This window comes from Phodopus roborovskii, unplaced genomic scaffold, assembly GCF_943737965.1.
Source record: "Phodopus roborovskii unplaced genomic scaffold, PHOROB, whole genome shotgun sequence".
Classification (NCBI taxonomy): domain Eukaryota; kingdom Metazoa; phylum Chordata; class Mammalia; order Rodentia; family Cricetidae; genus Phodopus; species Phodopus roborovskii.
In genome coordinates, this window is record NW_026126033.1 from 77,055 (window position 1) to 221,233 (window position 144,179).

Here is a 144,179-nt window from a genome sequence, read left to right on the forward strand (position 1 = left end):
GAGTTGTCCTAAGCTGGAAAACGTAAGTCTAGTACATAATATATCTAACTAGGAAGAGAGAATAATAGTTGTGATAGTTTAATTTTCAACCTCATGAAGACCTGAGAAGGAAATTAACAATACTAGAGTAGACAGGAAATGCGGATGGACAACTTCCAAAAGGTGCAGCAAGGACAGAAACAGCAAGCCACCTGAACAGTCACCCTAGGTCTCACAGCAACGTTGGTACACCCAGATTTGGCTAAGGCCAAGAGAACTTGACAGACCACAATGACAGCAGGGAGGTAGAATGGCTGTCTTACCCTGACTTGGCAAGGTCAAGCAGTCTTCTATATTTGTCTCCTGCAAGCACATAGGACTTCATGTGCAAATAAGTGGTCAAGGTGGGGGCAATTCTATGCCCAACAGGCCATTAGCTGAGGCGAGATTGAACTCCAGCAGGAGCAACAACAGTGTCCAACATATTTTCGGGACAGTGCATGGTGCTGTCAGGAGCAACAGTGTCTCATGTCAATGGAGTACTAATATTAAAACATGTAAATGCCATGTTCTGAATGTCTATGAAGTGATTGGAGATTAAGCATCTATATCTGACTAATCTCATAGGTACAGGAAATGTGAGTGAAGATAATCTGTAATAATCGGGAACTTAGCTAAAAAGACTGATTAAAACTTTCCTGAGTAAAGCAGGAACAAATACATAAACAATATAACTATTTACATATACATACATGTAAATCCCTAAAATAGAGGTAGAGTATAAGTGTCAAGACAAGAGGTAGAACTATATAGGGCAGCAAGATAAATATCCCACATTGTATCAATATACAAAATGTCTTGAATACATATATAGAATATGGTAAAAAATAATGTGCATAAAACATTGTAAGTGGAAATATTTAACACAATATAACAAAATATAAACTTAATTTTACATAGCTTACCACATAAGAATACATAACAATGTAAGCTGTAAAATACTATCTCATTCTTACTCAAATTCTCAAGAAAATAGGCTAATACCCCATCTAAACCATACCTTTCCCAACCATTCCCTATTCCTGTCTAAAAGATAAACCCGAGTGTAAGCATCCCCCAATCCCAAATAACTAAAACCAACCCAAAGACGATGACTGTTATCCCAAAATTCCAAGGGTAGGGAAAGGGGTCTTCGTTATCTTAAGATTACTTCCTGCTTAAATGGGACGATGATTGCTCCAATGGATCCTGTAGGAAGAAAATTTTTAGCAACCAAATTTCTCAACAGAACTGGCTTTGACATATATAGCTAGTCACTGTGTGGCAGAAAATTCTTGACTGTAGTTCTATTTGAAATTCTGGCCAGGGTGTAAAAAAAAGGTGCACCATTACAGCTAGCTAGTCATGAGTTGTCTCGAGCAAAAGAGTCTCAAACCGGTTTTAGGGTGATGTTTGTAGTTCAGATGCATCAGGTAGAGTCAGGAAACGATGATGTGGGGCCCCATCTTCTTTCCAGAGAGTTCAAAGACTGCTGTTAGGAATCGTTATTATTCCTTGTGGAAAAGTTACACATCAATATTAAAGTAAAATTTTTAAGTTTTAAGGTATGCATTAGGGAAAGATAACCATAAGCATTAAAAGTATGTGAGAAAATTAGGATTTCAGAGAGAAAATTGCATAAAAGATATGAGTCCCCAGATTTTGTTTTCTTCTGCCTTACACCAATTGGCTTCTTGATTTAGGGCAGAAACCATGAATTTAATCTTAAAAACATGCTTGAATTTAGAGAAGGAAAGCCAAATCCAACTCCAAAGCCAGCATTGGTTTACAAAAATTGGGACTTCAGGAATACTAGATAGTAGAGAGAAATAGATATCTATATAGAAATAGTTTACTACAATAAATTTTTTTTAACCATATATCAGATTCTGCTTCCTTAAGTGATTGTTTCTGAAGAGCTGTCTTCTCTTCTGTAGGCACCTACATGTTCAGTGTCTTTTGGCTGTTTGATGATAGGTTTTCTCTGTTTTCCTGTGAAAACAAGAACAGAACACTTCCCCTACCTTTGAGAGGCCTCCGCACACCTCATAGGACCTAATTTGTTGGATGACTTGTCATTTCCCTTCATTAAGATGTTTCTCTTGTTCAACTCGAATCTTGATTAACTTAGATGGTATCCATAGTTTTTCTTCTCCTGTAGATACAAATGCAAAACCCCTACCCCAACGTAACACATATCCTGCTTTCCATTCTGAGGTCAGTACATCCTTGAAGTACACTGGCTGATTTAGTTCAGAAGTTTTTCTATTGTCCAGTGTCTTTCTGCAGCTGTTTTTCCTTTTTCATCAGCATTAAGAAAGTTTAATGTTAATAAAGCATTATGTAATCTGTATTTGGGTGTTTTGGTTCCTCCTGCCTGTTTATGGAGCATTTCTTTTAAAGTACGATTGGAACTCTCAACCACTGCTTGTCCTGTAGGATTGTGTGGTATACCAGTTATGTGCTTTATCTTGTAATATTCAAAAAACTGCTTCAATTTGCTGGAGACATATGCTGGGGCATTGTCAGTTTTTATTTGTGCAGGTATGCCCATAATAGCCATTACCTCTAATAGGTGTGTTATAACAGAATCAGCCTTTTCAGAGCTCAGAGCAGAAGCCCATTGAAACCTTGGAAATGTATCTATAGTGTGATGTACATATTTTAATTTTCCAAATTCTGCAAAATGAAACACATCCATTTGCCATATTTCATTCCTATTTATACCTTTAGGGTTACTGCCTGGTGGTAAAGGAGTTTGGTTATATAGTGAGCAAGTAGAACATTTCCTTACTATTTCCTTGGCTTGTTCCCAAATGATAAAAAAATCCTTTTTTAAACCTTTGCTGTTCACATGGTGTTTCTTATGAAACTCTGAGGCTTCTAGCAAACTTCCTATCAATAAAAGATCAATTTCATCATTACCTTGTGCTAGAGGACCTGGCAGACCCGTATGGGATCTGATGTGTGATATATATATATATATATATATATATATATATATATATATATATATATATGATGAGTCCTCTTTCTGATAGTATCTTGTAACTGTATAAACAATGAAGTTAATTCTGTATTGTCAGGAATAAATTCTGCACTCTCAATGTGTAAAACGACTCTCTCTGCATATTGAGAGTCAGTAACTATATTGAGGGGTTCTTTAAAATCCATAAGTACCATGAGAATGGCATACAATTCTGCCTTTTGTACAGAATTGTAAGGGCTTTGAACCACTTTGCTAATTTTTCCTGATTTATATCCTGCCTTACCTGATTTGTTTGCATCAGTGTAGAATGTATGAACTCCAGAAATATGTGTTTTTCTTACAATGCATGGAAGAATCCAAATCGTTTTCTTTATTAATTTGATTCTCTCAGTTTTGGGATAGTTGTTGCTAATTGTTCCCAAAAAGTTACTGCAAGCTCTCTGCCAATATTCGTTATCTTTCCATAAGGAAGAAATTTCCTCATTAGTTAAAGGTACTATAATTTCTGCTGGGTACCTTCCTATTAGCTGACGAAGTCTTAATTTACCTTTTATAATCAAGTCAGAGATCTTTTCTATATATGTTTTTAGTTTTTTTTTTTTTATTCTGTTTATGTGGTAGGAATATCCATTCTAATATGATATCTTCTCTCTGCATTAAAATCCCTGAAGGATATTCTCTAGATGGTAATATAACCAGAATACAGTGTAGGTTTGGATCCACACGGTCCACATGTGCTTCTAGTATCCTCTTTTCTACCCATTCTAATTCCTTCTCAGCTTCAGCTGATAGTATTCGTGGACTATTCAAGTCCTTATCTCCTTTTAGGGCCATTTTCCAGTTTTTCAAATCATGCCCTTCTACTCCAATTATGGTTTGCAGTTGAGAAATCTCTCCTAGTAATTTTTGAAGATCATTAAGAGTCTGGTAGCGATCTCTTCTGATCTGTACTTTTTGTGGTCTAATTTTCTGTAGACCTATTTTATATCCTAAGTAGTTGATAGACTCTCCTTTTTGTATTTTTTCAGGTGCAATTTGTAATCCCCTGCGAGGTAAAACTTCCTTTACTTTCTCAAACATTTTTTCTAGTATTTCTCCTTTAGAGTCAGCTAACAATATATCATCCATGTAATGATAGATTATGGATTGTGGAAACTGTTTACAAATTATTTCTAACGGTTTTTGTACGAAATATTGGCACAGGGTGGGGCTATTTAGCATTCCCTGTGTCAAAACCTTCCATTGATATCTCTTCACCAGTTGAGAATTATTATAATTAGGTACCGTGAAGGCAAATTTCTCTTTGTCTTGTTCTTGTAAAGGTATAGTGAAGAAGCAATCCTTTAAATCAATAACTATAATAGGCCATTCTTTGGGTATCAAAGAAGGCAAGGGCATTCCAGGCTGTAGAGAGCCCATTGGCTGGATAAATTTATTGATGGCTCTCAGGTCTGTAAGTAGTCTCCATTTACCAGATTTCTTTTTGATCACAAATACAGGAGAATTCCAAGGGCTGGTTGATTCCTCAATATGTCCAGCATTTAGCTGTTCCTGAACCAGGCTTTCTAAAGCTTCTAACTTCTCAGAGATCATAGGCCATTGTCCTACCCAGACAGGTTCCTCTGTTAGCCATTTTAAAGGTAGGGCTTTTGGTTCCTCTGTTTGTTTAGCATTTGTATTTTGTTTTTGTACTGCCTGGATATTTGGTCTCTGTCTTGTATAGTACTTAACAGTATTCTTTCCACAATCATGAGGTCGTCTATGGTTCCTATCTAATACTGGAGGAATGTTAATCTGTGTATTCCATAGCTGTAATAGATCACGACCCCATAACTTTATCACTACATCAGCCACATATGGTCTCAACCTCCCACTCTGTCCTTCTGGTCCTATACATTCTATCCATCTCGTGCTTTGTTTTACCTGTGACAGAGTTCCAATCCCTAAGAATTGAACATTTACCTCTTGCAGGGGCCATCTTTGAGGCCAAGATTTATCAGATATGATAGTTACACCAGCCCCAGTGTCTAGGAGACCCTCAAACAGTCTATTATTCATCTTAACTATCAATCTAGTCCTATTACTATTTATAGCGGTTTGCCAAAATATACATTTTTCATTTCCTTCTGTCATGTTTGATTTAACTTCCGTCACTAGTTTGTCATCCAGAGCAGTATGATTTTTTATGATAGGCACAGAATTTTCTAATTGTCCTGTGGGAGATTGTCTTCCACTGTGACTGGGGATATTTGAACCACCTGTGACGTGGGGGCCTTCGAGAGGCCCCCCAAGGAGTTTCCCGATGGTAAAGGGTTTCTTTGCTTGTCTCTGGTCGATCTACACTCATTTGTCCAGTGTCTGCCTTTGCCACACCTTCTACATAACCCAGGAGGCTGAGGCCTTCTGTTTGATTCATTCCTGGGGGTGTTATTTCTAGTGATGTGTTGCCTACAATTTCTTTTTAGATGTCCTATCTTACCTCAGTTATAACATCTGACATGTTGATATCTCTTCAAACCTTTGGGGATGGCTTCTCCTATCCAAGCTTCTAAGTCACCATAGTAAGGAACTCTGTTATCTTGATATCTTCTCTGACCTTTAGATATGGCTTCTCCTACCCATGGTTCAGTCTTACTGTCATTATACTCAATGTTGCCTGTAGACAGAACCCATTCATCCAAGGGTGCTGATCGCATTTTTAAAGGCCAAAGCACCTGTTTGCATTGAGGATTCACATTCACATAAGCTAAAGATTCTATGAGTATTCGCCTAGCATCTATGTCTGCTATCTCTAATTGTACTGTCCTAGATAATCTTTCTAGAAAGGTACTTAAAGGTTCTCTAGGTCCTTGCTTTATCTTGGTATAGGGTTCTATCCTCTCTCCTAATTCATGAACCTTATCCCAAGCATTCAAAGCTGCTGTACTGCATAGAGACAAGATGTGTTCGGCATAGGCAGCTTGGGTTTCTGGGTCAGCATAGAGACACTCACCAAGAATTTTATCTTGGGGAGCTTTATAACCTTTCTTTAAGCCCTGAAGTTCAAGAGCTTTTGCTTCCTCTCTCCATAAAGCCCTCCATTCTAATTGAGAGGAGCTTTCAAGGACAGCTGATATTAATTGATCCCAATCCTTAGGGGTTACCTTGTTATTCTATGCCCATGATTCTACTAATTGCTTCACATAAGGTGAGTGCATGCCATAAGAGACTACTGCTTCCTTTATACCTTTTAAATCTTTCATACGTATTGGTTCCCACTGATATGCAATGACACCTTTTGGATGTTTCTTCGTTGCTGGCTTTTCATGAATAGATACAGGGAAAGCTCCCCTGACCCTAAATGGTGTGGAAAATTTTAAATCTTTTTCATGTTACCTGTAGTTCTTCTTCCGATGTATCAGACTGAAGGTCTTCTAAAGCCTGAAATCTATTCACCATTGTTTCTTTGAGTGTCTGAACTTCTTGAATCAAATAACTTTCTAGAGACTTCATTGCATCAGTTTCTTACTTTCTCCAACTACAAATGATTCCATGTTTTTAATCTTATCATTCTTAGATATTATCTGAATGGCGTGTAAACTGCCTTCCAGAAACAATGTTCTATCTGCTAGCTTGCCATTATCCTCAGACATGGAAGAGATTCTGTCATCTAGTCTTTCTATCTGATGTTCCTGTTTTTTAAACTTATTAGTAGCTTCCTCTGACCAGGAGCGAGCTGTTTCTGCTAGTTTGTTAATGCATTGCATTGTTTCTGTTCTGGTTATTGAGGTATCTGACATGAAACTAATTATACCTTTCAGCTCGCCAACACCATCTTCAATATTCTGAACCTTTCTTTCTATACTTTCTATGGTTTGAATTCTATCATTTTCAATGTTTTGAATCCTTGTTACTAAGTCTCCTATGGTTTGTACAAGTTCCGTATTGTTTGCTGTAATCTCAAACCATTTCTTTAAGAATATCATGTTAATGATGAAACCCATAGCTATTACAAAATAAAAGTATATATTGGTCTAGTCATAAGTTTCTTCTGCTAAAATCCCTTCTACATATGAAGTAAAATAATTCCTAAAGTTCTGCATAGTAAAATTATCTGCCATAGTTATGGAACAATTTATCTCAGATTTTATATCAGCTTAAATTGCAAAGGATGTTACAATTACCTTAGGTGTAATTCTGCTGTCCTGGAACTTTGATGCTTTTAGTTGTATATCTCAGCTTGTGGTAGCTACGCCTGGAGGTGTGTTACCAAATAGCGCCTAGCCGCCCATCTTATTCCGGTTCTGCCTAGAAGTGTGCTGCCAAATAGTCTGGCAGCAGACGATTCTTCTGATTCCGGTCCCTGTAGAATAGCTCTTAACAAACTATGACAAGCAGAATTTTGTGAAAAGGGGACTTTTGGACTTACTTGTAACACAAGACGAAACGTGTACAAGCCAGGCGGGTGCCATCGAGCGGCTCTGAGCAAATGCAAAGTCCCATGCGGAAATGGGCAAAAAATGTTAAGCAGTAAGTGCCTTCTCAGGTCTGCTTTAGCAGCAAAGATCTCCTTTGCAGTAAGGAAGAGGCAAATGTCCCAAAGCTGTGGTGAGTCCACCTGGTTAAACCCTGCCCCTTGGGGAAGGTAGCGGAGCGGCTTCTGCCTCCTGGGGGCGAAACCCAGGTAAATGCCACTTCTGACACCAGATATCCCGGTAAATAAGGATCAGGATAAACAAATAGGCCGAACAGATGTTTATTCAGGGAGAAATAACTTACAACCTAGACAGATGAACACCAGGAAATTCAACCCGATCCTCTCCTGTTTGAGTCACGCCAGAAAGAGAGCTTCTTTCCTGGCCCCCTCCGACCTCATTCCACAGGTCACTTCCGCCCATGGCTCCACCCCACAATGGGTGTGGTCAGTGCCACAGAAGGACTATCTCACTACAGATACACACCCACCTACCCTCACCAGAGTCTGCTCTCCCCCTACCCTGTGCTGTACCCTGCCCACTGTCCCACCACTCTGGTTGAGCACTGGGACAGAGGGTGGAGCCAACAATCCTGCCAGCTTTGGGGCCCTTCCTGGAGCTGCTCTGAGCACAATAGACGTGCATATCTATGTGGGACCACCAATACTTTCCAACTTCCTGGTCTCTTACTCCACAGCCGGTCCTCTAATGGTGGTCAGGGTGCCTCCTTGAGATCGGCCTATCCCCATGGGGCCAATCTGAGTGCCTGCAGACTGGATCCTTGACCCCCATCACAGGGCCTCTGCCAAAGAGGCCACAGCTGGAGAGTGCCAGGCCCAGGCTAGATCTGCCTATCAGACTAAGGAACATCATGAGTCACAGCCTTCAAGAACTTGGATTCCCATAAACAGTCTTCTGCTGGAGGCTGATTTTTGACCCCCATCACCAGGCCTTGCCTCTGGAGATAACTCATAGAGAGCTTAGACCACCCAGAGCTACAGACATCGAACCTGGGACCCAACTAAGCCCACCTGGGGAGTAGAATAGCTACAGGGAGAGACCCTTTCAACACATACTTGAGGAAGCTTTGGGGAGCTTATCAATCAAATGAAACGCCTATATAATAAGAACTTAGTGTCTTTAAATAAAGAACTTAAAGATGATACCAGAAAATGGAAAGATCTCCCATGCTCTTGGCGAGGTAGAATAAACATAGTAAAAATGGCAATCTTGCTAAAAGCAATCTAACGATTCAATGTAATCCCCACGAAAATCCCAGCACAATTCTTTACTGACCTCGAAAAGATAATACTCAACTTTATATGGCAAACAAAAGACCCAGGATAGCCAAAACAACCCTGTAAAATAAAAGGACTTCAGGAGGCAACATCATCCCTGACTTTTAAGCTCTACTACAGAGCTATAGTCCTGATAACAGCCTGGAATTGGTACAAAATTTGACAGGTAGACCAATGGACTCGAATTGAAAACCCTGATGTTAACCCACACACCTTTGAACACCTGATTTTTGATAAAACAGCTAAAATTATACAATGGGAGGAGAAAGCATCGTCAACAAATGGTGTTGGCACCGTTTTATGATGGTTTGTAGAAGTCTGCAAATAGACTCATGTCTATCGCCATGCAAAAAACTCAAGTTCAAATGGATCAAAGACCTCAACATCAATCCAGACACACTAATCCTCTTAGAAGAGAGAGTATGAGGTACCCTTGAACAAACTGGTATAAGAGAATGCTTCCTGAACATTACTCCACTAGAACAAACACTGAGATATGCAATTAATAAATGGGACCTCCTCCAATTTAGAAGCTTCTGTAAGACAAAGGACACAGTGGACAAGACCAAACAGCAGACCACAGCCTGGAAAAAGATTTTCATCAATCCTACATCTGACAAAAGGCTGATCTCCAAAATGTACAAAAAACTCAAGAAACTAGTCAACAAAAGCACCAAATAACCCTATTAAAATTGGGTACAGACCTTAAGAGAGAATTCTAAGTAGAGGAAATCAAAAAGGTCAAAAGACACTGAAGTGCTCAACATCGTTAGCTATCACGGATATGCAAATCTAAACAACTTTTAGATACTATCTTACTTCTGCCAGAATGGCTAAAATTAGAAACACCAGTGACAACTCATGCTGGAGAGGATGTGGAGAAAAGGAACACTCCTCTACTGCTGGTGGGTGTGCAAATTTGTGCAGCCATTTTGGAGATGAGTATGGTGGTTCCTCAGGAAAATGGGAATTAGTTTACCATAGGACCTGGTAAACCCCCTTTTAGGCATGTACCCAAATTATCTACATCCATGCAGCAAAGACATGTGCTCAACATCTTCATAGCATCATTATTTGTAATAACAAGAACCTTGAAGCAAGCTAAATGACCCTCAATTGAAGAATGGATAAAGAAAATGTGGCACATCTACATAATGGAATGCTTCTCTACAGAAAAAAAAATTATAGAATCTTAAAAGTCACAGGCATGTGGATGGAACTTGAAGAAACCAACCTAAATGAGGTAAAACACTCACAAAAAGAGGAACTTTGTACGTACTTGTTCATATATGGTTTTTAGACTTAGACTAAATTATCACCAGCCTATAATTCACATAGCCAGAGGAACTAGGATACAAGGTGTATTCTAAAAGATTCATATAAGGTCTGTCACAGAAGGGGGAAGGGACAAATCCCCATGAGCACATGGGAAGTTGGATCGCAGTGAATGGAGAGGGATCTACGAGAAAGAGGAGAGAAGGAGAGTAAAGCACAAGCAACTAGGAAGATTTAGTCATTATAGGAATAGAAGACAGAAGAGAGAGACAGAGAGAGAGAGATAGAGAGAGAGAGAGAGAGAGAGAACATAAAAGAGGGAGCCATTATTGGTTTGAAGAGAAAACTGAACATAAAGAAATATCTAGAGACCTACAAGGCTGACTCCAACTAACAATTTGAACAACCGTGGAAAGGCTACCATAAATGTCCTTCCTTGATAATGAGATCAACAAGTAACTTATCCAACATCATGGAGCCTTCTTATAGTACCTGTTGGAAAAAGAGGGAAACACCCATAACTGAATACTGAGTCAAAATAGAAACCAGATGCAGAGAGAAAGTCAACACCAGGTTGCAGAAATACATAGAGGCAGCTGACCGGAACAAGGATGATCTAAGGGGCACTTCAACCCAAAACCTGGGAATCCAACATGTGACTGACTCAGATCAAGTGGACATGGTTCTTAGCTAGAAGGCCTGAGCAGTCTAAGGGACCTCAGACAGTAGAACCAGGATGTTTCCTGGTTCACAAAAGGACCTTGCAGACACATCCCCCATGGAGGGATACTCCCTTAATCTAGAGACAGGGGAAAAGTCCTAGTCCCTACTTCAAATGAGTTGTCACATTTACATGACCCCACCTGGACGGAGTACATGGATGGAGGGTGGGAGGGATGGGAAGTCAGCGTTCCTATTTTGGGGGAAGAAGGGAAGTGGGAGGGAGGAGAGGAACTGCAATTGATATGTAAAATAATAATAAGTAAATTAAAAAGAGGAACATCACTAAAATTAAAATTGAACTTAATATCCCCACACTTATAATGGGAGACATCAACACCTCCCTATCACCGATGGAGACATCCAGAGAGAAAATTAACAAAGAAAGAAAGAAACTAATAAATGTTATGACCCAATTTAATTTAAAAATCATCTATAGTATATTCTACCCTATCACAAAAGAATATGCCTTCTTGCTGGTGCCACATGGAACCTTCATGGCAACAAAACAAACCTCAACTGATACAAAAAATTGGGATAGTCCCCTGTATTTTATCAGATCACTATGGTTTGTAGTCAGAATTAACAACACAAATTGCTGAAACCCTACAAACTCATGGAAATTGAACAATGATCAGATTCATCAGTCCTGAGTCAAGGAAGAAACAAAGAAAGAAATCAAGGTTTTCCTAAAATTCAATGAAAATCATGACAATACTCATCGATAATTATGGGATACTTTAAAGCATTGCTAAGAGGGAAGTTCATAGCACTAAGTGCCCACATGAAGAATCTGGAGAATAGTCACACTAAAGAATCAACCGCACATCTGAAAGCTCTAGAACAACAAGGACCAAACTCAACCAGGAGGAGTAGAAGCCAGGAAGTAACCAAATTGAGGGCTGTAATTAATAAAGAAGAAACTAGGAAAGCGTTGCACAGAATCAATATAATGATGGGTGGATTCTTTGAGACAATCAACTATAAACATACCTTTATCCAAACTAACCAAAAGATAGAGAGATAACATGCAAATTAACAAAATCAGAAATGAAAAGGGGACATAACAATAGACCCTAAGGGAATCCTGAGACTGTTCAGGTCATAATTTCAAGATCTGTACTTAAAAAAAAAAATGGAAAATTTAAAGGAAATGGACAATTTTCTGGATAGCTATCACTTACTAAAATTAAATCAAGAACAAATGAGCAATTGAAATAGGCCTGTAACATTAAATGAAATAGTAGTACTCATCAAAATTCTCCCAACCCCCCCTCCAAAAAAAATAAAAAAGCGCAGAGCCAGTGCGGAATTCTTCCTAAACTTCAAAAAACTAATACCAATACTACTCAAGTTGTTCCACAAAATAGAAGCAGAATGTTCATTGACAAACTCTTTTTATGAGGCTACATTACTTTGGTACCCAAACCACACAAAGACACAAGAGAGAACTACAGACCAATATCCCTTACAAACTTTGATGAAAATTGAAAGTTCCATGTGTGGTCACTAGATGACAGTATCTCATTTTAAGTTAGGACATTTTCATTCTTTTCTTTTTCAGCACAAGCAGAGGTAGCAATAACATAATAGACAACATTCATCACAGAACTGTAGATTATGACTCACAGTGTGTTTATATTACTTTTAATATGGACGAAGTACTCAGGAAAGATTACAGATGTTAAATTCAAGTAGAGAAATTTCAGAGAGAAGGAAGGAATTTTGTAAACCTAAAAGCTCTCCATGCAGCGGCCCCTTCTATTGGGGAGTCTCTGAGAGACAGCTGATTCTGTCAGGACTGGAAGAACTGAGTCCCACAGCTGAGGTCTATGTTGATGCCCATCTTCTAACGGTTCCACAAAGGCCACATGAACTCTGGAGTCTGGCTGCATTCTATGGTTCAAGGCAAATGGTGCCATCAGATCCAATCTGATCTGAGTCCATAGCTACCCCTCAGAACAAGGATGACAAGCAGGCTGATCTGTTGCCTGAGGCCCATGTGTGGATCCATAGCCCAGATTTATAGGAAGCTTATATTGAACTCTGTGGCATAGGTTGTCATTAGTGTTCATACAGAAGCAAGGAAATTGGTCCAGAGCCTGCAGCTTGGGTGGAGAAAGGGGACATACCACATAAATCTATGAATGGCTAGTGATACTACCTGGGTTCAAGGTGTCATATTGTCCTGGGTTCCTGGTCCTGTTGTAGCCAGGGTCCAAATTGACATATATGGTTCCAGTTGCCAGAGAGCACCATGAAGAAGCCCCAGTTTAAATCAGCCACCTGAGTCCTGGTTGGAGTCAGAGGACCAGGATGGTCCCAGACCACAGTGGCCTGCACTCAATGATGTGGTGACATCTAGACCCTGATCTGTTGCTGAGGGCCTTGTCAGGGTCCATGCCTCTGCTGGAATGGTGCTGATGTCTGATGTTCATGTTACTATCAAAGGCCTAGCAGACACTCAAGTTCAAGGGCCAAGTTAGCATCTTGGCTATAATGAATGTAGGGTCAATAGTAACATCCAAACCCAGTTGCTGGCAGGGACCATGTTCTTGTCCATGCTCTTACTAAGACTGAGGTCTGAGATGAAGTATGGATTCTGTATTGTCACTAATGGGCCAAGAGGCCCAGGGTTGGGGCAGCAACCTGAGACTTTGTGGTGTTAAGAGGTGCGAGACTGCCAGAACAATTACCATCTCAGTGACCATTCTTTCCAGACAGAGCCAGGATGTTGTCTAGGCCTAAGTTGCTGCCAGGGGCCAATGTCTAGGTATGCAATCTAACCATTCCTGGGTCTTTGTTGATGTCTGTGACCAGTGTCACCTCAGAAGGTCTTAGGAATCATGTGAGATGAAATCAGAGGGTTATACTGAGATACATCCTGCAGTGCCATGGGAAAGATTGCCTTGAAACTCTCTGCCAACTAAAGCAAGAGAGTTCATCCTGCTCTTGGGAAAGAGAGCTCCCAACCCCTCATCAATGGTGAGGATGAACCTACCCTGAGGGAATTCATGTAGGAGATCTAACTGTATAGCCACAGCCCCAGTGGCTGCATCTGATCTGTTTGACCAAAACTAGGCCTTGTGTTGCCTTACTCTAGCATCTGCCTAATCTACATCTTGATGGAGCTTGTGAAGGGACTGGTTCCAGGGAATAGTACCTCCAAAATCTCCAAGAGTGATTTGGTGAGAGTATACCCCAGAAGATCCAGTGAGGATGGTTTACCAAAAACTATAGGTGTTGAAACAGACCAATGACTCATTGTCATTGAGCATTGGGCACTCAAGATTGCAGAACTAATTGGTATACTATAAGTCACACTGAAGCCTTCAAGGTCATCAGGATAGACACAGAGAAGATAGAGATGTAGGAGGGAAGGAAAAGCTGAGATTATGCAGTTCCTGGTATGTTTTTTGTTCTTTTTTGGGTTATTCGTGTGTGTGTGTGTGTGTGTGTGTGTGTGTGTGTTGGTGTGTGTGTGTGTTTGCTTTTGTTTGCTAATTTGCTTATTTCACTTTGTTTTATTAGTTAGGGTTCAGAGCAAGGATGAGGGTGGTATGTGTACCAAGAGGTAAATAAAAATCAGGTGCATGATTTGAAACCTCCAAAGATTCACTAAGGAAATTAAAAACACTAATCCATACTAATAAAACTATCAACATCCAGAATATTGCTTGGTGTACTATATGTAACAGATGAGTATTTTATTTTCATTTTTAAAATGAATTTTTATTTGAATTTAAACAATCTTATTTTATATACCAATCCCAGTTCCCTCTCACTCCCTTCCTCCAATTCCCCAAACTTCTCCCCATCTTATTCCCTACACATTCATTAAGAAAAATATTGTCTCCTATGTGGGGGATCATCAAAGTCTATCATATCACTTGGGGCAGGATCTAGGACCATCCACATGTATCTAGGATGAGTATGCCTGTATAGGGGGTGGGCTCCCCAAGCTCATTCACACACTAGGGATAAATACTGATTCCATTGCCAGTGGCCCTATTGTCTGTCCAAGTCCCACAACTGACACACACAGTCAGAGGTCCTGGTTCAGTCTTATTCAGATGTCCCAGCTGTCAGACTGGGGTCTATGAGCTCCAACATGCTCAAGTTGGCTGTTTCTGTGCATTTCTCCTGCATGATCTTGACGACTTTGATCATCACACTTCCCTCTATAGAGCTGGATTCCAGGATTTTGGCTCAGGGTTTACATGTGTATATCTGCTTCTGCTTGCATTAGTTACTAGATGAAGGTTCTGTGATGGCATTTAAGGTAGTAATCAATCTCAATATAGGGGATGGACATTTAATGTAGCCTTTCCACTATTGCTTAGTTCCTTAGTTCAGGGTCATGCTTATAGATTCCTGAGAGTTTTCACAGTGCCAGGTTTTTCATTAACCCCATAATCCCTCTATCAAGGTATCTCTTTCCTTGCTTTCCTTTTCAGGTTTTCCCTCAACTAGACCTTCCTGTTCCTTCATGTTCTGCTCCCTCTCCCCTTCTAATCTCCTCTATCTCTTTGCTCTCTCTCCCTCCCTCATTTCCCCAAATTACACAGGAAAACTTGTCCCTTTTCCCTGGGAGCAGGGGTTCATGTATGTCTCTCTTAGGTTCCTCTTGTTTCCTAGCTTCTCTGGCAGTGTGGATTGTAAGCTGGTGATCCTTTGCTGTTTTTGTCATATCCACTTATGCATGAGTACATACCATGTTTGTGTTTTTGTGACTGGGTTACCTCACGCATGATGCCTTATTCTATTTCCATTTATTTGCCAGCAAATTTAGATTTCATTGTTTTTTTTTTCCCACTAAGTTATACTCCATTGTGAAAGTGTACCAAATTTTCTTTATCAATTCTTTAGTTGTATTGCACAATATTTAAGAGATATGGAAAGAATGAACAGCTTTGTCTTGTCCTGATATTAATGGAATTGCATTGAGTTTCTCTCAATTTCCTTTGGTGTTGCCTGTTCCTTTTATTATGCCCAGGTATGGTTTTTTTTTTTATCCCTGATCTCTCCAAGAAGTTTATAACAAAGGGATTTTGGATTTGGCAAAGGCTTTTTTATCATCTAATGTGATAAACCAGAGATTTTTTTTTCTTTTTCAGTTTCTTTGTATGGTGGATTACATTGACAGATTTTTGAATGTTGAACCATCTCTGTATCTCTGGGATGAAGCCTACTTGGTCAGGGTGGATGATTTTTCTGATGTGTGATTTGGCAGTATTTTATTTTGCATTTTCTCATCAATGTTCATGAGGGAGATTGTTCTTTTGATCTCTTTCTTAATTGTGCCTTTGTGTTGTTTGGTTTTCAAGGTAATTGTAGTCTTGCAAAAAGTGTTTGGCAATGACCCTTCTGTTTTTATTGTGTGGGACAATTTGAGGAGTATTGGTATTAGCACTTCTTTGATTTTGTATTCTTTCTTTCTTTTCTTTGTTGGGAGACTTGCCTGCTTTTATTTTATAAGGAATGACAGTTCTATTTAAATTGCATATGTGTTCTTGATTTTAATTTTGGTAAGTGATACACATTCAGAAAATTATCCAATTTTGTGGAGCACAGATGTTACAATTATGACCCAATTATTCTCTGGTTTTCCTCAGTATCTATTGTTAGGTCTTCCTTCTCCTTTCTGATTTTTTAAATTTCGATATTCTCTCTATGCCTTTTGGATAGTTTGGATAAAGGTTTGTCTGTTTTGGTAATTGTCTTGAATAACAAAGTATTGGCTTCATTGATTCATTGTATTGTTTTATTTGCTTCTTATTTATTGACTTCAAGCCCTACTCCTGGGAGAGTTTGCTTTGTTTTGTTCTAGAACTTGTAGTTGTGCTGTTATATTGCTAGGCAATCAAGAGTCAGTAGACTCTGCATAGGTTAAGTGAAGTTAATTTGGGAAGAATGCAGTTAAACAAGACGTGGGTAACCCCGTAAAGTTCCAGCTACAAGGATTCACACAGGCTTCCTTCTGTGACCTGACAGAAGGGAGAGAGAGAGAGAGAGAGAGAGAGAGAGAGAGAGAGAGAGAGAGAGAAAGAAAGAGAGAGAGAGAGAGAGAGCTGGAGTCTGGTACCCAGACCTAGTCCTCCATTAGGTCATTACTTGTGACCATGACTAAATGTTCTACAGGTGTAGGAGGTGGATAGCTCACTACAGTTTATATATATATATATATATATATATATATATATATATATATATATAGGCTTAACGCAAAACTATGTACAAAAATAGCAAAAATCAAGTCTGATATAGCAGAAAGAAAATGCAAGACCAAACAAACAAGATCTAGCTCCAGTGAAGCAACAAGAGCAAATTGCAAGAACTCCATATCCAATCCTAGGGTAAAGGCACAACAGAGATTACTATAGAGTTCTTCTAAGCTGGAAAGTTGAAGTCTGGTACCCAATATATCTATCTAGAAAGAGAGAACAAATTGTGTCAGTGTAATCTTCAGCCTCAGCAAAGGACTGAGAAGGAAGTTACCAAATCTATTGTAGGCAGGAAATGCAAGCAAGCGTCTTCCAAAAGTTGCAGTAAAGACAGAAACAGCAGTCTACCTGAACAGTCACCAGAGAGACTCTCACAGCACCATAGTGGCAACCAGATTTGGCTAAGGCCTAGGGTGTCTGACTGACCAACACAGAAGCAGACTTTCTCAGCATCTAGTGAGATGTGCATGTGATTTTTGTTTTCAGTTTGTTTATATGGTGGATCACATTGACAGATTTTCATATGTTGAACCATCCCTGCATCCATGGGATGAAGTCTACTTAGTCATGGTGGATGATTTCTCTGATGTGTCCTTTGATTCATTTTGCCAGTATTTTATTGAGCATTTCTGCATAAAGGTTAATGAGGGATATTGGTCTGTAGTTCTCTTTCTTAGTTGTGTCTTATGTGGTTTGGGTACCAAGGTAATTGTGGCCTCGTGAAAAGAGTTTGGCAATGAACCTTCTGATTCTATTATAATGAACCTTCTGATTCTATTGTGTGCAGCAATTTGAGGAGTATTGGTATTACCTCTTCTTTGAATTCCTGGTAGAATTCTGCACTGAAGTCATCAGACCCTGGGCTTTTTTAATTGGGAAGGTTTTAATGACTGCTTAATTTTCATTAGGTGTTACAGGTCTATTTAAATTGTTTAGCTATTATTGATTTAATTTTGGTAAGTGATAGCTATCTAGAAAATCATGCATTTCCGAGGAATTTTTCAATTTCATTTTTATGGAGTATAGGTTTTCAAAGGATGACCTGAAAATTCTCTGGATTTCCTCACTGTCTGTTGTGATGTCCACATTTTCATTTCTGATTTTGAGCATTTGCATGTTCTCTCTGTGGTTTTTTTGGTTAGTGTGGATAATGGTTTGTCTATCTTGTTGATTTTCCCAAAAAAACAATCCTGTGTTGCATTGATTCTTTTTATTGTTTTCCTAGAGTCTATTTTATTGATTTCAGCCCTCAAATTGATTATTTCCTGATGTCTTCTCCTTGGGGGTGAGTTTGCTTCTTTTAGTTCTTGGGTATTCAGTTGGGCTGTTAATTCCCTAATGTGACTATCCTCAATTTTTTTCATATGGGCACTTAGTACAATGAACTTTCCTCATAGCACTGCTTTCAAAGTGTCTTGTAATTTCCGGTATTTTGTGTCTTCACTCTAGTTGAATTCTAGGAAATCTTTTCGTTCGTTCTTTCTTTCTTTCTTTCTTCCTTGACTCAGGAATATTGCAATAGCACATTGTTCAGTTACCATGTGTGTGTAGGTTTTCTGCAGTTTGTGTTGTTGTTGTACTTAAACTTTAAAGCATGTTGTTTTGATAAGATCCATGGAACTATTTCAATATTTTTGTATCTGTTGAGGTTTGTTATGTAGCCTGGTAGGTAGTCAGTTTTAGAGAAGGTTCCATGTCGGGCAGAGAAGAAGGTATATTCTTTTGTGTTTGGATGGAATGTTCTATAGATGTCTGTGAAGCCAAATTGGGACCTAACTTCTGTTGGTTCTTTTTGCTTCTTTGTTAAATGTCTGTCTGGTGGTCATGTTTAGTGGTGAGAGTGGGGTGTTAAACATTCCTACTATGAGTTGTGAGTTTTGAAGTTGGGATTGAGTTTCAGTAGCATTTCTTTTAAGAATGTGGGTATATTTGTATTTGAGTCAAATATGTTCAGAATTGAGACATTGTGTTGATGTATTTCTCCTGTGATGAACATTAAATGACATTCTTCATCAATTTCAACATATTTTTGTTTGAAGTCTAACTTGTTAGATATTTGGATAGCTACACCTGATTGCTCCTTGGGTCCATTTGATTGGAAGATCTTTCTTCAACCCTGAGATAATATCGGTGTTTGAATCTAAGATGTGTTTCTTGTATGCAACAGCAAGATGGATTCTGTCTTCATACCTTTTTGTCAGTCTGTGTCTTTTTATAGGCAAGAGAAATTAAGGACCATTGATTATTAATTCTTGATTGTTATAGATTTGTTTTTGGTATAGTGAATATTTTTGCCCTGTTTTTTAGTTTTGGTTCTGGTAAATTGGGATTAACTTTGCCTATATCTTTGTGAATGTAGTTAGCTTGCTTGGGTTGGACATTTCCTTCCAAAACTTTCTGTAGGGTTGCATTTATAAATATCTATTTGTGATAATCTGGATTTGTCTTGAATAACTTGTTTTCTCCATATATAGTGATTGAGAGTTTTGATGGTTATAGTAGCCTGGGCTGACATTCTTGGATTTTTAATATTTGTAGAACATCTATCCAGGACCTTGTGACCTTCCGAGTTTCCATGGAGAAATCAGGTGTAATTTTGATAGGTATGCATTTATATGTTGCCTGTCTTTTTCCTTTGCTACCTTTAGTATTCTTTCTTTATTCTGTATGTCAGGTCTATTGATTATTATATGGTGAGGGGACTTTTTTTGGTCTAGTCTATTTGTACTCTTGTATTCTAGTATTCTTGTACTTTAATAGGCATGTCCTTTTTCAGATTAGGAGAGTTTTCTTCAATTATTTTGCTGAATGTGTTTTCTGCCTCTTTGACCTAAGATTCTTTGCCTTGTTCTATGCCTATTATTATTATTATTATGTGTTTATGTTCACATCCACTCTCCAAAACAGGCCCTTATCATTTATATGATGGCTGTTTAGGAACCAGACATTAAGTATAGCTAAGTGTCTAAGTGGAGAATTACAATCCCAGAGAATGCAGAAAGGAGAATTATATCATCCCTAGATAGCTCAGTAATGAAACATAGATGGGAGTGTAGCTCAGGGTTGTAGCACTTGGCTAGAACACACATGGTTCTCAGTCCTCTTCTTAGGACAAAAAAATAAAAAAAAAAATAAAAGAAAGAAAGAAAGAAAAAGAAATAATGAGAAAATTTGTCAGATAAGTTACATAGAAGAAAATAAAATAATTCCATTAATTCCCTCTTCCTTCACTACCATTTGAGCATTTGACTGATCAAGTAAAAGTAATAAAATCTAATTCCTCATGTTCTTGTTCTTTAGACCTTGAGATGGCCTTGAGGTTAAAAATGAATGCTGACAAAGCTAAAGGCCTAAATCTTCTAAACTCACAATATTAGAAGGAGAGAACAATTCAAATCCCCGTTTGTCCCCCGACCTCCATGTATTTACGTTGGGAAGGATGCACCTGCTTACACAGAAACTGACAAATAAACAATTAATAATTTATAAAGAGTTCACTCAAGTCTTCAAGAGATTATCTGTCCAGTCATTCACTGTTCTTCACAGTTTTTTTATCAATGAAAGAATTGCAAAGGTGGACTGTTCCTAGGACTCAGGAGACCATCGAAAAAGAAGAGGATATTCTTGTGTTTATGTGAACAATGAGGTCACATTTGAGGAATGTTCGCTATATAAGAGACAGTATTGTGAGGCAATTTACAAATAGTATCTCCTATTCTACACAATAATCCAGAAGCACACACCAAGGAAATCACAGGAGTAAAGAATTATTGGAGCTGGTTTTGAAAAGTCATACATGCTCTAATGTGAATCTCTAGATGCTTGTGGAAACTGATTCAAATAAGATGTTCAAGTGAACACTGAGAAGTGAAAACAATAAAGAAATTAGTAGTGCAATTCTTGGGATGGAATAACAGATTGGAAATGGGAAGTCAAAGCAGAAAATATGAAGGTCAACAAAGTTATATTTTAGCTTAAATGACCACTCCCTCGAGGTAATACCAAATATTACCTATAAAAATATCACTTTTTATGCTAAATATGATCATGTCTCTATCTCCAAACTATAGGATTATAAGCAGCTGTTGAAATTCTATTGAGACATGGCCATTGGTGGTGCATGCTTTTAATCCGAGCACTATAGGCTGAGGCAGGCAGATCTCTGTGAGTTTGAGCCTAGCCTGGTAAACAACAGCTAGTTTCCAGACAGTCTCCAAAGCAATACAGAGAAACCCTGTCTCAAAAAAGCAAACAAACAATCAAAAAATAATTCTATTAAGGAAACTAAGAAAATGAATCATCAAAGTGCAACCAGATCCAATATGCCATGTTTACCTTTGCTGTTTACCCAATGTATGCATTTGACCATTATCACTATTGGCCTACAGCACATGTGTACTGGAATGTCATTATTCTTCTGCGAAAAGGAATATTAGTTTGAGCCAAAATCCAGCACCAGCCAGCTCTGCCCCAACCACATGAGATAAAGTGATAAACTGAACTTGGGCAACTAAATGTGGTGCCTCGTTTTGCAACTTGGTGTGGTTCATTGGGCACAGAAAACACAGGTAGCTCCCAGAACTTCCTCGAAGGCAATTAATACTTAACACTTAATTCTTCTATTCAGTCACCCTCATGGTAACAACTAGGGAAATGAACTGACACATCAGCTCTAACTTCCAATTTAGGGAAAATAAGAGCAAATTAATGAGTTTGCTTTATAAACGTTAGATGATCTGTTTTCTTCCTGTTTGCATTTCCAACACCCTTTGCTAAGCATCTATATAGTTATTTTGGGAAAATCCAAAGCAATCTTTTTATGGAATCATGTGGAGCAATGAAATGAGACCTGACCTTGGAATTTGAAAAGATGTTTCAGATCAGTGACACGCAGCTCATACATCTGATATACACAAAAGCACACTCATATTCGACAAGAGCTACAAAAAAGGATGATAAATGGGGCAGTACTTAGCAGAGTGGAATTAGTGTGGACACACACACACAAACACACACACACACAAACAAACACACACACACGCACACTCTCACACATACACACACACACTACTGCTGCTTAATTCCATGTCAAGAAAGGATATTTCATTAGTTGTGAGTTGTAAAAAACTGCCTGATCACAGTATGTGAGCACAGAATGAGAGCTCCTTACCTCATCTGTTAGCTACTGTGATTTCTTGCCCTTAATTATAATTGCTGCTCTGTGTATGTAATATAAAGGCCATGAGCCCCCACTGGACAGAATGCACATTACATAATAGTATTGCATTTATAATAATAGGGGATGGGGATGGGGTGTTTCAGCAGGCCTATCACCCCTGAGAATAAGATGCTGATCATTGCTTGCTATTTTCTCTTCAAACATGTTACTTAGCCAATAGTAAACTGATTTAAAGCCCACTGGTGTCTTAAAAGCAGCCTGGCTGAGTATTTAAATCCAATGAAAATTTTTCAAATGAGTTTTTATCCATGGGATTACTACATATAAAAAGGCATTCATCAGATCAGATTGTGAAAATGTCCATCTTTGAAAAATGATCTGAAAAATAGTAACAGTAGTGCTGGTAATAAATAGTCGTAACACACATATACCGTTATTTGGTTTCAGAAACTCTTGAAATAATTATGAGCAAAGGGCAAGGAAGGCGTTCACATTTCCTTCTAACATGGAGGATAATGTATATTTGAAATACCATAGACCCAAATTACATAGCTAGTAGGTTTTAGAGAAAAAACCATTCTCATTTTCCATAAAATTACTGATATAAGGTAGACAACTGTTCGGATACTACTACCTCTGTAAGCTCTGTGAGAAAACGGAATAAACTGCTTTTGAGGCACTGACTTTTGTTCTTCAGCAAATAAGTACATTTTGACACCTAGGCACTCCTTCTCCCAGAATCAGCTGGTGACAGGAGTGTTTCCTGAGTCTCCTATCCATAGCTGTCTTTAGGAGCTCAACACTGCAATTAGAAAACAAAGGGTATCTGTCCCTGGGACGTGCAGTTGGGCTAAGGGGCATGAAGAGAAATGACCATGGAATGCAATGCAGATAAACCCAATGCAAGCAACACTGTGTTTCATGCAATTGGTTATACCAAAGGGCATAATCTGCTTTATGCAAAATGGGTTCAGAGTATTGGGTTTGTCATTCCATATGCTCTGAAGCCACAGTAGTTAGAATTCAGTGGATGATAGGCTCATACCAATGTGTGATTATAATTTGTGTGTGACTGTTTGGCAAATCTAAGACATATTCTCAGTTGTCACAGTGTGTATGTGTTTTTTTTTTGTGTGCATTTTTGTGTGTGTGTCTGTGTGTGTGTATGTGTGTGTTACAGGGAGCTATGTGGCGAGACCAGGGTCCAGAAGCCTCAGAAAGAACATCTTGCAGGATAAATAATTTACAAACCCAAACTATCAATAGTGTTAAGATTTGGTACATCGGTCTTCATTTGATAATGGCAGGAGAAACAAGCATTTGGACACAACAGAAATTTTATATTCTCAGAGGTAAGGAAAGACATTGAAGGGGGTAAGGAAGCAAGAATCCTGTCTGCAGCACCCAATGAAGCCAAAAGAGCTTTTTTTTTTTTCCTGGCCGCTAGAAGGGATCTAAGGTTTGGTAAAACATGGCAGTCCACTACCTGCTTCAGGGAATGCAGCTCTTGGCTTCAGACACTGATCTATGCCTTCACAGGCTCTTTACCAGAAAGGCAGGGTGCACCATTCTGCTTGAGCCCAGTATGTGTCAGCAAGTAAATGTCACATCAAACTCCATTACTCATTAAAACAAAGTATGTGACCCCATGGGACTGAGAAGCTCCCACAACACTCTTACCCTAGTGCCCATCTACAGGAGGTGCCACAGAAAACCTCACTATTCTTGTGTGTGCAAGTGCATGTGTGTGTACACACATGCATATGCATACATGTATGGTTTCAACAGGGTTCCTCTTATTTCTGTTTCCTTAGTTCTTATAAGGTGTGACACTATACTCTGTGTATTACACTGTTTTTTACATGAATTATACATTATACTAATTGAATTCAGGTTCTAAAGACAAGCAATATATTGATTACCCCTACCTCCTGGTTTTCCTCATCCGTTCCTATGTGGAACTGTGTCTCTGTGTATTCTGTATTCACCAATATTTCAGGGGCAACAAAATTCATAAAGGATGAGCACATTAGTTGGTATTTGGCAGTATATAAGTCATTTATACTAATAAATACCTGTGAGTAAAAACTTAGAAAAAAATATAATCTTTGTTCCTATGAAACATTTTCTTTCTCAATTTCTCTCATTTATCTCCCAGTGTATACACCAGCTTATACTAGAACTCTCAGCCAGGGAGTGAGATTTCTTCACTCTCTACATATGTCCACACCCTGTCAATGCAGCTGTCATCAATCTCCTGCCAAGGATGTGAGACATCTACAGAGGGGGCTTCCACCAAGGCATTTCAGTACCTTTTCTTAGGGAACCATGTAAAACAAAACAATAAGTGTAGAAAAAATGGGAAAAATCTGTTCTTCCTTGGTTTATCTACTGTAACATCTGCCTTAGGAGCCCATCCCTTCATGGGATGGCCCATAACCTGTGGCAGCACCCCAAGGTCTACAGTTGTCATTTGTTGCAAGTTGATCAGTAATAAAACTAGAATTCTGGACAGAACTGAGCAAAGACCATCACATTTAGCTTCTTGCTCCTCCCTGTCATATGCTTTATAGCTTGGGGAAACTGCTTTTGAAATCAGTTCTATACCCCATAAAATTTAAGTCCAATTTTCTAAACACAAGGACAATTTTATCTACACGACTCTATTTCTAAGCATGCTTCTCTCACCCTCCTTTCTAATTTGTTACTCACTGTGTACACAAGTATACTTAAGGGGACCCTTTGTGGTCCTTATTCACCACCATAACTTGTAAACCATAGTGCTTTCAAAGGTTCTCAGAGTAGAGCAGAGGCTTACTTTTTAAAATGCACACACATCGACCATATACATTCTGAAAGCCAGAAAAATCTTGACTAGATCTGGGTGAATGTTTTCAGTTTCTTTTTCTGTCTCCTCAACCAGAAAGAGAAAAATATACAGTACCAAAATGATAAAGGACTGCATGTCTTTATTTTCAAAGAGTGCACTGGAGATTAGAAGTATGCAGGAGTTTATTTTGGATAACAGTCTTTTCCATGGGCCACAGAAATCTGTTTATCATTCACACAACAGAAAAAAAATCTGTTTCTTGTCACTTTCTCCTTAATCTCGTTTGGATTCTTGATAATGGGAAATGCCATCTACTCCCTTCTTGGCACTAGGGATCATGAAAGACCCAGACCAAGCTCAGTTTCAGGTCATGCTCTTTCTGTGAAGCCACCTCATTTGCCCAATTACTGGAGTCAGCCTATCAGTGTTTCCAGTTACATTAGTCACTAAACACTCAAAGAACAGCTGTTCCAAATATGAGTTCCCAGGGATCAACATGCGCTCAGCAAATCCTTATCATCTAGTTGGTTGATTACTCTGCATGGACAGGAAATACACCCCATATCAGTTGAGAATTTAGAGATGCTTAATTGGAGTTAGCAACAGGTATTTGGAAGCCATTATGCTTTTCTGGATATTCTCAGGACTGTCTACTCACTTTGAGTTTGGAAATAATCCTACAAAAACACACACCCATACACACACTCACACATGCACACACACACACACACACACACACACACACAAGTTATTCAACCTGGACTCCAAAATTATAAACTGGAAAGCTAAAGGTTACAAGAAAAGCTAGTGAGAGGAGATGAAAGCTGACAAATACAGATTATTACTGATAATTGTTTCATCCTAAATAAGTAAGGTCCTCACACTGAACCTAAATATGGGATGTACATAGCTGTCTCTCAGAGCGGTATTCCCATTCTTTGCGGGTAAGACTGAAAAAAAGGTACAAATACACATTCACACACAAACTGTAGTAGCTAATGCAGGGCTGACGCTCTTTGAATGCACAATAGGTAGAGAAGAAAATTTTTAGTGATCTTCCAAGTATGCCCTTTGACATCTCTCATAAAGTACCTCAAACATAACATAAGCAAACAGCATGCCTGATGATGTATACAGACCCCAAGAATTTCAGTGCATTTTTCTATCCAAAGTTTTACCAGCAATCTCAGAATGGTATCAGCCTTGTAGCACCAGACCATACCCTATAGTGTGCATGTTAACAAGCAGTGAAGCACTCCAATGGGAAGAACCACAGCTTCTCTCCTATTTACCTATGTATTCTGTCCTATGTACAGAGCAAGTTCCAGGAGAGGCTCCATAGCTACCCATGAACCCTGTCTCAAAAAACAAAAACAAAAACAAAAGATACTGGTGGTTCATTTTCCTATGTTGGAGTGAGGTCAGGGGGTATTAACAATATGGTTTGTCTAGAATTTAATGAGGCTTTTATGTGTAAATTTTGCAAGAATATTTAAATATTCATTTTTCCTCTTCATGGTACATAGGGAGATTGGTTCATATGGAGCCTGATTACATTTTGTAAACTCTCTTTGGTTTGAGGTAACTACTGCCACACATCCTGTGCTTCTCTGAGTATATGCTTTATCGAGAAGCTTTCTACTTGATAGAAAAGGTAAGGTTTAAATACAGGAGCAAGATTTTGCCATGATTTTCGGGTGCATATCTAAAGGCACCAATGTTTTCCCTTGCCATTTTATTTTCAATTCTCTTTTTATTTCTTTTTATTTATTTTTTTATTTTACATGTCAATCCCAGTTCCCTTACCCTCCCAGTCTCCCTCACTCTCTCTTACTCTCTCTTCCCCTTCACATGCACCCGAACCACCCTCCCCTCTCATCTCCCCACCCCGATTCCACACGTGTCTCCATGCCATCAAGGTGGGGTCATCTAAATCTGTCAATTCATTTGAAGCATGGACTAGGACTTCTGTCCAATCTCTAGGTTAAGGGAGTATCCCTCCATGGGGGATGTGTCCACAAGCTCCTTTTGTGCACCAGGAATACATCCTGATTCTACTGTCTGAGGTCCCTTAGACTTCTCAGTCCTTCTAGCTGAGACCCATATTCAGGGGGTGTGAGTCAATCCCATGCTGGATTCCCAGCTATCAGTCTGGGGGGGGCAGTAAGCTCCTCCTCCTTCAGGTCAGCTGTCTCTATGTGTTTCTGCAACCTGGTCTTGTCCTCTCACTCTATGTCTGGATTCTAGTTTGACTCAGTGTTTAGTTATGGGTGTTTGCTTCTGTTTCCAATAGGTACTAGTTGAAGGCTCCATGATGGTGGATAAGTTATTTGTTGCCCTTACTATCTGGGAAGGGCACTTATGATAGCCTTTCCATTGTTGCACAAATTGTTAGTTGGCAGCAATCTTGTAGGTCTCTTTAGGTTCAGTTTTCTCTTCAAACCCATAATGGCTCTATCTTTTATGGCCATTTTCTCTCTCTCTCTCTCTCTCTCTCTCTCTCTCTCTCTCTCTCTATCTCTATCTCTATCTCTCTCTTTCTCTCTGCCTCTCTCTCTTTCCTCTCTTCTATTACTACCGTGACTCAATCTTCCTGGTGTCATGTGCTTTCCTCTCCTCCCATTCTGTTTCTCCTACATCACTCTCCATTCACTGCCCCTCATCACACTTCCCATGTGTTCTGTGGAACTTGCCTCTTCCCTCTTCTGTGAGGGACTTTATAGGAATCTCTTAGAATAGAACGTGTAACCTAGTTCCTCTGGTGGTGTGAATTATAGGCTGGTGATCATTTGCTCTAGGTCTAAAAATCCAAGTATGAGCGAGTATATACCATGCTCCTATTTTTGTGACTAGGTTATCTCATTCATGATGGTTTCTTTTGTGCCATCCACTTGCTTAGGAATTTAAAGATTCCCTTATTTTTCCTTCTTTTTGCAGAGTAGTATTCCATTGTGAAGATGTGCCACATCTTCCTTATCCATTCTTCAGTTGAGAGACATCTAGTGAACAAAACACCCAATAACCCTATTAATAAAATGGGGTACAGAACTGAAGAAAGAATTCTCAATAGAGGAAATCAAAAAGGCTGAAAGACACTTAAGAAAGTGCTCAACATCCTTAACATTAGGGAAATGCAAATCAAAACAACTTTGAGATACCATCTTACTCCTGCCAGAATGGCTAAAATTAGAAACACCAGTGACAGCTTATGCTGGAGAGCATGTGGAGAAAGGGAAACACTACTCCAGTGCTGGTGGGAGTGTAAACTTCTATAGCCATTTTGGGTATCAGTATGGCAGTTCCTCAGGAAAATGGGAATCAGTTTACCACGGACCTGGCAATCCCCTTTTTAGGCATACACTCACATCCATGCAACAAAGATAATGTGCTCAACTATGTTCATGGCAGCATTATTTGTATTAGCAAGAATTTCCTATTATCTTAGCTAAACATTTTTTTATTTGTAACAATAATGTGAAATAGCTCATTCCTAATTATCTTCATTTCATCACTCAACGCACTGGGCCTTTGCAGAACGTTGAGTTACTCCCACAAGACATTAATATTTTGGAGCTTTTATGATCAATCCATATCCCACATAGTGTTTACTGTCTGTGATTAGATGTTTGATGTTCTTATTTGCTGATATTTATACTTAGGTCTGCATTTAGTTTAAGGCAACTATTCTTGAAGTCATTCTATATACACCCTTGCACAGTACACATTGCCTGCTCCTTGAAAACAAGGCCTTGCTTTCCTTTTACTGTTTACAACTATTTATATTTAAATGTTGTGTGTGTGCCTGAGTACGTGTACATATGTGTAATGTGCATGAACTTGTTTACACATCTTACACATGCCATGGTGTACAAGTAGAATACAGAGGACAATTTCTTGGAGTTGTTTCTCTCCTGTCATTATGGAGGTCCAGAGGATTGAAAGTGGGGCTTCAGTTTGGACAGCCAGTACCTTTACAATCTACTTAATTTACCTGGATCCTAAGATATTTTGGTTCTTAAATACCCATGGAGATGAATGTGGACATATTTTATTATCATCTATCCTGGCAATATATAGGTATTATCACTGGACTCTTGTTAATTTGCTTAAAACTGTGAAGATATATTATTTTTAAAGTTTTTATCATAAATAAGAAAGAAGAGTACATTAAACTTGTTTATGCATTGTATATAAGTCACATGTAACCTCATTCGTTTGTATCAATTAAACACAAATTTAATGCAAATAAAGTGAGTCACATAAACAGTAAGTTCAGGTATATAAAAATATACTAGGAGCCTGGCATTATGTTTCTGGTTTTAATATCAGCATTTATGTGGAAGAAGCAAACAAATCTCTAAGTTTAAGGCCAGTCAAGGGTACGTAGTGAGTCCCTGTCCTTGTTTTATTTTGTTTTTATTTTTTTTTATTTTACATATTGATCCCAGTTCCCACTCCCTTCTTCCCTTCTTCTCTCTTTCTCCCTCTCTCTCTCCCTCCCTCCTTGCCCGCCTGAACAACCTCACATGCCATTTGAACCCCTAACTCCACAGGTTGGTGATGCCTTCCAGGAGGAATACATCCTGGTTCCAATGTCAGAGATCCTCAAGACTTCCCAGGCCTTCTAACTGAGACACATGTTCAGGGGTTCTAAGTCAGTCAAATGCTGGTTTCCCAGGTATAGGTCTTGCCCTCTCTCTCTCTCTCTCTCTCTCTCTCTCTCTCTCTCTCTCTCTCTCTCTCTCTCTCTCTCTCCCTCTGTCTTATTTCATCTATCCTCCCCCAACTCAATATACTTAGTGCCAAGTGCTTTCCTGTCCTCCTTTTCTCTTTCTCCTAGCTCCCTCTCCACTCACTGACCCCCCCACTTCCAATATTCTCAGGAGATCATGTTCCTTTCTCCTTTTGTGAGGGACCCTGCATGCATCTCTTAGACTCTGCCTTGTATCCTAGATTCTCTAATGGTGTGAATTATAGCCTGATTATCCTTTGATCTATGTCTAAAATCCCTATGTGAGTGAGTACATACCATGTTTCACTTTTTGTGACTGGGTTACCTCATTTAGGATGGTTTCTTCAAGTTCCATCCATTTGACTGTGAATTTCAAGATTGCATTTATTTGTCTGCAGAGGACTATTTCATTGTGTAAATGAGCCACATCTTCTTTATCCATTCTTTAATTGAGGAACATCTAGGTTGCTTCCAGGTTTTTGCTATAACAACTAATGGTGCTATGAACATAGTTGAGCACATTTCTTTTTTGCATGGATGTGGATCATTTGGTTATATGCCTAAGAGGGGGATTGCCTGGTCCTGTGGTAAACCAATTCCCATTTTCTTGAGGAACTGCCATACTGATATCCAAAATGGCTGTATGAGTTTGCACTCCCACCAGCAGTGGGGGAGTGTTCCCCTTTCTCCACATGCTCTCCAGCATAAGCTGTCACTGGTGTTTCTAATTTTATCCATTCTGGCAGGAGTAAGATGGTATCTCAAAGTTGTTTTGATTTGCATTTCCCTGATATCTAAGAATGTTCAGCACTTTCTTAAGTGTCTTTCAACGTATTTGATTTCCTTTATTGAGAATTCTCTCCTCAATTATGTACCCCATTTTTAATAGAGTTATTTGGAGTTTTGTTGACTACTTCTTTGAGTTCTTTCTATATTTCTGAGGTAAGCCTTCTGTCAGATGTAGGGTTGGTGAATATCCTTTGCCAGTCTGTGGGCTGCCATTTGGTCTTGTCAAATGTGTCATTTTTCTTAGAGGAACTTCGTAGTTTGAGGAGGTGCCATTTACTAACTGTCGATCTTAGTCTGTGCTACTGGTGTTATGTTCAGTAAGCATTCCCCTGTACAAGTAGATTCATCTAATAGCTTCACCTTGACTGGATTAATGTTGCGGTCTTTGATCCATTTAGACTTGTGTTTTGTACATGACACACCATTATCCATTTGAGCCAGCACCATTTGTTGAAGTTGCTTTTCACCTTTCATTGTATACTTTTAGTTGGTTTTTCAAACATCAGGTGTTCGTAGGTATGTGAGTTAATATCGGTATTTTTTATTTGATTCCATTGGTTTACCCGTCTATTTTTGTGCCAATATTAGGCTGTTTTCAGGAGTATACTTCTGTAGTAGAGCTTAAAGTTGGGGTGGTGATTCCTCCTGAAGTTCCTTTATTATACAGGGTTATTTTGGCTATCTCAGGTATTTTGTTTCTCCATATAAAATTGATTATTATCTTTTCATGGTCAGTGAAGAATTGTGCTAGAATTTTAATGGGTATTGTATTGAATCTATAGATTGCTTTTGGCAAGATTGCTATTTTTACTATGTTTATCCTACCCATGTAACAGCATCTGAGATCGTTCCATTTTCTGTAATCTTGCTTGATTTCTTTCTATAAAGACATAAATTTCTTGCAACATAGATCTTTCAGTTGTTTGTAAGCTTTACTCCAAGATACTTAATGTTGTTTTTGACTATTGTAAAGTGTAATTTTTTTCTGATTTCTTTCTCAGTCCCTTTGTCGTCTGTATATAGTAGGATACTGATTATTTTGAGTTTATGTTCTTTCCTGCTAGTTTGCTGAATGTGTTTATCAGCTGTAGGAGTTCCCTGGTAGAGTTTTTTTGGGTGGCTTATGTAAATACTAATATCATCTGCAAAAAAGAGAAAGTTTGTTTTTTTTCTAGTCCAAATTTTATCGCCTTGATCTACATTTTTTTTTGTCTCATTGCTTTAGCTATAAATTCAAGTACAATATAGAAGAGATATGGAGAGAGAATGCAGGCTTGTCTTGTTAGTTATTTTAGAGGAATTGCCTTAATCTTCTCTCCATTCAGTTTCATGTTGGCTGTCGGTTATCCCTGATCTCTCCAAGACCTTTATCATGAAAGCGTGTTAAATTCTGTCAAAGGCTTTTTCATTATCTAGGGAGGTGATCATGTGATTTTTCTTTTTCAGTTTGTTTATATGATCGAAAACATTGATAGATTTTCTTATGTTAAACCATCCCTATATCCCAGGGATGAAGCCCACTTGGTCATCCCTGTGATCTTGGATTCTATTTGCCAGTATATAATTGAGTATTTTTGCATCAACGTTCATGAGGGATAATCATCTGTAGTTTTCTTTCTTAGTTGTGTCTTTGTGTGGATTGGCAATCAAGGTAATTGTGGCCTCGTAAATAGAATTTGGTAATGAACCCTCTGCTCCTATTGTGTGGAACAATTTGAGGAGTATTGTTATTAACTATTCTTTAATTTTCTGGTAGGAATCTGCACTGAAGATATCTGGCCCTGGGGTTTTTTTGGTTGGAAGGCTTTTGATGACTGCTTCTATTTCAATTAAGGTTTTATAGGTCTATTTCAATTGTTTGTCTGTTCTTGATTCATTTTTGGTAAGTGATAGTTATCCATAAATTTGTATATTTCCTATGAAAATTCAAATTTTATGTAATACAGTTTTTCAAAGTATGACCTCCAAATTTTTGGATTTCCTCAGCGTCTATGTTATGTCCTCCTTTTTTGGTTCTAATTTGTTAATTTACATGTTCTCTGTCTGTTTTTTTTTTTTTTTTTTTTTTTGTTAGTTTGGATAAAGGATTTTCTATCTTGTTGATTTTGTCAAAAAAAAAAAAAACCCTATTCTTTGTTAAATTGATTTTTTATTGTTTTCCTGGTTTCTACTAAATTGATTTCAGCCCTCAAATTGATTATTTCCTGGCATATATTCCTCATGGTTGAGTGGGGGGGAGTTTCCAGTTGTGCTTTAGTTCTCTAATATGACCATCCTTAATTTTCTTCATATGAGCACTTAGTGCAATGAATTTTCCATGAACACAGCCTTCAAGGTGTCTCATAAGTTCGGGTATGTAGTGTCTTCATTCTTGTTGAATTCTAGGAAGTCTTTAATTTCTCCCTTTATTTCTTTTTTGATCCAGGAATTAGGCAATTGCTCACTGTTAAGTTTCCATGAGTTTGTAGGTTTTCTGCAATGCGTTGTTCAATTTCAACTTTAAAGCTTAGTGATCTCAAAGGTACAGGGGACTATTGACAATTCTATTTTTTTTTCTTGTATCTGTTGTATATTGTTATGCTACCTAGTATGCAGTCAATTTTTTTATTTTTGTCCTTATTTTGTTATTTTTATTTTTTTACATATTGATTCCTGGTCCCTCTCTCTCCACCCGGCTTCTTTTCCTCACTCCCACCCTCATATGCATTCCCAAAACCCTACCCCCTCATCCCCTTCCCCATTCCACTTGTAGGGTGATGCCATCCAGGAGGGGTCATCTAAATCTGTCAAGTCATTTGTAGTAGGGACTAGGCAATATCCCTCCATGGGGGATGTGCTTGCCAAGTTTCTTGTGCAACAGGAATATATCCTGGTTCTACTAGATGAGGACAATTAGACTGCTCAGGCTTTCTAGCAGAGACACATATTCAGGGCATCTGAGTCATCCCATGCTGGATTACCATCATGGGATTAGAAGTCTGGGGGCCCATTAGCTCCTCCTTGTTCATGCAAGCTGTCTCTATGTTTTTCTGCAGCCTGGTCTTGTCCTCCCTCTCTGCATCTGGATTCTAATTCTCTTCAGTGTTTAGTTGTGGGTGTTTGCTTCCGTTTCTATCAGCTACTAGATGAGGTTGCCATGATGGTTGATGAGTTAGTCATTGATCTCATTATCATGGTAGCCTTTCCACTACTGCTCAAATTGTTAGTTGGGGTGAGACTTGTAGGTTTCTGGACCTATATTGGCTCTCTCTTTTATGGTCTCTCTCTTTACTCTCTTCTATTTCTCCCTTGACTCAATAATCCTAGTCCCTCATGCTTTTCTCTCCTCCCTTTCTTTTTCTCCTAGTACCCTCTCCTCTCACTGCCTTCCCCATTCCACATGTGCTCTGGAGAAATTGCTCCTCCCCATTTCTGTGAGGAACCTCATAGGAATCTCTTAGAATATACTTTGTATCCTAGTTCCTTTGGTGGTGTTAATTATAGGCTGATTATCATTTACTCTAGGTCTAAAATCCATATGTGAGTGAGTACATCCCGTTTTCCTCTTTTTGTTACTGGGTTACCTCATTCAGGATGGTTTCTTCAAGTTCAATCCACTTGACAAGAAATTGCAAAATTCCATTGTTTTTTCTGCACTGTAGTATTCCACTGTGCAGATGTGCCACACCTTCTTTATCCATTCTTTACTTGAGGAGCATCTAGATTGCTTCCAATTTCTTGTTAGAACATATAATACTGCAATGAACATAGTTGAACAGATGTCTGTTTCATAGGTATAAATCATTTACCTATATGCATCAGAGGGGAATTGCCAGGTCCTGTGGTCACCTTATTCCCATTTTCCTGAGAAACCTCCATACTGATATCCAAAATGGCTGTACAAGTTTGCACTGTACACCAGCACTGTAGAAGTGTTCCCCTTTCTCCACAGCCCCACCAGCATAAGCTGTCATTGGTGTTTCTAATTTTAGCCATTCTGGCAGGAGTAAGATGGTATCTCAAAGTTGTTTTGGTTTGCATTTTCCTGATAGCTAAGGATGTTGAATACTTCCTTAAGTGTCTTTCAGCTTTTTTAATTTCCTCTATTGAGAATTCTCTCTTCATTTATATACCCCATTTTAAATAGGGATATTTGGTGTTTTGTTGACTAATTTCTTGAGTTCTTTGTATATTTCAGATATCAGCCCTCTCTCTGGTGTAGGATTGGTGAAAATCTTTTCTCAGTCTGTGGGCTGCTCTTTGGTCTTTTCAACTGTGACCTTTGCCTTAGAAGCTAATTAGTTTGAGGAGATACCATTCAATAATTGTCAATCTCAGTGTATGAGTACTGGACTTATGTTCAGGAAGCATTCTCCCATACCAAGCTGTTCAAATGTACATCTCACTTTCTCTTCTAAGTGGTTCAGTGTGGCTGGATTGACGTTGAGGTAATTGACCCATTCAGACTTGAGTTTTGTGTGTGGTGATAGACCTAGATCTATCTGCAGTCTTCTACACACAATCATCCACTTGTGCAAGCACCGTTTGTTGAAGATACTTTCCTTCTCCCATTTTATACTTTTAGCAGTTTTGTCAAAAATAAGCTATTCATAAGTATGTGGGTTATTATCAGGATTTTGGATTAGATTCCGTTGATCTACTTGTCTATTTTTATGCCAGTACCAGGCTGTTTTCAGGACTATAGCTCTGTAGTAGAGCTTAAAGTCTGGGTGGTGATTCCTCCTGAAGTTCCTTTATTGTACAGGGTTGTTTTGGCTATCCCAGATCTTTTTTTTCATATAAAATTGATTATTATCCTCTCATGGTAAGTGAAAAATTGTGCTGGAATTTTAATGGGGATTGTATTGAATTTATAGATTGCTTTTGGCAAGATTTCTATTTTTACTATGTTTATCCTACCTATGCAAGAACATGGGAGATCTTTCCATTTTCTGGTATCTTATTTAAATTCTTTCTTTAAAGACACAAAGTTCTTATTATATAGGTCTTTCACTTGTTTGGTAAGCATTATTCCAAGATACTTACTGTTGTTTCTGGCTATTGTAAAGGGTGATGTTTTTCTTATTTCTTTCTCAGCCCCTTTATCATCTGAATAAAGTAGGGATACTGAATTTTCTGAGTTTATCTTGTATCCTGCTAGTTTGCTGAATGTGTTTTTCAGCTATAGGAGTTCCCCGGTGGAGTTTTTTGGTTGGCTTATGCAAACTATCATATCATCTGCAACTATAGACAGTTTGCCTCTTCCTTTCTAATTTGCGTCCCTTTGATCTCCTTTTGTTGTCTTATTACTCTACCTAGAACCTCTAGTACAATATTGAAGAAATATGGAGAGAGAGGGCAGCCTTGTCTTGTTCCTGATTTTAGAAGACTCACATTAATCTTTTCTCCATTCAGTTTGATGTTAGTTGTTGGTTTATTGTATGTTGCTTTTATTATGTTTAGATATGTTCCTGTTGTCCTTGATCTCTCCAGGATATTTAACATGAAATGGTGTTGAATTTTCCTGAAGGCTTTTTTAGCATCTAGGGAGAGGATCATTTAGTTTTTCTTTTTCAGTTTGTTTATATGATGCATCACATTGATAGATTTTCATATGTTAATCCATTTCTGCACTTCAGGCATGAAACCTTCTTGGTCATGCTGGATGATTTCTCTGGTGTATTTTTGGATTCAGTTTGGCAGTATATAATTGAGGATTTTTGCATCAATGTTCATGATGGACATTCTTCTCTAGTTTTCTTTCTTAGTTGTGTTTTTGTGTTTTAGGTAGCACGGTCATTGCAGCCTCATAAAAAGTGTTTGGTAATGAACTTTCTGCTTCTATTGTGTGGAACAATTTGAGGAATATTGGTGGTATTAACTCTTCATTGAATTTTTGGTAGACTTCTGCACTGGACCCATCTGGCCCTTGTTTTTTTTTTTGGGGGGGGGGGGAGGAAGGATTTTGATGACTGCTTCTATTTTGTTAGGTGTTGTAGGTCTCTTTAGGTTTTTTCTCTGTTCTTGATTTAATTTTGGTAAGTTATCTAGAAATTTCTCCATTTCCTTTGAATTTTCAAATTTTGGGGGGTACAGGTTTTCAAAATATGACCTGAAAATTGTCTGGACTTTTTCTGTGTCCATTGGTATGCCCCCCCTGTTTCCTTTCTGATTTTGTTAATTTGCATGTTCTCTTTCTGCATTTTCATTAGTTTGGATAAAGGTTTGTCTATCTTGTTGATTTTCTCAAAAAACCAACTCATTGTTGTATTGATTTTTTCATTGATTTCCTGGTTTCTACTTTATTTATTTCAGCCCTCAAATTGATTATTTTATGGCATCTCCTCCTTTGGGGTAAGTTAGCTTCTTTTTTTTTTTCCTAAAGCTTTTAGATTTGTGGTTAATTTTCTAATGTTACTATTGTCTGTTTTCTTCATATGTGCACTTAGTGCAATGAACTTCTTTCATAACACTGTGTTAAAGGTGTCCCATAAGTAAGGGTATGTTGTGTCCTCATTCTCAATGAATTTTAGTAAGTCTTTAATTTCTTTCTTTTTTTCTTCTTTTACCCAGGTATGGTGCAATTGTACATTGTTCAGTTTACATGAGTTTGTAGGGTTTCTGTGATTTGCGTTGTTGTTGAATTCCAACTTTACTGTAGTATGGTGGTCTGATAAAATACTGGGCAGTATTCCCTTTTTGTGTGTGTGTGTGTGTGGTATCTGTTGAGGTTTGTTATGTCCCCTAGTATGTTTTCGATTTTAAAGAAAGTTCCATATGGAGCAGAGAAGAAAGTATATTCTTTAGTGTTTGGATGGAATGTTCTATAGATTTCTGTTAAGCCCAATTGAGACATATTTTCTATAAGTAGTTTTGTTTCCTTGTTAATCTGCTGTCTTGTGGTGCTGCCTTGTGCTTAAAGTGGGGTTTTGAAGTCTCCCACTATTAGTGTGTGATGTTTCATGTGAGCTTTGAATTTTGTAGCATTTTCTTTTATGAATGTGGCAGCCTTTGAATTTACGGCATTGGTGTTTAGAATTTAGACTTTCTGGTGATGTAATTCTCCTCTAATGAATATGAAATGACCTTTTTCATCTCTGTTGACTGATTTTGGTTTGAGGTCTAACTTGTTAGATATTATGATAGCTACATCTGCTTGGGTCCATTTGATTGGAGGATCATTTCTGAATCCTTTATCCTGGAGGTAATGTTCATCTGTGAAGCTTAGAAAAGTTTCTTTTATGCAACAGAAGGATGGATTCTGTCTTCATATCCATTCTGTTAACCTGTGTCTTTTTATAGGCGAGTTAAGACCATTAATGTTGAGGGAAAACAAGGACCATTGATTGTTAATTCTTGTTTGATTTAGATTTGATTTTGGCAGTGGAATTTTGAATTTATTTGCCCTGCTTTTCCAATGGTTCTTTTGAAGTGGGATTATATATTGCCTATGTTTTATGTGTGTTGGGTTGAAATTTTCCTTCCAGAACTTTATGTAAGGTTGGATATCTAGATACATATTGTGAAACCTGGCTTTTATATTGAAGAAATTGTTTTTTCCATCTATAATGATTGAGGGTTTTTCTGGGTATAGTAGTCTGTGTTACCATCCGTTATTCTTGAACCAGTAATTACAGGTATATGGCAAAATGCCCAGGTTGATTTTCCTGTTTAAAATGTAACTACAGAAAATTTAAAATTCTAGAAATCATGCTCTACTTCATTCCTATCAAACTGTTTTGCCAGTGTTAGACTTTGTGATTTACAACTAATGAGCAGAGTTCCTGAAAGAAGTTTCTTTGAGAGCACCGAATTTCCTCACCAGGAAACGGTGAACTCTGCATATCTACCCCAGGGTACATTGTGGAACATTGATATACCATATCTGTTAAGCATATCATGTTACCTAAAATTCTTCATGGAAATTACCACTTCAAAGGAGAAATTTTGTTTAATTCCTGCTACTGCAATGTGCACTGAATGGTAAGCACTGATAACCTTTGATTCATATACATATGTAGTTTTGATCATATTATCCCAGAAGCTCCATGTCAGACTAATAAGTCCTAGTCATCATTCAAACTAGCAACAAATTTATCCATAGTTCCAAGGCTGAAACATCCACTCTCAAATGCAATCCAGCCCTTTTCCCAACAAACCTTGTTTTATTAATAACATTGTTTAATCTTCAAATCAATTATACTAACTTTACAGAAATCCTGAAGTAGGTTCTTACTCAAGATGTAGGCAAGTGGTATATATGGCCCAGGAGATCTGCTCTGTTTTAAGGTCTACATTTTTAACTCTGGTCTTTTCCATGTCTGCTTAGAGGTAGGCTCAAAATCATTTTGTTCAATGCTCTAACATGATGAAGGAAGTACCTCTCCTGTGTAGAATATGGAGTCTTTGAGAGGACATAGGTAAAGCAGAAACATTTCATTCTTCAAGTGCATTAGCTATGATCAGGATGATCCCAAATAGTCTGAATGAGAACAGGACCAAGGTTAGTTTCAGATAGAGGAATATTATTTAATAAGTTTGTTAAGTCACTGTGTTCATACCTGTGATCATTACAGATTTGAAATCACACATAAGGCTCAGGAAATATTGTGGCATATGTGTCATGAAGACCTACCTGTTTGAGTCAGGGACATTAGACACAGAGAATGGGAGGCAAAAGTCATTTATAAAAACACAAGTCAAAGACACATTTAAGTTGTATGACATCTCTGTACACTAGCCTTTGGATTTTACTTCAAGGCATAAATTGTAAAGGGAGAAGAGACTTGACAAGAATGCCAAATCTTTGAAAATGCAGTATGTTTGCTCAACTTGTATGGTGACACTTAGGGCCATATTTCATTTGCAAATTAGTCACTATGTCTATAGATGCGAGTGCATGTGTATGAAGGCCATACTTTTTAAAGACAGGTTATCTTACTGAGGACTGTGTGCATCCATTAGGCAAGACCTGCTGGCCAGGGATACCCAGGGATTTCTGACTTCATTTCATCAACACTGAACGTGTGTCACCATTCATGATTTTTCTTTTTTCATATGGGTGCTGTAGGTTGAACTCAGATCCTCATGCATGTATGACAAGATCTTAACAAATTGAGCTATCTCATAAGTCCCAAACAGCTGTTGTTAGCAGATTTTTTCCCAGTCAGAAGGAATCTCTTTTTGGTGTGTTGTCTCCCTAAAAGTAGATGTCCTAAGAACAAGGGTTTATTTTTGGAGCAAAGTGCCCTTGCAAATAAGAGTAGGCCTGTCCACATGCCACCTAGACAGCCCCCTCGGTAGCTAACTTTGTCCTACTCCTAACAGGGACTATGGAGAAAGACTTCATTGGGGGTCCTCTGGCTTGGTGACCTTAGCCAATGGAAAGAGAAAATGTCAGGAAGTTTCCTATCATGCTGGGGCGCTATTATGAGCACCTGGCAAAGGCAGACCCATCCCTACAGGGACCCAGGGCATGGCCCCGCCCCCTTGCCGCTGGCCACGCCCTCCAGCCTGCTGGCATCCTCCTTTAGATGGGTCCAGAGTTGAGGTTTCCTCAGCGGCAGCACATCCACTTCCTGGCTGCATCAGTTGGAGTCAGGGTTCTGAAGCTGTTAAGTGGAGCACATGTGCAGTATGGGAGACCAGCGACTGGCAGCAAGCAGGCCTACCTGCCTCAGCTTTTCCTGGTCTCTGCCAACTCTTCCTGCATTGGCTTCCACAGAGATGCTTGATGGTTTCGCCCCCTTCTTCCTTGTCATTGATGCTTTTCTCATCAGTGCCCAGAACCCAAACCCGGGTAGCCTGGGTGGTGCGTTGTCAGAGGCAGAGGCAGGTAGGCTGGCTTCCAGGGCTGCTGTGGTTCTGCTGTGAGGACTGTGCAGATTGGCAGGATGACTCTGTGTGGGCAGGCAGCCTGAGCCTTGTCGCCACCCAGGAATTCACCATGCACATCTTCTCCTTTCTGCTGCTTCCTAATGGGCTGTGGGCCTCAGCCCTGCTGAGAGTGCCTTTTCTACCCTGCTGTGGACCCAGATCCGCATCTGCCTCTGTGTTTTGCCCATGGTGGCTGGAGTTCCTCATGAGCAAGTAGGGTTGGTTCCTGCAGGAGCTGCATGTGGAGTTCACCTTGGAGAATGACCTAAGCAGAGGCAGCATCTTGGGCGATGGCAGTGGTGGAGGAGGCACTGACAATGCCACTGGAGGTGAGGAAGATGAAGTGATGTATCTCTTCTCGCTGGCAGGAAGTGCTGTGCATCTACTTGGAGCTGATCTTATGCTTGCTGCTCATCATCCGGAACAACAGAGAGGCTTGCCTGGAGACCACGAGGGTGTCTCACTTCCCCTGCCTGGAGAAAATACCATAGGATAAACAAGTAGGTCTCAAAGTGGTTTCTGTAGATGTAGCTGTAGTTTCTGACATGGATATTTCCTGAGACAAGTGATGATTGGGGGACTTGACCTGACATTTATCAGACACCATTCCAGACTCTTCCCAGGCAGGGTTCATTCATCCATTCTTGGCAGTGAGGTAGAGCAAACCAGCTGATTTATTCTGAAATTAACTAGACCTGCAAAGGTGCTGTAGGTGAAGAACAACTGTGAGTCCAGTAAGAACCATTTCTCACAGTTCTTTTGGGTGGATATATAACATGTATACACAGTAGTAGTATACCACATTTTGTCTCCAATTCTCTTTTTCTCTGTCACCCTTACCACGTAATCTTCTGTGCTAACATACTTGTGAGGCCACATGATTCTGCCCTTCTGGGTCTGCTAATCACTTCTCTGCTCACAACTGTCAGTCATCTGTGATTGTCAGGTTTTCCTTACAGAATAGTGTGTGTGTGTGTGTGTGTGTGTGTGTGTGTGTGTGTGTGTGTGTGTGTGCATGTGTGTGTGTCTGTCTGTCTCTCTCACTATATGGGTGACTGTTTTGTTTGTACTCTAGGGTATTCCTTTTTTACTGATTAATTTTGGACTGGGGTGTAGCCTTGGTAAGTGTTCATTTCTGGCACACTGGAAGCCCTGATTTAGTCAACAACAACACTTAAATTGGCAATGGTAGCACACCTGTTCTTTAATACTTGGAAGAGGCAGAAGGATCCAAGTTTAAGGTCACCCTGGCTGTTTATTTAGTCAGACCCTCCAAGGAGAAGACAGCTGGGGAGTTTCTAGATGGTGTGTGTTGATGCCTGGAAAGAGTCAAGCCCATCATTCCTAGGGTTGTTTTTGAAAGAGCAGCTTTCTTCATGGGCTCAAACTGCATTATTTTAACTCAATATAAAAGACAGGAAGGGTTTAAATTCCAACCCTGAAGCCCTGTCAGTTGTTTTGACCACTCCTCCCCCACATCCCCCACAGGACAAGCTGCAGACCTGTGTTTTTTTTGCAGGGAAATGTTTCTACAGACCCAGTGCAAACAGATAAATCATGAACTTGAAGTGAGGGTAAAGCACCCAACACAGATCATTGATACTCTCTTTTAGTTAGATTTTTTTTTTTGTCTTTGGTAGGGATGGTGTCCTTCACCTAGATCCTAATTGAATACATAGAGATTTATTCTTCCTTATGAACACCTGGACTTAACTCAGCTTTTATCTAGTCAACTTTTCTAAATTAATTATCCCATTTCTCTTTAACTATGCTTACCCTCTGGGCCTTTTTCCTTTTTTTATTCTATTGCCTTTCCTTCTTACTCCTTGGCTGTCCACTGGTATCCTCCTCCTATTCCCTTGTCATAACTTGATCTTCTTTTGGTTTCTTCTCCTATTTGTTCTTTCTGCATGCCAGCTCTGCCTATCCTTTCTCCTGCCTAGCTATTGACCTGTTCAGCTCTCTATTAAACCAATAAGTTGTTATAGATAGGCAACGTAACACAGTTTTACAGAGCTAAACAAATGCAACATAAAAGAGTGAAACACATATAAAATATTCCACACTGTTCTTTTCCAGACACTCTATCCTTATCCTCTAACTCTCCTGGCTTTAAGGTCTGTGGAATATCCTCATAACTCCTGTTTGAAAACTAATGTTTCACCACACTTAGTCCCTCAGTAACCACAATTATAAGTTGCCAGAAAACATTGTTGGAAGCTTTCTGCTTCATATTTTATGGTAGCTACGTTCATATGAATAGAGTTGGCCACAGCCACCTGTGCATGTTTGTATCAACCCTGTGGTGGATGCATGCTTATTTGCTTACCTTCTTTGTCTTGAAGTTTGTGGCAGCAGTGTCTGAAGATATAACAGTAAGCTTTGATCCTAGTGTGCCATCATTATATTCAATGAGATGTGTGGTTGCCCTTGGACTTCTTACCATTTTCTCATTTCTTGGGAGAGTCTACTGATCAGTAAGTAAACACTCATAGTAAGTGAATAGTCATTCTAGGTTTTTTGTTTTTGTTTTTTAAGTGTATTTCCTTTTATTTGTATGCTGTTTTGCTTGTATGTATGTGTGTGTGTCACGTGTTCCTGGTACACAGATGTGACTACTGGGCCATTGTGGAATGCCCTGGAAGGGGAGTTACTGATGATTGTAAGCTATAATGTGGATGATGGAATTTGAATCATGGTCCTCTGCAAGAATAACAGGTGCTCTTAACCACAGAGACACTTCTTTTAACCCATCACTCAGTGTTTATACTGAACAACTCATTGGAGAGAATTGTTGCTTCAGGGAAAGGAGTTCGGTTATAGTGTTCTGGGTTACTCATGGTAAAATGTAGTTACTAGAAACTGAAGATGGATAGAAATATTGTGTGTAAGGAATTTTTAAAGGATTTCCTTATAGAGATACTATATTTTAGTACTAAAGCCCCACCCTTTTTATTTTCCCTTTTTCTTCTTTCTTTTATTTGTGGGGGATGTCTGTGTTTGTTTTTTAACAGTATTAAAAAGCCAGCAGGCATATCTACCTCTCAACTCAAAGACTATAACACTATAACACTACTTCCACTCTTCTCCTACATAGAAAATTGCTTAATTGCTTATTACTATGTTTTTTTTTTTTTTTTTGTTTTTTGTTTTTTTGAGGGAATCGTAACATGTCCTTTTCTTTCTGTGACTTCAGTTTTGGTTTTTGTTTTAGATGTTTTCCCTTGTACTTCTTACTGACATTTGTTCATGGTTTTCTAATTCCTTCCAGAATATTTTCTACTGGTGTTGCCCTACCTTATCTTTAATTTATACACATCCCACTGTATCTTGTCTTTTTAATTTTTTCTTCCAATTTTCTGTCTCTGTTTTCTAGGTGGCGTGAGTGTTCTTGTTTGCTTCAGTTGATTGCTTTACCCTATTCCCACTGCTCTCAAGGGTGGATTTACCCCTCCTTCATTGAGAGCTGAAGCTTAAAGTAGAAAAGGGCTCATGGGATTTTTTTTAGAGTCAGTTGAGATCTAGAGCCCCGTGATATTTTATTATGAATATTTTGTTCACCAGGCTGGTTCCAGAGTTAAATCTGCCCTAGATTACACACAGAGGACATATTAGATATAAAGCTCTTGACCTGTTATTAGTGTTTCTTATTGGATAGTTCTGTTTTAAAGATTAACCCATTTCTATTAATCTAAGTGTTTCAACGTGGACTTATCTTACTGGAAAGAGGGTCCTGACATTTTCTCTCAAGTCTTTATATCTTGAATACCCAACTACATCTCCCAGAATCCTCCTTTCTGATCTGCACCTATCTTGCTTTCCTATTTCCTATTGGTTAGTGAATTATTTATTCACTAAACAATAAGAGATACATATTTACAAAATGACATCTCCCATCAATATTTCATAGACTTTCATTTTGTTTATTAACCATAGGAGAATTAATAATGGGGGCTCCTTAAAATACTTTGATTTAGGGCCAAATATATGTTTTCTCTAGACTGATACTGTTTCAGAGACTTAAATATGATAACACACAGTGTAAATCTTGAATAGGTGATCTTACTATGTAGCATTATTTTCATTGGGAATAGAATGCTTTTGGGTAATTCATTTAGAGTACAGCCATAAGAAATTTGGTATATTAAAGCTGGAAGTAAAAGTCATATATATGTACTTGAAGGTATATTTCTGTTAATGTAATTTTGTTAAAAATTTCTTTCCGATTCAAAGCCGACTTTATTGGAACAGGTAGTATTTATTTTATTTTATATCTTGTGGTTGTATATACTTTAATAACTTATAACACTTGTGTCATAATAATAATAATCTTACTTTGTATTTCTCAGTAAGAGAGAAAAGACTGGCTCTTGAACTTTCAAGGCAAATCAAAGAGAATTGTGGTCTAATTGAGAAAGTGAGCCTTGCTAAAGAGCAGGTAAAATGTGTTTGAAAATACCATCCACCACTGTGTGGAACTTATGGGATATTTTGTGCTGTAAGAGCTTTGTTTCAGAGAAGTGTTCTATTGCTCCTCACCTTCATCACTTACCCATTTTCTTTGCAGCTCCCCTGGTGATATGTAGTGCTTTTCTTCTCTGAGTATCAAGTTGGAGCACATTGATTTGATTGTTGTTCATTTATATATTCTGAAATGGCCTTTTAAGTCTCTTTCACCCCAAAAGATGACTTTATTTTTATTGTGTGTGTATATTTATGTCTCTGTGTGTGCATGTACCAAGAAGGTGTGGTGATCATAAGATGTGGAGGAGTCATTTTTGTCCTTTTACAAAGAGGGTCTCTGGCATTGAACTCAGGTTATCAGTCTTGTCAGAAAGCTCTTTAATTACTGAGAAAATTCACTGGCTCATTTCCATCATAATCTTTTTTTCTTTATCCCATTAGAGGAGGGCTTTTGCTTTTTAATATTTTATATCTTATATGTAAAATTTTGTTAGAAATATGGATTGCAAATATCTTCTACTCTGTGGCTTACATTTCTGTTTTGTTTGGTATCTCAGAAGATAAAGGTTTCGAATTTTAATTTTAATGTATTGTGAAGTATCATGAAATATTTTTGCTTATCAGGATGTAAAGGTACTTTTACTTGTTATCATGTAGAGACTTTTTACTGTCTTCATTTGGGCAGTGTATTAGATTGCTACTGCTGCTGTGCCAAAATAGTCCATTAGCAGCAGGAGTGAATTTCTTTAAAGTTCTGGGAACAAGTCCATGGAGAATTAGGCAGGGTTAGCTTCTTCTGTGGCCTGTCCCTTGACTTGTTGTTAGTGCTGACTGCTTGTTGTGTCTCACTCAGTCCCAATGCTTTTATTGTAGGGTATCAGTAATATTAGGTAAGGGGCAACTTAACTACCACATTTATTCTCGTTATTTCGAAGGGCTTTGTCTCCAAATAGCACAAATTCTGAGATTTAAGAGACAGGATTTCTCTGTTTAGCCCTGGGTGTCCTGGAACTCACACTGTACACCAGGCTGGTCTCAACCTCACATATTTTATCTTCTTTACTTATTTCATTTGTCACAGGATATATATATATATATATATATATATATATATATATATATATATATATATATATATATATGTTATATACAGTCACCACACATTACTCTCTTGAAGACTGGAGAAGCCATTAATCTTTTCAGTGAATAATAGATGACTCACTTCTTTTGATATGATTTAGTCACTCTTCCTGCTAGAGTTTTCATTCCCAGCAGACTTGGGACAACATTGTTTGTTACAAGGGTAAAGTTGTGAAAAATGTTGCTCAGGCTTGTGGTTGCGGCTTTTTTGTGGAACTGGCTTTGATCAGCATGGTGTTTAGATTGCAAAAGTAAGCTAAAAAAATCCAAGGGAAGTTTACACATGTGGAAATATATTCTGTTTGTCTTTTTGGTATCTATTTAGATACAATTTGAGATAAAATTTGTATTTTCACTCACATGTTGCCTTTTTAACTTGACAAGTTGTTAATAGAAGCACAGAGTTTGGAGGTTAAAATAAGTATGATTGAAAAGCTAAGGAGAAGATTGTTATTGAAAATAAGTTTTCTCAAAATTAATTATTTTAGAGAAATATTAAATGGTATATCTGGATCTTAAACCATACAGAAAAAGTCAGAGCAAACAAAAACATTTACAGTTCATGTTATTAACTTTTTTTAGGGATGCAAAATAAGCTTATCAGAATCTATAGATTGATAGAAAGAAATCCTTCATTCTGTACACCTAAGAATGCATTGAAAAGACCATTCCTTTTTTTTTTTTTTTGACATAGTTTGCTCCATGAAAGAGACATAGAACACTCACAAATTTGAGCATAGTAGGACACAAGTAAGTTGTGACCATATTTTTTTTTTGTTACCATGGTAGTATGCATTAAATAAAACTAGACCTGAGGTTTACATTGTAAATAGTGGCATGGTGTTAAATATTTAATCCCTTTCTATGGACCATTCCCTTTCTACACAATCCACCATGGCTAGTTTTCAGGCAGTAACATGATCTCACTGAATTGAGAGTTTATGAGAGATGGACAGTTAACAATTCTCCTGTTTCAGAGGACAAAATGATTCGTGTTAGCTGATAGATTATGATGTGATGAAGTGCCTCGATACTGTTTCAGATGGAAGGTTTGTAAACATTAAGTTGTGAGCCTGTTTAGTAAGTAGAATCAGCCTGTTTCTACCGATGATAAAATAGAAAACAAATCATGCCCCTTTGATTTATGTTTCAGTACAATGTGGAAGTTCTGTCATCCTCTGTATTCAGTAGGACGTCTGTGTCTTATGATTTAGTATGCCCTTATAGAATCCAGAAGAAGTTTAGACTCCATATACATTCTTTAATTTTTCTCTATTTGGACATAACAGTTTTATTGGAATGCAAATGTATTAATTCCTTCAGGGGTAGTCTTTGTCATGGTTGCTGATGGGAGACTGAAATATACTTTTTATAGAAGTTGCTGTCAACGGCCAGACCTGCTGTCATTTTAATATTAGAGAAATTAACAAATGTATAAAGTGTTTATGAATTTCTTTTAATTATACTCAACTGACTTTGACCCAAACTAAAAACTCTTATGTCTGGCTTGTAAAAGTTAGCTTTCTATTTTAGGCAACCTATAAAATAGAGAAAGAGATAAATCCAAACTAGAGGATGAAATATTCCTTATAGAGAAGAAACTAGAAGAAGGGAGAGCTCAGCATTATGAATGAGATGAATTCGTGAGTATTGTGTATTCCCTGAGAATAATGGATCTTACATATTAATATAATATTCATTAAAATATTACATGTAAGCCAGTCATAGTGGTGCAAACCTGTATTGACAGAACTTGGGTGGAGGATAAAAGAGTTCCAAGCTGTTCTTTTCTGCACAGGGAGGCGACACACTATCTTCAAAAATATAAATAAATGAAATTAATAAATAAAGCTAAAAAAAAACAGACAAACAATAAACGTAATCATAGAAAAATTACACAAAACAAGAAAGTAATGTATGTAAAAATAGAATGTAGGCCAGGCATTGCTTGCAAATACTTTCAATCGCAGCACTCAGGAGGCAGAGGCAGACAGATCTCTGTGAGTTTGAGGCCAGCCTTGTCTATGGAGCTAATTCTAGAACAGGTCCTAAAACAATACATAAACACCCTGTCTTGAACCCTCACCCACAAAAAATGAAAATGTAAAGTAGAAGACCATGAGAACAAAAATTTCTACATCTGATATTATTACCTATGTTTGCTTGTATGTTGCTTTGCTTATTGTTTTTGAGACAAACAGCCCTTGAAACTCACTGTGTAGACCATGCTGGCCTGGAACTCATAAAGGTCCACCCTCCTCTGCCTGGTGTTTGCTGGGATTTAAGGCATGTTCCCCCACTTCTAAAATTTTTACTTTTTAGATGTTATGAATATAAGTTGTGTTTGCATATTCCTGTTTTTTTATTATTTCCATTTGTTGAGACAGTCTTAGAATATAGCCCTGACTCTATAACTGTATAACTGTATAATTGAGTCTCAAACTCCTGACCTTCCTGCCTGTGATTCCTAAGTGCTGGGATTACAAATGTGTTCGCCAATGCTTTTACATGGAAAATTTCCATATTTACTGTACAAGTAGCCATATATACCATGACTTAATTATCATAGTGAAGGATATATATTTATATATACACATATATATTACACACACACACATATATATATATTATATACATATATTTACTTAGAATATTTATAAATGTTTTACTCTAAATTCTTGTGTAAGAAAAATCTTGATGTGTGTAAGATTATTTAAAATATGAATTAGTAGGTTCATGTTGAACCTGAAAAGTGCTATGATACATTGAATTTGTGTAGAAATAGTATTATTACATAATTTGTAAAATCCTTGTAAACATAAGGAAAGAAATCTGACAAGGCCTCTTTGCTGGCCTCTCACTTTTATTAATAATACATTAACAATGTACTAACTAATGCATGTTTTCTTGGAGCAAAAGGGCCTCATTAAATACTTACTGACTGATACTGTCATTTCAGATATGTGATATTTCAAAAGAAAAACAATTTCTAGAAAATGAATCAAAAGTCTATCAAATCACAACTAGCTGAAGTAAGTTAAGTTGAATTACTTAAATCTGTCTGTAACTTTTGAAGAACATTTAGGTTTTTATATTATTATTAGTTATATTAGTGAGAGATTTCTAGAGGAATAGAACTTAGGGGATGGCAGCCAGCTATCTATCTATCTATCTATCTATCTATCTATCTATCTATCATCTATCTATCATCTATCTATCTAATCTATCTTTCTAAAGGGAATTTATTAGAGTGATTGTCAGGCTGCATTCTGGTTATTCCGGCAATGAAAATCTAACAACAGAGATTCTAAGAATCCAGTATTTGCTCAGTGTATGAGGATAGATGTCTCATCTGATACTCAGTATACACAGCAATCCCAAAGAAGTAGGCTATAATGCTAGTGGGAGTGAGGACAAGCAAGCTTCCTACTTCCATGTCCTTTAGATAGTCTGCTGCCATAAGGTGTACCCCCAAATATAGGCAGATCTCCCCACCTCAAAAGGTCCAGATTAAAAATGAGTCTTCCCTTTTGAAATGATTTAATTTAGAAAATTTTCAAACAGCTTCTTTGGGATTTAGTTAATTCAAAATGCCATTGACAACCAAGAATAGCCATCATATTAGGTGAAAAAAATATTACAATAAGATTTGAAATATAGCACATATTAAATATACATTTAATTATAACTGAGTAACTTTGAATGAAATTCATTTTCACCTGAATATATTTAAACTAGGACTTATCTGAGCACTCTTTAAGTTGTGTTAACATGTAATGATAGTAAATATAGTTGCTTCCTGAAGTATGAAGTTTAGCGCAGGAGACAGAGCAAGTAGTGTGGGATCTTTCTGGAATATCTACTCCTGAACTAGTGAGCATGAAAGAGAGTTGTTACCAGTGTACTGTCTGCATGACACTTCCAGAAAGCCTCAATTCTTGTTCCATTTTCTTTTCTAAAATCACAAAGTGGGCAGGGAAGCAAGCTAGAGTTTTCTGAAGTGTACATGGCAATAGCAGGTTGCTAAGAGCAACAAGCCATTGTTTCAGCTATTTCTCCAGGTTATTCCCTTCCTGGTAGCAAATGAAGCCATGCATAGAAAATAGGCAGTACAGGCAGTGTTTTAAGTAAATCACTAAATATACCAATATGTCGGTATTTAGTAATTGTTCTTTTCTATTTCAGTAGTTAACAAAAATTTCTGCATACTACATGGAAGGTTCAATAATTTGCTCAAGTCATATTGCAAATGAGTGTTGTATAAAATTAGGGTTGATACTTCCTCTGCTGTTACTAGTGGAATGTTTTGGCCTTAGATTAAAGTTCATGTTCTTCATTGGAGACACAAACAGGAGGTTTTCTGTTAACTTGTTATAAACTGTGTATTTCTCTGACTTAAGCCAATATTTGAAATCAATGAAAAAATAACATAAGGGAGTAATAAGAGATACCTTGAATGAAAATTCTCAAATTATGGAAAACCTGCCGCAGTTTTGTAATATACAGATACTCTCTGTTAGATCCGAATATAGCCTCTCAATATCTGGGCAACACATGACTTTCGTTGTTGTCTTCTAATGTTCTGTGAAATAATACAAATCACTAGGTGGGTTTTGGTGGTGTACGTAATCCTTGCATTTTGGCAGGCTGAGGCAGTAAAAAAAGGCAAATTTAAGGCCAGTGTGGGCTATATCAGCAGAACTTGTCTCCATAAAGCACATAGGTTGAGTCTATGGCTTACAGGTTAAGAACACAGGCTGCTCTCCTAGAGAACTTGGATTTGATTCACACAGCACCTGAGTGATGGCTCACAACCATTCTTAACTTCAATTTCAAGGGGTCTGAAGCCCAATTCTATCTTTCCAGAGATAGCGTTTCGTAGTAGCAATGGATCCAGTCCTGGAACACATTCTATTGACCACGATGGCCTGGAGCTGACCGAGGTCCAGCTCTCACTGCCACTGGAGTCCTGGGTTAAAAGCCTGTGGCCCCACCTCCTGTTTTATGTTTATTTTACAAAGTGCCTGTTTTGATATGCACTAACTGTACTTGTGTTTGAGTATGCAACAGACAGAGTGTTACTACCATGCTTAAAGATTTCTTTTGACCTCTAAGGAGTACTTAAAACATGGGGAATAATCAGCTCCTACACTGGTGTGGAAAAATTAGCATATTCCCAGGTTTTCTGGAATGTCATGGACTACTTTCCTCACTGCCTGACACTCCCACAAATAGAACTGTGAATTATGCAGCTTTACTGACTGCTGATTGTCATTTTGTTTCAGAAGGCAAATTTGCCCACCTCTCCTCATTGTGAATACAAAGCAGCTGACTCTGGCATGACTCCTCCACTGGTTCCAAAAGTTAGAGGCTCTAGAGTCCCTAAAGTTCCTGCCTTTCCAGGGAATTTAAGAGGCCAGATCATACCACCTCCTCCTCCAGGAAATATCTGTGGAGGTCCTGGATAGTATGTCCCACCATGGGATTTTGGAGGCCCATAGTTTCCTCCAATGCCAGGTAGGCTTTGATTAAAAAGTCCATGTGTGTGTCAATATTTATCTGTGCTTTCCTTCAAGTTTGTTTCCTGTTACTGAGAAAAATACTGGCTAGTACCATATTGAGAGGGAAAGAGTTGTGGGGGCTAAAAGGTTACAGTCCAGCAACAAATGAAGTCAAGGCTTCACCTTGATACACCTTAGGGTATTTTGCAATTGTACTTTGCTGTGATAGGCCAGAAGATCAGTAAATTTACAAGGAGAATTTTTTTGTTGTAGTTGTTTTTTAGTTGTTGTTGTTGTGGTGGTCTTGTTTTATTCTCCCTATGGCAAGGTTTCCCTATAGCTTTGGATCCTAGTATGAGTGTTTGGAAAACAGAATTGGGGCTGGAGCTAGTGGGTTAAGATTTGTATGGTACAGGGTTCAACCTCCACTGTCTTCTACCCATATCTTGGAACATGGGGGTAATGTGTACCATCCAATGGACTTTCCATCTGACCTTCCCCCCAGAACCCAGGTTTTCCTGACTCCCATAAGCGAAAGTAGAAAAGAGCTCTCTCCAGATGTGATTCCCCCTTTCCAACAACCTGCACCTGAACCTCTAGCCTGCACTGGGACCTCCTGAAACACAAGGAGATTTGGTACTTTCGGCAGCAGACATTTCTTCTCATTTTCATTTTTAGCAGCTGTGGTTCCTTATGTGATTCTGTTATTGTTGAAATAGAACCTTAATGTGATTATATTTTCAGGTAATAATTTGTAAAGACAAATGATTTATATATAGATCTTATGAGTAAATTATTTCTGTATATGTTATTATGGATAGTAGCTTTTACTTTTATTATCAGCACATCCATACTCTTTGTAGTTGTATTCATGTAATCTTTTAATTGTGGATATCTTAAACTGCTGTGTCTTTAGACTAGAAATGTGTAAAAAACATCTTGTGGTAGACAAGTGTAAATTAACTGTATGTGTAATCAAATACATTTTTATTGAATTAAAGACTTGTGTGCCATTGATTACAATTAAACCTTCCAATGTCCTATAAACTTGGTTCCATAAATTAGTCATTTTACTTTTTATAAAATAGGGCCTGGAGTTAGTGGTTATCAAGCGTGCAGTACAGGATTATCTCCTCCCACTTTACTTCACCATCTCTTTGAACAGGAAGAAATGTGTATGCACCAAGGGGCTTTCCATCTCATTTTCCTCCAAGAGCTGGGTTCTTTCCCTCACTCTTTAATCCTCAAGAAAATCTATGGGGATATTTTTGAACAAGAGAGTTCATTGGCCCACCATATCCTCCAATGCTAAGTAGGCTATTTTAGAGGTACTTGTATGTGTCAGTGTTTGCCTGTGCTTTCCATTAAGTTTGGTTCCTGTGCTAAACTCTGGCCACAACTAACTTGAGGGGATGTTTGTATGGCTCAAGTTACAGTTCAGCAACAAAGGAAGTCAAGGATTCACCTTGTTTCTTCTTAAGTAATTTTGAATTTTTACTGCATTTAATAGGTCAGAAAATTAGTGAATTTACCAGAGCATTTTGTTTTTGGTTTTGCTTTTCCAGCGTTAGGCTTTCTCTATGGATTTTGAGCCTGTCCTTGAACTCAATCTGTAGACGAGGTCAGTATGCTTACCTGTCAAGTTAGGACAAGCACAGGTGAATCTGATGGTGAAGTTCTCATTGATCCTACGTAGTTAAGACGTGTACTTTTCAATGTCAAGATTTGTTTTGGAGTCGAAATACTGTGGTGTGAGTGTTTGGATATCAGAATAGGGTCTTGACCTAGAGGATGAAAAAGTGTACAGTATTTGGTTTCAGCATGCACTATCCTTTGCCCATGTCTTCAAACAGGGAGAAATAAATATGAACCATGGGGCTTTCTACCTTACCTTCCTCCAAGAGCTGGGTTCTTCCTCCCACCCCCATATCCTCCAGAAACCCTCTACAGAGATCCAAGACATTGTTTTCCACCATGCAATTTAGCTAACACACAATTTCAACCATTTCCAGGTAGGATATTTTAAAGTTCATGTATGTGTCCACATTTATCTGTGCTTTTCTTCAAGTTTGGTTACTGTTACTGTGAGAATCACTGGCCAGAACCAATGTGAGGAGGAAAGGGTTTATATGGCTCACAAATTACAACATAGTAACAAATGAAGTCAAGCATTCATCTTGACCCAACTTAGGGAAATTTGTATTATAAATGTAGTGTGATAGGTCTGAATATCAGTATATTTTCTACCAGGTTTATTTTTAATTTTTCCCAATGCTGAGTTTTTCCATATCTTTGGAGCTTGTCCTAGAACTCACTCTGTAGGCTAGGCTTGTCTGGAATGCATAGAGATGGAATGTATGGCTCTATACCAAGTGCTGGGATTAATGCCTTGTGCCACCAATGCCCAGCTTTAATCAGTTTTTAGGTTAAAATTTTGTGTATTTCATTTTGTAGAATTATAAAGAGGTCATTATTTAAGGTGGTTACTTATATTTTTGTCTTAAAATTACTGACAAGAGTTTAAGTATGTCTCCTATATAGTAGTTCCCACATGTACATATTTAATATCTAAGATCATATATAGTTATTTGTTGAATTCCTTGAAATTCTTTCCTATGCTTATATTTTAAAATAAAAGTAATTTATTGATTTTACAGCATACTTTCCCCTTTGCAATCATAAGTTTTACACAGTATATCATGTTTGCAATACTGGACAAGAAGCAGCTCAGTTTTCCTAGGTGGAATTACAGGAAATGTTTCTTGTATGATATCAGGTCGGGATCACTGATCTGAGCATTAACTTTGAGTATTTTGCTACATGGAAGAGCTGTTTTACATTTAGTCTCCAGTGTATTGTTATCTGGGTAGCTGCTGAGATAGGACAAACACACCTGAAAGTATTGGTGATGTACTCATATTTCTGTGTAGCTACCATGTCCATTTTTCAATGTCAAGATTTATTTGTGACATTAAATATTGTGTTGTGATATTTGGATATCAGAATAGATACAGAGCTAGTATTTTAAAAAGTGTGCAGTACTGGGGTTCAACTTCCATTTTCCTTTACACATATCTAGGAACATGAGGAAATATGTAGGAACCAAGGGACATTCCATTTTACCCTTCACCAAGAGCAGAGTTTTCAACTCCTCTCACATCCTGAAAATAGAAATGAGTTCCATCTAGACTTGATTCCCCATGCCAACAAACTGCACCTGAACATCCATTCTGCACTGGAAGCTCCTGAAATACAAGGAGACCTGGCTGTTTCCTTGGCAGTCATTTCTTCTCATTTTCAGTTTCAGCAACTGCTGTTGCCTATTTGATTCTATTGTTGCTGAAATGGAATCTTAATGCAATTGTAAATTCTCGATAATATTTTGTAAATAAGGATGATTTAAATATGTATCTTATGAGTAAATTATTTCCATTTTTTCATTCTGTATGGTATCTTTGCTTTCCATTTTTACCTCATCCATTATTATTATGCTATTATATGTGTAACCTTATAGTTGTGGATATCTTAAACTCAAAAGGCTATGTCTATAAACCTGTGTTGTGTAGAAACTTCTAGTTGTAGACAAATGTAAAGTTAACTGTAAATTTAATCATATGAATTTCAATTGAATAAATGTTTTGATTCACATTGAGAGTAATAAAACTAGGCAGTGTCACATTATCATGGTTCCATAAATTAGGACCTTTCTCTCTGCATTTCTCTCTCCTGGGAGGCGTGCCTTCCTGTTAACTACTCTCTTTGGCTTGTATCCCATGACTATGTCAATTCTAACATGTTATTTCTGTGTATCACATGCATACATGATGACTGAGAAGGCCAGTGCATGCCATCAGACCCCCTGGAATTAGTTTTACAGATGGCTGTGAGCTGCTGTGTAGTTGATGGAAATTAAGCACAGGTCCTATGGAAAAAAATCCATAGGAGCTGTGCTTAACCATGGGAACCATCTCTCATATATCAGGCATGTCATATATTGTATGTACTGATGCTAATTTTTTGTGCCTTAGTAAGGGTTTCTGATATCTGGATAGAGTACAAATTGTACTCTGTTCCATGTCTAACTTCTCATTGTTTTTAAGACATTTATTTTTTTTTAAAATAACACGAGTCTATTAATTATGTATATGCTACAAATTTTCTTTCAAGTTTCTAGTATCAGTTTTTATTATTATTATTATTTTATTTAATTTTATATAACAAAGTCCAATTAAATGAAAACAAACATTTATACACAATATTTGGGAATTTGGGCGTCGTTCTTTCCAAACTACTTCCTGCTGGTAAGGAGCGCTGTCATGGGGGTGTCAAAGAAGATTCAGATATCCTGGCTGAAGTCTGTAGGGCTGTTTTGTCCAGCTGTTTAGAATGTAGGATCACCTTGTACTTTGTTTCAGGCGGTCTGGTATGATCAAACCACATTAGTCTGGAGGGGATTCACATCTTTTCATTTTCTGTAGAAACAAAACTAGAAATCCTTTTCCCCAGTAATTTGTCCTTCAACTTAAATTTTGTAGTCAAAGCATTTTTTTTATATTTAATATATTATTTTACTTGTCGATCCCAGTTCCCTCTCCTTCCCTCCCTCCTTCCCTCCCTTTTACCCTCTCTGCCCTCTCACATGCACTCTAAACACCCTCCCCTCCCATCCCCCCACCACAATTCCATATGTACGGGAATGCCATCCAGTTGGGGTCATGTAGATCTGACAGGTCCTGTGAAGTAGGGACTAGGGCTTCTCTCCTGTCTCTAGATTAAGGCAGTTATCCCTCCATGGGGTATATGTTCGCAAAGTCCTTTTGTGCAGCAGGGATACATCCTGACTCCACTGTCTGAGGTCTCTTAGACTGCTCAGTACTTCTGGCTGAGACCCATATTCAAGGGGACCTGAGGCAGTCCCACGCTGGCTTCCCAGCTATCAGTCTAGTGGCCGTTAGCTCCTCTTTGTTCAGGTAAGCTGTCTCTATGTGTTTCTGCCGCATGGTCTTGTCCTCTCCATCTGTATCTGGGTTCTAGTTTATGTTTATGTATGGGTGTTTGATCCTGTTTTCAACAGGCATTAGTTGAGGGCTCCATGGAGAAGTTAGTTGTTGATCTCACTCTCCTGGAAGGGCATTTATGATTGCCTTTCCACGGAAGCTGAGATTGTTAGTTGGGAGCAGTCTTGTAGTTCTCTAGACCTTTCTTTGTGTTCAATTTTATCTTCAGACCAATATTGCCTCCCTCTTTTATGTTTTCTCTCTCTGTCTCTGTCTCTCTCTCTCTTACCTATCTTCTATTCCTAACCAGGCTCAATCTTCCTTGTCACATATGTTTTCCTTTCCTCCACCTCATTTTCTCCTACTTCTCTCTCCATTCGCAGCCCCCACCCACTTCACCTGAGCTCTGGGGGACTAGTCCGTTCCCAGTTCTCTGAGGGACTTTATATGAATCTCTTAGAATACACCTTGTATCCTAGTTCGTCTGGTGATGTGAATTATAGGCTGGTGATCATTTGATCTAGGTCTAACATCCATATATTAGGGAGTACATACTGTGTTCCTCTTTTTTGTGACTGGGTTACCTCATTCATGATGGTTTCTTCAAATGCCATCCACTTGCCTGCGAATTTCAAGATACCATTATTTTTTTCTGCAGAGTAGTATTCCATTGTGTAGAATACAAACTGTACTCTGTTCCATGTCTAACATCTATTTGTTTTTAAGACATTTATGTATATCCTCTTTAGCGGTCAAGGATATTAGGCAGGCAAATGTTAATGGATACGTAAAAGTCTACCAGTAAAATAATTTGTGTTCTTGTTCATAATTGTTACCTCATTTGATCAGTTTTCACTCAGTAGAATCAATCTGTCAGGACCTCTTCAACTATCACTACCCACCGAAACTGTTAAAGGTATATATCTACTGTAGCTATTAAACTGAAATCATGATTTTCACCATGTCACAGAGACTCCACAAGGTGGTATGGCCATTAACCATTGAACCCATTGCTCCAGCCATATCTTGTGTTATATTTCCAGGTATCCCATCTGACGTGATGTATGTGTTGAAGGTTAGCTTTGGTGGCATAGTAAGGGTTTCTTGTATCTGGCTGTATTACAATCTTTACTCTTCTCCCTATTAAACTTCTCATTGCTTTTAGGTCATTTACATAATCTGGTTTAGCAGTGAAGGATATTAGGCAGGCAAATGTCCAGAGATATGTAATTAGTAGCAGTAAAATAATTTGGGTCTTGTTCTTAACTAGTTACTATATTTACTCCTTTCACATTTATTGATTGAATCTCTCCGGACCTCTTCAACAATCACTCACTATCCATTGAACTGGGAAAGATGTGTATCTACTATAGGTATTAGAGTAAATCATATTAAGAAAGTATGAGATTCAAACATTTAAATTTATTTTTTTCATTCATAGATGTTTTTCCATTTTTTAATTATTTTTATATTACATATCCATCCCAGTTCCCTCTTCCTCCCACCCTCTTTCCCTCTCTTCCACCCCACGACCCATGCCCCACGACCATTCTTACCTCCCATCCCCTCCCCAATCTACATGTAGGGTAATGCCTTCCAGGAGGGGTCATCTAAATCTGTCAAATCAGTTGGCATAGAGAATAGGCATTCTCTCCTCTCTCTAAGTTAAGGGAATATCCCTCCATGAGGATTGTGCTCCCAAAGTCTTTTGTTCACAAGGGATATATCTTGGTTCCAATGTCCGAGTTCCCTTTGACTGCCCAGGCCTTCTAACTGAGACCCATGTTCAGGGGGTCTGAGTCAGTCCAATGCTGGATTTCTAAGTATCAGTGTTGGGGCCCATTAGCTCCTCCTTCTTAGGGTCACCTTTCTCTGTGTGTTTCTGTAGCCTGGTCCTGTCCTCCCTCTCTGCATCTGGATTCGTGTTTGACTCAGTGTTTAGTTTTGGTTGTTTGACTCTGTTTCCATCAGCTATTATATGAACACTCCATGATGTTGGATAAGTTAGACTTTGATCTCATTATCAGGGAAAGGTATTTATGGTAGCCTTTCCACTGGTGCTCAAATTGTTAGTTGGGGTCACTGTAGTACATCTGGATATTTCTCTAGGTTCAGTTTTCTCTTTGAAACTACAATGGCTCCTGCTTCTCTCTCCCTCTCTCCCTCTCTATCTCTCTCTCTCTCTCTCCCTGTCACTCTCTTTTCTCTCATCTATTGCTCCTCAGACTCAATCTTTCTAGTCCCTTTCCCATCTGTGAGGATCCTCATATGAATCTCTTACAATCCTCCTTGTATACTAGTTTCTCTTGCGGTGTGAATTATAGGCTGATGATCCTTTGCTCTATGTCTAAAATCCATTTACGAGCTCGTACATACCATGTTCCTCTTTTGATTAATAGGTTACCTCATTCAGGATGAGTTTTTCAAGCTCCATCCACTTGTCTGTGACTCAAGTTCCATCCACTTTCCATTTGCCTGAATCAATACTTCTAGTCCCTTTCCCATCTGTGAGGATCCTCATATGAATCTCTTAGAATCCCCCTTTTATACTAGTTTCTCTGACAGTGTGAATTATAGGCTGGTGATCCTTTTCTCTATGTCTAAAATCCATATATGAGCAACTACATACCATGTTCCTCTATTTGTGAAAGGGTTACCTCAGTCAGGATGGTTTCTTCAAGTTCCATCCACTTGACTGGGAATTTCAAGATTCCATGGTTTTTTCCTCAGAGTAGTATTTCATTGTGTAAATGTGCCACATAGGCTTTATCCATTCTTCAGTTGAGGGAATCTAGGTTGCTTCCAGATTTTTGCAATTACAAATGAAGCTGCTATGAACATAGTGGAACAGATGTCTTTGTTGCATGGATGTGTATCATTTGTATATATGCCTAAGAGTTGGATTGTCGGATCCTGTTGTAGACTGATTCCTATTTTCCTGAGGAACTGCCTGTTTTGAGAGTTCTCCATTCATTTCTGTATCACATTTTTAATAGGGTTATTTGGTGTTTTGTTGACTAGTTTCTTGAGTTCTTTGTATATTTTGGAGATCAGCCTTGTGTCAGATGTCTTTGTATCTTTTCTGCACCTATACATGCAGGATCAGGACAAATGTATCACCATGGCTCTGACCAGTACAAACCTGCTAACATGTCCCTTGGACTTCTTATCTTTGGCATCTCCAGACATAGCTCCCTTCATGCAGTATTCTTTACTACTCTTTATATTAGGTATGCAATTTAAGGTAAGCTATGTGAGTTGGCATTCTCATTGAGAAACTAGACTCCGTGTTTTTTATTGTACCTCAGTGAGTATCACCTTCCAAATGGTTGAATTGAATAGGGGATATAGCAGTAACCACTTGATGCTAGACTGTGAGGAATGAGTTTTCCGAGGGAATGTGTTTAGTTAAGTGCTTGTTCCAAAGTGATCTATGATCCACTCCAGTAAGTCAGTCAGGCCCCCATAAAGACACCAAGTGACCTGAAAAACAAGTATCACATGAGGATAAACTGAGTAGTGACAATATATGATTGAGGTTGGCCACATTTGTTTGTAGGTCACCTTGTACCCAAGGAAAATAAGCTCCTTTTCAAGAAGAGGCATTTTTCTTGTTGATCAGAATGTCATCTTCATTATTCACAAAGACTTTCTTCTAAAAGCCTCAAGTCATGGATAAACAACTATATCCTCAACACATCTTCCTATAAATTTTGCAGTCAGATCTTATATATGTAGTTACCTCAGGCTTCAGGACCCCACGTACACTATATAGTGAGGTCTATATAGACCTCACCCTCAAATTGGTAGGTGCTACTTTCTCTGTCCAAATGGGAATCATATAGATGTAAGACAAAATGGTAGACCCTAGGCTCTAAAGCTAAAGATATTGCAGTCACCTTTGCAAAGTAATTACTGTCTGGACAAGAACAGCAATTTAATCACTCTCAGGCCCAGTTGATTCAGCTTTTATACCTACAAAGCTTCTAGTTTTGTTTCTCAAAGAGAAGTACTTAATAGAGAATACTAAATTCCCCTTGCTTTATAGAAAATCATCTTTCTGTCCACCTCCTTACCTCTCCATGCTGATGTTGAGTTAGCCATTCAAAATTATCAGGGTCAGAACCAAGTTCTGCCCTACTCTTTGGCCTCTTTCTCACAACCCAGTATAACAATGTCACCATACTGACATAACCACCTTGGACCACTTCCACCTTATATTCTGACTCCCTTCTGACTCCCTAGAATATCCAGAAGATTTGACCTCCCGGACGTGCTATAAATGAAAGCTTCTAACTTTCCACATAACTGGTTAAAACTCACATCATTACTCACTAAGTTGACTACAATGTTTTTCTTGTTTCATTCTATTAACCTAAGCACATGAAGAATGATCCACTACAAACAGAAAACAGATTATGTCATACCTCTGCAGTCTACTCACAGAGCCCCAAACTACTGAAAGCAAAGGAAACATTATATTGTCCTATCACCATACCATGACATGAATTTGCAAAGCCTCTAGTTCTCTCGTGGGCTCATTCAAATCCATTCTGAGATCTGTCCTGTTCCTATCTAGTCATAGCAGGTTGTACCTGATGTTCCTGATGCTTAGAAGGACAGAAGCCTAGTCTTCTCTAGACACACCTACTTGCTCACTAGTTCTGCCTAGTTCTTCAACTTTTTGTTATGCACCAGCTTTTCTGTGTGAATCCTTATTACCCACTTGTCTGCATGTTTATTACCCATTCACATGGGAATCTCTTCTACCTTTCTGTCATTTTCTCTACAGTACTAATCACCATCTAAAACATTACATGTTTGACTTATTTAATTATTACATGACTCTGCACCTACATATAAATTCCCTCCTTGTATTCGCACAACGTTTGAAGCTGTCAAAAAGCTATTTGGTAATTAGAATATTTTTGAATGGGATGTTCAATGTTTTATCCATCATCTGTTTGCTACTTAGTTTTACATTGCAAGTGTTTTACATATATAAATTTAAAGAAGGAAAGATTTACTTTGTTTCATTTTCAAAAGTTTCAGTTTGTAGTCACTTAATGCCCTTTCTATGAGTTTACAATGAGACAGAAAATCATGGCATAGAGGAAAGAGCAAGGTAGAACGTACTTCCTGGTGGCCAAGTAGAGAAAGCCAACTAGGTCCTGGGGTAGCGTGAATATTTCCAAACCATGTTCCCAGTAACTGAATTCCCCAGCAAAACCTCACCTTCTCCAATTTCCAGCATCTCCTCAAAAAGTATTATCAGCTGGGGTGCATTTCAAGACACAAGCCTGTGGGAGACTATGTACACATATGCAAATGTAGTGTCTGATTCTTTTGCTAAGCATTAATGCTTTTTAAAACCCTCCAGCAAAGGCCTTGGTGAGGTGCAGCCTGCTGTATCTACAGGGTTAAGGTCTTCTGCTTAGGAGAATCAGAACTCTACTTACTGCTCTGTTGTTGGAGGACTAATGTTCCAGTGTATTTTCTGAGATTCACTTCTCTGAAGGAAATTCCAAACTCCTGATGTGTGGATGGGATATGTTCTTGGCAGGGTAATATGGGAATTACCACGGCATAGGTTTGCCAGTGAAATGAGTAAAAGGAGGGGGGCGAAGGTAAGACTGAAGATCATGTCTGAGGCAGTATCCATGGAATACTCCACTGTCCTCTTTATTCACTTAATTCAGTAGAAGCATAACCCAGGGATGGGATCTGTACACTCATGTTCATGTACCTCACACATTTATGAATATAATAAAAACCTAACCAGACTAGAAGAAGTAGAATATTGTAGAAATCAATCGATGTCCTGTTGTGAACTCCATGTGTGTATGAACAGGTGTGTCTATCTGTACACTCATGTTCTTGTACCTCAAACATTTACGAATATAATAAATACCTAACCAGTCTAGAAGAGAAAGCTACAAATCCAGCTTTACACACATGCTTAAAATATTAATGCATAGTACTACTGACAGCAAAACCAAGAAAATGGTTCTAACTTTCCAAAACCCATAGTCTTTTTTACTACATCCTAGATGTTCTCAGCAATAAAGGCATCATTTGTTAAAAAAAGGAGAAAACTAGGAGGAAGAGTAGGAAGAGGAGGAGTTGAAGAACGAAGAGTAAGCAGCAGCACCTTGGTATGGGTATGTGCACATCTATATATATATATATACATATATATATATATATATGTATATATATATATATATATATAATTTGGGAACTTGAATGGAAGGGATCAAGTTGGAATTAAAAAAGGGACAAAGGGAGAGATACAAAAGGATATAGTAAAATCAAAGACCATTTGAAGGGCAGTATAGGCGCACAAAACAGAAGAAACATCATAAAATACAAGAAGCCAAAGAATGGCTATATATTCTCAACAAATAAAGCCTCCATTACCATGAATATGTTACATCTAACTGTGCTTTTGGCCCCACAGGAAGCTATAGCCCAGGTAGGTTCAAAGGTTGGAATTGAAGGAGGTTCATATGGAAAGAGCAGAAGGTTGCAAAGTATGTATAACCTGCTAAAGAGAATGGGGAAATACCTTAGAGTGGAAAAAGAAAGGAGTTTTTAATACCAGATTGATCCAATCTCAGATGTGTTTTAGGAATGCATGATATATGGAGGTTGGAGTAGGAGAAGCAACTTCAGAGCAATAGAAGGATCATAAGGGTTTATTATCCGGGGGTAATATACCAAAAATTCAAGTTCCGGTGCTCATTCTAGATTCATTAGGTCTGGAGCTGGGTTCAAGAGTCTGGAGTTTTCTGTCAGCATTTGCAGGTCATTCTAAACTCCACAGATTATAACTGAAGTAACATTAAAAACAAATGACATCCCAACATCAACACTTCTTTATGGCTCCTTGGCTAGTTTTCTCATGTAGCTCCCAATTAGCTCATTGCCAAGAAACATTCATAGACATCTCTGAGCAACAGTGATCACTGACAGCTGACAGTTTCCTGAGAGTACAAGGATAGGAGATCTTTCTCGATATAAGTAAAGACTTGACTATTTTGAGAGAGCCAAACTTGGGAGTTGCTTCCACATCTCTTGTAACATTTGAAACTCAGAAATTCTGTTTCCATATACATAACCAAAGTTGTAGTGATGTATATAAAAACCAACATCAGCTGCAGTGCTAAATTCTAGGACTCCCATCTCCCAACATCAGCATCTCTGAAAGAAACTTTGTAGAAACTGAAAGCTGGTCTGTATAGGTAGTAACACATCAGGGGAAACTTATTTAGTGTGTGATCATAACCTATCTAACATACTTGCCTTATTCCACTTAAAAAGCCACAGAAACCTACTTACAAATCATCGCCGTGAATACAAGTTACTGTGGAAGGACAGAAGCTCAGTGAGGCAAGAGGAACATGATCCCAGCCAGATCTACCTACAGGAGAAGAACCCCAACCCATCTTTGCAGTACCTTCCTTTCATCATATCACATCTCAGAAGCAGCTTCTGTTTAGATCCATGGAACTTAAGGAGACTGTCCACTGGAGCATTCCCTGACTACTTGCACACTCTTCAGAATGTCACACTCTGAAATGAAACTCATCTCAGCATCAAGCGTTCTTATTTGTGAACTGGGCTGTTGTAGCGATTTAGTTTCCTGAAATATTACTGCCTTAACAACTATTAGATTTTTCAGTGCACTGAGGGAAAAATTACATTAGATCCCACATCATGTGAAATTAATAATGTTTGAAATTTCAGTAATTGATATAGTTTCAATATATACTTACATATGTATACTTAAAACTGAGCTGTAAACAGAGAGAGCAGTCTGGGAAGAGTTTAAAAGTTAAACAATAAAGCAACACAAACAATGCTGTCTAAAAGGACATGTACTCAGCTCAGTTAGTAGAGTACTTACCTAACATGCAGGAAGGTCTAGGAATAATGCACACCCACCACCACGCCTACCAGCTATAAATAGTGGTTCATTCCTGCAATACCAGAATTGGCAAAGTAGAGGCAGGAAGGCCCCAAGTTCCCGGAAGTCTTGAGTTATACAATAAGTTTGTGGCCAGCCTAGGCTACAAGAGCCCCTGTCACACCAATACCCAAAGAAAGAAATCCACTGCTTACTGTGAACCTTACCTACCAATGGGTAATGGACTGTTGAACTAGATTCAGCATGCTTTCAACCAACACTCAGTTGGGTCTTTGGAATTCTGCTCTAAGGGAGGAATGACAGTTTCTTGACACCTAAGAGTATTTCAGGAGATGATGGCTCACCTGGAGTGGTATGGTGCTTCTAAGATATAGTTCTAGTTCTAATTCAGGCACATAGTCTTTGGTCAGTCTACATCAGAGCTTTCTTTAATCACAAGAGTGGACCTGACATGGCATGTGATCTACTGACAAGAGTGTAGCCAACAGAGAAAATGCTCTAGTTAAATTGCCTTCAGCAATGTGAACTTTATCTTGTCCCCATGTTTAATTTTCTAAATTACAGTGCCAAAGGAACAGATTGTGTATCCATATGCCTGTGATTATGTCTACTTCTGATATGTAACTCACTTTTAAAATTATACTTACCTCTTACTATGAATAAAGATAATTACCTTTACCTGAAGGGAGAGAAGTGGGGGTAGGGGTGGGTACTTTCTCAGGTTCTTGGAGAGCATCAGAAGGGCAGAGAATGCATCTTCTGAAGCAGGACCATTTCAGGAGTTCTTTACTATTATCTGTATAAGTTGTTCACTAATGAAACACCTGTTTATCATTTATCTTGGGTCTAATGAACTCATTAATACCCCACATTCACATGGAGGTAAAAAAAAATAAGTTATTCCAATGGTTTGAAATTACAATCCTATTGAAGAATATAGTTATTGAATTGTTAGGAAAACTAACTCCTTATGACTGGACAGAACATTTCAAAAAGAAGCTGAGAAATGATCTCTTTTAGATTACAGCACACTGACTTAGCCCTGACAGAGAGGTGGAGGAAGTAAACACAGCAAAGTCACAGCACAGAACTACACAGGTGTGTTTGTCATTATGGATTTAATCACAAGAAAGCAACTTTTCTGTCCTGCGGTCATCTGCTGAATGTTATTCTCATCCAACTTCTCCTTTTTAGTTGTCCCTCAACTCACTTGGAAGGACCACAAATTAAAGTGCAGCCATGTATGTGAACACCAGACACATGAGTGGTTAAGGGAAAAATCCCTAGGTGCCACTTGGTTAATTTCTGGTTGTTTTAAATTTATTTTCTTTCACAACACATGGAAAGCAAATCTCTCTCATGTGACAGTCTGAATTTCTTCATCTCACTGACAAAATGACCCTCCTCAGTGGTCACTCACGAAAAGAGTATAACTTCATTCTACTCATGCAAGACATGCAACTAACATTAATGAAAAAACTTCAAATATTTTGAGGCTTTTCTCCAAACTAGTTAGAATATGGTTATATTGACATCCACCCTCCATTACAGGCCTTTACTATTTATATTAATGTTGGTAAGAAATCCAGATATTGAGTATAGCTAAGTGTCTATGTAGGGAATTTACAATCCCAGAGAGTGCAAAAAGGAAAAGAATATCATCCCTAGATAGTACAGTAATAAAACATAGCTGTGAGTGTAGCTCATGTTAAAACACACATGGTTCTTGATCCTTTCTGTAGCGTGCACGCAGACAAACACACACACACAGAGACACACACACACACACGGCAAAACAGACAAGTAAAATAGGAAAAATAATTCTATTGTTCCTTCATTTCACTTAAACTTGTTCATTTGACTGATCAAATAAAAATAATAAATCAAATTCTTATGATGTGATGATTCTTTAGGACTTGAGATAGTCTTGTGGGTAAAGATGCTTGCTGTCAAAGGTAAAGACCTACGTTAAGTCTTCTAGACTTACACAATTCAAAATTAGGAGAGAACAATTCAAATCCTAATTTGGCCTCTGACCTTATGTTTACAATGGCAAGGGAACACCTGCCAACACAGACACTGACAAATAAATAATTAAAAGTGTAGAAAGAGTTCACTTAATTCTTCAAGACAATATATGTCTAAACATTTGCTGTGCTCACAAATTTTGCATATCAATGAAAGAATTGCAAAGGTGGAGTGTTCCTAGGACTCAGGAGACCATCTAAAAAGAAGAGGATATTCTTGTGTTTATGTGAACATTGAGATCACATTTGAGAAGTGTTTGTTATATAAGAGACACTATTGTGAAGCAATTTGCAAATATCAAGCCCCCCTCTAAAAAATAATCCTGAAGAACACACCAAGGAAATAACAGAATTATGAAGAGTTTTGAAGAATTATTGGAGCTGGATTTGAAAAGTCATATGTGCTTCAATGTGTAGCTCTTGATGTTTGTGGAAACTGATTCAAATAATATGTTCAAGTGAACACTGAGAAGTGAAAACAATAAAGAAGTTAGTAGTGCAATTCTTGGGATGGAGTAACAGATTGGAGATGGGAATTCAAAGCAGAAAATATGGAGGTCAACAGAGCTTGTATTTTAACGTAAATGAATACTCCCTCGGGGTAATACCAAAAACTACTAATAAAGAATAACTTTTTGTGGTATATATCATCATGTCTCCATCTCCAAACTAATGGATTATAGCACCTATTGAAAATCTATTAAGAACCAGTCAGGAGTGTCGCAGGCTTTTAATCCCAGCCTTTGAGGCTGAGGTATGCGGATCTCTATGAGTCCAAGACCTGCCTGGTGTATAAGAGCAGGTTCCCAGGCAGCCTCTGATAAACCTGTTCCAAGAAACAAAAAAAAAAAAAAATTCTAAGAAAACTATGAAAATGAGTCATCAAGATTGCCACCAGATCCAAATTATAAAGGATCTCAGACTGTTCTTCACTACCTTGCCAATATGCCATGTTGACATTTTCTGCTTAGTGTATTTGAACAGTGTCACTGCTGGCCTACAGCACACATGCACTGGAGTTTCACGCTTATTCTGCATGTAAGAAAGCTTAGTTGGGGCCAAAACCCCACACCAGTCAGCTCTGTCCTAAAACCACATGGCCCAAAGTGATAAACTGAATTTGGGCAGGTACAGGTTGTACCTAGTTTTGTAACTTGGTGTTGTTCAGTGCGTACAGCAAACACAGGTAGCTCCCAGAACTTCCTTGAGGGCAATTAATACTTATCAGTTCATTCTTCTGTTCAATTACCCTGAAGGTAACAACTGGGGAAATGAACTGACACATCAGCTCTAACTTTCAATTTAGGGAAAAACAAACCAAAATTTTGTTGCTTAAAAACATTAGATGGCCTGTTTTAGTTGTTTGTTTGTTTTTGTTTTCTTTTCCAACATACTTTGCCAAGTTCCTACATAGTTTTCTTGGAGGAAATTCAAAGCAGTCATTATATGGAAGCACATGGAGCAATGAAATGAGACCTGACCCTGAAAAATAAAAAGACATTTCAGAGCAGTGACTCTCAGGTCCTACATTTGAGATACACAAACGCATGAGTTTATTTCATGAGGCCTACAAATAGGATGCTAAATAGGGCAGTGCTGAGCAGAATGTCTTCAGGAATTAGCACACACACACACACACAAACACACAACACACACAAACACACACACATCACTGCTATTAATTCTGAGTCAAGAAGGGATATTTCTTAGGAGTCAAGTGGTATAACTCATCTGATCACAGTGAGTTTGAAGTGTGAATGCATCATTGTCTCTTAGGTCAGAGGCCATTTTCTGACACTGATTATGACGGAGGATGATGTCTTTGCGTAGGAGAATTTCCCCCTAGCTACTACAGTGTGGCTTTTAGACTGGAGAGGATAGGACAGAGTGTGACAGTAGCTGTAACTTGGGGGCTGAGCTTTCACTCTGGGGCTTGCTCCAGTGTTCCATAGGAGAGTTTTTTTTTTTTTTGACTTTATAGGACAGAGTGCGATAGTAGCTGGGGATAGGGGGCTGAGCTTTCACTCCCGGGCTGTGCCCCAGGCCTCGGAGTGTAGGTCTGCAGCTCCACACTGGGTGCTTCAGGTTCTCTTGCTCCAGATCTTCAGGACTCTGGTGCTGGAGGTCAGAGTGCCAGTGTTGACGCGTCAACTGAGATAAGGAGGTGGAGAGGGCAGTGGTGCCAGCCGGCCCCAGAAACCTTCCCTTTCCCAGTGCCCCCTGACTGTGCTCTGCTGCTCTCCATCTGTCCAGCTGCAAGGCCCCCGATCGTGGGCACAGGGATGGAGGTGACTCTTACTGCCACCGTGGAGTGCCCATGGAGGATTTTTGAGCTGCTGCCAGTTCTAATTATCTTCATGTTCTGTGAATTTAAAGTAAGTAGTGCCATGCTCATGGTTCATTTGCCCATGAATAAAAATGCTCTATGGAGGTTCTAAATGAAATAAGGATTTTGGTCATTTTCATCATGTTGGCTGTTTGGGGAGAAAATACACAAAATTAATGCACAGTTGAATTCTATTGCCTATAGAAGTACACATGCAAAACAAGGGAAGGGAGTGATTATTTTTCCTTGGGTTGCTGGGAAAGTCTTTAGACTGAGCAAATAAGTTTTAGTAGATGAGGTGTGAAAACAGCATGCACAGGAACTCACAGCATAAGTGAGCCAAGGGCCTGATGTGAAATGATGCTTACTGTAGACCAGTGGGTCTCAAGAATTGCTGTGGGGTGTGAGATCCAGCACAGGCTCATCAGTGGTGAGACACATAGAAAAAATGTATAGATATTCCTGATAGTATGAGAATCAAATGTCAGGGAAAAAAAACACAGGAAGAATTGATAGGGGTAAGAATAGAGAAGTTGGTCCTAAATGGGGCAAGAAGAAATAAGAGCTAAAATAGTGTGACTTTCTTGATTAGCTGTAAAGATGGTTGGGATATGTGGAGAATCTAGAATAATCCCAAGTTCCTGGCTGTGTCAGTTAAGTTACTGAGATGGGGCTTATGGGAAGAGAAGCATATTGTAGATGAGAGATGATTTCAGATCACACATATCTCCCTCACAATCCACAATTAGGGCCTAGGGAGATGGCTCAGTTCAGAAAGGAAAGTGCTTGCCATGATCTGGAGTTGGAGCCCTTAAGGCAATGTAAATGCTGGGTGTAGGTGTGAATAGAGGAATCCCAGGTTCACTGGTAATCAGTTTATGAGAGAATGTGTGAGCTCTAGATTGAGTGAGAGACTCTGTCTTAGAAAAATTGAGGTAGAAAAGGAAGACATTACCACAGCAGCCTCTCGCTTTTCACATAAAATACACAGGCACCTAGCAGTTACCAACACTTATTTTTGATAAGGTTGTGGGTGAGGAACATGGAGGGATTTTGCAGACTTGGCTGGATTTTCTGTGGTTCAGTAGGCTGTGTGGATGTGTGTTGCATTTTGTAAGGGAACAGTTCTCTCCCCTTCAGGATGGTGTTAGCTGTGAGTTTTCTATTGGTGCAGTTTGTCAGATTGAGAAAAGTAGTCCTAGTTTGCAGTCTCCTGGTGATTAGAAGGTTGATTTTCTTACATATTTTATTACTATCTGTTGAGATCTTTTTCTTCATTTCTTTTACTGTGGATTATGACATTGGTTTATTTAAATGAACATTACATTGCTTTCTGTGTATATATGGTGTGTGTGTGTGTGTGTGTGTGCATAAATCGAAAGCCCCAAGAGTCGGTTTTATCCTTCTACCACATTGGTGATGGGGGTCCAACACAGGCCCTAAGGATTGGTGGCAAAGTTTTTACCTGCTGAACTATCTTCTAGGCCCAGTAATATGAAAATTTTTATTTAGATGTATTTATTATATATAGTGTGTTCTTTCCCCTTATATCCCTGCAGGCCAGAAGAGGGCACCTCATTGCAGATGGTTGTGAGCTACCATGTGGATGCTAGGAACTGAACTCAGAACCTCTTGACAACTAGCTAATGTTCATAACCATTGTGAGATCTCTCCAGCCCTTGCCCCCACATATTTTTTTAACAAAGTCTTTTATGACTATACATTTTCCTGTTAAACCCTGAATTAGTTGTTTTGTGTTGCATTTTATTATTTAAAAAAAAACTTTTATGTTCATTGATGTTTTGCTCTTGCGTGTATGTCCATGTGTCACATGTTTGCTGTGCTTAAAGATGCTTTAACAGGTGACATATTTCCCTGGAAATGGAGTCATAGATAGTGGTGAGCCACCCAGTGGATCCTGGGAACCAAACATGCTATTAACTGCTGAGCTCTCTCTCCAGCCCTTCCTGTTTTTTTTTTTTTTTTTTTTTTTTTTTTTTTTTGATAATTAATTTTAACCCGTTGTAATCAGAGAATATGCTTCTCGACATGGGAATTTTTTAATTGAATTTTTACTATTTTAAACTTTTTGTATGGTTGTGTATGTGCTTGTAGCTTCAGCTGCCCAAGGAAGCAGCAAGAGGGCATCAGATCTCACAGAGCTGGAGTCATGGGCAGGCACTTAGGGTTTTCTTGACATGGATTCTGGGAACTGAAGTCTGCTCCTCTGCAAGAGCAGCAAATGTTTTCAGCTGCTGAGCCATTTCTCTGGGCTTGGCCCTGCGATTTGATTATTGAAAGAAACAAAACAAAAAACAAACAAAGAAAATATTGAGGTGTGTTTTAGCTTAGTGACTGGATTTTTTTCTGAAGAATCTTCCAGGTACATTTGAGAGTGAATGTATTTTATGCTATTATTGCATAGTATATTGCTAGTATGATAGTCTAACTTATTTGTACTGATTTTACCTCTTTCTCTTTTCATGCTGACTCACTGAAAGTGAGATCTAAAAATAACTAACTACTGTTGATGAACGGTTTGTTTTATCCTTACTTCAACAGATTTAATTCATTTTGTGGTTCTCTTGCATAAAATCCTACATCTTAAAGACTGAGCTAGCCTTTTCCATCACATCTTTGTTTCTAGTAACAGTTTTAGTCTTAGCCTTTTTTATCTGCTATCAGAGGAGTCAATCTACTTGTTTATCATCAGTTAGTATTGGGGCCTGGTGATAAAGACTAGAATAACCCACTGAGGGAAGATGGATTCAGGAAGTGGTAATATATGCAATTAACTGCAGGCATTACTCTGTGAGGTGTGGAAGAATATTTTAGAGGGTATGTGGAGGGCTTGGTTATACATTCATAGTCTTTGGAGGGAGATAATGGAAATATTTGCCATGCCTGAATATCTGTTCTGGTGATCCTAGAGGCAAATCGTTGTTATCATTGCCTTGCAACATGATATCACACTTTTGTGTATGTGGCTCAGGTGAGAAAGAGAGAGACAGGACCAGAATAAAATATTTTTAACCCCTTTCTGAGCCCTTGTAAGGTCAGTCCTGTACCTTAAGGATCTAAAACACAAGGTTAATGGAACTCTCCATGAAACTCAGAGCAGAGGCTATGCACCTACACTTTGGATCCTTTCTGGAGTCACAGATGTAAAAGGGAAAATAAAGATACAGGGAATAAAAAAAAAAAGGATACTATGGCATGTATTTTTTTTAGGTAGAAGTTAATAAGCTGTAGATAGCAGCTTGTAAAAGGTCCTTGTCATGTACTAGCATAAAACAGGTTTCATAGATAGTAATTATCTAAGGATTTGTTGTTCATTTTGTCAGACCCCAAGGAGAAGACAGCTGTGGAGTTTATAGATGGTGTATGTTGATGCCTGGAATGAGTCAAGCCCATCATTTCTATGGTTGTTTTTGAAAGAGCCATTTTCTTTTTGGGCTCAAACTGCATTAATTTAACTCAAGAGACAGGAAGGAAGGGTTTAAATCACAACTCTGAAGCTCTGTCAGTTGTTTCTTCTCACTCTCCCTTCCTCAGAGGACAAGCTGCGGATAAGTGTTTTCCCTCTGCAGGAAATGTTATTTCAAACCCAGTGCATAGGGATAAATCATGAACCTGAACTCAGGGAAAAGAACCCAACCCAGATCATTGATACTTTTCTTTTTTACTGGATTTTAAAAATCTTTGGTAGGGATGGTGTCCCTCACCTATCTCCTTAATAAATACATGGAGATTTATTCATACTTACGAATGGCTGGCCTTAGCTCAGCTTTTTTCTAGCCAGCTTTTCTAAATTAAATTATCCCATTTCTCTTTATGTGTTGCCTCTGAGCTCTTTTCCCTTTATTTATTCTATATGCCTTGCTTTCCTTCTTACTCTGTGACTGGTGTCCTTGGTGTCCTCCTCCTCTTGTCCCTGGATCTTCTCTAGGTCTCTCCTCCTATTTATTTTCTCTGCATGCAATCCAGCCCTGCCTATTTTTTCCTGTCTAGCTATTGGTCTGTTCAGCTCTTCATTAGGCCAATCAGGTGTTTTAGACAGGCAAAGTAATGCAGCTTTACAGAGTTAAACAAATGCAACATAAAAGAATGAAACACATATAAAATATTCCACAATGTTCTTTTCTTGATACTATATCCTTTTCCTTTAACTCTCCTGGAGTTATGCTCTGTGGAATCTCCCCATAACTTCTGTTTGAAAACTACTGTTTCACCACACTTAGCCCCTCAATAAGAACAATTGTAATTTACTAGAAAACATGTTTGGAGGCATTCTGCTTTGTATTTTATGGTAGCCCATTCAATAGGAAGAGATTTGGCCACAGCCACCTGTGCCTGTCTTTATACCAGTACTGTTGAAGAAGCATGCTTATAGGTTTATTTTCTTTGTCTCGAAGGTTGTGGCAGCAGTGCCTGAAGATATGACAACAAGCTTTGATCCTAGTGAGCCATCATTAGATCGCTGATATGTGTAGTTGCCATTGCACTGCTTACCATTTTCTTATTTCTTTGGAGAGGATAGGGATCAGTAACTTACCACTTATAGTAAGTGAATGGTCATTCTAGGTTTTTTGCTTTTGTTTTTTAAGTTTATTTCCTTTTATGTGTATGACTGTTTTGCTTGTATGTATGTGTGTGTGTTATGTGTTCCTGGTCTACAGAAGTGATTAGTGGGCCATTGTTGGATGTCCTGGAGCTGGAATTACTGATGATTGTGAGCTATAATGTCAATGATGGCATTGAATCTTGGTCCTCTACAAGACTAACAAATGCTCTGAGCCATTTCTCTGTAACCTTCACTTTGTGTTTAGACTGAACAACTAATTGGAGAAACTTGTTATTTCAGGGAAATGAGTTAGGTCTTAGTGTTCTGCGTTATGCTAACAGGTGGTTTTTAAAAACTGAACAGGGATTAACAGAAATATTTTTATGTAAGTATATTTTAAAAGATTTTATTGTAGGGATAATACACACTAGAAGATTCAGAAATCCTGGCTGTAGTCTGTAAGGCTGATTTGTCCATCTCTTTTGAATGTAGGATCACCTGGTACTCTGTTTCAGGCACTCTGGCTTGATTAAACCACTTTAGTCTGGATTTCTTCCATTTCTTTAAGGGATTTTTTTTTCTCAGCATCTTTGCGGGCCTGTGTTATTTTTAAGAATTTTTTTTTAATGTCATTCTCTTCTTCATCTGTTTGGATATGATTAGTTCTTTTGGGTGTGGAGTCCCTAGATTCTGGTTGTATCATACTGTTCTTTCTATTGTTGGGTGTTTTCTTCTATTGCTGTCTTCCCATCGCTTATTCCAGTGTGTGAAGCTGGAGTTTCTGCCTTTCTTTTCCCTGCAGGAGTTCGATGTCTGCAACCCTGGATAATCCAAGTTCTCTTGTAGATTGCTCCCCTGGCAGAGGGCAGTTGGTGGGGTTTAAAGATTAGGACAGTTTAGCATCAAGGTTTTCCTGAGGGGATAGGTGGTTCCAGTGGGTTCAGAGCAGAACCAGGAAGTTCCACAGAAGAGGAGGGTTTGTTGGAACCACCCTTTGGCCCAGTGCCAAATTTCATATCAGAGAGACACATTTTTTTTTTCTTTTTTTGCACATGGCCTTTGCTGTGGTGTATGACAATTGTTTTGTGTGATACACCATTTGAGAATGTAGTTGATTATATTGATTACATACATTAAAAGGAATGAAAAACTCTTTTTTTAAGGAAAATAACAGTGGAGGAAAATTGTAGATTGGAGAAAGAGGAAGAAGTTTTCCAGTGAACAAGAGAACTAGCCATGTGAACAAGGAACTAGAGACCTATAGGTAAGACATCCTCTTTCTTATTTTGATGCTTGACATCAGCAAGCAGTAAAATAAAATGGCTTTATTGTTTTGTTTGATCTCAGACAAGGTCTCTGTATCCCTGACCCATCCGGAACTCTTTCTCGAGGCAGACTTGCCTTGAACTCAAAGATCTGCCTGCCTCTGCCTACCAAGTGCTAGGACTAAAGGCTTGTGAGCCCCAACACCACTACTCAGTGAATTGGCATATTTTTGTTTCATTAATTTGTATTTGAACTTCATGGAATTTTGTTGATATTCAGAAAATATAAAAAGGAAAATTTTCTTTTTGGGGATTGTGATATATAAGTATAAGCATATTTTATGTTAACATGAAGAAGTTTATAAGTAGGTATGGATGTTGTGTGTGTTGGCACTGGGATATGGAAAAGAATGGTCACAACATCAAGACCAATATTGGCTAAATAGTGAGTTTGAAACTAGCTTGGACTGCATTAGACCCTGTCTTCAAGAAGGATATGATGAGCAGTTAATTCAAGCTCATTCATGAAGATTTTTTTCAGCTGGTGAAGAATATACACAGTACTAGCATTCAGCAAGTTTGCCATGAAATGAACAAGCCACTCTTAGAATTTTAGTAAATGCTTAGCTAGTCTTTGGTTCAGTCCTCAGTGGACCTGAGGAAACACTAGAATGTCTGTTAGATGCTCACCACAGCAACTTGAGTCATAGGACACTTCTATCAACCTTAGGAAGAGTAAGTTTTGGCTTTGTCTAAAAGGACAAATTACTTTTTTGTTTCATAAAGACAGTAAGTTAGTTATACTTTTACCTCTTATGAGTTCCTCTCCTGAGCTGGGCATTTGTATCAGAGGTAGGTGGATCTCTGTCAGCTCAAGTCCAGCCTGGTCTACAGAGCCGGTTCTAGGACTGTTAGGGCTACAGAGAAACCCTGTCTTGAAACAAACAAAGCAAACAAAAAAGATTTCCTTTTCTGGGAATCTGTTAATTTTACAGGATCTGAGTTAATCTTTCATGATTTTGAGTCCTAAAAATGAAATCCAGATGATCAGGCATGCTTGCATGTGCCTGAGACTTTTGTACTTAGGATGGGGGCATGGTAAGATTGTAAATGAGCCCCTGAACAGGCTGCTGGAGACCTTCTGTACTGTGTAAATTTTTGTGACATTGTGTTAGGCACATCCAAGTAGTAGTACTCACATAGTTTAATTGACATTAGACCTAAGGGAGGAGAAGATGGTCTTTAATACCTGTCAGCATCTCTCAAAAGAGGAGTCTTGTGGTTATAATTAAATAAGGAAGAACACTCAGTAATATCCTTGTAGCCACGTGCTGTTATTCTTTATTATATGTCAGCACAGTGGAGTAACTATTTGTTCCATGTAGACGGCGTGCCAAGGATATTGAAGAAGAATTGGGGAGAACAATTTGCTCCTATCAAGGGCAGGTATGTGTGTCAAGTGACAGCTGTATATGCAGTTAGAGTACTCTGACTGGATAGAACTGATGCAGGACTGTAGCTTTCATCACTCCTGATGTGTTTTGTGAAACTGAAATATACACAGAGAGCCAACGATACTGAAATATAAAACTTCTGCAACTTCCCTTTCTTTTGGAATGAGTATTATACAGGAATGCAATGTGACACCATTGCAGTCCCATGTTGGGATTGTTATCTGTTCCTTGGAAACTCTAGTAGTTGATCATCTTCTGCAGTTTGTTGGCATTAAAAACACTTATGTTCATGTTTGTTAAAAATTTCAGGAGAGAAAATCATCTGTATATGTGCAATCATGCTTTCAAAATGGTTATAGTGCTTCAGAGATGCCTAGGCAGTGGGAATTATGGTTTGGACAATGAATTTTAGTGGTGGTAATGAATTTTTTTATTTACGAATAATTTTAATAACTGTTTTTTAGGTTATTGCTCATGAACAAAGGTCACATGACTATTGGGTAAGTTTTTAAGTCCCGTAACATATACTATTCATTTTATATTAGGTAAAGGTATAGACGGTATTTAAAAATAATCACTTTCTATGAATTTTATTAATTTTACCACTATTGAAATCATATTACAAGCCAGACTATAGGAAGCACTGAGAATTAATCTTTTATTTTGTGCTTTACTTGTACATTTCCCACTGAATATGATTAGTTTTAAAATCACAAAGTCTTGAGAAGGAGTTTTGGGGGTTAGAGAGAGAGCTCAGTATTTCAGCTCAGCACTTGCTGCTCTTCCATTAGAGCTGAGCTGTGTTTGGTCCTGAGCAAGTCAGATGGCTCACATTTGCCTGTCATTCTACTTCAGGTTAATTTAGACCCTCTTCTGTCCTCTTAAGACACCTCCACTCACACTCGTGTGTGCATGGACACACACATAACATGTGCACATCTTCATATTTATGTGTCATACAGTGAGCACCTTGTAAGTCCAGGTATATCAGAGTCAGGAGAAACACTTATGTACATAAAACTAAGTAAAATTTTAAAACAGTTAAGTAAATTGTAACATTTTACTAGCTCAGGGTATTTTACTGAATTCCTTTTGGTTTAAAATTGATTTTATGATTACAATTGGAAAATAATTACACACAGAGAAACATCCTTTTTGGAGCAAGGGTTTGAGGCAAGGTTTCTTTTTGTATTGATGGCAATCCTGGAATTGTTTCTGTAGACTAAGGTGGCCTTAGTCTCTACCTCCTTTGTACTGGGATTAAAGTTGTGCACCACCATTGCCTAGCTAAAAGAAAAATTTGATAGTAGTAAAATATATTTAAGCTATATTTACAGTGGATGTTAAGTGCATTCATTGGCTAAAGTCAATTCTCATCTATATTGCAAAGTTATTGACAATAGAGTCCCTTTAATTTGAAGTGTGTTCGTGTTTGCTACTTATAAATGGTAAGCTTACAGTTTGAATTGATCTATCTATTGTATTCTATATTCTGTATCTGATCTGTAGAGTCAACAGATTGGCTGGGAAGCAGGTAGAATAACATAAGTTTGGCTTTTGTTAATGATTATTTGAGAATATTGCAGGTTCTTGGTATTTATTATAACTAAGCTGGGCATGGTGCTGCACACTACCAAGAAATGCACAGATACAAATAATAACTGCTGCAATTGTGATTGTGAATTTTCTCATATTTAATAGTTGTGTGATATGTACAGATTGTATTTAGCTATTAAAAAATGACCTGTAATGGCATTCTGTGAAACTGTTTTAGACATTTGTATTTTCCAGTATTATGGACCTAAGGACCATCCATTTCCATTGACTTTGCTCTAAGGTAGTCTGCTAGACACTTATGATTGGATGTTTTCATCATCAAATGATTTTAGGCACTGATATTGCATTTAAACAGCAACATTAATTGACAAGTACCAATGAAACTCCAGCTTTACATTTATGCATGTGGCTGGCATAAAACTCATTCCCTTTTTGAATAATTCCTGAAAGTAAAAATGATTTATATTGACTACAATAAGTGCCAATTCTCTTTTATTTATTTATTATATTTATTTATTTTTCTTATTTTACATATGAATCCCAGTTCCTGCTCCATCCGTTCCTGCTCCCTTTCTTCTACCCTCCCATGCCCAACCACCACCCTCAAATAACTTCTCCCCACTGCACATGTAGGGTAATGAGTTCCTAAATGGGTCATCTAAATCTGTCCAATCATTTGGAGTAGGAACTAGGCCCTCCCTCTTGCCTCTAGGTGCAAGGAGTATCCCTCCATGGGGAACATGCTCCAAAAGTCCTATTATGGACCAGGATACATCCTGGTTCCACAGTCAGAGGTCGCTTAATCTGGCCAAGCCTTCTAAGACCCATGTTTAGGGGGTCTGAGTTGTACAAATGCTGGATTCCTAGCTATCAGTCTGGGACCCATTAGCTCCTCCTTGTTTAGGTCAGTTGTCTCTATATGTTTATATAGCCTGGTTTTGTCCTCCCTCTCTGCATCTGGATTCCAGTATGGCACAGTGTTTAGCTGTGTGTATCTGTTTCTATTTCTATCAGCTTCAAGATGAGGGCTAAATGATTGTACATAAGTTAGTCATCAATCTCCTTATCAGGGAAGGGCATTTATAGTAGCCTAGCAAATGTTGCTCAAATTGTAAAATGGGATGAGACTTGTAGGTCTCTGTACATTTCTCTATAATCATTTCTTATAGAATCCTATAATAGCTCCCTCTTTTATGGTATTTCTCTCTCTCTGTGTTTTTCTCATCTATTCCTTCCCTGACTCAATCTTTCTAGTCTCATGTGCTTTCCTCTCCTGCCCTTCTGTTTCTCCTAGTCCCCTCTGCACTCACTGCCCCACCACTCTGAATATTCTCTGGAGATCTTGTCCCCCCTCCCCGTGAGAGATCATGTATGAATCTCTTAGAAATGTCTTGTATCCTAGTCTCATCACTGGCACTGTAAATTATAAGCCTGTGATCCTCTGCTCTATGTCTAAAATCCATATAAGTGAATATGTACCATGTCCCTCTTTTTGTTACTGGGTTACCTCATTCAGGATGGTTTCTTCAAGTCCCATCCACTTGCCTGCAAAGTTCAATATTCCATTGTTTCTTTCTGGCAGAGTAGTAATCCATTGTGTAAATGTGCCACATACTCATTGTCTATTCTTCTGTTGAGGGGCATCTAGGTTGCTTCTAGATTCTTGCAATTACAAATAATGCTGCTATGAATATAGTAAACAGATATCTTTTTTGCATGGATGTGGATCATTTAGGTATATGCCTAAGTATGGGATTGCTGGGTCCTGTGATAGACTGATTCCCATTTTTCCTTAGAATCACTATAATGATCTACAAAATGCCTGTACATTTTTGCACTCCCACCAGCAGTGTAGGAGTTATCCTGTTTCTCCATATCCTCTCCAGCATAAGTTGTCATGGTGTTCCTAATTTTAGTATTTCTGGTAAGATGGTATCTCAAAATTGTTTTGATTTGCATTTCCTTGGTAGCTAAGGATGTTGAGTACTTTCTTAATAATCTTGAAGCCTTTTTGATTTCCATAATTGAGATTTCCCTCTTCAGTTCTGTGCGCCATTTTTAATAGGGTTATTTGGTGTTTGGTCTTTGGTTCTTGAGTTCTTTGTATATTTTGGAGATCGACCCTTTCTCAGATGTATGATTGGTGAAGATCTTTTCCCAGTTTGTGGGCTGTCTTTCCATTTTCTGGTATCTTCTTTAATTTCTTTCTTTAGAGCCACAAAATTCTTATTATATAGGTCTTTTACTTTTTGGTAAGCATTACAGCAAGATACTTTATGTTGCATCTGGCTATTATAAAGGGTGATGCTTCTCTGATTTCTTTCTCTGTCTCTTTGTCTTTTAAATTAAGTAGGGCTACTGATTTTTTTGATTTTATCTTGTAACCTGCTAGTTTGATGAAGGTGTTTCTCATTGGTAGGAATTTACTGGTAGAGTTATTTTGGGTCACTTATGTAAACTATCATATTATCTGCAAATACTATCATATTATTTGCAAATAGTGACAGATTGACTTGTTCGTTTCCAATTTGTATCCTCTTGATGTCCTTTTGTTGTCTTATTGCTTTAACTAGAACTTCAAGTACATTATTAAAGAGATATTGAGAGTAAGAGGGCAGCTTTGTCTTGTTCCTGATTTTAGAGGAATTGCTTTTATCTCCTCTCCACTCTGTTTGATGTTGGCTGTTGGTTTACAGTATATTGCTTTTATTCATTTAGGTATGTTCCTGTTATCCCTGATCTCTCCAAGACCTCTATCATGAAAGTTGTTGGATTTTCTCAAAGGCTTTTTCAGCATCCAGTGAGATGATTACATTGATTTTCTTTTTCAGTTTGTTCATATGGTAGATCACATTGATAGATTTTCATATGTTCACCTGTCCCTGTAACCCAGGGATGAAGCCTATTTAGTCATGTTGGATGATTTCTCTGATGTGTTCTTGGATTCAATTTTCCAGTACTTTATTGAGTATTTTTGCATCAATATTCATGAGGGATATTGGTCTGTAGTTCTCTTTTTTGTTGTGTCTTCTCTTGGCTTAGTTACCAAGGTATTTGTGGCCTTGCATAAGGAGCTTGGTAATGAACATTCTACTTCTATAGTGTGAAACAATTTGTGGAGTTATGTTATTAGCTTTAGCTGGAATTTATGGTAGAATTCAGCACTGAAGCCATCTGGCCCTGGACTGTTTTGGTTGGGAGGCTTCCAATGACTGCCTCTATTTCAGTAGGGATTATAAATATTTTTAAAGTGCTCATCTGTTCTTGATTTAATTTTAGTTAGTGAGAGTTATTGAGACATTTTTCCATTTACTTGAGTTTTTAAATTTTATGGAGCATATGGCTTCAATGTATGACCTGAAAATTGTCTGGATTGCCCCAGTGTCGGTTGTTATGTCTCCTTTCTTGTTTCTGATTTTGTTATTTTGTGTATTCTCTCTCTGCTTTTGTGTTACTTTGGTTAAAGATTTGTCTATCTTGTTCATTTCCTCAAAAAGTGAACTCTTTATTGCATTGATTTTTGTATTGTTTCCAGGATTCTACTTTATTGATTTCAGCCCTCAAATTATTTCCTTGCTACTATACCTCTGGGGTGAGTTTGCTTCTTTTTGTTCTAGGGCTTTCAGTTTTGCTGTTAATTCTCTAATGTGACTATTCTCAGTTTTCTTCATATGGGCACTTAGCGCAATGAACTTCCCTCATGGCACTCTTTCAAGGTGTCCGATAAGTTCGCATATGTTGTGTCCTCATTCTTGTTGAATTCTAGGAAGTTCTCCATTTCTTTCAATATTTCTTCTGTGATCCAGGTGCAATTGTGCATTGTTCAGTTTCTGTGAATTTGTAGGATTTCTGCGAGGTGTGTTGTTGTTGAATTCTAGCTTGAAAGCATGATGGTCTGATAAAATACAGGGGACTATTCCATTTTTTTGTATCTGTTGAGGTTTGTTATGCTGCCGATTATGTGGTCGATTTTAGGGAAGGTACCATGTGGAGCAGAGAGGAAGGTACATTCATTTGTGTTTGGTTGGAATATTCTATAGATGACTGCTAAACCCAATTGTGACATAACTTCTGTTAGTTCTTCTGTTTATTTGTTAAGTTTGTGTCTGGTGAAAATGTCTAGTGGTGAGATTGGGGTGTTGAATTCTCACACTGTGAGTATGTGAGGTTTTATGTAGTGCTTCTCTTACAAATGTGGGTGCCTTTGTATTTGGGATATATATGTCCAGTATTAAGATTTTGTGCTGATGGGTTTCTCTACGATGAATACAAAATGACTTTCTTCATCTGTTTTGATTGATTTTGGTTAAAAATCTAACTTATTAGATATTAGGAGAGACACACCTGCTTGCTTCTTGGGTCCATTTGATTAGAAGTTCTTTTCACTACCCTTTGCTATGGGTTAATGTTTGCTTTTGAAGCTTATCTGTGTTTCTTGTATTCAGCAGAAGGATGGATTCTGTCCTGCTATCCATTCTTTTAGCCTGTGTCATTTTATATGTGCTTTAAGACCATTAATGTTGAGGGAAAGTAAGGACCATTGATTGTTAATGCTTGTTTGCTTTAGATATTTTTTGGCCATGGTATTCTGAATATATTTGCCCTGTTTTTAAGTTGGGCTCTGATGAATTGGGATCATCTATTTCCTATGACTTCATGAGCCTAGATAACTTCCTTGTGTTTGAGTTTTCTTTACAGAAGTTTCTGTAGGCCTGGATATGTAGATATGTATTGTGAAAATCTGGCTGGTTCTTTTTTTCTGTCTATAGTGATTGGGAGTTTTGCTGGCATAGTATCCTGGGGTGGCATCCATGGACTTTTAGCACTTTTAGAACCACATATCCAGGATCTACGGTCCTTGAGAGATTCCATGGAAAAGTCCAGTGTAATTTTGACTAGTCTGCCTTTATATGTTGCTTAGTCTTTTTTCTTTGCTGCTCTTAAATTTCTTTCTTCATTCATATGTTTGATTGTATGTGTCCAGGGGTTCTTTTTCTTTGGTCCAGTTTATTTGTTGTTCGATATACTTCTTGTATTTTCATGGACATATCCTTTGCAACTTGGGTAAGTTTTCTTCAATAATTTTGTTGAACATGATTTCTGCCCGTTTGAGCTGGGCTTTTTCAAGTTATCTATATTAGTGATAGGGTTGGCATTTTCACAGTGTCCAACATTTCTTGGGTGTTTTCTGTTAAGGAATTGTTGGAGTTAGATTTTCTTTGGACAATGAATCATTTCCTCCTGTTTATCTTCAGTGCCCAAGTTTCTCTCTTATATCTCTTGGGTTTTTGTTGGTTATGCTTGCATGTATAGTTCTTATCATTTGTGCAATTTTTCTATTTCCAGCATTCCCTCAGTTTGTGTTTTCTTGAATGTCTCTATTTCAGTTTTCAGGTTTTGAACTGTTGGAATTATTTCCTTCATCTGTTTTTTTTTTTTTTTTTTCTTGACTTTTCTTACTTTCTTTAAGAAATTTGTTCATCTTTTCCATTTTTTTTTTTGTATGTTTTCCCTTTCATTTCTCTAAGGGATTTTCTCGTACAGTCTCTGAGTGCCTCTGTCATTTTTATGACAATATTTTCTAAGTCCTCCTCTTCTGCTTCATCTGCTTTCATGTCTTCAGGTCTAATAGTTGGTGTAGATTCCCTAAATTCTGATGACTTCCTTCTTGTCTTTCTATTGTTAGGTGTTTTCTTGTATTGTCACCTTACCTTCACTTCCTCCAATGGGTACATGTGGGATTTCTCTCCTGTTTATGCTAGTCCCCCAGTGGGCTTAAGTGTGTCAGGAGTTTGATGTCTGTATCTTTGGGTGGTCCAAACTCTCTAGGAGCTTACCTCTCAGGAAGGGGCCTGGCAATTCGGGTCAATGATCAGGTAGGCAGGGACTCAGTTGTCCAGCATGGATAGTCTGGTCTCCGGCAGAGGCCTGGCTATTTAGGTATCAGGCAGAGGTTAGGCGATGGGGTTCAAAGATTAGGCAGGAGGGGACTTGAAGTGGTTTAGTGTGCTCAGAATAGATCCAGGAAGTTCCCTGGAGGTAGCGGGATTGTTGGACCTGCTCTGTGGTCCAGTGCTCAATGAGAGCAGTGGGACAGTGGCCTAGTTAGGGCACAGGTTGGGGTGAGGGCAGATTCTGGGTGGGTGGTTTTGTCGATCAGAGTTCTCGGAGTGTTCTCAATGGCTTCTGGATGTAGGTGGGAGCTACATTCAGGGATACCCAGGAAGTTTCCAGGGAAGTGTATGGGAGGGGTTGGACCTGAACTGGTCCCAGATTCACCTCCAGCAGATTCCCGGTGTTAGGGGCCAAAGATCAGGTAGGCGGGGACTCAGGGTGGTCCTGCATGGATAGGCATTCTGGGAGAGGCCTGTAACTCCAGCAGAGGTCAGGAGATGGGGGTCACTGGAAGAGGCATGGTGATGGGGGTGAAAAAAGATTAAGTGCAGATTCTCAACCTGTTTTTAGTTGTGAAGTTATATGCCATCATGCTCTAGACATTTGAGATTTTATAGATATAGTTTCAAAATCTATTATTTATTTCAAGCTGGAAGCTTGTGCTTTGGAAAGAAACGTCAATGAATTAAAGATAAAAAATGCTCTGATGAGACAAAAGTAAGTATTCATAAGAATACTTTATTTGAAATATTTTCTTCATTGTGTAATGCTTGTATATATATAATTTTTTAAAAAAATGTAGTAAATTTCATAATGTTATAAAATATCTGGTCAGTTTTAGTACTATGAAGTTTAATTTGTGTGAAATACTTTTCTTTGGTTAGTTCAGGGACATTTCAAGATGCTTTTACAAGTCACACTATTAAAAGGGTCAGGTAAAATACATTACAGATTGATGAGTGTAGAAAAAAACAAGAGTGGGCAAAAGAAAGGTTGCCTTTCTGACACTGTGATGCTTTCTTGGAGTACTTCATTCCTAAGTAAATAAAGCTGTTCTATTTCAAGTATAAGAAACAGGAATTAAGTAGCACTTGTTTAAAAGTGGAACACTTAAAGATACAAACTTTAAAAATGCAATAGTCTCATCATTTAGTGGAATTTTAAGTTTTACAAGGGGAAGTGTGGGTAACTCTGAGCAGTTCTTTTCCTTTCAGAGTCAGTTAAAGCCCCTGCCTCAGTTTCCTTAGTCATAAAATGACACATTTCTACTATTTTATCTAGTATGTTCTACTTCATGAATGTATGTATACTCTGTAAGATAGCACTCAACCAAGTACAATTTATAGAAACATCCATTTTTAAACATGAACACCTCTAAGAAGAAGCCAGACTTCCATAAGAAGTGTGGAACTATAGAAATGGATCTGGGCAGATCAGTGGGTGTTCTTTTTTTTTTTTTTTCCAGCAGATTTTGAGCTTGGAACTGCTTTGGAATTGGCCTTTGCCTAAAGTGTGATGTTTCTTTCTGATGAGTAACATAGATATATTTGTTCTTTGTTTGCATACTAACTAAAGCAGGATATTCACCTGATTTGATGAAGACAGCATTTGCCAGAGGTAGTGTTTTTTTAACCCATATTTTAAATACATATCATGTATCCATATATATTGTATATAATAGTTTAGTTTAGTTTAAATTAACATTTTCACCCAACAGTATTTAGGATTTTGTAGTGATGATTTTATTTGAAATTGTTTCATTAACTCTGGGTTTTGGCTTATTAGCATTAATGAAAATGACTGATATCTCACTTTCTCAGTGAAATGTCATGACAGGTCCTTGAAAGGCACGGTGCTATTAATAAGTTACCATTAGTTATTTTTGGGGAGAATGAATGAGAAGTATTTAAGTGGAATAGCATTGTGACTACATATTAACAATACTTTCAGAATTTTTGAATGGTTATTTGAAGTATGAAGCAAATTTCAAAGTATTTATTTAAAAGTTAAGACAAGGTCTAGAGTTTGATGACTGTAATAATCCCAGGGATTATTACAAAGATTATTACAAAGATGTATTTAGTACATCTGCTGGTGATTTACTAAGTTAGCATTTTAATGACTTCCAAAGAACTAATCATTTGCATTGTGCTTTCCAGTTGAAGTGGAATTAAAGAGAAACCTTCATGGGTATGTGCTTGGAGTGGGACAATTATATAGATGATGCCATTATGATGGGTCAACCATGCTTTGATCGTCTCTGTAGACCATTTGTTGGGATGGTACACACTCTATAAGATTTACTGTACATGAAACAGGAATTCCCTGGTGTTTAAGTTCCACTTGTTGCTGATTTTGTTGATTTTTTTTCCTTTGGAAGCATAATCACAAATGGGAATGATTAATTTGTAAAATGATAGTGGTCTCAGTCATCTGGATTACATATTGAATGCATGATAATATTTGTGTCTTTAACTTGAAGTATTCAAAAGTAATTTCTGATTCTTCACAGTATTTTATGAATTTATTTACTGTTATAATCTGAATTTTAGTTGGGCAGTGTTGGTGTATGGCTTTAGTCCTAGAACTTGGGAGTCAAAGACATGCAGATCTCAGATTTTGTGTCTAGCCTGGTCTACAGAGTGATTTCCAGGATAGCCAGAGGTACACACGGAGAGATGCTCTTTCAAAAAACTAAAAATCAAAACAAAATAAAACCTCCCAAACTGTGTGACTATAACATTTCATGGTTGGCCATGACCTATGTGGCTCTGACTTAAATCAAGCACTTTCACATTGCAAATGTTCATGTATGTAGTAGTTCCCCCCACCCCCGGGACCTGGGCCCAACACCACGCTAGCCCTAAATAACACACAGAAATTCTATATTTGATATAATGCTATTGGCCAGATACTAGTTTCTTATTGGCTAGCTCTGTCTTAAGTATTAACCCATTTCTGTTAATCTAAGTATTTCCAAGTGGTTTCATCTTACTGGGAATGGGGCCAGCGTCTGGTCTCCCCAGTCTCTCCATGCTGACTCCTCCTTATTCCTTCCTGGATTCCTCCTTGTCTCCTAGTACTGCCTGTCTTGCTTTCCTATTGAACAACAATACTTTATTCATTAACCTGTATGAGAAACATATTTACAGAGTGACATCTCCCATCAAAGTTGGATTATTGGGAAGTATATGGTCACAAATTTCCAAAAATTGTGTACATTTGAATCATACTCTGAGTCAAACAGGGCAATCATTTTCATTTTCAGGCAATTGGGTATGCATACCCACTTCCAGGCCAGCTAGGGTTACATAATGAAACCATTTCAGAAAACAAAATAAAATGCAACACTAAAAATGACAAGCTAACAAAGAAACACAAAAAGCATATGCACATCATCCTCCGTCAATCCCACAGTGACTCCTAAATAGCACCAGCATCCTTTGCTTAAATTGTGTGGCTATATACAGTAGATAATAGTTTGGCATTGTGTGTGGTTCTGTTGTTTTTTGTTTGGGTTTTATGTAAAATACATCTTGAGAGTTTTGTTATTTACCCAGGTAAAATTTCTCTAGAGCTTGTAGCCTGCCTTCCACATTGCACATATAAAAAATAAGCTCCCTTCCACTCAAAATTATGACCTTCATATTTGAAAAATCAGAATTGTTTTTTGTATGAACAGGTAACTCAGCTTTTTAAAGCAAATATTACTTTTGCAGAGGACCTGAGTTCCGTTCCTAGCACACATATTGAATAGCTCAAGGTCCATGTAAACTTTATCTTTAGAGGATCCAACGCCGCTGGCCTCATTGGCCACTGTACCTTGCATGGACATGACCACCATGTTGATAGAAAGGTAGAAAGAAAGAATAAGAGGAAGAAAGAAAGAAAGACACACACACACACACACACACACACACACACACACACGCCAATTTAAAAAGAAAACCTTGAAAATATCAGAATTCTTTACATAGGTGTAAAGATGAGGGAATTCAAGGTGTGAATATTTATATATGCACCTTATCCTGTTATTTTAATAAACATCTAATTTGTTGAAAACCTTCAAAAACACCATGCTCTGTTGAAATCTGTGTAGTGTTCAGGGCACATATTAGGCATAAGCTGACAGACAGTAGGATAACACGATGAGAGCTGTTGAATGTGATTCTGACTTATGGTTCAGCTAATTGGATCTGCATTTAAGACTGCTGTTATTGTCATTGTCACTATTATTATTATTATTATTATTATTATTATTTTCTTTTAGATGTCGATCCCAGTTCCCTCCCTCTCCCTCCCTCCCTACCTCTTACACTCTCTCCCTGTTCACTTGTACCCTCCACTCCCATCCCCCACCCCAATTCCACATGTAGGGCAATGCCATACAGGGGGGTCATGTAAATCTGTCAAGTCATTTGAAGTAGGGACTAGGACTTCTTTCCTGTCTCTAGGTTAAGGGAGTGCCCTCCATGGGAATGTGGGTCTCAGCTAGAAGGACTGTGCAGTCTAAGGGACCTCAGGCAGTGGAACCAGGATGTATTCCTGATGCACAAAAGGACTTTGTACATACAACTGCTGTTTTAATTATTCCAGAGTACTCCCCATATGGTCCCTATATACTGTGCTGACCTTCACTGAAAGGAGATATTCTCTCTCCTCCAACTGTGTTGGAGGGTCTATTCAGAACCTCACCTTTCCTTCCAGGGGGAGGAGGAGGAAGCATAGTATTTAAACATTTTCATTACTCTAAAATATCCCTTATGTTATCTTTTCATCTCACTTTACCTTTAAAATAATCTGTGAGTAGACATTTGTGAAGTATAGGCACTGCTTTTACTTATATTTCTAGAGAAAATTTTTTGGGTAAATAACACAACTGCTTGTAATTATAGACTTAATTATTTTTTTTAACTGGGTAAATAATGTTAGCCCAGATATGGTAGCACATCCCTTTAATTCTAGCAGTTGGGGTGCAGAAGCATGAGGATCTCTATGAGTGTGAGGTCAGCCTCGTCTACAGAGTGAGTTCCAGGCCATTCTGAGAATTGCTTAGTCTCTAACTCAAAAACAACCAAACAGCAAAGTCCTTTGTAGCTCCTTGTTCTGATTTGTATTCTTCTTCCACACAGTTTAAGGCAGGTGTCCACCCGAAGTATGGAAATTCAGGAATCCAGAGTGCTCTCAATGACACTTTGGGTGTATGTAGCACTCAAAACTTTGTGAATTTTGAAGCATTTCATAGAGCAGATTTTAAATTTTTGATGTTCAACACTTAATGTGTATAGACACACATTCTCTCTCTCTCTCTCTCTCTCTCTATATATATATATATATATATATATATATATATATATATATATGTTCTTCATCCTGTTTGACTCTGCCACCCTTTAGTCCTAAATGAATACACAGATGGTATATTAGGTATACAACAGTTGGCTGGAGGTTGGGCTTCTTATTGACTATCTCTGCCTTAATTATTAACCCATTTCTATAATCATGTATTTCCACCTGGTTTTGGCTTATGGGAGAATTCTCCATCCTGTTACTTCTTAGGTGCACTAAATCACGACATCTCTGCCTGTGTTTCACAGCATTCTCATCACGTAGTCCTGCCTATATTTTCTAGCTGGCCAATCAATCAATCATTATTTTATTCATCAACCAATAAGACAAAATATATACAGAAGGACTTCCCAGATCATATAAAATTGCAAACACAGTGCCAGGCACTTCCAATAAGGAATAATCAACCTACACTGGATAACGAGGAGTTATACTACATAAAACCTTTAAAGAATATATACGATAGAGCAGTGTAACAAGCATTATTGCTTGAAGAAGCCAGATCAGAATGTAGAAATATAATTTGTGTGGGGCATTTTTGTGAGTGCTTAAAGAAAGCAAGGAAAACCAAGAAAAAAATCAAAGAGTTGAAGGAACAGTTGAAGACATGAAAACTGAAATAGAGACAATAAAGAAAACACAAACTGAAGGAATACTGGAATCAAAAAAACTGGGCAAATGATCAGGAACTACAGACTCAAGAAAAACCAACAGAATACAAGAGAGTGAAGAGAGAATCTCAGGGGCTGAAGATAAACTAGAGAAAATATATACATTGACCAAAGAAAATCATAAGTCCAATAAATCCTTAACACAAAACATCCAGGAAATGTAGCACACTGGGTAAAGCAAAAGCTAATAATAATAGTTGTAGAAGAAGGTGAAGAAGCCCAGCTCAAAGGTGTGGAATATATGTTCAACAAAATCGTTGAAGAAAAATTTCCCAATCTGAGTAAGGACTTGCCCATAAAAGCATAAAAAGCAAACCCAACTCCAAATAGACTGGACCAAAGAATAAAGACCCCAAAACACATAGCAATCAATGCACCTAACATACAGAAAAAAAGAAAGAAAATTAAGAGCAGCAGGAGAAAATTTTCAGATAACATATATAGGTAGACTGATCAAAATTACACTTAAATTCTCCATGGAAATTCTCAAGATCAGAACGTCCTGGGTAGATGGTCTACAAGTATGAGAGTCCACAGATGCGTGACAAGGCTACTATACCCAGCAAAACTCTCAATCATTATAGACAGAGGTAACAACATATTTAATGACAGAGCTGGATTTTCACAATGATTATCAAAAATCAAGCCCTATAGAAATTTCTGGAAGGAAAACTGCAACCCAAGGAAGTTAACTATGCTCACAAAGACATAAGTAATAGATAATCCCAATTCACCAAAACCAAGGTTAAAGCATGGATAATATATTCACAATACCACCACTTACAAAAAAATCTAAAACAAACAAGCACTAACAATCAGTGGTCCTTTCTAACCCTCAACATTAATGGTCTTAACTCACATATGAAAATTCACAGGATAAAAGAATGGATACAAAGACAGAATTGATGGTTTTGCTGCATACAAAAAACACATCTAAGTTTCAAAGACAGACATTCCCTCAGGGTAAAGGGTTGGGAGAAGATCTTCCAATGAAGTGGACCCAAGAAGCCAGCAGGTATAGCTATCCTAATATCTAACATGTTATACATCACACCAAAATCAATCAAATGGGATGAAAACAGTCATTTCATATTCATCATAGTAGAAATCCATCAGGACAAATTCTCAATTCTGAACATCTATGCCCAAAATACAAAAGCACCCACATTTGTAAAAGAAACTCTACTAAATCTTGAAGCTCATGTAAAACCTCATCCACTCCTAGTGGGACACTTTAGCACTCCACTCACACCACTAGACAGGACCACCATACAAAAACTTGACAATAAACAAGAACTAACAGAAGCTATGTCTACATTGGGTTTAAGAGACATCTACAGAATATTACAACCAAAAACAAATAATATACCTTCTTCTCAATCCATATTGAACCATCTCTAAAATCAACACATACAAGGCCACATAAACAAAACCTCACCCCATTAAAAAAAAAGAAATTGGAATATTCCTATATATCTTATCATTCCACCATGCTTTAAAGCTAGAATTCAACCACAACACAAATCTCGAAGAAACCCTACAAACTCATGGACACTGAATAATGTCCAATTGGAACATTCCTGGTCAAGAAGATATAAAGAAAGACATGGATGACTTCTTAGAATTCAATGACAATGTGGACACAACATACACAAACTTATGTTAAACTTTGAAAAGATTTCTACGAAGGATGGAAGTTCATTTTATATGAGCCCATATGAAGAAAACTGAGGATAGTCACATTAGAGAATTAATAGCACAGCTAACAGAACAAAAAGCAGCAAACTCACCCCAGAGTAGATGCCAGGGAACAATCAATTCGAGAGAACAAATCAATAGAGACAAGGAAAACGATACAAAACATCAATGCAACAAAGAGTTGTTTTTTTTAAGAAACTCAACCAGATAGACAAATTTTATCCAAACTAACCCAAAAAACACAGAGAGAACACACAAATTAACAAAGTCAGAAACAAAAAGTTGGACATGATAACAGACACTGAGGAAGTCAAGACAATTTTCAGGTTGTACTTTAAAAACCTGTACTCCACAAAATTTGAAAATTCATTGGAAATGGAGAAATTTCTGGATAACTATCACTTACCAAAAGGAAATCAAGAACAGATAAGCAACTTAAACTGACCTATTCCGTCAGTGAATTTTAGGCAGTCAACGAAAGCCTCCCAACAAAATAAGACCGAGGGCCTGTTGGCATTTGTGCAGAATTCTACCAGCAAATGAAAAAGGAACTAATACCAATACTCCTCAAATTGTTTCACACAATAGAGACAAAATATTCATTACCAAACATTTTTTTTTAAGGCCACAATTACCTTGGTACCATTGACACACAAAGACACAACTAAGACAGAGAAGGATAGACCAATATCCCTCATGAACATAGATGCAAAAATACTCAATAAAATACTGGCAAATCAAATCCAAGAACACATCAGAGAAATTATCCAACATGACCAAGTAGGCTTCATCCTTGTGTTGCAGGGATGGGTGAACATACAAAAGTCGATTGATGTAATCTACCATATAAACAAACTGAAAAAAAAACAGGGTTTACTGAAAAACCCTTTTTCACATTCCAATACCCTTACATGATAAAGAGCTTGGAGAGATCAAGGATAACAGGAACATACCTAAACGTCAAACTGAATGGAGAGAACCTTAATGCAATTCCTCTAAAACCAGAAACAACACAAGGCTACCGTCTCTCTCCATATTGCTTCAATATTGTACTTGAAGTTCTAGCTAAAAGAATAAGACAAAAATTGAGATCAAGGGGATACAAATTAGAAAGGAATAAGCCAAACTTTCACTATTTGAAAATATATGACAGTATACATAAGCGACCCAAAAATTTCTATCAGGGAACTCCTACAGCTAATAAACACCTTCAGCAAACTACCACTATACAAGATCAACTCAAAAAAAATCTGTTGCCCTACTATATACAGAGGACAATGGGACTGACATAGAAAACACAGAAACATCACCCTTTACCATAGCTATAAACAACATAAAGTATCTTGGGGTAATTCTTAACTAACAAGTGAAAGACCTATATATCAAGAACTGTTTATTTAAACCAAGAAATTTAAGAAGATACCACAAAATGGAAAGATCTCCCATGCTCTTGGATAGGTAGGATAAGCATAGTAAAAATGGAAATCTTACTAAAAGCAATCTACTGATTGAATGCAATCCCCATTAATATCCGCACAATTCTTCACCGACCATGAAAGGATAATAATCAAATTTATATAGAAAAACAAAACATCCAGGATAGCTAAACCACCCTGTACAACAAAGGAACTTTAGGAGGCATCACCATCCCAGACTTTAATCCCTGACTAGAGCTATATTTGTGAAAACAGCCTAGTATTGGCAGAAAAATATACAAGTAGATCAAAGTAATCAAATCAAAAATCCTGATATTAACCCACACTCCTATGAACACATGATTTTTGACAAAACAGCTAAAAGAATAAAATGGGAGCAGGAAAGCATCCTCAACAAATAGTGCTGGAACAACTGGATGTTAGTGTGTAGAAGACTGCAGATAGACCCATATCTATAGCATTGCACAAAACTCAAATCCAAATGGATCAAGGACATCAACGTATATCCACCCACACTGAATATCTTCGAAGAGAAAGTGGTAGGTACCCTTGAAGAAACTGGTACAGTAGATTCATTCCTGAACATAACTCCGGTAGCACAGACACTGAGATCAACAATTAATAAATGGGACTTCCTCAAGCTGAGAAGCTTCTGTAAGGTAAAGGACACAGTTGACAAGACCAAAAGGCAGCCCACACTGTGGGGAAAGATCTTCACCAACCTTACATCTGACATAGGGCTCATCTCCAAAACATATAAATAACTCAAGAAACTAGTCACCCTAACACCAAATAACTCTATTAAAAATAGAGTATAGAACTGAAGAGAGAATTCTCAATAGAGGAAATAAAAAAGCCTGCAAGACACTTAAGCAAGTGTTCCACATCCTTAGCTATTAGTGACATGCAAAAAACAAACAACTCTGAGATACCATCTTTCTCCTGCAAGAATGGCTAAAATCAGGAACACTAATAAGAACTTACGCTGTAGAGGATGTGGAGAAAGGGGAATACTCCTACGTTGCTGGCGTCTCTCTCTCATGCTGTCTCACTCTCTTTCTTTCTTTTCTCTTGTCTTACCCTCCCCAGGCTAATGCTGGCTTAAAATGCTGGCGTACAGGTAGTTGTGGGTCTGGAGAAAGAGCTGAGAATCCTACATTCTATAGGCAATAGGAAGTCTATTGAAATTCTGGGTGGTATTATGAGCAAACTTGTACAGCCATTTTGGAGAGCTTCATCGCAGTTCCTCAGTAAAAGAGGAATTGGTCTACCACAGGACCTGGCAATCTTACTCGTATTCATATACCCAAATGATCCACATCAATGCAACAAAAAATTGTGTTTAACTATGTTTATAGCAGCATTATTTGTAATAGCAAGAACCTGGAATCATCCTAGATGCCCCTCCAATGAAGAATGGATGAAGAAGATGTGGGACATTTACACAATGGAATACTGCTCTGTGGAAAAAAATAACAATGGAATCTTGAAAATCACAGGCAATTGGATGGTACTTGAAGGAATCCTCCTGAATGAGATAACCTAGTCAACAAAATAAGAACATGGTATGTATTCACTCATATATATATATATATATATATATATATATATATATATATTCGACATAGAGCAAAGGATCACCAGCCTATATTTCATAATGCCAGAGAAACTAGAATACAAAGAGGATTCTAAGAGATTCACACAGATTCCCTCATAGAAGGGGAAAAGAACTAGATCTTCTTAGCGTATTGGGAGCGTGGGAGGTGTGAGTGGAGAGGAGGCCAGAATAAAGAATAGGGGAGGAAAGAAAATCACGTGGGACTAGGAAGATTTAGCCTGGGGAGGGTAAGACAAGAGAAAAGAAAGAAAGAGAGTGAGACAGCATGAGAGAGAGAGAGAGAGAGAGAGAGAGAGAGAGCATAAATGAAACATTTATTTGAAGTGGCTCACTTATAGTTTCAGAGATTCAGTCCATTTTCATCATGGCATATAAAATGCTGGCGTACAGGTAGTTGTGGGTCTGGAGAAAGAGCTTAGAATCCTACATTCTATAGGCAATAGGAAGTCTATTGAAATACTGGGTGGTATTATGAGCATAGGAAAACTTTAAGGTTGCCCACACAGTGTCACCCTCCCTCCAAATGACCATACCCACCCCAAATCCAAGAAAGACAACCCTCCTATCAGTGGCACTCCCTTTGAAAGTATGTGGGCCAGCTACACTTAAATTGTCACTCACTAGCACCAGAATTTTATAATAATATCATTGCAAAATTAATTTTTTTCAACTCTAGGAACCCCCAAAGTCTATAACAGTGTCTCAACAATGTTAGAAAGTTCAATGCTGCTTCTGAGAATCCTTCAATCTCTTAATTGTAATCACCCATGAAAATCAAAATCAAAAAGGAGATCATATACTTCTAACATATAATGGCACATGGTATACATCAACATTCCAAATAAAGAGAAGAGTGAGGAAATACTGGGCCAAGGAAGACCAAGAAACGAATGGGCAAACTCCAAACTTTCCATCTCCATAGATGTCAAAATCCTCTTTAGATCTCCAACTCTATTCAGCTTTGTTGACTGCAAGCCACTTCTTTCTATTGAGCTCGATGCACTCCCTGTTGGCAACTCTCCTCGGCAGATATTCCATGACTCTGTCATCTCTACCATCACATTTCTGTGTACCACATGCATGACTGATGATTGAAAAGGTCAGAACAAGGCATCAGATCCCCTAGAAGTGCAGTTACAGATGACTGTGAGCTGCTGTGTAGTTGCTGGGAATTAAGTACAGGTCCTATGGAAGAGCCAACTGGACCCTTAACATTGAACCCATCTCTCTAGCCCTTTCTTGTGAAAAATTTTAAGCATGACAACTAATGTATGTATTGAAAGTTAGATTTGTTCATTGGTAAGTGTTTCCTATATCTGGCCATAATAAAATTTATTCTCTTTCATAGCTATCATCTCATTGTTCTTAATCCATTTACATATAACCTGTTTTGCTGTAAGGGCTATTATGCAGGCAAATGTCAATGGATTTGTTAAAGCCTACCAGTAAAATAATTTGGGTACTTCTTAATTAGTTATGTGATTTAATCATTTCATATTCAGTAGATTGTATTTGTCAGGACCTCTTCAATTATCACTCACTACACACAAAGCTGGGAAAGATCTACTGTAGGTATTAAATGACATAACATTAAGAAAGAATAAAATTCATAAATTTAAATATTCATGTGTATTTATTGAGTTATATATAAGTGTACTTTTCTCAAAAAATATATGATGTGAACTTAGGGAAAGTTTGGTACATGTAGAAAACAGGTAGTGGATGCTGTATCCTGAGTTACCTGAAAGGGCAAGTTTGCCTGAGAGCCAGCTGGAAAGGTCAGCAGCACACTGCAAAAAGATATCAGTTCTGGAGAAATTTCCATAGGTGTCAGGCTATTTGGGGTATCCTAAGGTGGAGTACAATTGTCCTGTCGAGTTCTTCCCTGTCCCTGCCAGGAGAGTGGAAAATGTGAATGGCATTTGGATCTGGAAATGGTTTCGAAATTAGTGAAAACTGGAAATTAGTGAGAACTAATGAAGTTTTCCCTTTTTTTAATTTTTCTGTCTAGATGGGCCAGTATACTCCAAGTTGGAATCCAGGAAGAATGCCATCAAACAAGACTCTGTGGTGAGAATGGGAATTTGAATTCTACCCATGGATCTGTAACTAGTTTCTTCGTTTTATTAGAATAACGCTAGAGAAACTTTATATCAAAATATTAATACAATATACTTTTAAATTGTGTTAACATTTTCATCCTTGTGTTGTAATGTTCAGGAAATAGTATAAATCACTAGCCAAGTTTTGGTTTTCTTTTTTTAACTGCAATCCCAGCATTTGGGCATGGTGAGGCAGGAGGAAGGTGATTTCAAGGCCACTGTGCTCTATCAAAGAAGTACTTGTCTCAATAAACCACATAGGCTGAGGAAATGGCTTATAAGTTAAGAGTACTGGCTGCTCTCCTAGAGAACCTCACTTTCATTCCTAGTACTTAGTTATGGATCACAACCCTTCTTCACTCTAGTTTCAATTGATCTGTATCCCAATTCTATCCTTCCAGAACACTGAGTGTATTATGAATACAGACATATGTGCATGCAAAACACCCATTCCTGGGGGGGACTAAAAGAAACAGACCATATATGTCTTATTTAAATAAGTACAACTTTTAAATGAACATCAAAATTTCAGTACATTCTGTGCACTATTTCATATTTTCTAACTTCTAATATTATTTGAACCTTAAAAAGTATTTTAGATTTTTTTTACTTTTTTTATTTCATTTTTTTATATAACAAAGTCTATTTAAATGAAAACAAACATTTATAGACAATATTTGGGAATGTGGGCATCATTCTTTCCAAACTACTTCCTGCTGGTAAGGGGTGCAGTCATGGGGGATTCGAAGAAGATTCAGAAATCCTGGCTGTATGCTGTAGGGCTGTTTTGTCCAGCTGTTTTGAATGTAGGATCACCTTGTACTCTGTTTCAGGCGGTCTGGCGTGATCAAACCACATTAGTCTGGAAGAAATCCACATCTTTTCATTTTCTGTGGAAACAAAAATAGAAATCCTTTTCCCCAGTAACATGACCTTCAACTTAAATTTTGAAGTCAAAGCATTTTTAATTTAATGTATTATTTTATATGTCGGTCCCAGTTCCCTCTCCCTTCCTTCCTCCCTCCCTCCATCCCTACCTCCCGCCTTCCCTCCCTTTTACCCTCTCTGCCCTCTCACTTGCACCCTAACCACCCTTCCCTCCCACCCCCACCCCAATTCTATATGTAGGGGAATGCCATTCATTTGGGGTCATGTAGACCTGGCAGGTCATGTGAAGTAGGGACTAGGGCTTCTCTCCTGTCTCTTGGTTAAGGCAGTTATCCCTCCATGGGGGATGTGTTCACAAGGTCCTTTGGTGCACCAGGGATACATCCTGGCTCCACTGTCTGAGGTCTCTTAGACTGCTCAGTCCTTCTGGCTGAGACCCATATTCAGGGGGGCCTGAGTCAGTCCCATGATGGCTTCCCAGCTATCAGTCTAGTGGCCGTTAGCTCCTCCTTGTTCAGGTAAGCTGTCTCTATGCGTTTCTGCCTTATGGTCTTGTCCTCTCCATCTGCATCTTGGTTCAAGTTTGACTCAATGTTTATGTATGGGTGTTTGATCCTGTTTTCAACAGGCATTAGTTGAGGGCTCCATGGAGAAGTTAGTTGTTGATCTCACTCTCTGGGAAGGGCATTTTTGATAGCCTTTCCACGGAAGCTCAAATTGTTAGTTGGGAGCAGTCTTGTAGTTTTCTAGACCTTTCTTTGAGTTCAATTATATCTTCAAACCAATATTGGCTCCTCTTTTATGCTCTCTCTCTCTCTTTCTGTCTCTTGTCTTCTATTCTTAACCATGCTATATCTTCCTGGTCGCACGTTTTTTCCTTTCTTCCCCCTTGTTTTCTCCTAATTTTCTCTCCATTCACTTCCACCATTCCTGCCACTTCCCCTGTGCTCTGGGAGACCAAACAGCATCTTAACCATTTTCATTTTCTGTGTGTTTGATAAATGTGTATGGTTATTTTTTTTCTTTTTCTTAATGATAGGGTTTCAAAGTAGCAATGGTTCCAGTCATGGAAGTCACTCTATTGACAGGGCTAGCCTTGAATTGACAGAGATCCACCTTGCTCTACCACCCGAGTTCTGGGAATCAATCCCTCTAACTCAATTTCCTGGTGTATATCTTGTTTAAAAAGTATTTGTTTTGAACTTCATGAACTATAATTTTTTTGAGAATGAGCTAGGTGTGTTACTACCATGCTTAAAGATTTCTGTTGAGTTCGTAAAATTACTTAGGACAGAAAACATGGACCTCCTCAACCCATGTGGAATACTGAGCCTGTTACCATTCTTGCTTCAACGTAATGGAATGCTTTCTTCTTTGACTGCCACTCCCAGGAAAGGAGCTGTGCATCAAGCCACTGTACAGACTAATGATTGTGAATCTGTTACAGAAAGCAACTTTTCCTAACTCTGGCCCTGCTAAATGCAAAGTGGCTGTCCATGGCTCGACTCCTCCATTGGTGGCCAAGGTTTCAGGCCCTAGAGATCATGGATGCCCTGCCATTCCAAAGAATCCAAGAGGCCAGAATACACCACCACCTCCTCCAGATGCTTGACAGTATGTCCCATCAAAGGGATTTGCAGGCCCAAGGTTTCCTCCAAAGTCCGATAGGTTTTTTAAAAGACCCTTATATGAATAAATATATATCTGTGTGTTCCTTCAAGTTTGGTTCCTGTTACAATGAGAAATACTAGCCAGAAGCAACTTGAGGGAGAAAGGGTTGTCATGGCTCACAGGTCCAGCAGCAAAGAAGTCAAGGTTTCACCTTGAACTACCTTAGGGAATTTTGAATTTTAAATGTACTGTGATAGTTCAGAAGATCAGCAAATTTACAAGCACTTTTTTTCTCCTCAAGGCAGGGTTTTTCTGTAGCTTTTGAGCCTTTCCTAGAATTCACTCTGTAGACCAGGCTAAGCTTGAACTCACAGAGATCCACCTGACTCTGCTTTCCAATTTCGGGATTAAATGCCTGTGCCACCAATACCTAGCTACAAGCAGGTTTCAGGCCAAAATTATGCGTATACCATTTTATAGAAATGTGTACTGAGGCTAATATTTACATTAATTATTTATATTTTGTCTTAAGATTACTGGCTAAAGTGTTTAAAAGTATTTCTTCTAGGTTGTTCTTCCGACATTATCATATTTAAAATCTAAGATCATATTAATTATTTGCTGAATTAATTGAAATTTCTTCTTACACTTATATTTTAAAAGAAAAGTTATTTATTGCTTTTACAGCATACTTTCCCCTTTGGAATCAGAAGTTTCTACACAATAAATCATGTTTTAAAGTAATAGAGATGAACCAGAATAGTTATCCCTGCCTGTTCTCTTTCCTCATATCTATTCTTAACCTTCCAAGAGTACGACATGTATTTTCTTTCAGAAGTTTTGTAGTTGTTCTTGTCATCACAGAAAATTTATTTAGGATGTCATGCCAGGATCACTGATTTCAATGTTACTCTTGAAAGTTTTACTACATTGAAATCTGTTCTACAATATGTCCTGAGTGTATTGAGATCAAGAGTAGCTACTAAGACAGCACAAAGACACCTGAAATTGTTGGTGGTGTTCTTATGAATCCCATGTAGGTAAGAAGTCCACTTTAAATATCAAGATTATTTGTAAGATCAAATATTGTGGTGTGAGTTTTCTTTACCAGTATGGGCTGTAGTTTGTGGTTTACCATGTGTGCCATACAGTATTTCAACCTCCACTGTCCTTTACTCATCTCTTGCAACAGGGTAGAATGTGTACAAACTTTGGGGCTTTCCACTTTCCCTTCTCCCAACTTCTGAGTTCTTCTCCCCACCCTCTCTTTTGAGAAGTAGAAATGAACTCTTTCCAAACTTGATTCTGCCTTCCAAACAATCTGCCCTAGAACCTCCACAAACACAGGAGACCTTACTATGTCTATGGCGGTCATTTCTTCTCATTTTCAGTTCAAGATCACTTTTGTTACTTATGTGATTATATTATTGCTCAAATTGCAGCTTAATGGAAACATATTGTCAGGATAGTATTTTGTAGAAAAGATGATTTAAAAATGAATCTTATGAGTGAATTATTTCCACTTCATTTTATTCTGCATAATGTATTTACTTTGATTATGTCATCCATAATTGTGGAAGGTTTATACAGGCAATATCATAATTGATGTACCTTTAACTCAAAAAGCTGTTTCTTTATACCAGCCAGTTTCCCATAAACCTTTTTCACTAAATTAGTCTTTTCACCTGTGCAAAATATTAGTCCTTCAAAAGAGAAGTTTGTGGGGATGGAGTGATGGTGACTCATTAGTTAAGACTGGAATCTAGTGCATATAAGAGTATATGGTCTTGGTTCCTAACATCCACATGGCAGTTCCAATCCCAAGAAATCCAATGGCCTCTTTTGCCTACAATTTCACAATGTATGTATGTGGTGCTTACCCATACATGTAGTGCACATATATTCATGAAGTACACCAGGCATGCCTGTAGTGTACCAGGCATTCATTGTTGCAAAAGGCATACAGGTAGTGCACTAAGCATGCATGTAGAGCACAGGCATGCATGCAATTCTATGTACAATATGCTTGTCCATGTTATACAGCATGCATGATATGTACCAGCATGTATGTAATGCTCTATACATGTATGTAGTTCATGGTTGTGAGTATATAGTCCAGAGGCATGCAAGTACACAAAATACTTGCATACATAAATTACAGAAAAAAACTAAAAATAACAAAACATAAAATAACATAAAATATTTTTCTTTTTCTTTTTTTTTTCACGTAAATTAGCCCATTTATTAGATTCAGGGGTTCTCAAGCAATGGCATTTCTACTGGTCTTTCAGTTCCTTCAGTCTTCTGATGGCAGACTCCACTGTGACTGCAGAAGTAGTGTTGTACATCCAGGCCCCAACTGCCACTGTATTCATGCAGGAACCACAGTGCCAGATGCCAACAGCTCATCTCTTCATCGTGGTCTTGCTACAGAAGGAGCAAGTGTACTTGGCGTGCTGGCTGATTTCAATTTTCTTCACCATTTTCCGGAGGGAGGCACCATAGCGGGTCCAGTATTTCCCGATGATCCCGACCATCTTGGTGCGTTTAGCCATGTAGCTGGAACCTAAGCCTAAGCCCGGAGAGCACATTTCTCTTTTTTCTTTTTCTTTCTATTTATTTATTTAATTATTTATTTTGAGACATGGGACAGGGTTTTTCTTTGGTTTTAGAGGCGGTCCTGGAACTAGCTCTTGTTCATAATGCTGGTCTCAAGCTCATTTAATCTGCCTGCACCTGCCTCTGCCTCCCAAGTGCAGGGATTACAGGCATGCACCACCACTGCCTAGCCAACATTTGTGGATTTTCTGATTTGAGTATCTTACAAAGTATGCAGCCTACTACTTTTAGTTAGATATAAATGCCCCAAAATAAAGCAATACATTTTAAAACCTTAAATATGTTTTATACTAGAAAGAAAGACAGGATATTGTCTCATGATGAATTTCAGGATTTTCTTTTGTTCACTGACTAATTTTAAGGTTCAAAACCAATGTGTGTGTGTGTGTGTGTGTGTGTGTGTGTATGTGTGTGTGTGTGTGTGTGTGTGTGTGTTTGAGAGACAGATATACAGAGAGAGAGAGCATGCACAAGCAGACACAGGCACACCCAATTTTGTGCTGAATGTATGATAATTAGTTAACAGCTGTAAGATAATTTTTCTCCAGTAGGTTATTTAGAGAGCTCAGGGTCTCAGGCTGACACAGTGAGTGATTCCCCTATATCCTGGAAGTTCTACTGACTGGTTTCTTATATAATCTCTGGTTCTCTCATTTTGACTATCTAGTTATTGATTTGTTTGTTTTAGAGACAGTGTTTTTGTGTGTGTAGCTTTGCTTGTCCAGGAACGTGCTGTGTTGACCAGGCTTGCATTGAATTTGGAGCCATTCCTGTTTCTGCCCATGGAGTGCTGGAATTAAGGGCATGAATCTCTACATCTTTCATTTTATTCTTGATTGTTTTCTGTGGGTTGGGTTGAGAGAGCTGACACCATGTAACTGTCCTCAGGCACCTCTTTCTGTGGTAGGGTGTTGAAGTGTCCTCAGACTGGTGTTCATGTTCTTGGTCTTGCATACTGATAGGAATGGAGGGTGAGACCTAACTAATGAATTTCCCATCAGTGGGTTGAATCAGTGATTTTTCTCTATTCAGTTGGTTTTTGCTTAGATGTCAAGGGACAGCATAAGAACTCATTCTCTTGCTCAGAGCTGTGATAGTGATGAGAATTGTTCCCTAGTGTCATTGGGAAAAGTCAGTGGTCAGGACTTGTTTCTGCTCCAGACAGAAAGCAAAGCCTTGTGTTGAACACATGGTTTCACCCTGTTATGTTTCTACATTTTTACAACATGTATTTCTACCTCATCATTCCCAATTTATTCTTGATTGAGCAGATTTAAAAGAACTTACGACTGTTATTTATTTACAATAAAGTTTTATATTGAAACTTTTGTAATCTTGACATCATTAAATCTCTGTTTCAACCCATTTTGCTTCCTTCTCTTCCTGGACCACTATTTTACCATCTGTTAGCTATTTCTATTCCCAAAATGCTATTACATTTACCGGGCATAAAAGCAAGCATAATTGTTCTATATCTATATATTTAGATATCTATATCTAAAATTTACAATTCAAGAAATCGAACTCATGATTTAAGGGCTAAATCTGGCCTGAAGTAATCACATACTAAATTTCAGTCCTTTTCTCTGTGAATCCTAGAGACCACGTTTTATGCTATGCCATCATATGCTCTTAGCATCAAGACAAGAGACTAAAAACATATTTAGTTTTCCTTACACTTTGGGTAATTGAAGTACTAATGGGAAGGGTGAAAGCTCAAGAAATTGAATTGTGCATTTTTTTTGACCAATACAAATGTATAATCATAGGTTACATGAGTACCATTCTCTGCTTCATCTGCCTTTAAAAACAAAACATAAAAGCAATATATAATCCTTAGAAAGTTAGACAATGGGATATACAATGGAAAGCATCTGTTCAGAAGCAGTGTTAAAAACTCTTCAGAGGATGCTGCCATATGGCTTTTGTCCTTCATCTGCCTTTTTAAATATAGATTCTTATATTGACAACATATTGTATATTTATATAGATCCATGAACATATTTTTAAAATATTTTTTTTCATTTCACATAGAAACAACGTATTCTTCTCACTCTCCTTCTGCACAATGACGCACTTCCACCAATAAGGCCATACCTCCTAATAGTGCCACTCCCTTTGGGAGCCATTTTTTTCCCAAACCACCACAGTTGGCCTCTCACACAGATTGTGAGACATTTCCTCTGCCTCTTTTTGTAAGCAGGACTACTTCTAAGGTTAAGGTTTTGTTGCTGAGTTGGTCTCTCAGTCCCTCCATTTGAAGCCTTACCTGATTATAGAAAATGGCTTGTACAGGATCTGGATCCCTTGACTGTGGTCAGCCTTGTAGTTTCTTGGGATTTTCTATTGAACTAGATTTTTTGTTCATCCCTGACATTTCCCCACATAATCTACAAATTGCTTAGGGTCCAGCTGGAAAGGTCAGCAGCACATGACAAAAGAATATCTGTTCTGTGTCCATCTGCTTTAAGAATCCTAATGAGGAACACTATTGTATTTGTGTTAATTTATTCTCTGCCCTGGCAAGGTGAGTGGAACATGTCAGTGTCATTTGGATCAGAAAATGGTCTAGGAATAAAATAAAATTCATCAAGTTTTCCTGGTTTAATTTTCCTGTCTAGATAGGCCAGTATCTTACCCTGGGGTAAGTATTGGACATTGAAATCTACCCGTGGATCCACAAGGAGTTTCTTGGTTTGATTAGAACAAGACAGAGCTCTTCTACTGTATGATATCTCCATATTTATGAAATATACCTGAATTTAGAATTAACACGTTCATTGTTGGCTTATAACCTGGGAAATTGTACAGATCACAGGCCAGGTATTGATGGTCAATGTAATCCTAGCATTTTGGCAGGAGGATGGTAATTTGAAAGTCAGTTTGTGTTGCATAAGCAGATCTTGACTCAAAAAACTACATAGGCTGGAGAAATGGCTTACAGATTAAGAGCCCTGCCAACTCTCCTAGAGGACCTGGGTTTGTTTCCAAGCACCTGAGTGATGGCTCCCAATTCTTAACTCCTGTTTCTAGAGATCTGAAGCCCTAGTTTATCCTTCCAGAACACTGGATGTGTGAGTATGCAGACATACATGATGGCAATATACCAATTCATGTGAAATTTAAAAGAAAAATAAAATGAGGTACCTAATATTTAAAAAAGTTCAATGTTTAGATGAATTTCAAATTTTTTTTTTACATGCTGTACACTATTTCAGATATTTCTTCCTTGATATCTTATTTGAATCTTAAAGTTTATTTTAGTTTTCAAATATAATATTAATTTTGGCCATTTTGAAAAATCAACATCATTACCATTTTCCTTTAATTGGTGTGTTTTGTAAAAGTTTCTTTTATTTTTATGTCTCCCCCCCAGGAGATAGAGTTTTCCAGAAGCTATGGAACATGTCCTCGAACTCAGAACTCACACTTTTCACCAGACTGGCCTCGAACTGGCAGAGAGCCACCTACCTTTGCTTTCTGAGTTCTGTTATTTAAAACATGTGCTACCACCCCATGATACATTTCTATTTTTAGAGTGTGTTTTTGAAGTGTACTTGCATTTTAGGATGAGCTAAATAGAGTGTTACTACCTATCATGCTTAAAGATTTCTCTTGAATTATTTAAAATACTTAGGATAACATATCAGGGGCTCCTACACATCTGTGGAAAACTGCCTGTTCTCATGCTTTCTGGAGTTCCATGTACTGCTTTCTTTTATGCCTTTCACTTCCAGTAATGGAGCTGTGAATAAAACAATTTCACTGACTGTTGATTGCCACTCTGTTACAGAAATCAACTTTGCCCATTTCTGGCTATGCTGAATACAAAGCTTCTGGACAAGACTTGGATGTTCCACTGGTTCCTGAGGTCAGACGCCCCAGAGGCCCTGCCTTCCCAGGGGATCCAGGTTGCTATGTTCTGCCTCCAGGAAACATCTATGGAGATCCTCCACAGTATGATCCACCAAGGGACTTCCCAGGCCCACCATTCCCTCCTATGCCAGGTAGACTTTTTTAAAGGATCATGTATGTGCATCAGTGTTTATCAGTGCTTCCTTTCAAATTCGCTTCCTGTTAATATAAGAAACATGGGCCAGAACTAACCTGAGGAGGAAAGCGTTTATATGGCTCACAGGTAACTATTCAGCAAGAAAGGAAGTCAAGACCTTACCTTAATCCACCCTAGGTAAATATAATTTAATATTTCCAGTGTTAGATCAGATAATCAATAAATTCACAAGCACATTTTCCTTGTTTTATTCCTCCAGGCAGGGTTTCTCTATAGCTTTGGAGACTTTCCTGAAAATCAGTGTGCAGACTAGACTAGCCTTGAAATCACAAGTATCCACCTGTCCCTGCTTCCCAAATGCTGGGTTTACAGTCTTGAGGCACAAATGTCCTGCTACAAGCAGTTTCACCTTAAAATATTTGTATTTTATTTGAGAAAAATGTTTTGAGGCCATTATAGTAATTAATTATACTTGCTTTTCTTAATATATCTGGCTAAAATATTTTAAATAATTTCTCCTGAGTAGTAGTTACTACAGGGTCATATTTAAAATCTAAGATCATAGTTATTAGTTGAATTCATTGAAATATTTTCCTACCATTACATTTTAAAAGAAATGTAATGTACTGCTTTTACATCATATTTTCTCCTTTGGAATCATGATTTTCTACACAGTTAATTATGTTTCTAAGTAATAGATAAGAACCAGCTTAGTTGTCCTAGGTCTCTCTCTCTCTCTCTCTCTCTCTCTCTCTCTCTCTCTCTCTCTCTCTCTCTCTCTCTCTCTCTCTCCTTGCCTCTGCTCTTAAACTTCTATTGGCATGGCATGAGTTTTGTATGGGAAGTTTTAAGTTAGTCCTTGGCATTAGAGGAAATGTTTCTATTAGGATGTCAGGTCCGGTAACTGGTATGCATGTTAAGTTTGAAAGTTTTACTCCTTGTAAAAGCTGTTTTACAGTAAGTGTGGATTGTATTGGGATCTTTTTATCTGCCAAGTTAGGACAAACAAACCCAAAAGTGTTGTTGATGTTCCTATTATTCCTAAGTAGATAAGAAGTCCAATTTTGAATGTCAAGTTTTATATGTGAGAACGAATATTGTGATGTGAGTGTTTTGATAACAGAGTAGGGGCTGGAGTTAGTGTTTTAATAAGTGTGCAGTACAGGATTTCTTCTACCACTGTCTTTTACCCATCTCTTTGAGCAGGGAGAAATGTGTATGAACCAAGTTGCTTTCCACCTTATCTTCACCCAAGAGTTGGGTTCTTTCCCCCACTCCTATATCCTCCAGAAAACATCTACGGTGATCAATGTGGATATTTTCCTACAAGAGTCTTCCCTGGTCCACCATTTCCCCCAATGTCAGGTAAGCTTTTTTAATGGTTCTTGTGTATGTCAATGTTTATCTGTGTTTTCCTTCAAGTTTGCTTCTAGTTACTGTGTTTAAACTAATCCTTAACCAACTTGAGGTTGTAAGGGTTTATTTATATGGTTCACATGTTATATCCCAGCCACAAGGGAAGTCAAGGCTTCACCTTGATTCGCCTTAGAGAATTTTGAATTTTGATTGTTTTTTTTTTGATAGGTCAGAAAAATCAGCAATTTTACCAGAGGGTTGGTTTTTTTTGTTTGTTTGTTTGTTTTGTTTTCCTCAATTCAAGGATTTGCTATCACTTTGAAGCCTGTGTTGGAACTCTATCTGCATACTAGTTTAGTCTGCTTACATTCCAAATTAGTACAAACACACCTGAAACTGATGGTGAAGTTATTTATTTCCTACCTAGGTGAGAAGTATTTATTTGAGAGTTGAAATATGTTGGTGTTAGTGTGTGGATATCAGGATATGGGCTAGACTTAGTGGTTGAACAAGTGTGTAGTATGTGGTTTCAACTTGCATTGTCCTTTACCCATCTCTTCCAACAGGGAGAAATGCATACGAACCATGGGGATTTATACCTTACCTTCCTACAAGAGCTGGGTACTTCCCCCCACCACCGTATCCTCCAGAAAATCTCTATGGAGATCCAAGACATTGCATGCCACCATGAGATTTTGCTAACCCATCTTTTCATCCATTTCCAGGTAGGCTATACGAAAGTCCACGTATGACTCAATATTTATCAACTTTTGTTCAAGTTTGGTTACTATTAGTGTGAGAAACACAGGCCAGAACAATCTTCGGGAGAATAGTGTTTATATAGCTCACATGTTACAGTCCAGCAAAAAAGAGTTCAAGGCTTCACCTTGATCCACCTTAGGGAATTTTGAATTTTACTCTAGTATGACAGATCTGAAAATCAGTAATTTCTCCACCAGATTTAACTTTTAGATTTTTTTTCCAATGCAGAGTTTCTCTATAACTTTGGTGCCTTTCCTTGAACTCTCTCTGTATGCTAGACTTATATTAAACTCATAGTGATCCACATGTTTCTGCGTGCAAGTTACAGGGATTAAAGTCCTGTCCTACCAGTGCCCTGCTTCAAGCAGTATTTAGGTTCAAATTATGTGTATTTCATTTTATACAAATGTATAAGTGTAAGGAGTAAAGTTTTTCTTCCTGCTGCTGATCTGTGCTGCCACCGCGCCAGCCCCAATTAACACACAGAGACTCTATATTTGATATATAATGCTATTGGCCCGGTTCTAGTTTCTTATCAGCTAGCTCTGTCTTAAGTAGTAACCCATTAATGCTGATCTATGTATTTTCATGTGGAACGGCAGTTATGTTCTCTCTACACTCTCCATCTTGACTCCTCCTATCTACTTCATCTTTCCTCCTTGTCTCCTATTCCCTCCTATCTTTCTTTCCTATTGGCCAACAATGCTTTATTCATTAAACAGTATGAGAAACATATTACAGAATCGCATCTCCCATCATATAATGCTTAAAGTAATTACTTATATTTTTGTCTTAAGATTACTGACAAAGTTGTTTTAAAGTATTTTCCTAAGTACTAGTTCCAACATAATCATATTTAATATTTAAGATCCTATTATTTGTTGAATTCCTTCCTACACTTACATTTTAAATTAAAAGCAGTTTGTTTATTTTACAGTATAATATCCATTAAGGCATCACACATTTCTAAACAGTAAATCATATTTTCAAGTAGCAAACAAGATGCAGCTCAGTTGTCCTAGATGTCTGCCCTCTACATTGTCTTCTAGTTTTAAGCTTCTAGGAGAATGAAATGAGTTTTGTTTGGGAAGTTTTAAGTTGATCCTGGTCATTACAAGAAATGTTTCTTGTTGGCGATTTCATCGGGTTTACTAATGTAAATGTTAAGTTTCAAAGTTTTAATACATTGAAACAGTGTTGTACAAGATCTCTCAAGTGTATTGAGGTCTGGCATAGCTGTTAGGACAAATACACCTGACATTGTTGATGGCCTTTCTTATTAATCCTTTGTAGCTTATGAAGTCCATTTTTTAAAGTGAGGATTTTTTTGTGAGATCAATATTGTGATGCGAATGTTGGGATATCAGAAACTGGCTTGGAGCTATTGGTTTTGTAAGTGTGCCCTGCAGGGTCTCAATTTCCACTGAACTTTACCCATCTCTTGGAACTTGAGAAATGTGTAGGAAATGATGGGCTTTCCATCTTATCTTTTCCCAAGAGCCGAGATTTCCCTGACTCCACACCATGAAAGTAGAAATGAGCTCCATCAGTACTCAAATTCCCCTTCCCAACAACCTGCAGCTGAGCCTGCAGCCTGCACCTGGACTTCCAGAAACACAAGGAGTCCTAGGACTTTCCAAGGCAATCATTTCTTCTCATTTGCAGTTTAGTCAACTGCTGTTCCTTATGTGATTCTGCTGTTGGTCAGTTGGAAGCTTAACGCAATTAGAATTTCAGAATAGTATTTTGTAAAGAAGGATATCATTCTGGATAGCATCTTTTACTTTGAATATTACCTCTTATATAATCATGGTAGTTGTGAATGTGTCTGTGTCTTTAGACCAGGAATGTGTAGAAACATCTGGTTGAGGACAAATGTAAAGGTAACTGTAGATATAATCATTCAAATTTAAGTTGAAGTCTTATTTGGCATTGTTATTAAAACCAGCCAGTGTCCCATAATCATGGTTCCATGAATGAGAACTTTTGCTGGAGGGTCTTTTGCTGGAGAAAAGTGGATCAGTGATTAAGACTGGCTCCTACATCAGAACATAGTACTTGAGCTTTGTCCCCAGCATCCACAAAGAGCTTCACTGCAAGGCACTTCTTCCAGGGCTGATTTTATTCACTTTTAGCAGCTCTTCTTGGCAGATTCACATTGACTCTGGCATTTCTGAAATCTTATTTATTTCTGTGTATCTCATGCATGCTTGATGCCTGATAAGGTCAGAGCAGGGCACCTGAGCCTCTGGTAACAGAGTTAAAGAATTTTGTGAAAGGCAGTGTGCTTGCTGGGATATATGCACAGCCCTATGGAAGAGCAACCGGGACCCTTATTCCTGAAGCCATCTATCCCGCCCTTTATTGTTATGTCATATTTCAGGCATGTAATCTAATGTATGTTTTTAAGGTTAGTTTTGGCCCTTATTAAGGGTTTCCTGTGTCTGTACATAATAGAAATTGTATTGTGTTTCATACCAATCATCTCATTGTTTTTAGTCCACTTACATTTATCATATTTACCAGTAAGTAAATTAGGCAGGTAAATGTCAATGGATATGTAAAAGAATACCAGAAATATAATTTGGGAAATTGTTCTTAATGCATGATCTTATTTAATCATTTAGTATTTAGTAGATTGAATCTGTAAGGACCTATTTAACTATCTCTCACTACCCAATGAAGATGAGAAAGTTGTGTATCTAGTGTAGGTACTAAACTAGCTAACATTAAGAAAGAATAAAATTCAGAAAGTTAAATTTTCATTGTGTATTTGTTGAGTTATTTATTAGGGAAATTTTTACATAATAGTATATTCTATATGCTGAGGGCAAGGTTGGCATAGGTAGAAGGATGGAACCGGGTGGTGCATCCTGAGTTGTTTCCTTAGGCTGACAGGGCTGAATAGGTCAACATCACCCTGCAAAAGGATATCTGTGCTGTTTAAATTTCTCCTAGTCTGAGGCTGCTTTTGGCACCCTAATGAAGAATATTATTATATTTAGGTCGCATTGTTCTCTGTCCCAGCAAGGGGAGTGGAATATATCAGGGTCATTTGCATCTGTTAATGGTCTGGGAATATAATTAGTACTCATGTAGTTTTGTTTTGGGGGGTTGTAATTTTTGTCTAGATGGGGCAGTACCTTCCACTTTGGAATCTGGAAAGTGTGCCACCAAACATGATACTGGGGTAAGTATTGGAAATTGAATTCTACCTGTGGATCTCCAACTAGTTTCTTGGTTTTATTAGAACAAGGCTTGTGCTCGTCTACTTTGTTATATTAATAAAATGCACTTGCACTTAGCATTAACACATTCATTATTGGTTTGTAAACTTCTGTGAAATAGTATGGAACACAAGGCAGGTTTTGATGGCACATGTAATCCTATCATTTTGACAGGCTGATGCCAAGCATGGTAATTTGAAAGCCAATGTGGACTATATGACTACATGAACTAGCATTTGCCTCAAAAAAATATAAGCTTTTAGAAATGACATACACTTTAAGAACACTGGTGGCTCTCCTACATTACCTGGATTTGATTCCTAGCACCTGAGTGTGGGCTCACCACCCTTCTTAACTCCATTTTAAGAGATATGAAATCGTATTCTATCCTTCCAGAATATTGAATGTATAGAGAATGCAGATATGCATGCAGAAAAAAAACACATTCCAGTGAGATGAAAAAGTATTAAAATAAACAAAGAGACCTGATATCTCCCAATTTACGAAGTACAACTTTTAGATGAACTTCCAAGCTTTTTTATGTACTATACACTATTTCATATTTCCTTCCTTAAAATCTTAATAACTATGTACTTTCTTTACAAATATAGCATTGATTTTGATCATTTTGATAATATTGATTTCTCAACCTTTTTCTTATCTTTTTGTGTTTGATAAAGGATTCTATTTTTTTTTTCCTGGTGTTAGGGTTTCCCATTAGATATGTTGCGAGTCTGGGAACTCGTTGTATTTCAAAAGGCTAGATTAGTAATGGTACTGACAGAGATACAACCCCCCACTACTGAATTTCTTGGATTAAAGGCATGTGCCCTCTCTTCCTGATGTATTTATATCTTAAAATGTGTCGTTTTTTGATGTAGCTGAACTATGTTTTTGTTTTAGGGTGAGCTAGGTAGATTGTTACTAATATGTTTAAAGATTTCTGTTTAATAAAGTAAAAATAATTAGGATATCAAATAAGCTGATCCTACACACATGTGGGAAACTCAGACTGTTCCTAGACTTCCTGGATTGTCATGGACTTCCTTTTCTTTGCCTGACACTCCCAGTAAAGGAGCTGTGTCAAGCCACTTCACTGAATGTTGATGTGGATTATCATTCTGTTACAGAAGGAAACATTGCCCACCACTAGACCTCCTGCAAACAATGCAGCTGGTCACAGCTTGACTCCTCCACCTGTTCCAAGGCTTAGAGGCCCTAGAGGCTCTAGAGGTCCCAGAGGCCCTGCCTCTCAATATGATCGAAGAGTCCAGATCCCACCACCTCCTCCTCCATGAAACATCTGTAGAGGTCCTGGACAGTATGTCCCACAAAAGAAATTTGCAGGCCCACAGTTTCCTCCAATGTCAGGTAGGCTTATCTAAAAGTATCTGTATGTGTCCATTTTTATCTATTCTTTCCTTCAAGTTTGATTCCTGTTACTGTGAGAAACACAGGCCACAACCAACTTAAGGAAGAAAAAATTGCATGGGATCACGAGTTACATTTCAGCAGCAAAGGATTTCAAGGCTTCAACTTGATCCATCTTATGGAATGTTGAATTTCAACTGTGTTATGATAAGCCAGAAGATCAGTAAAATTACAAGCTGTTTTTTGTTTATTTGCTTGTTTTTGTTGTTGTTTTTTTCCTCAACATTGTAGGAATTCTCTAGCTTTGGAGCCTGTCCTGGAACATTCTCTGTAGATGAGGCTTCCCTTGAGTAATGGAGATCCACCTGTCTCTGCTTCCCATGCACTGGGATTAAATTCAAGTTTCAAACATACCCAGAAGCAAATAGAATTGGGATTAAAACAATGTGTGTTTCATTTGATAGTAATGAATTTAGGTCATTATTTCAAATAATTATTAAGTATGGACTTACGATTATGGACTAAAGTGTTTCACAGTACTAGTTCTTTTTTATTTATAATTTTTTATTTAATTTTATATAACAAAGTCCAATTAAATGAAAACAAACATTTGTACACAATATTTGGGAATTTGGGTGTCTTTCTTTCCAAACTACTTCATGCTGGTAAGAAGCGGTGTCTTGGGGGATTCGAAAAAGATTCAGATATCCTAGCTGTAGTCTGTAGGGCTGTTTTGTCCAACTGTTTCGAATGTAGGATCAGCTTGTACTCTGTTTCAGGTGGTCTGGCATGATCAAACCACATTACTCTGGAAGGAATCCACATCTTTTCATTTTCTGTGGAAACAAAAATAGAAATCCCTTTCCCCAGTAACTTGTTCTTCAAGTTAAATTTTGGAGTCAAAAATTTTTTTTTAATTTATTATTTTACATGTATATCCCAGCGACCTCTACCTCCCTCCCTCCCTCCACTCCAGCCCTCCCTCCCTCCTTCCCTCGCTTTTACCATCTCTGCCCTCTCACATGCATTCTAAACACCCTCCCATCCCATCTCCCCAACACAATTCCATATGTAGGGGAAGGCCATCCAGTTGTGGTCATATAGATGTCACAGGTCCTGTGAAGTAGGGACTAGGGCTTCTCTCCTGTCTCTAGAATAAGGAAGTTATCCCTCCATGGAGGATATGTTTGCAAAGTCCTTTTGTGCACCAGGGATACATCCTGGCTCCACTGTCTGAGGTCTCTTAGACTGCTCAGTCCTTCTGGCTGAGACCCATATTCAGGGGGGCCCGAGTCAGTCCCCTGCAGTCTTCCCAGCTATCAGTCTAGTGGCTCTTATCTCCTCCTTGTTCAGGTAAGCTGTCTCTATGTGCTTCTACTGCATGGTCTTGTCCTCTCCATCTGCTTCTGGGTTCCAGTTCGACTCAGTGTTTATGTATGGGTGTTTGCTACTATTTTCAACAGGTATTAGTTGAAGGCTCCATGGAGAAGTTATTTGTTGATCTCACTCTCCAGGAAGGGCATTTATGATAGCCTTTCCACGGAAGCTGAGATTGTTAGTTGGGATCAGTCTTGAAGTTCTCTCGACCTTTCTTTGTGTTCAACTTTATCTTCAAACCAATATTGGCTCCCTCTTTTATGTTCTCTCTCTCTGTCTCTATCTCTCTCTCTCTCTCTCTTTACTATCTTCAATTCCTAACCAGGCTCAATCCTCCTGGTCGCACATGCCTTCCTCTCCTCCCCCTCATTTTCACCTACTCTCTCAATTTGATGTCATCCCCACTTCACCTGAGTTCTGGGGTACTTGTCCCTTCCCAGTTTTGTGAGGGACTTTATATGAATCTCTTAGAATACACCTTGTACCCTAGTTCTTCTGGTGTTGTGAATTATAGGCTGGTGATCATTTGATCTAGTTTTAAAATCCATATATGACTGAGTACATACTGTGTTCTTCTTTTTGTGACTGGGTTACCTCATTCAGGATGATTTCTTCAAGTTCCATTTACTTGCCTGCGAATTTCAAGATACCATTATTTTTTTTCTGCAGAGTAGTATTCCATTGTGTAGATGTGCCACATCTTCATTTTCCATTCTTCAATTGAGGGGCATCTAGGTTGCTTCCAGGTTCTTGCTATTACAAATAGTGCTGCAATGAACATAGTTGAACAGATGTCTTTGTTGCATGGATGTGAATCCTTTCGTTATATGCCTAAGAGGGGGATTGCTGGGTCCTGTGGTAAACTAATTCCCATTTTCCTGAGGAACTGGCATACTGATCTACAAAATGGCTGTATGAGTTTGCACTCCCACCAGCAGTGGAAGAGTGCTCCCCTTTCTCCACATCCTCTCCAACATGAGTCATCATTTATGTTTCTAATTTTAGCCATTCTGGCAGGGGTATGATGGTATCTCTAAGTTGTTTTGATTTGCATTTCCCTGATAGCTAAGGATGTGGAGCATTTTCTTAAGTGTCTTTCAGCCTTTTTGATTTCCTCCATTGAGAATTCTTTCTTCAGTTCTGTACCCCATTTTTTAATAGGGTTATTTGGTGGTTTGTTGACTACTTTCCCAAGTTCTTTGTGTATTTTGGAGATCAGCCCTTAGTCGGATATAGGATTGGAGAAAATCTTTTCCCAGTCTGTGGGCTGCCATTTGGTCTTGTCCACTGTGTTCTTTGCATTACAGAAGCTTCTAAGTTTGAAGATGTCCCATTTATTAATTGTTTTTCTCAGTTTCTATACCCCTGGAGTTATGTTCATGAAGCGGTCTCCTATACCAATTTGTTCAAGGGTACCTCCTACTTTCTCTTCTAAGAGGTTCAATGTGGCTAGATTCATGTTGAGGTCTTTGATTGATTTGGACCTGAGTTTTGTGCATGGCGACAGACATGGGTCTATCTGCAGTCTTCTACACACCCTCATCCAATTGTGCCAGCACCATTTGTTGAAGATGCTGTTTTTGCCCCATTGTATAATTTTAGCTGTTTTGTCGAAAATCAGGTGTACATAGGTGCGTGGATTAGTATCAGGATTTTCAATTCAATTCCTTTGGTCTACCTGTCCATTTTTATGCCAATACCAGGCTGTTTTGAGAACTATAGGTCTGTAGTAGTGCTTAAAGTTAGGAATGGTGATGACTCCTCACGTTCTTTTACTGTATAGGGTCGTTTTGACTATCCTGGGTCTTTTGTTTTTTGATATAAAGGTGATTATTATCCTTTCAAGTTTGGTGAAGAATTGTGGTGGGATTTTAATGGCGATTGCATTGAATCTGTAGATTGCTTTTGTTAAGATTGCCATTTTTAATATGTTTATCCTACCTATCCATGAGCTTGGAAGATCTTTCCATTGTCTGGTATCTTCTTTAATTTCTTTCTTTAGAGTCACAAAGTTCTTATTATATGGGTCTTTTACTAGTTTGGTAAGCGTTACACCAAGATACTTTATGTTGCTTGTGGCTATTGTAAAGGGTGATGTTTCTCTGATTTCTTTATCTGTCTCTTTGTCGTCTGATAAAAGAAGGGCTACTGATTTTTTTGAGTTTATCTTGTATCCTGCTAGTTTGCCTAAGGTGTTTTTCAGCAGTAGGAGTTCCCTGGTAGAGTTTATTGGGTCACATATGTAAACTATCATTTCATCTGCAAATAGAGAAAGTTTGACTTCTTCCTTTACATTTGGATCCCCTTGATCTACTTTTGTTGTCTTATAGCATTAGCTAGAACTTCTAGTATGTTATTGAAGAGATATGGAGAAAGAGGACAGCCTTGTCTTGTCCTGATTTTAGAGGAATCGTCTTAAGTTTCTCTCCATTCAGTTTGATGTTGGCAGTTGGTTTGCTGTATATTGCTCTTATTATGTTTAGGTATGTTCCTGTTATCCCTGACCTCTCTAATACCTTTATCATGAAAGGGTGTTGAATTTTATCGAAGGCTTTTTCCACATCTAGGGATATAATCATATGGTTTTTATTTTTCAGTTTGTTTATATGGTGGATCACGTTGATAGATTTTCGTATGTTAAAACATCCCTGCAATCCAGGTATGAAGCCTACTTGATCATGGTGGATGATTTCTCTGATGTATTTTTGAATTCGGTTTGCCATTATTTTATTGAGTATTTTTGCATCGATGTTCATCAGGGATATTGGTCTGTAGTTTTCTTTCTTAGTTGTGACTTTGTGATGTTTGGGTACCAAAGTTATTGTGGGCTCATAAAAAGAGTTTGGCAATAAACCTTCTGTTTCTATCTTGTAGAACAATTTGAGGAGTAGTGGTATTAGTTCTTCCTTGAATGTCTGGTAGAATTCTGCACTGAATACATCTTTACCTGGACTTTTTTCGTTGGAAGGCTTTTGATGACTGCTTCTATTTCATTGCGGGTTATAGGTCTATTTAAGCTGTCTGTTCATGATTTAATTTTGGTAAGTGATATTTATCCAGAAACTTGTCCATTTCCTTTGAATTTTCAATTTTTGTGGAATACAGATTTTCAAAGTATGACGTGAAAATTGTCTGGATTTCCTCTGTGTCTGTTGTTATGTTCCCAATTTCATTTCTGATTTTGTTAATTTGCATATTCTGTATCTGCTTTTTCATTAATTTGTATAAAGGTTTGTCTATCTTATTGATTTTCTCAAAAATCCAACACTTTGTTGCATTGATTTTTTTGTATTGTTTTTCTGGTTTCTATTTTGTTGATTTCAGCCTTCAAGTTGATTATTACCTGGCGTCTACTCGTGTGTGGTGAATTTGCTTCTCTCTGTTCTAAGGTTTTCAGTTGGGCTGTTAATTCTCTTATGTGACTATCCTCTGTTTTCTTCACATGGGCACTTAGTGCAATGAACTTCCCTTGTAGCACTGCTTTCAAGGTGTCACATAAGTACGGGTATGTTGTATTCTCATTCTCGTTGAACAATAGAAAGCCTTTAATTTCTTTCTTTATTTCTTCTTTGACCCAGGAGTGTTGCAATTGCACATTGTTAAGTTTCCATGAGTTTTCAGGTTTCTGCTATTTGTGTTGTTGTCGAATTCCAATTTTAAAGCATGGTGGTCCGATAAGATACAGGGGACTATTCCTATTCTCTTGTATGTGTTGAGGTTTGTTATGTCTCCTAGTATGTGGTCGATTTTAGAGAAGGTTCCATGTGGAGCAGAGAAGAAGGTATATTTTTTCTTTGGATGGAATGTTCTATAGATGTCTGTTAACACCAGTTGAGACATAACTTCTGTTAATTCTTTTGTTTCTTTGTTGAGATTCTGATTTGTGTTCCTATCTAGTGTTGAGAGTGGTGTATTGAAGTCTCCCACTATAAGTGTTTGCCGTTTTATATGAGCTTTGAATTTTAGTAGTGTTTCTTTTACGAATGTGGGTGACTCTGTATTAGGGGCATAGATGTTCAGAACTGAGTCTTTGTGTTGATGGATTTCTCCTGCAATGAATATGCAATGACAGTCTTCATTTCTTATGACTAATTTTGTTTTGAAGTCTAACTTGTTAGATATTAGGATAGCTACGCCTGCTTGCTTCTTATTTCCATTTGATTGGAAAATCTTTTCCCAACACTTTACCCTGAGGTAATGTCTATCTTTGGAGCTAAGATGTGTTTCTTGTATGCAGCAGAAGGATGGATTCTGTCTTCGTATCCATTCTGTTAGCCTGTGTCTTTTTATAGGTGAGTTAAGACCATTAATGTTGAGGGTGAGTAAGGTCTACTGATTGTTGATGTTTGTTTGATTTAGGTTTGTTGTTGGCAGTGGTATTGTGAATTTATTTGTTCTGCTTCACCCTAGGTTTCTGGTGTAGATGGATTATCTGTTGCCTACATTTTTGTGGGCATAGTTACCTTCCTAGGGTTGGAGTTTTCCTTCCAATACTTTCTGTAGGGCTGGATTTGTAGATACATATTGGGAAAATCTGGTTTTGTCATTAAATATCTTGTTCTCTCCATCTATATTGATTGAGAATTTTGCTTGATATAGTAGCCTAGGCTGGCATCAGTGTTCTCTTAATACTTTTTGAACATCTATCCAGGACCTTCTGTCCTTGCAGGTTTCCATGGAGAAGTCAGGTGAAATTTTGATAGGTGTGGCTTTATATGTTACCTGTCCTTTTTCCTTCGCTGCTCTTAATATTCTTTCTTTATTGTTTATGCTAGGTGTTTTGATTATTATATGTCAAGGGGTCTTTTTTCTTTGGTCCAGCCTATTTGGCGTTTGGTATGCTTCTTGTACTTTCATGGGCATGTCCTACTTCAGATTTGGAAAGTTTTCCTCGATGATTTTGTTGAATATGTTTTTGGAACCTTTGAGCTGGGCTTCCTCACCTTTGTCTATGCCTATTATTCTTAGGTTTGGCCTTTTCATGGTGTCCTACATTTCCTGGATGTTTAGTGTTAAGGATTTGTTGGATTTATGATTTTCTTTGGTCGATGAATCTATTTCTTCTAGTATATCTTCTGAGCCTGAGATTCTCTCTTCCATCTCTTGAATTCTATTGGTTATGCTTGTGCCTGTGGTTTCTGATTTTTTGCCCAGCTGTTCAATTTCCAGCCTTCCTTCAGTTTGTGTTTCCTTTGTTTTGTCAATTTCAGTTTTCAAGTCTTGAACCGTTTCCTTCACCTGGTTAATTGTTTTTTCTTGGCTTTCTGTACTTTCCTTAAGGAATTTGTTCATTTCTTCCACTTTTTTGTTTGTTTTTTCCTCCATTTCTTTAAGGGATTTTCTCACATCTTCTTTGAGGGCCTCTATCATTTTTATGATGGTGATTTTTAAGTCGTACCCTTCTGCTTCCTCTGCTTTGTTGTTGTGTTCCATTCTAGTTGGTGTAGAGTCCCTAGATTCTGTTGGTGACATGTTTGTCTTTCTGTTGTTAGTTGTTCTCTTGTATTGCCTTCTTCCCATAGTTTCTTCCAGTAGGTGTTGGTGGTGTCTCTTCCCTCTGTATATGGTCCTTCCCCGATGGGCTTATGTGGATCTGAGATTCAATATCTGTACCTCTGTGTGGTCCAAGCTCTCTAGGAGGTTTCTCTGCAGACAGGGATCCAGGGATGGGGTCAAGGATGAGGATCCAGAAGAAGATGCCAGCAGGTACTCACTGTAGTCCTCTGGCCAATAGCTCTGGCCTATAGCCGGCAGAAGATCATACCAGCAGGAACTCCGAGTGGACCCGCAGAGATAGGTGGATCTCTGGGAGGTGCCCGGGACTCCAGCAGAGGACTGGAGGCGGGGTCAGAGACCAAGCCAGTGGAAATTATATGTGGTCCCGCGTAGATAGTCAGGTCTCCTTTGTTCGGAGTTGCTCCGAGAAGTCTCCGAAATAGGGTGGACTGTTGGCTCCACCCTCTGTCCCAGTGCTCAACCAGAGTGGCAGGACCTTAGTTGGGGTAGTGCACAGGGTAGGGAGGGTAAGCTGTATGTGGGGATGGGTGTGTGTGTATCAGAGCTTCAAGGGTGTTCTCGATGGGGACCAGAGAAAGGAGCAGCAGGAGCAGGGGCCAATCCTGTGAGTTCAGGGAGGGAGGGGGGAAAGAGTTTGTAGGGAACAGGCAGCCCTAATTGGGCCCAGAGTCATCTCTGGCCAATAGCCAGTGGAAGAGGACAAGGGCTGAGCTGGAACTTGAGAAGGTTTTGCAGGGTAGTTGGATCTCACTGGAAACTGGCACTCTCCTGCTGAGACCTCATTCTTTTGCAGGGGCCCAGAATGGGGGTCAAGGATCTTGCCCACAGGAATTCTGAGTGGACATGCAGAGATAGGCGGATCTCTGGGAGGGGCCCAGGACTCCAGCAGAGGATTGGAGGCGGGGTCAGAGACCAAGCCAGTGGAAATTATAGGTGGTCCCGCGTGGATAGTCAGGTCTCCTTTCTTCTGAGTTGCTCCGAGAAGTCTCTGAAGTAGGGTGGACTGTTGGCTCCACCCTCTGTCCTAGTGCTCAACCAGAGCGGCAGGACCTTAGGTGGGGTGGGGCACAGGGTAGCGGGGGTAGGCTGGAGGTGGGATGGGTGGGGGTGTATCAGAGCTCCAAGGGTGCTCTCCATGGGGACCAGAGACAGGAGCAGCAGGATCAGGGTCCAATCCAGGGAATTCCCACAGTATTGTTTCTAAGCAATAGTTTTCACATGATCGTGTTTAAAATCCAAAATCAATTTATTATTTGGTGAATTCATGAAATTCCTTCATACACTTACATTTTAAAATAAATGTAATTAGTTGCTTTTACAGCATAATTACCCCTTTGACATCATGTGTTTGTACACAATAAATCATGTTTTCAAGTACTAGAAAAGAACAAGCTCATTTGTGCTTGGTGTCTTATCTCTGTCATGGCCTCTAGTCTTAAGCTCCTTGGAGAACGATATGTGTTATTTGAGTGAATTTTTTCCACTGGCATTATAGGAAATTTCTCTTGTCAAATGTCAGGTCGATATTATCATGGGACTGTTAAGTGTGAACGTTTTACTGTATTGAAATCTATTTTAAAATAGGCCTCCACCACATTGAGATCTGGCATAGCTGCAAGATCGGACAAATACAACTGAAATCATTGGCAATGTTCTTACTTATTAATCATATGTAGAAAAGAAGTCCATTTTTCAATGTAAAGATTTGTATGTAAGATCAAGTATTATTTTAGTGTTGACATATTACCACAGGGGCTGGAGCTATTGGTTTAATATGTGTAAGGTATAGGGTTTTACTTGCCGATGACCTAAAATTGAGAAAAGTGCATGAACCTATGGGCTTTCAAAGTTTCCTCAACAAAAGTGCTGCATTTTCCCAAACCCCCACATCCTGAGTTTATTAATGATCTCCCTCCAGAATCGATTCCACTTTCCCAACATGCACATGAAACTCCATCCTACACCAGGACCTCCTGAAACACAAGGAGACCTGGCAATTTCCATGGCAATAATTTATTGTCATTTGCACTCTGACAACTGATGTTCCTTCTGTGACTCTGTTGTGGTTCAGAAGGAAGCTTAATACAATTAAATTTCATAATAGTATTTTGGAAAGAAGGATGATTTAAATATTATCTTATGAGTAAGTTATTTCCATTTATTTCACTATGGATACTAATATTTACATTGATTTACATCTTATATGATGAAGGGAGTTAGGCATACAGTCTTAGTAATTAGGATACCTAAAACTCTAATCTCTGTGTCCTTACACCAGGAATGCATAGAACATCTGGTTGTAGACAATTGTAAAAGTAACTGTAGCTACAATCAATCAAAATTTATTTGAAGTAAATTCTTATTTCACAGTGTTAATATTAAAACCAGCTTGTGTCCCATAAACATGGTTCCATAAATGACTACTTTTACTCTGTAGTTCCAGAGGGAAGTGTCTGAGCTGGATAAATGGTGGATCACTGGATAATACTGGATCCTTCAGCAGAACTGAGGACTTGGGCTTTGTTCCCAGCATCCACATATAGCTACAGTGCAAGGCAATTCTCTCTGTTGGGCTGGTAGTACTCCCTGTTAGCTGCATATCTTGGCAGATATACCATGACTGTGGCATCCACACTATTTTCTTTCTGTGTATCACATTTATGTGTAATGTATGAGAAGGCCAGAAGTGGACATCAGAACCCCTGGAAGTGCTGTTACAGATTGTTGTGAGCTGTTGTGTTGTTGCTGGGAATTAAGCACAGGTCCTAAGGAAAAGCAGCCTGTATCCTTAAACACTGAACCCATTTATCCACATCTTATATATAGATAATATTTTAGGAGTGCCATCTAATGTGTGTGTGGAACGGTAATTGTGGTGACATAGTAATGGTTTCCTATACTTGGACATAGTACAAACTGTCCTTTGCTCCCTAGGTATCATCTCATTGGTCTCTATTTGCAGATAATATGATAGTTTACATAAGTGACACAATAAACTCTACCAAGGAAGTCCTACAGCTGATAAACACTTTCATCAAACTTGCAGGATACAAGATAAACTCAAAAAAGTTAGTAGCCCTACAATTTTCAGATTACAAAGAGATAGAGAAAGAAATCAGAGAAACATCACCCTTTACAATAGCCACAAGCAACATAAAGTATCTTGGTGTTACATTTACCAAACAAGTGAAAGAGCTATATAATAACTTGCTCGTGCAAAACAAAGAAATTAAACATACCAGAAAATGGAAAGATCTCCCATGCTCTTAGATAGGTAGGATAAACATAGTAAATATGGCACCTACAGATTCAATGCGATCCCCATTAAAATCCCACCACATTTCTTCACTGACCTTGAAAGGATAATAATCAACTTTATATGGAATACAAAGGACCCAGGATAGCCAAAACGACCATATACAATAAAAGAACTTCAGGAAGCATCACCATTCCTGACTTTAAGCTCTACTACAGAATTATAATTCTGAAAACAGCTTGGTATTGGCATAAAAATAGACAAGTAGGCCAATGGAATCTAATTGAAAATCCTCATATTAACCCACATACCTATGAAAACCTGATTTTTGACAAAACAGCAAAAATTATACAATGGGGAAAGGACAGGATCTTCAACAAATGGTGCTGAAACAATTGGATGAGGGTGTATAGAAGACTGCAGATAGACCCATGTCTGTTGCCATGCACAAAACTAAAGTCCAAATGAATCAAAGTCCTCAACATCAATCCAACCACATTGAACCTCTTAGAAGAGAAAGTAGGAGATACACTTGAACAAATTGGAATAGGAGACTGAGACAAACAATTAATAAATGGGACCTCTTCAAACTTTCTGTAAACCAAAGGACACAGTGGATAAGAATAAATGGCAGCCCACAGAATCAGAAAGATGTTCACCAATCCTATATTTAACGAAGGGCTGAACTCCAAAATATACAAACAACTCAAGAAACTAGTCAACAAAACAACAAATAAGCCTATTAAAAAATGGGGTACATAACTGAAGAAAGAATTCTCAATAGGGAAAATCAAAAAGGCTGAAAGACACTTAAGAAAGTGCTCCATATCTTTAGCTATCAAGGAAATGCAAATCAAAACAACTTTGAGATACCATCTTACTCCTGCCAGAATAGCTAAAATTAGAAACACAAATGATGACTCATGTTGGAGAGGTTGTGGAGAAATGGGAACACTCCTCCACTACTGGTGGGAACACAAACTCATACAGCCATTTTGGAGATCAGTATGGCAGTTCGTCAGGAAAATGGGAATTAGTTTACCACAGGACCCGGCAATCCACCTCTTAGGCATATACCCAAATGGTCCACATCCATGCAAAAAAAGACATCTGTTCAACTGTGCTCACGGCAGCACTATTTGTAATAGCAAAACCTGGAAGCAACCTAGATGCCCCTCAATTGAGGAATGGTTAATGAAGATGTGGCACATCTACACAATGGAATACTACTCTTCAGAAAAAAAATAATGGTATCTTGAAATTCTCAGGCAAGTGGATGGCACTTAAAAAAATCATCCTGAATGAGGTAACCCTGTCACAAAAAGAGGAACACAGTATGTACTCACTCATATATGGATGTTAGACCTAGATCAAAGGATCACATACCACCAGGGGAACTAGTATACAAGGTATATTCTAAGAGATTCGTGTAAAGTCCCTCAAAGATCCAGGAAGTGATGAATCGCCCAGAGCACAGGGGAAATGAAATGGGCAGCGAATGGAGAGAGAAGTAGGAGAAAATGAGGGAGAGGAAAGGAAAACACGTGTGACCAGGAAGATTGAGCCTGGTTAGGAATAGAAGACAAGGGAGAGATAGAGAGAGAAAGAGAGAGAGAGAGGAGAGAGAGACACAGAGAGAGAGAGAGAGAGAACATAAAAGAGGGAGCCAATATTGGTTTGAAGAGAAAATTGAACACTAAGAAATATCTAGAGAACTACAAGACTGCCACCAACTAACAAATTGAGCTTCTGTGAAAAGGCTACCATAAATGCCCTTCCCGGAGATTGAGATCAACAACTAACTTATCCATGGAACCCTCATCTAATGCCTGTTGGAAAAAGGAGCAAATACTCATCATACACTGAGTAGAACTAGAACCCAGATGCAGATGGAGAGGACAAGGCCAGGCTGCAGAAACACATAGAAACAGCTTACCTGAGCAACGAGGTGCTAACAGGCCCTTAGACTGATAGCTGGTAAGCCAGCATGGGACTGACTCATGTCTCACTGAATATGAGTCTCAGCCAGAAAGAATGAACAGTCTAAGGGACCTCAGACAGTGGAGCCAGGATGTATCTCTGGTGCACAACAGGACCTTGAGAACAAATTCCCCATGGAGGGATAACTGCCTTAACCTAGAGACAGGAGGAAGCCCTAGTGCCTACTTCACATGACCTGTCAGATCTACATGACCACAACTGCATGTCATTCCCCTACATATGGAATTGGGTCGGGGGGATAAGAGGGGAGGGTGTCCAGGGTCCATGTGAGAGGGCAGAGAAGGTAAACGTGAGGGAGGGAGGGAGGGAGGGAGGGACAGAATGAGCGAGGGAGATAGGGAGAGGGAACTGGGATCGACATGTAAAATAATAAATTAAATAAAAAAATATTTGGCTCCAAAATGTAAGTTCAAGTACAAGTTACTCGGGCAAGGATTTCTATTTTTGTTTCCACAGAAAATGAAAAATTGTGGATTCTTGCAAGACTAATGTGGTTTGATCAAGGCAGACCACCTTAAACAGAGTAGCAAGTGATCCTATATTCAAAACAGCTGGACAAAGCAGCCTTACTGACTACAGCAAGGTTTTCTGTATCTTCTTAGAATCCCCCATGACATGGCCACTTACCAGCAGGAGGTGGTTTGGAAAGAACGATGCCCAAATTCCCAAATATTGTCTAATGTTTGCTTTCATTTAAATGGACTTGGTTATAAAAATAAATAAATAAATAAATATATAAAAAATTGAAGTTTTCATGGGGCATGTGTTGAGTTACCTGTAAAGGTACTATTTAAATAAAAGTACATGTCCTATTATAAGCTAATGGTTACCATATTAAGAACAATGGAAATGAATGATGCATCTGCAGATGTATTTCAGGCTGACATGTCATGGTCATCTTAAAGTTAGCTATAAATGTCAAAAGCACAAATCAAAAACATATCTTTTCTGTTGTATTTTTCCAAGTTTGAAGGAGATTTTTCCTTCATGAGAAATTATTATATACTTGTTGACCTATTCACAGTCCGGACAAGGAGAGGGGAACATGTCAGTATATTTGGATTTGCAAACGGTCAGGGCATAAACGGAAAACTCATGAATATTACTGGTATAATTCTTGAGTATCATCTCATAGATTTCAGGCCATTTGACCACACCATTCATGCTGTGAACAGTATAGGTATGTCAGCTAATGCGTCTGTGTGTGTAAGGTTAGTATTGACACCAAGTCTGAGGCTGCTTTATTCACAGTGATGAGGGGAGCTATTGTATTCCTGTAGCCCGGTTTTCTATCCAGACAAGGTGAGTGGGAAATATAAGTGGTATTTGAATTGGGGAAGCCTGAAAATAAAGGGAGAACTCATGAATTTTCCTGGTTTAACTTCTAGGTGAGCCAGTGTACTCAAAAATGGCGTCCGGGAAGAGTGCCACCAAACACGACCCCTTGGTAAGTTTTGGGCATTGACTTCTACCTGTGGATCCACAAGGAGTTTCTTGGTTTCATTAGAAAAAGACTTGAGCTTTTCTACCTTGTGATATTTATTAAGTATACTTGCACCTAGCATTATCATGCAGATCACGGGCCAGGGATTGATGGCCCACGTGTTCCTAGCATTTGGCAGGTTCAGGCAGGAGCACAGTATTTTCAAAGCCTGCGTGGGCTATATGGACAGAACGCGCCTTCAAATCCTGGTAGAACTGAAAAGGCATACACTATTAAAAGCACTCACTGCTCTTCTGAAGGATCTGGACTTGATTCCCAGAAACTCTGTGGTGGCTCACCACCCATCTTAACTCCATGTCAAGGGATCTGATGTCCTATTCTGCCCTTCAAGAACAGTGAGTGAAAATAGTATGCACACGTACATGCAGTCAAAAATGCCCTTTATGTGAAATGAAAAAAAAAATGTTAACAAAAAAAAAAAAAAAAAAAAAAAAAAAAACTGATGTTAGGGAGGCCTGATGAACTTCAACTTTTACCACTTTTAGATGTCATTCCAAACTTGTTTAATTGCAATGCACTATTTAAGACTTCCATCCTGCAAATCTTACTGGAAACTTAATATGTATCTATTTTACTTTTAACATACAGCCTTGATTTTGTTCATAATGAAAATGTCCTCAACTCAACAGTTTATTTTTGTGTGTCTGATAAAAAGTGTCTTTATTTTTCGATTCCAGGTAGGTTTTTCCATTAGAGATAATTCCATTCTTCGATCCCACTGTATTGACAATGTGGCCACATACTGACAGAACTATACCACAATCTGAAGGGGAGTTCATGTATTCAAGGCATTGGATCTACCTACCTCCTGGTGCATATCTGATTCACAAAGTGTCTGTCCAACTAGATCAGCATGAACTGTGTTTTTGTTTGAGGGTGAGCTAGGGAGAGTGTCACTGCCATGTTTAATGATTTGTGCTGAACTAGTATACCTAGTTAGGATAGCGAGTAGGCAGCACATACACACAAGTGGAAAACTGGGGCTGTTACATGGCTTGCTGGAATGTCATGGGGTGCTTTCTTCTGTGCCTGACACTCCCAGTAATGGAGTAGTGAAGCAAACTACCTCACTGACAGCATATTGTCACTCTTTTACAAGAGACACAATTGCCCACCTCTGGCCATGATGTACATGATGCAGCTGGCCATGACTTGACTCCTCAACTTAGTCCTGAGCTTAGAGGACCCGAGGGACCTGCATTTGCAGTGGATCCAAGAGGCCAGATCCCACCACCTCCTCCTCCAGGAAACATCTGTGGATGTCCTGGATGGTATGTCCCACCAGAGGACTTTGTGGTTCCATCGTTTCCTCCAATGTCAGGTAGATTTTGTTTGAAAAGTCTGAGTATGTTTCAATTTGGTTCTAGATTCTGTTAGAAACAGGGGACAGAACTAACTTGGTAGGGAAAGGGTCATGAGGGCTCTCAGTTTACAGTCCAACAGTCTATGATGTCAAGGCTTAACCTTGATACACATTATGGAATTTTGAAAATGAATTGTGTTCTGACAGGCCAGAAGAACAGTAAATTTCCAAGATATGTCTGTTTTTATTGTCTGTTATTCTTTTTTTTCTCTCCACCACACATGGTGAGCCTGTTCTGGAATTTTCTGTTCATCAGGCCTCCCTAACATCATAGATATACACATATATTTGATACCCAGATGTGGAGAGTAAATTCCTGGGCCACACATGCCCATCTGCAAACTGCTTTCAGATTAAATTTCTGTGTCTTCATTGATGAGAATGTACTGAGGCCAATATAGCATGTAATGACTCGATGTTTTGGCTAAAAATTCCGGAGTCAATTACTTAAAGTTTTTCCCCAAAGTCATTGTTCCCACCCAATCATGTTTAAAATCTAACATACATTTAATATTTTGTTGATGTGAATCATGTATCCATGTGTCTATAACATGAGGAAGAAGAACCAATCAGTGCTCCAAGGTGTCTCCTCTCTGCCACGGCCTCTAGTTTTATGCTCCTAGGTGAATGATATGCCTTTTTTTGGGGTGCAAGTGCTTTCTCTGACACTACAGGGAATTTCACGTTTAGGATGTCAGGTTTGTCTCATGATAGGAATGTGAATTCTGAAAGTTTACTCCATTGAAAAGCTCTTTTACAATAAGACTTCAGTGCACTGAGATCTCATATAGCTCTTTAGATAGGACAAATACACCTGAAAGTGTTAGTGATGTTATTTCTTATTAATGCTATGTACTTAACAAGTACATATTTCCACTCAAGATTTATTCGTTTGATCATGTATTGTGGTGTTCAGTTGGGCACATCAAAAATATGGTCTGGAACTTTTGGTTGCGTAAGTGAACCATACACATGCTCAACTTCACTGTCCTATTCCTAAATCTTGGATACTGAGAAACGTTGAGGTGCCAAGTCGCATTCTATCTTACCTTCCCCAAGAGGCACAGTGGCCCCACTCACACATCATGAAAGTATATATGAGCCCCCACCAGACTCGATTCCCCCTTCCCAACAACCAGCTCCTGAACGTGCAAACTGCACCTGCAGGCACCTCCTGAAACACATGGAGACCTGGCACTTTCCATGGCAGTCACTTCTCATTGGCTGTTTAGGCGTCTGCTGTTCCTTCTGCACTGCTGCTGTTGCTCAGTTGGAAACCTAATGCAATTAGAATTGCAGATTAGTTTTTGGAAAGGAAGTGAGATATGATTACTAATCTTATAAGTAAGTTATTTCATTTAATTTCAATATGGTTAATATCTTTTAATTGGAATATTATGTCTAATATACTCCTGGTTGTTATGCGTGCAGTCTCAGTATTGGGGATATCTTCACCACTACTATCTATTTCTTTAGACCAGGAATGTTTAGAAACATCTGGTTCCAGACAAACGTATAGGTACCTGCAGCTATAGTCACTCAAATTTTAAATAAAGTAAAGTCTTATTTGGCAGTGTTAATATTAAACCCAGGCAGTGTCCCATGAACATGGTTCCATAATGAGTATGTTTTACTCTGTGCTTCCAGATAGAAGGGTCTGTGGCTGGAAAAATGGTAGGTGACTGGTTCATACTGGCTCCTCCAACAGAACTGAGGACATGGGCTTTGTTCCCAGCATCTACAAAGAGCTTCGGTGCATGGCACTTTTCTCTTTTGGGCTGGTAGTATGCCCTGTTAGCAGCCCTCCCTGGTAGATATACCATGAATGTGCCAATGATTCCATAATCTTTCTGTGTATCTCATTCATGTGTGAGATGTTACAAGGACAGAAGGAGACATCAGAGACCCTGGAATTGCATTTACAGATGGCTGTCAGCTGCTGTGTAGTTTCTGTGAACCCAGCACGGGTCCTAAGGAAGAGTAGACTGTCCACTTGAGCACTGGAGCCATTTGACCACACCATTCATGCTGTGTCTTATATAGGCATGTAAGCTAATGTGTATATGTGTGTAAGGTTAGTTTTGATGCCATAATAATGATTTCCTAAATCCTTCACCAATTAAGCCATTTATCCAGACCTTTATTTTGTCTAAAATTTTTGGCTTGTAATCCAATGTATGTGTTGAAGATTGGCTTTGTTGCCAGAGGAAGGGTTTCCTGTATTTGGTCGTAATACAAACTCATTCTTCCATAGCTTTCATCATTCTTCTTAAGGCCTTTACATAGATCCTGTTTACCACAGAAGGACATTAAGCAGGCAAATATCAATGGATATTTAAAAGACTATCAATAAAACAATTTGTGTTCTTGTTCTTAATTAATTATCTAATTTAATATATTTATATACAGTCGATTGATTCATTCAGGATGTCTTCAGCTATCACTAACTATTCACTAATGTAGGGAATGATGTTTATCTACTATAGATATTAAAGTAACTAATACTAAGAAATAATAAAATTCAGAAATTTCCATTTTCATTGTGTAATTGTTGCATTATCTATAAGGGTACCTATAAACTGAAAGTATATGATATGTACTGAGGGAAAGGTTGGCACACCTTGTAAACAGGAAGTGCATGCACTTGTCTAAGTCTGGGGCTGCTTTGTGCCAACCTGTTCTGTGTCCCAGCAAGGGGAGTGGAACAAGTCACTGTCATTTGGATCTGGAAATGGTCTGGGAATAATGTGAGAAATCATGAGATTCACTGGTTTCATTTTTCGGTCTAGATGCAACAGTAACTTCCACATTGGAATCTGGTAGGAGTGCCACCAAACATGACCCTGTGGTAAGTATTAGAAATTGTATTCTACCTATAGATCAACAACTGGTTTCTTATTTTATTAGAACAAAGCTAGAGTTGATTCATATGTGATATTAATTAAATATACTTTCAATTATCTGTAACACTTTCATTGTTGGCTTGTAACTTTCTGTGAAATTTTACAGAATACAAGCCAGAGTTTGATGGTCCATGCGTTACTTGCAATTTGCTGGCTGACTCAGGAGGAGGGGAACTTCAAGCCAGTCTGGGTTATTTAAGACAATTTGCCTCAAAAAATTCACCTAGAGTAGAGAAATGGCTTACACTTTTAAGACCACTGCTGGTTCTCCTACAGGACATGGGTTTAACTCCCCGCTCCTGTGTGGTTGATGACCATCCTTCTTAATTCCTGTTCATGGGATAGGATGCCCTATCATATATTTCCAGAATATTGCATGGATACAATATGTTGAAATACATGCAGGCAAATTCCCATGTCTCTGAAATAAAAAATATCCTAAAATAAACAAACAAGAGAAATAAACCAGATATCTCACACTTCAAGTATTACACTTTTAGATGAATTCCAAGCTTATTTACTTTCAGTACCCTCTTTCAGATTTTCTTTCTTGAAATCTTTTTTGTGATCCTATTATGTATGTATTTTACCTATTATATATGTATTTATCCTGCACATTGCATTCTTGGAAGAATGCCATCAAACATCATTGAACATTGAATTCTACTGAACATTGAATTCTTCCTGTAGATGCACACCTAGTTTCTTGTTTATTTTAGAGCAAGGCTTGAGTTAAATATACTTGCACTTAGCATTAACTTTCTTTGTTGGTCTGTAACCTTATGTGAAATTGTTTAGCTCACTAGCCTTTGTTTGATGGTACATGTGATCCCAGCAGTTTCCAGAGTGATGCAGTAGGATGGGAATATATAAGCCAGTGTAAGCTATATATGCAGAATGTGCCTCATTAAACCACACAGACTTGAGAAATGGCATTCAAGTTAAATGCATTGGCTCCTTTTTACAGGACCTAGGTTTATTTCCCAAGCTAGGGCTGGTGGCTCAAAATCCATCTTACCTCCAAGAGATTTGCATATTCTATCCTTAAAGAACACTGAATAACTATAGTATGCAGACATACATACAGGAAAATATACCATATCTGTGAAATGAAAAAAAAATATTAAAATAATCCAACAAGAGAAAGAAACCAGCTATCTCCCATTAAAGAAGTTCAACTTTTACATGAACTTCCAAGCTTGTTTACTTGCTTTACAAAATTTCTTCCTTGGAATCTTATTTGAATATTAATATGTATGTATTTTACTTTTCAAATGACTTTGTCATTTTATAAATGTCCACATATCAATCATTTTTCTGTGTGTGTGTGTGTGTGTGTGTGTGTGTGTGTGTGTGTGTATGTTCGATTAAAAAGTGCCTATGTTTTATTTTCTATTTTATTTTTTTTAGTAGAGATAGTGTTCCCATTAAATATAGTGCCAGTCATGGACCTCACTGAATTTGTTGAATTCCTCAATTTTTTTCCAGCCTTTGCAATTGAAAATAACAGTCATTTCTTGTTTATTCAGCATAACTTTCACAGTGTTTCCACACAGAATCATATTTTCAATACTAGACAAGAACTAGCTTAATTGTCCTAGATGCCTGCTCTGTGCCCTCACCTTTAGTCTTAAGTTTCTATGAGCATGCCATGAGACTTTTTTTGGTGGTGGAGGGATTTAAGGTTGTCCTTGGCATGACAGGAAATGCTTCAAATAGGATATAAGGTCGAGATAACTGACCTGAATGTTAAGTTTCAAAGTTTTAATGTATTGAAAAGCTTATTTCCAGTAAGTCTGAACTGTATTGAGATCTTGCATAGCTGCCATTGACAAAAACCCTTGAAATTTTTTGTGATGTTATTATTAGTCCTTTGTAGCTAAAATGTCCATTTTGTAATGTGAAGTTTTATTTGGCAGATCAAATATTGTGGTATGAATGTTTGGATACCAGAATAAGGGCTAAAACTAGTGGTTTAACAAGGGTGCAGTACAGAGTTGCAACCCCCACTGTCTTTTTCCTGTCTCTTGGAACAGGGAGAAATGTGTGCAAATGAAGGGGCTTTCCGTCTTATCTTCCCCCAAGATTCAAGTTCTTCCACCACTCTTACATCTCAAAGTAGAAATGAGTTCTCTACTGACTTTAATCCTACTTCCAGTCAAACTTCACCAGAACCTCCAGCCTGCACTGAAACTTCTGGAGACAGAGGAGACCTGACCGATTCCTCGGCATCCATTTTCCTTTTAGATGAAGTTTAGGTAACTGCTGTTCCTATGTGATTATATTGTTCCTCAAATCAAATGGTAACAGAATAGCATTTTGTAAATAAGGATGATTTAACTCTGAATCTTATTGGTAATTTTTTTCCATTTTATTTAATTTTGTATAGTATTTTTTAGGTGGACCACCTATTCCTAATTATGGTAGTTTTATAAATGCAATTTTATTATTGGTCTATCTTAAACTGGAAATGCTTTATATCTTTACCTGGAATGTGTTCACCATGGTTTTAGACAAATGTAGAGGTAATGTATTTTTAATCAAATAAATTTCAATTGATTAATTAATCTTGTTTGGCATTGATTATACAAAACAACAAAACAAATTAAATAACCGAAAACCCAGCCAGATTTCCATAAACATGATTCAATAATGTAGTCTTTTTTCCTGTAGCAATAATTCAGTGGTTCAAGGGGGTAATGTCTATGGCTGGAGAGATGGTGGATCAGTAGTTGAGACTGGCTGCTGCGTCAAACCAGAGTTCAGTACCCTTACTGGGGTTTAAAGCACTCCAGACCTAAGGAGTGCCACTCCAGTGGCCACTTCTGCTTCCAAGTACACCAGTCATGCATGTATTCATCAGACATGGGAGTAATGAACAACAATGCATCTATCTGCAGAAATAAATTATGTAAAAAGATGTTAAGCATTTGTAGTTTTTGTGATTTGGTTATCTTACAAAATATGTACCCTACTTTTTGCAGTTAGATATTAATGACCAAAAATGGAGAATAAGAGACTTTAAAAACTTACATATGGTTTAAAGAAGCCAGAATATTGCCTAATGATGAACTTCAGGGTTTTTTTTTTAACTTAGTTCACTGACTAGTTTTAACACTTCAAAAACAAGTGTGCTTGTGTATGCTGTGTTTGATTCGTGAAAGAGATGGGAGAGACAGAGAGAGAGAGAAAGAGAGAGAGAGCACAAGTAGGTACAGGCATTCCTATTCTTACGCTCAATGTATGGTGATTAATTGACAGCTGGAAGATTATCTTTCTACAGTACATTCTGGTGACAACTGAGGTTCTCAGCTCACACAGTAGGCATAGAGACCTATTCCCTTCCTGTCGGACTGACTGGCTTTTTATATATTTCCTCTTTTCTCAGTTAACTATTTATACATTGATTAATTTTGTTTGCTTGCTTCTTAGAGATAGGGTCTGTGTGTGTAGCCCTTGTACTTGCTGTGATGACCACGCTGGCCTTGACTTTGGAGATATTCCTGATTTTGCCCATAGAGTGATGGAATTAAGGGTGTGAACCACCAAGCCTGTCATTTTATTCTTAACATATAAGATATTGACTGTTTTCCATTGTCTGTATTGAGAGAGCTGCCATGATGTAACTACTTTGAGATACCTCTTTCTGAGGTAGGGAGTACAAGTATCTTCAGACTTGTGTTCATGTTCTTGGTCTTGCATACTGATAGGAATAGAGAGTGATACCTAACTAATGAATATCCTTTCGGTGTATTCAACCAGTAGTTTTCACCTGTTCAGTTATATTTTGCTTCAATGTAAGTGGACAGCATAAGAACTCATTCTCTAGCACAGCAGTGTGATCGTGACTAGAATGGTTCCCTAGTGGCAATAGGGACATTCAGTGACCAGGAGGTTTTTCTGCTCCAGACAGAAAGCAAAGCTTTGTACTGAGTACACTGTTTCTCCCTATTCCGTTAATTAGAATTTTACAACATATACATCTACTTCTTCATTCCTATTTTATTTCTTGATTCAGCAAATTTAAAAGAACTTATGACTGGTATTTATCTACAATCAAGTTTTATATTGAAACTTTTGTAATCTTGACATCATTAAATCTCTGTTTAAACCCACTTTCTTCTTTCTATCCCTGGAGCAGTATTTTATTTTGTATTAGCAATTTCGATTCCCAAAATAGTATTAATTTAATTGGGCAAAAACCTGCAAAATTGTTCCATATCTGAACTTAAATTTGCAACTCAAGAAATCAAATTCATTATTTAAGTGCTAATTCTGGCCTGTAGTAATCACATACTAAATGTCGTTCTCCTGCTCTGTGAATCCTAGGGACCCAGTTTCTTGCTGTCATGGTTTGTTCATAGCCTGAAACTAGAGCCTGACATGATAACACATTTAGTTTCCATTATACTTAGACTAATTGAAGTGATAATGGGACAGGTGAAAGCTCATGAAATTGAATTGGGCATTACTTTTGAGCAATGTGAGTGTGTAATTATAGGATATAAGAGTAACCATCTCTTCTTCATCTTCTTTCATAAACAAAACAGAAAAGCAGTATACAATACTTACTAAAGTAGACAATGGTTGAATCAATGGAAAACATCTGTTAGGAAGTGATGTTTACAACACTTCAAAGTATGTTGCCATGTGGCTTTTGTCCTTCCACTGTCTTTTTAAATATAGATTCATACATTGATATCATATGAGATACTTATATAGATTCATGAATGTATTTTTAAAATAAAATTTTTTATTTCACATAGAAACACCAGTTTTTGGACTTTGCGAACACATCCCCCATGGAGGGATAACTGCCTTAATATAGAGGCAGGAAAGAAGCCCTAGTCCCTACTTCACATGACTTGTCAGACCTACATGACCCCAACTGGATGGCATTCCCCTACATATGGAATTGGGGTGGGGTATGGGAGGGGAGGATGGTAAGAGTGCATGTGAGAGGGCAGAGAGAGAAAATGGAGGGAAGGAGGGTGGGAGGACGGGAGGGAGGGAGGAATGGAGGGAAGGAGGGAGGGAGGGAGAGGGAACTGGGATCGACATTAAAATAATATATTATATTAAAAAAAATGCTTTGACTCCAAAATTTAAGTTCAAGGACAAGTTACTGGGGAAAAGGATTTCTACTTTTGTTTTCACAGAAAATGAAAAGATGTGGATTCCTTCCAGACTAATGGGGTTTGATCAAGCCAGACCACTTTAAACAGAGTATGAGTTGATCCTACATTCAAAACAGCTGGACAAAGCATCCTTACAGACTACAGACAGGATTTCTGCATCTTCTTCGAATCCCCCATGGCAGCGCCCCTCACCGCAGGAAGTAGTTTGGAAAGAACAATGCCCAAATTCCCAAATATTGTCTATAAATGTTTGTTTTCATTTAAATGGACTTGGTTATATAAAATTAAAAAGAAAGAAACCCCAGTTTTTCCTCAGTTCTTCCACACAGTGACTCACTGCCACAAACAAGGCCATACCTTCTAATATTACCACTCACTTTAGTAGCCATTTTCTTTCCAACACCACAGTTGGCCTCTCAGACTTTGAGACACCTTACCCCATCTCATTTTGTAGGATCAACTACATGCAAGTTGATGGTTTTGTTGCTGAGTTGGTCTCTCACTCCCTCCACTGGACAAGTCATGTTGTTCTAGAATATGGCAGGTTGAGATTCTGGATCTCCTATTAGTAGTCTTAGCTGGGGTCACCCTTGTAGATTCCTGGGAGCTTGTATTGACCTAGGTTTCTAGGTCATCCCTGACATGTGCACCATAATCTACTCATCTCTCCTCTCTCTTCCTCTACCCTCCACCCTAACCTATCCTTAAGTGCTTTCATGCCCATTTGGTTTCAGTCCATTCACTAATTCGACTCTATTTGTCATTCCTAGTGATATTCCTGAATATTGCCTCCCCCACTCCATGTTACTTAGATTCTCTGGTTCTGTGAATGTAGCATGATTATCCTTTCTAAATATGTTCATTTTTCTGGGTCTCTGTTACCTCATTCCAGAAGGTTTTTATCTAATTCTGTTTACCTGCAATTTCATGATATTTTTCTTTGTCTAAGCGCTGAGTGACATTCCATGGTGTAAATGTACCATTTATTGTTTCTTTGGATTGTTTCTAGTCTCGGACTCTTACTAATTAAGCTGCTATAACATAACTGGGCAAGTGTCTGGTGGTAGGATGGTTTCTTAGTGGTTTTATTGCAGTGAAGAGATATCATGACCACAACATCTTTTATAAAGGAAATATTTAATTGGCGTGGCTTACTTACACATTCAGAGGTTCAGTCCATTATCATTACAGCAGGGGGAGCATGGTGGCACACAGGCAGAAGAGGTGCTCAAGGAAGAGCTGAGAATCCTAACCTTTGCAGGCCATAGGAAGTACTGAAAATCTGGGTGTTATCCTTGTTTAAGAAACCTCAAAGCTTGCCCCCACACTGTCACACTGCCTCTAGCAAGTCCAAACACACTAAACTCCAGAGAAGCCACATCTCCTAACAGTGCCACTACCTGTGAAATTATGGGGGTTACATTCAAACTCCCACTTTCCACTCACTAACCCTCAGAAATTTGTAAAAATAACATAATGCAAAACACATTTTGTTCAAATCTAAAAGATTCATGCAATCTAATACCTCTAATCTCTTATAAAAATCAATATCAAAATGCAGGTCACATGCTTCTAAGACATAATGGCACAAAATGTACATTACCATTCCAAAAATAAGTATGGGATCATAGTGAAGAAATACTCTACCAAAGCAAGACTGAAAATCAGCTGGGCAAACTTCAATCATACATCTCCCTGTGTGATCTCAAAACACTCTTCAGATTTCTAACTATGTTGAGGTTTGTTAAGTGTAAGGCACTTCTCTATCTTGGGCTGGTTGCACTCCCTGAGAGTAGTTATCTTCAGCAGGTATTCCTTGACACTGGCATCTCTAATAATTGGGTTCTCTAAGGCTATCCCGGCTTTACCTTCATATTTTTTTCACAATGGTCTCTGTACTAGGCCTCCATTCAGGAACACCCCAGACTTTATTCCATAACTCCTTTCTTCCGTCCTGGAACTCACTGTGTTGTCTAGTTGGCCTCCATTTGATCTGCTTGCTGGGATTGAGAGGACCCACTACTGGGCTCCAAGTCCAGTTCTTATGTAAGACATAAGGAAACTGACAAAAAATCCTGGAATTATGCAGGTGGATAAAGAATCAGAAATTGAGCCTTTAATTCAGTATTTCATTCTTCACTTGGATGCTAATCCTCTTTACTCTTTCTTTTGCAAACACATGGGTACGTTTTGTTTTTACACATACACAGATGTTGAGTCAAAGTTAACAGATCATTCTATGAAGAAAAGAATCAATTGACACTAGACAAGTTCAAGGAGAAACAGTGCCTGTGAAGTCTGAGTCTAGAACAATAAAGTAAGGAAAGGTAGAAAAAAGAAAGAAGCTATGTTCTTTCCCTTTGAATGATAGCTGTTAATATCAATGACCAAGAACAGAGATCATATTAAGAAAATAATAATAGGGCTTAGCATGTATCTAAAAGTGGTAACAATCTCTGCATCTAATAAATATAAAAAGAAGCCAATTTAAATTACTAATAATGTATACTAAATGTATAGTACAGAGGGATTTTGTTAACTAGCCTAGAGCCTGTTTTGTTTGTTTGTTTGTTTTTTGAGGTATGGTCTAAAACAGCCAAAGCTGGCTTCAAATTTGCACCAGGAGATGTCTGCAATGGTTTGAATAAGAACGGCCCATTGGCTTTTGTTTCAATATTTGATGGACAGTTGGTGGAACTCTTTAGGAAGCATTAGGATGTGTGGCCTGTAACTAACCTTGGGTGTGATGGTTTGAATGAGAATAGTCCCTGTAGCTCATATATTTGAATGCATAGTCACCAATTGGTAGAATGTGAAAATTAGTAGGTGTGTCTCTGTTGGAGGTAGTTTACCCAGGGGATGGCCTTTGAAGTGTCAAAAGCCCATGACAGGTCAAGTCTATCCCCATCCCCTGGCCCCACCCCATTGCCTGAGTATCAAGGTGTAAAACACTGCTACATGAAGAAACCATCCTGAATGAGGTAACCATGTCACAAAAAGAGGAACACAGTATGTACTCACTCATATATGGACTTTAGACCTAGATCAAAGGATCACTAGCCTGTAATTCACACCACCAGAGGAACTAGGATACAAGGTGTATTCTAAGAGATTCCTATAAAGTCCCTCGAGAACTGGGAAGGGACAAGTCCCCCAGACTTCAGGGAAAGTGGGGGGGGGCAGTGAATGGAGAGAGAAGTAGGAGAAAACCAGGGGGAGGAAAGGAAAACTTGGGCGACCAAGAAGATTGAGCCCGGTTAGGATTAGAAGACAGGAGAGAGAGAGAGAGAGAGAGAGAGAGAGAGAGAGAGACAGACTGAGAAACAGAGAGACAGAGAGAACATAAAAGAGGGAGCCAATATTGGTTTGAAGATAAAATTGAACACAAAGAAAGGTCTAGAGAACTACAAGACTGCTCCCAACAAACAATTTGAGTTTCCGTGGAAAGTCTATCATAAATGTCCTTCCTGGAGAGTTAGATCAACAACTAACTTCTCCATGGAGCCCTCAACTAATGCCTGATGGAAACAGGAGCAAACACCCATACATAAACACTGAGTCGAACTAGAACCCAGATGCAGATGGAGAGGACAAGACCATGCGGCAGAAACACAAACAGACAGCTTACCTGAACAAGGAGGAGATAAGGGCCACTAGACTGATAGGTGGGAAGCCAGCATGGGACTGACTCAGGCCCCCCTGAATATGGGTCTCAGCCAGAAGGACTGAGTAGTCTAAGAGACCTCAGACAGTGGAGCCAGGATGTATCTCTGGTGCACAAAAGGACTTTGTGTACACACCCCCCAAGGAGGGATACCTGCCTTAATCTAGAGACAGGAGAGAAGCCCTAGTCCCTACTTCACAGGACCTGTCAGATCTACATGTCCCCAACTGAATGGCATTCCCCTACATATGGAATTGGGGTGGGGGGGATAAGAGGGGAGGGTGGTTAGAGTGCATGTGGGAGGGCAGAGAGGGTAAAATGAGGGAAGGAGGGAGGCAGGTAAGGAGGGAGGGAGTGAGGGTGGGAGAGAGAGGGAACTGGGATCAACCTTAAAATAATAAATTCAATTAAAACAATGCTTTGTCTCCAATATTAAGTTCAAGGACAAGTTACTTGGGAAAAGGATTTCTATTTTTGTTTCCACAGAAAATGAAAAGATGTGGATTCCTTCCAGACTAATGTGGTTTGATCAAGCCAGACTGCCTGAAACAGAGTACCAGGTGATCCTACCTTCAAAACAGCTGGACAAAGCAGCCTTACAGAATACAGCCAGGATTTCTGTATCTTCTTCGAATCCCCCATGACAGCGCTCCTTACCAGCAGGAAGTAGTTTGGAAAAAACAATGCCCAAATTCCCAAATATTGTGTATAAATGTTTGTTTTCATTTAAATGTACTTTGTTATATAAAATAAATTAAAAAAATAAAAAATATTAAAAAAAAAGAAAAAAAAACAGTAAGGGTCTATAGAGATGGCACAGCCATTATGTGTATTTACTGGTTTTGCTCATGACCTGTGTTCATTTCCCAGCACCCAAACAGAAGTTTGCAATTGCCTTTGTTTTTAGCTCTGGAGACCTAACCCTGCAGGCTCAAGTACATATGTGTTATACAAATATACACTCAGGCATACACACATACAGGTAAAATTAAATAAACATTTTGCTTGTTTTGTTTTTGTCAAAAGTATTTTCTGCTTATTTATAAGTACCTTCTCAGATTCTGAGATTCATGATCTTTGAAAATGAAAATAATTTTAAATCCAATAAGTGCACTTAGAGCTGAAGGCCATTTATTTCTATTTAAGGTGAGGAACAAGAATTAATGTGGAACTTAGTCAATTTCTTTGAGTGAAACTAAGATAAACTGATTTTCATAATTTGAACTAAGATACAAAACTGACAGCAGCATAACAATTGCAGAGTTAATCATCTGTCTTAGTGCATTTTCTGTTGGTATAACTAAATAGTCTATATCAGGTAATTTACAAAAGATACGAATTTAGCTAGCACATAGTTCTGGAAGCTGGGCAGTTAAACAACAGGAAAGTAGCATCTGATGGGTACATTCTATGTGCATTTCACCATGGGGAAGAAAGGGATTGGGAATCCTAGCATGACCAGTCAAGCTCACCAGTTCCTGTCTCTCTTGCTTTCAAAAGTTATTAACGCTAACATAGTCTCACACTTATGTTATAATTCTAATGGTGTGCCTATGGTTCCATCTCCAAATCTACATGGATTTGAGGATAAAGCTTTCGATTTAGGAACACTTCTCACTGTCTTTGGACACAAGCACCTATGTGGTGGTTCTCAATTGCATTTACCTCCAATTCCATTGGATACAATGCCCTCTTCTGGCTTCTGCAGGCACTAAAGACACAAGGTACACAGACATACATGTAAGCAACACATGCACATATAAAAGAGATATCTAAAAGAAAACCTGCCTACATAGCTTCAAATGGGAAATATGGTATTTTCACACCAGCTGGTGGGTAAAGGACTGCTGCACTGTTTTATTCATGGTACTTTGGTGGTGAGTCATCATAGGAGAGACATTGTAGTCAAATTTCACCTCCAATGAGAGCAGTAGTCACTGTATTTTTATATTCACAAGCCGTAAAGTTCTCCTCTTTCTACTAACCTTGTAAGCAACCACCTGTGGAATACTCCTTTACACTGTGTGAATACGTCAATGTGATTGGTTTGATAAATAATATGATAGTCCAATAGCTGGATAGGAAAATGTTAATGGGGGAACCAAACATAGAATGCTAGAAAGAAGAAGGGCAAAGTCAAAGGAGTATTGAGCAGAAGCAGAGAGAACCAAGATGGATATACAGTACTGAGAAAAGGTACCAAGCCACATGGCAAAGTCTAGACAAAAAGAAAAATATGGGTTAATTAAAATGTAAAAGTTAGTAACAAATTTGAGTTGTTGGTCAAATATTCATAATTAATATTAAGCCTCTGTTTGTTTGCTTTGGGAGAGACTTGAGGGACAGAGACTTCTGCCTACAACAAATTTGACCTAGTGGATGGCATTACACTAAGGATCTAGGGGATAGCACAATAGATCAAGCAGGAGTAAACATATCAGGAAACAGCATAGAAAGCCCCCAAAACACATTCAATTAAATTACAGCAGAAAGCCCCATCCCCATATTTGGGGAAGTTATAGCCATCTAAGTTCGGGAAATATCTAGAACTCACAGTAAGACCAGAAAAGAACCTCTTCCACTGAATGAGACAAAAGAAAGAATACACAAAGCTGCAAGAGAAAACCCATGTTACTTACAGCAGAAAACCAATCAGCATCACATCAGAAAACAGGAGAAAAGTACAGGATCATATGCTTTTGGCCTCAAGAGTAAATAACTGCAAGCCAAGTTTTCTATATCTAGTAATGTTAATTGTCCCTTAAATGGATGGACTAAATAGACTCCAGGAGAAGCACAAACTAAGCAATTCCTAGTCTCTTAAGCCAGTACCACAAAAAATTACTAAAAAGAATATTATGTGCCGATGAGAAAAGCTGTCACGATAATAAAAAACAAGAACAAACATCATAAGAATAAATAAATGTCAACTCTGAACAAAGGAGACCTGACTATCCATGCAGGAGCACCCGTAAATTCCACCTGTTTGGTCTCTGACCCAACCTCCAGTCCTCTGCTGGAGTCCAGGGATGCTCCCAGAGATCCACCTATCTCTGCAGGTCAACTCTAAGTTCCTGCAGGCAAGATCCTTGACCCCCAAATCCGGGCCTCTGCTAAAGAAAGAGGCCTCAGCTGGAGAGTTCCAGTTTCCAGTTAGATCCACCTATCCTGCAAAACCTTCCCAAGTTCCAGCTCAGCCCTTGCCCACTTCCACCAGCTATTGGCCAGAGGTGTGTATGGGCCCAATCGGGGCTTCCTTTCCCCTACAACCTCTCCCCCCCAGCCTGAACTCCCTGGGTTGGCCACTGATCCTGCTGCTCCTGTCTCCTGTCCCCATCGAGAGCACCCTTGGAGCTCTGATACACCCCCACCCATCCCCACCACTAGCCTAAAACCATACCTTGTGCCCTACCCTACCCATGGTCCTGCCACTCTATTTGAGCACTGGGACAGAGGGTGGAGCCAACAGTCCACTCTACTTCGAAGACTTCTCGGCACAACTCTGAACAAAGGAGACCTGTCTATCGACATGGGAACACCTGTAATTTCCACCTGCTTGGTCTCTGACCCCACCTCCAGTCCTCTGCTAGAGCGCCAGGCCCCTCACAGAGATCCGCCGATCTGTGCAGGACCACTGTGAGTACCTGCTGGCATCTTCTACTGGATCCTCATCCTTGACCCCATCCCTGAGTCCCTATCTGTGGAGAAACATCCTTGAGAGCTTGCACCACACAGAGCTAAAGATATTGAATCTCAGACCCACATAAGCCCATCAGGGAAGTACCATAGAGAGAGGGGGAGACCCCACCAGCACATACTGAAAGAAGTAATGGGAAGAAGGCAATACAAGAAAACACCTAACAACAGAAAGACAAGCATGACACCACAAGAATCTAGGGAATCTACACCAACTAGAATGGAACACAACAACAATGCAGAGGAAGCAGAAGGGTACGACTTAAAACTTACCATCATAAAAATGATAGAGGCCATCAAAGAAGATGTGAGAAAAATCCCTTAAAGAAATGGAGGAAAAAACAAACAAAAAAGTGAAAGAAATGAACAAATTCCTTAAGGAAAGTACAGAAAGAAATAAAAATCAATAAAGCAGGTGTAGGAAAAAGTTCAAGACTTGAAAACTGAAGTAGAGAAAATAAAGGCAACACAAACTGAAGGAATGCTAAAAATAGAAAAACTGGGGAAAAAAATTGGCAACTACAGAAACAAGCATAACAAACAGAATTCATAGATGGAAGAGAGAATCTCAGGAGCAGAAGATAAACTAGAAGAAATAGATTCATTGAACAAAGAAAATCATAAATCCAACAAATCCTTAAGACAAAACATCCAGGAAATTTTGGGACACCATGAAAAGGTCAAACATAAGAATAATATCCATAGAGAAAGGTGAGGAAGCCCATCTCCAAGGTGCCACAAATATATTCAACAAAATCATCGAGGAAAGCTTTCCAAATCTGAAGAAGTATATGCCCATGAAAGTACAAGAAGCATACCGAACGCCAAATAGGCTGGACCAAAGAAAAAAGATCCCTCAACATATAATAATCAAAACACCTAGCATAAGGAATAAAGAAAGAGTATTAAGAACAACGAAGGAAAAAGGACAGGTAACATATAAAGGCAGACCTATCAAAATTACACCTGACTTCACCATGGAAACCCTCAAGGCCAGAAGATCCCGGTTAGATGTTCTAAAAGTATTAAGAAAACAGGGATGCCAGCCTAGGCTACTATATCCAGCAAAACTCTCAATCACTATAATGGAGAAAACAATATATTTAATGACAAAACCAGATTTTTCCAAAACTTATCTACAAATCCAGCCTTACATATTGTATTGGAAGGAAAACGCCAGCCCAAGGAAGGTAACTACGCCCAAAAAATGTAGGCAACAGATAGTCCAACTGCACCAGAAACCACAGGTAAAGCAAAACAAATATATTGACAATACCACTGCCAACAACAAACCTAAATCAAACGAGCATCAACAATCAATGGTCCTTACTCACCCCCAACATTAATGGTCTTAACTCACCTATAAAAAGACACAGGCTAACAGAATGGATACGAAGACAATCCATCCATCTGCTGCATAGAAGAAACACATCTAAGCTTCAAAGATAGACATTACCTCAGGATAAAGGGTTGGGAAAAGATTTTCCAATCAAATGGAAATAAGAAGCAAGCAGGCATAGCTATCCTAGTATCTAACAAGTTAGACTTCAAACCAAA

At 38.3% G+C, this 144,179-nt stretch overlaps 1 non-coding gene and 1 pseudogene across 1 annotated transcript; one reads left to right on the forward strand and one right to left on the reverse strand.

The window, feature by feature from the left end:
* Window positions 1–71,790: 71,790 nt before the first annotated feature.
* On the forward strand, window positions 71,791–71,912 carry LOC127218319 (small nucleolar RNA SNORA26). The gene has a single exon (XR_007834183.1). It is a non-coding gene; the product is annotated as a small nucleolar RNA SNORA26 (small nucleolar RNA).
* Window positions 71,913–101,117: 29,205 nt separating this feature from the next.
* Window positions 101,118–101,447, reverse strand: LOC127218318 (60S ribosomal protein L37a-like; annotated as a pseudogene).
* Between the last annotated feature and the right edge of the window lie 42,732 nt (window positions 101,448–144,179).